The sequence below is a fragment of the Culex quinquefasciatus genome, chromosome 2 (assembly GCF_015732765.1).
Source record: "Culex quinquefasciatus strain JHB chromosome 2, VPISU_Cqui_1.0_pri_paternal, whole genome shotgun sequence".
Classification (NCBI taxonomy): Eukaryota; Metazoa; Arthropoda; class Insecta; order Diptera; family Culicidae; genus Culex; species Culex quinquefasciatus.
This window is the reverse complement of record NC_051862.1, coordinates 70,751,838-70,896,016: the sequence shown is the minus strand read 5'-3', so window position 1 is coordinate 70,896,016 and position 144,179 is coordinate 70,751,838. Positions and strand designations below refer to the sequence as shown.

Genomic DNA, 144,179 nt, shown 5'->3' with positions numbered 1-144,179 from the left:
CAAAATAAATGCTGAAAAGTAACAATTTTAAACCATTTATTGACAAAATACATGAAAATTTGACATAAAATTTCATTCAGTGTGTGTTTTTTGGAATTGCAAAAAATGTTGTATGGAACTCGTTGCAATACTTGATTTTTTCAGCACTCTTCGTATTTATCCAACTCGGTGAACCTCGTTGGATAAATGTACGACTCGTGCTGAAAAAATCCTCTTTTTGCAACTTGTTGCATAAACTACTATTTTGATTGATTTATTTTAAATCAAGATTTGAATGTTTTTCTAAAACAAACATGGCCGCTAAATGGCCGATCGGGAATGATGCCTTTCTGGAATCAAAATTTTGTGAATATTTGGCAACACTTCAGCAAAGCCGTTTCGCAAACACCTCTCAGATCCATTACAGGCCTTTAAATCTTTCTCCCGTGTGTATGCCCTTTTCCTCATTACCAACCGAAACGAGCCTGATTAGTAACGCAAACAGTACACCCCTACGCAGCAGGTCACCACGCCGTAATCCCAATTGTCTTCACAAATTGAAAGTTCATTCATCTTCGGTGGCTCATCTTCCGGGGATAATCCTTTCGGGCGGATCTTCTGAAGGTCCCGCTCGCACGCATCCCGGAGCGGCAAGTGAGTGTTTTTTTGGATTTCGTTTTACTCGATTTCAAAGGAAATTTGCATACCGTAATTAAAACCAAACTAAAAAAAGAAAAACCTTGACCACAGCTTTGAGTTCGTTTTTTGGCCTCAAGCCAAAAATAGGATCAGATGGAGCTTATCCGTTGCAAAGTGTGCGGTTCGTTCGTCGAGACTAGTTTGGGCTGCATTCATGGAGGAGGTTTTTTAGTTCGGATTCCTAATCGCTTCCAAGCTTGAAATCGGATCATAAACTATCATCCGTGCAGCAGATTATGGGGCTTGCAATGTTTGACCAGTTTGCTACATCTGGAGACAGCCGCGCCGAATCGGTGTTGATGTGGTTGAATTTAATTAGTCGGAGATTTGTCATATTACAGGTTGGCAGGAGTTATCTTTTTTGGAATTTTGGACAGTTGGACATATGGACAGGACAAGCTAACTCGCAGGTGTTAGAGAAGGTGTCAAAGTGAGGAGCAAATCGGATTTTAAAGAGACACTGACTGGTCTGGGAACATCTGCTTAATGAAAAGACAATATTGCCGGATCTCGATGGTGGTGCAGATATAAGCTGATTGCCTGATTGGGAAATTGAGTGTTTTACTTAGAAACAAGGTGTCTCTGTTACTTCTACTCTAAGGCATTGAATCAAGCCTGCCTAACCATTTTAAATTCATTTTAAGCGTATTGACTGCCAAAATAAAATTTCCTTATTTTTAATTAAATCCTTTCTCATATTACTCAAGTAGAAACCTAAAAAAGAAAAATGTTGCATATGTTTTTGATAAATATTCCAAGAATTTTTTTAACATATATTTTACAGTATAACATTGTGAGTATTATTGCAGTACAATAAAAGCCGCATCCAGATTTGATTGAAATACAATTTTGACTTTGATTTTGAGCTGGGATTTTACTTGTATTTTTTATTTGGCTCAAACTTTTTGGAGGCCTTCCCTATGAACAAAGAAGCTATTTTATGTCATTGGTTCACCCAAACAATTTTGGCAGCTGTCCATACACAAATGGTCCATATTCAAACAGCTGTAACCTTTCTGATCAATTTGGTGTCTTCGGCAAAGTTTAGGTATTGTTGAGGACTACTGAGAAAAAAATGGTACACGGAAACTCAATTTCCCAAAATACATATTTTTTGATTTTAGCGAAATATTTGAAGTTTTTCGATTTTTAAAAATAGTGACCATGAGTGACCATTTCTATTTTTTTAACGTGAAGACTTCCATCATTGTCATGATTTTTCGTTCAAAGATATAAATTTTTCGTCGCTTTCAATATTTTGACAAAATTCCTTCTGCAAGTTATTTAGAATAGTGCCCTACACATGCTGATTCCTTTTGGTAACGATTATCCCATTCCTTGTAAAGTTATGGAAATCGTAATTTATCAATGATTGCCAACTAGGACGTCCAATGACTGTACCACAAAATTTTATAAATTTTGAAGCACAATTGATTTAGATAAAAAATTCCTTCAGTGGCTGGCACATGCTGATTCCTTTTGGTGCTGAAATTCGTTAAATTGAATTTAATACAGAATATTTTATAGTGATGATCAATTTTCTTCGAAAATGATCAACGGGTTCACCTTAACGTTCCGAAAAATTTGCTATAAAATTGTCTAAGAGACATTGGAGATTGGACCTCGGGTTGCTGAGATACAGCCGCTTTAAGGAAAAGAAACATAAAAATTGAAGTTTTCTAAGCCTCACCCAAACAACCCACCATTTTCTAATAACGATATCTCAACAACTAATGGTCCGATTTTCAATGTTAAAACATGAAACATTCGTGAAATTTTCCGATTTTCGAAAACAACATTTTTATTTGTTTTGAACAAGAATAACATTTCAAAAGGGCGTAATATTGAATGTGATTTGATGTGATCAGAAAATTCCTTCAAAAGTTCAGCGCTAAAAAAATGTTTTATTGATGTTGCATTTGAAATTAAAATTTGGCACTTTTTACAGCAAACGTGTCAAAAGATTTTTTTGCTCACAAGATAGCACAAGCATATTTTTTTAGAAAGCCAATAAAAAAGTTCTACTTTTCAGCACTAAAACGTTGAATTTCTCTGCACTTGTTTCGAAAAGTAACACTTTTCAATTTTTTTTATGTAAACGATTTATTGACAATAGGGTAATTCTCCACAAACTCACACAGCAGTTATCCCGACCTCTCTTCGATTTGCGTGAAACTTTGTCCTTAGGGGTAACTTTTGACCCTGAACACGAATCCAAGGTCCGTTTTTTTATATCTCGTGACGGAGAGGCTGTACGACCCCTTCCATTTTTTAACATGTGAAAAAAGAGGTGTTTTTCAATAATTTGCAGCCTGAAATGGTGATGAGATAGAAATTTGGTGTCAAAGGGACTTTTAGGTAAAATTAGACGCCCGATTTGATAGCGTACTAAGAATTCTGAAAAAACGTATTTTTCATCGAAAAAAAAAACACTAAAAATGTTTAAAAAATTCTCCCATTTTCCGTTACTCGACTGTAAAATTTTTTGGCACATGTCATTTTATGGGGAATTTAATGTAATTTTCGAATCTACATTGACCCAAAGGGTCGTTTTTTAATTTCGAACAAAAGTTTTCATTTTAAAATTTCTAATCTAATCTAATCTAATCGAACACAAGCGCAGCCAGTCCGAAGAAAGCATCCTGGAAGAACTTGCTGTTAGATTACGCCTCAAGTCCTTTCTTGTCTATATTAATAATTGCAGTACATCCGAGTAACCCCAAAAATGTACAGCAAAAATTAAAGCGGCCAGGCCTACTGCGTTGCATTAACCGCAGAGACAGATTCGGTGAACGGATCACATTTCACAGAATCAACCGGGGAGGAAGGATGCGTGGACATACCGTACCAAACGCTCCGAATCAGTTAGGTGTGGTGTGTAAGTGTAAATTGGCAAATAATTGTATTTTTAGGAGGGAAGTGGAATTGGTTAATTCAAGTTGGGGAAAATGGGAATTGGGAAATGGATAATGGGGAAGGGATAGAAGGGTTATTTAATTTATAATATCATAATATAGGGGAATATAATGATTTAACAACTTATGATGAAAAGCTCTCACCAAGAAACAGCAAATCTTTAACATAAAGCTCAAATCTTCAAAAGACGCCACGAGGTGGTATCCCGATCGTCAGATTCCAGGTTCTTCTCAGGAGACAGGCCGATCGTTTGATGTAAACACTTTCACTTTTGCACTGAGTATGCCCGCTCCCAACCAATATTTCCCCATGGTTCGGTGGTTCTAACAAAGAAGTTGCACTTATGGCCTGTTTTGAAAACTGTAGAAAATCTTATCACAGAAAATGTGAAACGACAACTTTTAAATTTTCTAGAAGCATTTCGAGCCGTCAAAAATCGTGCTTAAAAGTTTTCATTTTAAAATTTCGTGTTTTTTCTAACTTTGCAGGGTTATTTTTTAGAGTGTAACAATGTTCTACAAAGTTGTAGAGCAGACAATTGCAAAAATTTTGATATACAAACATAAGGGGTTTGCATATAATTTTTGAAAATGTTGGTCGTCGTTGATCATGGCCGTTCATGGTCACCCGCGACAGACACGGACGACGAAACAAAGAGAAACGCAAAAAGTAACTTTTTCAAAACTTTTTTTTTCGTAAAATCGCAATAACTCGTGATGTTTATAAGCAAACCCCTTATGTTTATATATAGAATTTTTTGTAATTGTCTGCTCTACAACTTTGTAGAACATTGTTACACTCTAAAAAATAACCCTGCAAAGTTAGAAAAAACACGAAGTTTTAAAATGAAAAATTTTGTTCTAAATGAAAAAATGACCCATCTGAGTCAATGTAGATTTGAAAAGTAAATTAAATTTCCCTTAAAATGACAAGTTACAAATTTTTTTACAGTCGAGTAACGGAAAATGGCAGAGTTAAAAAACAGTGTTTTTTTCTATGAAAAATACGTTTTTTTCCGGAATTCTACAGTATATAAAAAAAGTATTTACACCCCTTGGGCACAATGCACATTTTGTGATGAAACCTGTTAACAATTAAAAGTTTGACAGAAACCTAGAACTACGTTTTGTTCAGAAAAAAACGTGGGTTTTATAGAAACCCTAGATGTTTGGGTATTAAAAGATCGGAAATTGTATGCCCTTTCCGATGGCATATAGGTTGACTTGTGAATCGTGGACCGGTTCGGATGCCGGCAGATTTTCTGACGAAGTAATTCCGGGTTGGTACGAAATTCCAACGAAAAATCTATTCTATCGATACAAAGACCCCCAAAACGGTGTTATACCCACTAGAAAATGTTTATTTAGCAATTCTATGGTAATACAGTATGTAAAAAAAGTATTTACACCCCTTGGGCACTATGCACATTTTGTGATGAAACATATAAAAAATTTAAAGTTTGACAGGAACCTAGTACTACGTTTTGTTCAGAAACTCATGCCAAACATTTTGCTACAAAAAACTCATGAAAAGATGATTTCTATAAAAAGTTATATAACAAATACTATTACGAAAATAAAAAAGGTGCAAAAAAAGTATGTACACCTTTCGAAAAATTAACATAAATAATGTTATTTGTTGACAAATCACCATAAATCCAGTCTCCCAACTCCAAATAGGCATCCTTGACTGATTAAAAAAATAATTTGGATTGAATATAAAGTTTACTAACTACTTAGTTTAAAAGTTTATATAACTCTGGAAATTCTATATAAAACTTATCTAAACCTAATTTTGCAAACTTTTAATTCAACTAAATGTCAATATATTACCATATAATTGCTAAATAAACATTATGGAGTGGGTATAACACCGTTTTGGGGGTATTTGTATCGATAGAATAGATTTTTCGTTGGAATTTCGTACCAAACCGGAATTACGTCGTAGGAAAATCCGCCTGCATCCGAACCGGTCCACGATTCACAAGTCAACCTATGTGGAATCGGAAAGGGCATAAAATTTCCGATCTTTTGATACCCAAACATCTAGGTTTTTTTTTAAACTTACGTTTTTGAATACCTGGGCAAAAAGTAAGTTTGATCCACGAGAACAAAAATTACGAAATTCCATACATTTTTGGCAGGTTGCTCAAACGAAACCATAACAACGTTTTTGCTTAGGTATTTTAAAACGTAGGTTTTAAAGAAAACCTAGATGTATGGGTATCAAAAGATCGGAAATTTTATGCCCTTTCCGATTCCACATAGGTTGACTTGTGAATCGTGGACCGTTTCGGATGCCGGCGGATTTTCCTACGACGTAATTCCGGTTTGGTACGAAATTCCAACGAAAAATCTATTCTATCGATACAAATACCCCCAAAACGGTGTTATACCCACTCCATAATGTTTATTTAGCAATTATATGGTAATATATTGACATTTAGTTGAATTAAAAGTTTGCAAAATTAGGTTTAGATAAGTTTTATATAGAATTTCCAGAGTTATATAAACTTTTATACTAAGTAGTTAGTAAACTTTATATTCAATCCAAATTCTTTTTTTAATCAGTCAAGGATGCCTATTTGGAGTTGGGAGACTAGATTTATGGTGATTTGTCAACAAATAACATTATTTATGTTAATTTTTCGAAAGGTGTACATACTTTTTTTGCACCTTTTTTATTTTCATAATAGTATTTGTTATATAACTTTTTATAGAAATCATCTTTTCATGAGTTTTTTGTAGTAAAATGTTTGGCATGAGTTTCTGAACAAAACGTAGTACTAGGTTCCTGTTAAACTTTAAATTGTTTACATGTTTCATCACAAAATGTGCATAGTGCCCAAGGGGTGTAAATACTTTTTTTACATACTGTATATTTCATTAAGTTAATTTAAAAGTTTGCAAAATTAAGTTTTCATAAGTTTTATATAGAATTTCCAGAGTTTTATAAACTTTTATACTAAGTAGTTAGTAAACTTTATATTTATATATTGTGTCCAAGGGGTGTAAACACTTTTTTTACATACTGTAAGTACGCCATCAAATCGGGCGTCTAATTTTACACAAAAGTCTCTTTGACACCAAATTTCTATCTCATCACCGTTTCAGGCTGCAAATTATTAAAAAACACATCTTTTTTCGCATGTTCAAAAATTCAAGGGGTCGTACCGCCCCTCCGTCACGAGGTATCAAAAACGAACCTCGGATTCGTGATCAGGGACAAAAGATACCCCTAAGGACAAAGTTTCACGCAAATCGAAGAGGATCGGGGCAACTTTTCCCGATTTCGTGTGAGTTGGTAGAGAATTACCCATTTAACAAAAATAACATTTCGTTGCATGTGTGCTATCTTATGACAGGTTTGGTAAAAAAAGGAGCCGGTTATTCTCTTTCTCAAAAAATGTTGGGACATAAACCAAATTAGAAATTAAAACGATGCTTTACTATTTGTTTCATGTTCTGCATTTATCATGCTACAAAAAGATATTAAAGACAAAATATTAATGAAAAGAAAAAATATGTTTAGATATTTTGAACATTTTGAAATAGAAAAGCTGTAATTTTTTTGTGTGATTTGCCGTGCTTTTTGTTTTTTTGAAAATAAGACTTGAAATTAAAAAATAAGTTTTCTGAATTCACTTAAGGTATACTCCAGCACTCCAATTAAAACCAAGCATACCGACGTCTATGAAGACACTGAAGATGATGGGACGCACCCAGATTTGCATTTTATAGTCCTTCGTCGTAAACATACCGGGGTGGAACGCGCGTTCCTGTTGATATCTTGGTGCGCTGCTTCAAAGTGTTATAATTGCTTCCGCTTTTGCGTGAGATTCCTCGGCTCTATGGTTCGATTAATTGCCTACAGGAGTGGCATTAACAGCCATTTCAGAACGCGGTGATGAGGCGTTTGAGATATCGGACGAGGAGCTGTAAAGGAAGTGCCGTATTGCTACATAATTGCATTGCAAAGGAAGCTACCCGTTGCATAAGAACTGCGTCCTGGGTTTTTTTTTTTTTTTTTTAATTTTCACATGTTTTTTTTTTTTTTTTTTTTTTTTTTCACATGATTGTCTTTATTTTACGGAGATATTTTACAACAAAAAATAGCGATCTTAGCAAATGTTAAGCAGATTCCCAAAATGTTTCTTGAAAACTTCTCGAAAGTTCCATCTGATTTTTCTAATGTGGTGCTGAAAGTCCTTTACTGTTGCGTTATTGGTATTTTTAAGATTGAAACAAATTACTTCTGCTACTAGCCATAAACATGCTTTTCTTTTCATTGATGTTACTATACTCATTTGCATGATTTTTTCTGGATCTTCTACTACTAACTTCAATCTCTTGCTAATAATCTCTTCCACCCATTCCCAAACTGGCCTGGTATTTTTACAATTTTTTATCCTGTGTTCTGTACTGTCAACATTATTACAAATCTCACAAAGGTTATCTACAACTCCTCTAACTTTTAAACGAAACATTTTTGATCTATTTGGGACTAAATTATTATACACCATGTATAACGCCTCTTTTGCATAGGAACTTAAAAAATTTTTTCTAATGTTTTCCCAAATTATTTCCCATGAAAATTCTGGATTCTCACGTTCAACTTTAGGAATAGTATTCCTTTTTTGTAAAAGAAAGTTATAAAATGATTTACAGCTATCCAAATAACTAAAATGAGACAACTCTGACGCGAGATCCAGCCATGCTCGTGCGTTTCTAGTAAGAGATTTATTACGGGTTTGTGCTAACATAAAGCTATCTTTATCATCATTAAATGCAAAAATTATATTTTTAACAAAAAGGGATTGCGCTTTTACTTCTGGATCTGCTAATCCAAGCCCACCTTTTCTAATGGAAGATAGAGCTGATTTCTATCTACTTTGAAAAAGTTGTTCCATATAAACCAACCACAACTTTTTCTAATGTCTGCCAAATGTTTGTTCGAGGGTGGAAATATCTGGGCAATGTACCAGATTTTGGACAAAGCGTAGGAGTTTAACACTATGCATTTTTGAACTAGATTTAATTTTCGCTTTGAATGTTGTGCTAATACATTTTTAAATTTTGGTATGATTGAATTATAATTACTATCTACTGTTCTAGAAAAGTCCTGATAAAAAGCAATTCCCAGAATTTTTAAGCTCATTTTTTCTTCTAACATGTGAGGGCCGGAACGACAGTTATTTAATCTCATAAAATGAGATTTCCTGGCATTCAATTTTATTTTAGAAAAAATACTAAAATAGTTGATGAGCTCCAGCACAGTATCAAACTCGTGATCGTTTAAAACAAAAATGTTCAGATCGTCTGCGTAAGCAATCACTTTTATGAAAGTGTTTGCTATGAAACAACCTTGAACATTGTCATATATCAAACGAATCAGTGGTTCAATGTACAGCGCGAATAGAGCCATGCTCAAAGGGCAACCTTGTCGAACAGAATTTAATATTAAAATCGTATTTGTTAAAAATCCATTAAAAGAATTTTCGATGAAGCGTGTTTGTAAAGATTTTGTATGCATGTAATGAATTCATTTGGAAAACCGTACTTTTTGAGAACAGCCCAAAGAAAGTCATGGCTAACATTATCAAATGCTTTTTCTAAATCAATGCTTAATATAAGACCTTTTAACCTTTTTGTTTGCTCAGCACGGAGACAGATATTGCGAATTAAACGAAGATTATATATACATGATTTCTCTGGATTACAGGCTGCCTGGCCAGGTCCAATTAAATTTGGTAAAACTGCGTGTAGTCTGTTTGCTAGAATTTTACTGAAAATTTTATAATCACAGTTAAGCATACTAATTGGTCTTTTATTTGAAATGTCAGTTTGGTCTCCATTTTTGGAACTAAGGCTATAATTCCTTCTGAAAAACTTGGTTCCGGGCATACTCCATCCCTCAAATAACTATTAAATAGCTTAAGTAAATGATCACTCAAAACATCGAAAAAATGTTCGTAGAACTCGTATGTGAGTCCATCAGGACCGGGACTCTTTTTTTTGGCTGATTGTTTAATAATAGTATTTAATTCATCTTTACTAATTGGTCTTATTAACATGTTGGAGTCTTGCAAGTTTAATGATTTATTGATATTATTTAATACTGGAAAATTGTTATTCGAATTATTGGAAGATTCATTTGCAAAAATTTTTGTAAAATAATTTTCAATACAAGGTTTTAGTTCTTTGTAATCTGAAGTAATACCTTTAGTTGTACGAAGATTTAGTAAGTTATCAGAGTAATTTTTTTTAATACTGGATGATATTTGAAAAAGCGAGAGAGTTTCTTCAGAAGCTAGAGATGTTGGAGGTATTTTCAACGAAAAGTTTTTTAAACGATCATGCTCAATTTGTAAAAGTTTGGATTTAATAAAAATCATTTCATCATAAACGTGTCGCCCATTACTTTGCTCTATAATAATCTCTTTTAAACACGTATAGTAAAAATTTTTCTCACGATGGATTTGCTGATTCAAATGAAAACTTTCAAATTTATAAGTTTGCTTAATTTTGACTTTCACTGTTTGATTCCACCATTTGTTCAAGTCTCGCGAAAACATTTCACGGGTTTCTAAGTCATTTAAAACAGTTATCAATTTATTATGAATGTCTGAATTATCAATCAAACTCGGATTGATTTTCCAAAATCCTCTTCCAAATAATTTCAATGGAATTCCATCAGGAACCTGATATTTAATAAGAACGGCATGGTGATCAGAGAAAGGAACTGCTGCGGTTGACACAGACAGAACCTTGCTTAAAAAGTCTTTTGGAGCATAAAAGCGATCGAGTCTTGACATAGATATTCCACGAATGAATGTAAATTGAACTGATTTATTTTTTTCCTTTTCCACGTCGAACAAACAAACGGATTTAACCAAAGATTCAAGTCCTTTGCAAAAATTTGGAACTGTACTGTTTGAATCAGAAGAAAGTAAAATGCAGTTAAAATCTCCAGCAATAATGTTATTTTTTTACAGATGATAAATGTGGTATTATCGTTGAAGAAAAAAGAATATCCCTTTCTTTTTTTGCGATTAGTACCTGAAGCAGCGTAAATATTAATAATGTTAAAGTTATCGATAGACACAGATAGTATACGTCCGCACGATCCCATCAACACGTTACTAAACTCAATACCTTTGCGCACAAGAATAGCTGTACCAATACTATCGTTATTAAAATTAACTATAGCTGTGTGAGAATGTAAGAATCCAAAACTTTCAAAGGCTACTTCTTGTAGCAAAAGTATGTCAATGTCTGTGTTAAAAATAAAATCTCTAAGTAATAGTTTCTTTGCAATACAACTAATAGAATTGATGTTGATTGTACAAATACTACGAGTAAAGACCATCTTCCGGCAAACCAATACGCACAAAAACTTTAACTGACTGTCAGCACCACGTGTTCTACGGGAACGCAAGTGAGGTTATGTTACGCTCACTTGCTGGCCTTAGCATCTGCTCTTGTTTCGATCGTTTTGATCACTTTTTCGATTTTTTGCTTTGTTTGATCGCTTACCTCCTTGTTTTTGAATCCGTCAGCGTCTACCCCAGACCCCCAAACCCTCATCACCCCCTCTGCAGTTCCCCCTCTTCAGACCCCCTCTTCCGAAACCCCCTTCACCATCCGATGGCGGATCTGCTGGCCTCTTTGGTGCCACCTTGTCGAGGCTGGTGTCCATGGGCTCCTCCGTTTCTTTAGCTATGCTCTGCAGAACCTTCAGAATCTCCGCCGGGGTCTTGCTGGAACCCGCCACAGAACTGCCACTTGTTGCTGGTGTTACTGCTGGTAGTGCTGCGCCGTCAGCTGGAACCTTTTCTCGCTGCGAGATCGCTGCTTCGGTAACCGGAACGGTGACTTGCGGAGGTGCTGGTGTCGGTACAGACTGATTGCGTTTGCTGTTTAGAAGTTGCATCTGTGGTTTAAATGCTGGAACCTCCAGTACCGGTGGCGCAACGGGAGTCCCACGGGCGGCCACAGAACTGTAAGAACGTGGACCGCCGCTTCCCGGCGAGACTGTTACCAGTTTTGGACAGCTCGACTTCACGTGCCCTTCTTGTTTGCAATGGAAGCACCGATTTTTCAAGCCATCGTAATAAAGCCGAGCCCTGAAGTGGCCGATGAACAGGCTGGCTGGAATCTCCTTCGCTAGTTCCATGTGTACACCTCGTACGCCGTTGTACACGTTGAACTGGAAGTCCATTGGATAGCGTTCCCTCACGTGCTGCCGGATGGTTCCGTACTGTCCTAAAGCTTGGGCAATGGTCTTTTCCTCAATCTCCGGAGGGAGATTAAAAATCCTGACATATCGGAAGATCCGGCTTGCCGTGGCCAGCTGGACGAATGTCGTGGAACCGTCGTTGTACTGGAACTGGTAATGCTCCTCAAGGTTGTTCAGGAACCCCGAAAAAGCAGCTTCGTCGATGAACTTGAGGTAAAAATTCCCGTCATTTTCGTCTTTGTAGACCGAGTGTAAATCCGTAGCACTAAGCTTCAGCTTGTCCATGATAAACCGTAGCACGTCCATGTGCACTGGTGCTTTCGCACCGGTCTCGAACATCAACTTCAAAGTGTTCTTTCGAACTCCGTTTTCCATAATTACTCTATTTTTCAATAGATTCCGCACAAAAAAGAAAAAAAAAACTCACGTGGCTATAGAGCCAACAGACGGCAAAAAGACTCTCACTTGGGAGCAATTGTTCGGATCGACTGCTCGCGACGACGTCTTGTCCGAGAATGGGGGGTGTAACCGACACTTTCACTCTGCCACGAGGAAAGTGATATTGGAGAGCGATGTAAATAAATAGAAAATTGAAGAAAGTGCCTCTCAATGAGCAGGAAATTAGATGGAAAAGGAGCCCACTTAACGCTAAAAAATGAACAACCGTTCAATGGGAAGAATTGAATGTAAAATATAGTTTGTTGTGAAGACTTCACACCAACTCATCCAATCCAGATGTTCCAAATCCAAACAGAATCATCTCCGATGCTGACATTAATCTCCTGTGACAAATCCTAACCTCACTCGCCACACGTAATCTGTATGCCAAAACCCTGTCCCGCATATTTATCTGCGCCAGTATCCTTATCGTTCCACCCAAAAACCAGCCCATTTATAACCGTCCATGTAGAAAGGATCTCCTTGGCACAGGGCACAGGGCGTCCCGAAATTAGATCGATTTCCAGCGCGGTTTATCGTGTGGTCGCTGTCACCCATATAAAGTGGTCGAAAGGTTCAAGGGCCATCAGGCATGCATTGTTTCTCGCTTTCATTTCGGATCGATTTGGCGATTCTACCCCCCGAAAAAGTGCCATGATTGCCATTATGCAATATGCAGCACCACGTGTCACACGTGCCATCATCAGCGTCGTTCAGCTGAGCTTCGATATGCATCGAGAGGAGCAACTGTCACCCGCAATGTCGAGTTTAGGGAGGGGTACTTTCTCCGACGCCTCACTCGAAACAGGAGCACACAATTGTTGAGTGGCAAATGTTCACGCAATGTCATGATTTGAATTTATGGCCATTCTAATCAGAGTAATGATGCTGGTGGTGACGGTCAATGCTTTGTTTTTCCTTTATTGCTTTATGGAAATCTAGCGTTTTAAACACGTTTAGTACTGTGTACCACTACACTTGCTGAATCTTAATCCAAGGCATATGATTTCTGCAAATTTTGCTCCAAATGATTGCAAATCAAACAAAACAATGTAAATGGGCCATGTTTAAACAAAGAATTTAATGTAAACTTTCAATTGACGTGAGCAGGATAGACCCGTTGTTTATATTCACCTTAAGTGTTTTAAAAATCTTAATTTACAAATAGAAATTCTTTTTCGTCCTAAGATTAAATGCGAAGAAAAAGACACTTTACCATTCATGCATAAAATTGTGACAATTGAAACAATGAAGAGTGTTAAGGGTTTCTTTCTCAGGAATCTGAACGCTCTATTTGAGAACAAGATTTATCATTTACTGTTTTTTAATGCAGGTTGAAGCTCATTTGTTGCAAAATGAAGAAAACAAATGTATTACAAACGGAATGGTATGGAATAATTCTGAGTTTGTGGTTTTAAATATTTTTTATGTTTCTGAAGTCAGTCAACCATAATTATGGAAACATTGGAAAAGGATTGTTTTAACTGTTCGAATCGAGAAAATTGATTTTTTTTTTCATAATGAAAATAGTTTGAAGAAAAAATTGGTTCTAATTTGAAACATTTTATAATTTTTTATTTTTTTTTTCAATATGAGTCAAGTCAATTCGTTCTTTTTTATGTTAAAAACAAGCCTTATGGCCTATCTACAATCACTTAGCTTAGAACATCTAAGTAAAGTAGTTACTTAGGAAAGTCTGCAACTTACGTTCGTCATCCACAATCAACTTAGAAAACTTGCTGGGCTGATATACGTTGCTATGCAGTTGTTTGTTTACCTTTGATATGGAAACGTCAACTTACCGTAGATTTTGAAATTTTCCAAACCAAACGTCAGTTTCTAATTTGATTACTTTTCCATTGTAGAAACTCAGATTCATTTCCATTGATTCAAATTCCTAAGCTAAGTGAAATTTTCTAAGCTAAGTGATTGTAGATAGGACATTACCCGAAAAACTTCATCTTTTCCTTTTTCCGTTTGTTGACGTCTTTAGCTTTTTTCCTTATTCAGCCTCCTATGATCAAAATTTGATTTTACGCAACTTTTCCCATACAATCTGCAGATTTTTCGGAATCGGTTCCAGAGTGGTCAAAAATGCCACTTTTTGACGTAAGAACCATTGGACCTTGGACTTATACGAAACCAACGCAACAAAGAGCACCTCGATCCAACGCTCCGTATTGAACTGATTCGCGTTCGAACAAAACCGTCGAAATTTTTTATATATCTAGAGTTTTTTTTTTTTGAAAAGGTCCTATAAACCAAATTTTAAATTTTTGCTTATTGGGTGTTTTTAGAACCGCCTTGAGTCAGGGGTATTCAAAAACACCCAAAAAGCAAAAATTGAAAATTTGGTTTATTGGACCTTTAAAAAAAAAAACTCTGGATATATAGATTTATAAGAATTACAGTTATAAATCCAAAACATGAAAAATAATAAAAACTCAAGAGAAAATAAAAACATGAATCAATATTGTGTTTCGGTAGAAATTTCTTTGATAAAAAGAAGTTTTTGTAAAAATTATTATTAATTTTCCATGCTTTTTGGGAAGATTTTGCTATTTTAAAAAGTCCTCTGCGCCATTAGTGCCTTTTGATGATAGGATCGTTTGAAAAAGCAAGCGAGATTTGATTTTTTTTAATTTATTTTTATTTTGAAAGGTAAATATTTATGTTTTGAACCGTTTTACGGTTTTAGACGTATACTTTCGATTTAACCCTCTACAACAGCTTTTGATCTTTAAAAAGCATTGAAAAAAAGAACTGAACAAATTAGGAAAAGTTTAGGGTTGGAAGTGTGACTTATTTTATGCGACTTTGCCAATGTTTTTGAAAATGTCGTTTTTTTCTGGGGTCAACTTTGGCTTTGTTTTTCACTACTTAAATAAGTGTGCAGTAATATTTGTATTGTCCCAAACTGTATCTCTACGCATTTTTAAACAATTTAAATGCTAATGGTAATATTCTATAGTAGAAAATGTGAAAACAAGCAAAAAATGGAAATGAAAGGAGGTGGTACACACAAATAAATGTTACATGATTTATGATGTAACACTTTTGCACGACATTAAACATTTAAATTTAAATGCAATTTGATGTAAATTTGCAACAAATTATACGTAAAAACATGATTTTGAGTGTGATTCAACCATTCAAGTCAAATCTCACGTTTACATCAACTGAGTTTACATGTCATTATTTTTTTCCGTGTCGAGTAAATTCTTATATTTTTTTCTGTGCAGAATTAGCCTAATACAGTCGACTCTCTGGCTGTCGATCTTCTCGTTATCAATAATGCTCCATGTACCGATGAATTCTTCAGTCCTTTCAAACTGCATACTTCGATTGTCTTTATTCCTCGATATTTTCTCTTGCTTGAAGGATCTCTTCCTCGACGGTCCCTTGGATTCTATTTGCTTTAAATATCTATTCCGGTTGTCAATTATTTTACTTTCTCATTGCTTGCATAGACTTTTTTTTAGAAACGAAGCTTTGAAGGGTGTTTGACATTTATTTGTTTTTGTTTGCTGGACGTTGCCATGATTCTCTCCCATAGCTGGTCAACAAGAAAAAACAAATTTCAATCGAGTCTTCATTTTGCATCGTTCTGTAAACTGATGCTTCTCTTCCTCGACGGTCCCTTGGATATTGACAACCAGAGAGTCGACTGTACTATCAAGATATACTGAACAAGAAAGATATACTGAACCAGAAAGATATACTAAACAAGAATAATGCAAATATAGGGGAACTATACCCTTTCTCAGCCTATTTCTATTATCGGCCTATCAGCACTTTGATCATGAATTACAGCTTATATAAAGTGTTTTTGACTGTTCCAAAGTGAGCAGTTCTCTAGGATTTCGGTCATTCGATTTTTTTTGTATTTTTTAATCCGACTGAAACTTTTTTGGTGCCTTCGGTATGCCCAAAGAAGCCATTTTGCATCATTAGTTTGTCCATACAATTTTCCATACAAATTCGGCAGCTGTCCATACAAAAATGATGTATGAAAATTCAAAAATCTGTATCTTTTGAAGGAATTTTTTGATCGATTTGGTGTCTTCGGCAAAGTTGTAGGTATGGATACGGACTACACTGGAAAAAATAATACACGGTAAAAAAATTTGGTGATTTTTTATTTAACTTTTATCACTAAAACTTGATTTACAAAAACACTATTTTTAATTTTTTTATTTTTGATATGTTTTAGAAGGCATAAAATGCCAACTTTTCAGAAATTTCAGGTTGTGCAAAAATCACTGACCGAGTTATGAATTTTTAATCAATACTGATTTTTCAAAAATCGAAATTTTGGTCGTAAAATTTTTCAACTTCATTTTCGATGTAAAATCAAATTTGCAATCAAAAGTACTTTACTAAAATTTTGATAAAGTGCACCGTTTTCAAGTTATAGCCATATTTAAGTGACTTTTTGAAAATAGTCGCAGTTATTCATTTTTAAATTAGTGCACATGTTTGCCCAGTTTTGAAAAAATATTTTTGAAAAGCTGAGAAAATTCTCTATATTTTGCTTATTTGGACTTTGTTGATACGACCTTTAGTTGCTGAGATATTGCAATGCAAAGGTTTAAAAATTGATATTTTTGGAATTTTCAAATCAAGACTAACATTTCACAAAGGCCAAACATTCAATATTACGCCCTTTTAAAATGTTTGTCTTGATTTGAAAATTCCAAAAATTTTTTTCGAAAAGATCGGAAAATTTCACAATTGTTTCATATATTAACATTGAAAATCGGACCATTAGTTGCTGAGATATTGACGATAGAAAATGGTGGGTTGTTTGGGTGAAACTTAGAAAACATCAATTTTCCTGTTTTTAAACCTTTGCATTGCAATATCTCAGCAACTAAAGGTCGTATCAACATAGTCCGAATAAGCAAAATATAGAGAATTTTCTCAGCTTTTCAAAAATATTTTTTCAAAACTGGGCAAACATGTGCACTAATTTAAAAATGAAAACTGCGACTATTTTCAAAAAGTCACTTAAATATGGCTATAACTTGAAAACGGTGCACTTTATCAAAATTTTAGTAAAGTACTTTTGATTGCAAATTTGATTTTACATCGAAAATGAAGTTGAAAAATTTTACGACCAAAATTTCGATTTTTGAAAAATCAGTATTGATTAAAAATTCATAACTCGGTCAGTGATTTTTTGCACAACCTGGAAATTTCTGAAAAGTTGGCATTTTATGTCTTCTAAAACATATCAAAAAATAAAAAAAATTAAAAATAGTGTTTTTTTGTAAATCAAGTTTTAGTGATAAAAAGTTAAATATAAAAATCACCAAATTTTTTTTTACCGTGTATTATTTTTTCCAGTGTAGTCCGTATCCATACCTACAACTTTGCCGAAGACACCAAATCGATCAAAAAATTCCTTCAAAAGATACAGATTTTTGAATTTTCATACATCATTTTTGTATGGACAGCTGCCGAATTTGTATGGAAAATTATATGGACAAACTAATGATGCAAAATGGCTTCTTTGGGCATACCGAAGGCACCAAAAAAGTTTCAGCCGGATTAAAAAATACAAAAATTAAAATTGAAGAAAAAAGACCGATTTCGTAGAGAATTGCTCAAGTAATAAATAGCTCAAATAAAAGTGAGCAAGCAACTCTCCATTGTTGAAACATCTGAAAATGTTGATTTAATAGCAGAAAACGGCAAAAGTGATGAGAATTGGTCGAACGGCTTAGTGTGATTAAAATGAGTATATTTCCCCTAAATACTAAAAATAAAACAAGAAAAACATAAAACAAGAAAAAAAAGTTGTGAAACAAAAATTGCTCAAAACTACTTTTTTTGATAAAAGTAGAAGGTTAAAAATGCCTGGGATTTCAATTACCATTTTTGTGAATCGCCACGAATCGACTCAAATATTTAAAAAACAGCTCAAACAAATCAAAAAAAAATATTTGAAATTATTAGGCCATTCGTCAAATTGTGAAGTAAAATGTTTGTCTCGGGCTGAGTGCTTAGTAAGGTCGTTAGGTCATTCCTGACTTAGGAATCGTTTCCCTGGAGTTGGTACGGACAAAAAGATCCAGTCCTTACCTGCTTCGGTGGAGCCGTTGGTCGGTGGTTAGATTCGTAGTTTTAAGGTCATCAGTTTGAATCCCGTTTTTGTTTAAATTTTGAAAACAATTTGCAACAACCTTATATTACATACACAGAAAAAATATGTGAATTTACTCGACACGGAAAAAATGAATGACATGTAAACTCAGTTGATGTAAACTTGAGATTCGACGTAAACGGTTGAATCACACGTAAAATCATGTTTTTACGTATAATTTGTTGCAAATTTACATCAAATTGCATTTAAATTTAAATGTTTAATGACGTGCAAAAGTGTTACATCATAAATGATGTAACATTCGGAAATATTTTTTTGTGTGTAGAACAAACTTTCTGAAACAATACTAATTCAACAATTAAAAGAAGAAAACAAATCCTTTCTCTTCCGGGAATCCCCCGGAAACCGAACGCGTGCTGCCCCAATTCTGTCTGTCGCACGACATCACAACACCAGAACCAACAAAAAAAGAAGTCATCAAACCATTCAAGGGGAAAGGGATATCTTCCACATGACGTTGCTGGCTGGCGCCTCCCGGTCGCGACTTCGAAGATTCCGATTTCCCGCGCCCGTCCACGAGACATGTGATTCCAGCCCACAAAAGAGAAAAAGTTACCACTTTTGACACTTTTTTTCCCCGGGATTCCATCCCTCACCGATTGAGGCCAAACGGTTGTGTACGGTGAACGACAGAACATTTTTCCAGTTGATTGACTTTTCTGCTTTTCTCTACTCGTTTTTCCCTGGGTGGGTCGTCGGACAGCAAACGGTTCGGTTCTTGTCACTTGTACGCGATGTCTGATGAAGGCCCTGGTGTGATGACTGTTACATTTGTTAGCGCTTCAACTAGTTTAGTTTGGTTCAGTTTGGAATGTGTCACAAAATTCAAATCAAACATGTCAGAGTCAGAGACTCGAGCGGCAAAAGTGATGGCTGGTTTCGTCCTTCAATTTAAAAGCTTGTTACACACATCGAATCGTGTATCGTTTAAATGAAATCATTTTTGGAGGGGTGGACATGCAGGGAAATCGTTGGGTGACGATCGCCACCATCCACCCTTTACGGGACTGCTGCTGAAGAGTAGAGAGAGGGAGGGTACTTACTGTCATATTATCGTTATTGACCCTTGACGGGGTGATTCCGGGAAGCGATGTGACGTGTGAGGGTTGAAGTTAAATTCGGTTAAATGGGCAAATTTGAATTTACAACAGGATTTAGTTCGGTGGAATTGTGCTCGGGACGAAAATCGCTTAGTAATTTGAACAATAATCCTTTTTGCAAACCGTAAAGGGTTTCTGCAAACCATTAAATGTGGTTTTATCTAAAGTTTAACTGGAATACAAACTTTAACCCTCGGCCCACCATGGCAATTGCCATTTTTCAAATCAGCAGTTTAAATCCAAATATGCCATACAATCGAGCAAAAGTTCGTTGAATTTCTGCACAGTAACTACCTTAATAAACGTTGAATAAAGTTAGGTGTAAATCTTATCAAATTTTAATGTTTTTTAATAAATGTCAATGGATGCTTAAATAAAATATTATTTTACTGCCCAGAACGAAATAAAAATAATTTCTATCCATTTCTAAGCATATTAATCATAATCTATTACAAAACCAGTGCAAGTGAGCTACTTTTCGAGCAGGCACTTCTCTAGTTTCAACTATGTTGATTGATCAGTGCATCTCGTTTCCTCTCGCGTGTTTGATCCTGGATCTTGGAAGATGCTGCTCCTGATGGTCCAGCATTACTTACATCAAAGCAAGAAGGAGAGCATAAACAAGGCGACTTTGTTTCGCAAATATAATAGAATGCAAATTGCACTTCGCATGACTCGGCGTCGTACACATTTTTCACCCCATCAGCATCATTCACCCTGGCAACAGTTTTCCAGAATTGCAAAAAAGATGACCTTTCTCAATGCTGAGACAATGCAAAAGCCCTCTTGCGATGGTTTCAAATCTGGCGAATCTCGTTGCGACGACGACTTGTATTTATTTTCGGAAATCTTTGGCCGAGTCCCTCCCCGAAGCCAACGTTTGACCGTTTTGATCTGGAGAATCTACGGATGAATCTTCTTTTTCACCCTAGCTAATGTCAAGACAAGTCCACTAGAGAGGTGCATATTCGATTACAGTTTTACTTTTATCTGATTTATGAATACTGCTCGAGGGGCTAGTGGAAGTTAGTTTAGATAAATTTAAAGCAAAAATAAAAAAAAATAACAAGGGCAAGGTAACATTTTAAGCCGGTAAACCGTAATATTTTATGAATGGAAATTTGGCATTCTTTTAATGTTTCAGTGTAATTGGAATTCTGCAGATATTTGGACAGAATGCTGTGAACGTGTTTAACATAGGTGAATATTGATCAGATGTGTTATCTTACGGAAAACTAACAGAAAGCCGTATCTTTTTTGATGACGATTTGCAACTATTACACCCACACTCTGAGTCGAGAGAATCGTTCCCTCAACATTTATTGAGAGCTCAGTGCTAAAATCGAAAGAATAATGTTACCAACTCACACCATCAAAAAAAAAGTTTAACAAACAAATTCGTTTAATGAAACAATAAATCTTCATCTTATGACCACTCCTTGGCTACCATGCAGTGGTGGCCGAGGCAGTTTGGTTTAATTTGTCAAAGGTCTCTGGTTCGATTCCCGTAGTCGTCATCATTTGATATTTTGTTTTGGCCGATGAACTTTTATTTTGCAAATGATTTTTGAGGGAATAATTCTCTCGCCCTTCTCGAGCTGTGTTCTCTGTGTCCGTAAATGGCACCATTATTCTCTTGGCTCGAAGCCATTGTTCTCTCGGACGAGCGCTGCCCAGTTTTCAGTGTAGATTCAGGGTAACAATAATGAAAATCGACATCATCGACCGTCTAACTCAATTCCTTAGGCAAAAAAGAAGATCTCTGCCGATTTTAAGCCAAATCGGTTAAGGTTCAGGAGTTGCTTTTTATCGTTGAAGTTTATATGGCACGGCGTGTTTCCTGGGCAACCTTAAGGAGAAAAAATAGTCATCGCTACTTTCAAATGTGTCTTATAGGAAATTTTCTCAGCTTTCCAATACTTCTAAGAGCAAAATGTTTCATCGGGAAATTTCTGAAATATCTCTATTTTAAGTTATTTGTTTTAAAATCCTTAATCATTTATTGGAAACTTTTTAATATCAGTCCAGGAAACTTGTCGAATGATGTGTTTCATGCAGTGATCCCCGTGCACCACGTTCAACCGCGTTCTCTGTTTTCTGTACTCGATCAAACACCAGCACCGCGTGTGCACGCGTACAAGCAAACCTAAACTCTGCCGTGTACAGTCTGTACGCGCACACGAACCTCGAGTTTAAAACCGAACCTTGCACCCCGGGTACAAACCCCGTGCAAGCCGACGACGCAAAAAAGAGACAAAAATTGTTCCCTCACGCTCCCTCTGCTGTAAAGCGGTGTTTCATTCTCCGCTGCAGTCACACTACAGTGTTTGCCATAGAGAGAGTGAGAAGCAGTCATTTTGTCGTCTCTTTACACGCTCTTCGCTCGCACGGCGTTGTACCCGAGGTGTGCACCCCGTGTTTACACCGGGTGTAAACTTGAGTGCGCCGTGCGGGGAGAACTCGAACATGGCAGCCTGGTGTGTTTGAGGTTCATTTGCACTGAAAACTTGTACGGCGTGTACGGCGTGCGCGCGTTTCGGGAAGACTGGTTTCATGTGTCATTTACTCATCAAAATGTGCAAAATAAGACAAGAAACAATTTTGAAGAAGCTGCAAACCGCAAAAAAATTTGAAAATGAAGTTTTAACCGAATTTTTGAATATGTTGGATTTGTTCAGAAATTAAAATCATAAAACCGCATTAAAATATTATTTTCACAAGAACAAATAGATTATTATATAATTGTTGTATACAAATAACACCGGTCTGCTCTGATACAGCTTGGAATTAGCTGCTACAACCGATTTTTTACAGGTTTGAAATTGATAGGATATTACAAGATTTTTATGAATAAATATCATATTTCCTTAATCAAACATTAACCAGTTGCATAGATACAAAACATGTTTAATATGGGTAATTCTCCGCCAACTCACACAGCAGTTGCCCCGACCCCTCTTCGATTTGCGTGAAACTTTGTCCTAAGGGGTAACTTTTGTCCCTGATCACGAATCCGAGGTCCGTTTTTTGATATCTCGTGACGGAGGGGCGGTACGACCCTTCCATTTTGAACATGCGAAAAAGAGGTGTTTTTCAATAATTTGCAGCCTGTAACGGTGATGAGATAGAAATTTGGTGTCAAAGGGACTTTTATGTAAAATTAGACGCCCGATTTGATGGCGTACTCAGAATTCCGAAAAAACGTATTTTTCATCGAAAAAAACACTAAAAACGTTTTAAAAATTCTCCCATTTTCTGTTACTCGACTGTAAAAAATTTTGGAACATGTCATTTTATGGGAAATTTAATGTACTTTTCGAATCTACATTGACCCAGAAGGGTCATTTTTCATTTAGAACAAAATTTTCATTTTAAAATTTCGTGTTTTTCTAACTTTGCAGGGTTATTTTTTAGAGTGTAACAATGTTCTACAAAGTTGTAGAGCAGACAATTACAAAAATTTGATATATAGACATAAGGGTTTGCTTATAAACATCACGAGTTATCGCGATTTTACGAAAAAAAGTTTTGAAAAAGTTACTTTTTGCGTTTCTCTTTGTTTCGTCGTCCGTGTCTGTCGCGGGTGACCATGAACGGCCATGATCGATGACGACCAACTTTTTCAAAACTTTTTTTCGTAGAATCGCGATAACTCGTGATGTTTATAAGCAAACCCCTTATGTCTATATATCAAATTTTTTATAATTGTCTGCTCTACAACTTTGTAGAACATTGTTACACTCTAAAAAATAACCCTGCAAAGTTAGAAAAAACACGAAATTTTAAAATGAAAATTTTTGTTCTAAATGAAAAAATGACCCTTCTGGGTCAATGTAGATTCGAAAAGTACATTAAATTTCCCATAAAATGACATGTTCCAAAATTTTTTACAGTCGAGTAACAGAAAATGGGAGAATTTTTAAAACGTTTTTAGTGTTTTTTCGATGAAAAATACGTTTTTTCGGAATTCTGAGTACGCCATCAAATCGGGCGTCTAATTTTACATAAAAGTCCCTTTGACACCAAATTTCTATCTCATCACCGTTTCAGGCTGCAAATTATTGAAAAACACCTCTTTTTTCGCATGTTCAAAAATGGAAGGGGTCGAACCGCCCCTCCGTCACGAGATATCAAAAAACGGACCTCGGATTCGTGATCAGGGACAAAAGTTACCCCTTAGGACAAAGTTTCACGCAAATCGAAGAGGGGTCGGGGCAACTTTTCTCGATTTCGTGTGAGTTGGTAGAGAATTACCCATATTAGAAATTAAACTGCAAACTGCCGTTGCAAGCTTTAGGAGAAATACTTTTCATTAGTATGAAATGATTGTTTTAGTTTTCTTGTATTAAATGATCATGGATTTACCAATATTTTAGAAGTTTATAAGACTCTCATCTTCAATCTCATCTTTAAAAATAAATTCTTGATTTTTGTTTAAATAGTTTCGAAAGAAAGCGTCTGTTTGATTGTTTTTGTTAAAATAATAATTAAAAAAAAGTTTGTGACGGTGTTTTCAGCATTCTAAATTGGATGACTCCAGTTTTATTGCTACTTTGAAGTGCATTTTCAACAGAAAACATTTTATAAAATTTTATCTTTATTTTGTACTCATGAAAATATGACTTTTGAAGCTAGCAACAGTAATATGTAGTACATTTTCGATTTAAAATCATATTTGTATTAATGTTCCTGGTTAATGTTTGCGAGTAGTGCGGTGCCTGTGTGGACGCGCAGTCCTGTTTTTTCGTGTTATTTTCCGTCTCTTTTGTGTCGCTGTTCGAGTGCATGGGGTGATTGGTCATTATAATTAAATAATGGCATCAGTAGTGCGGTGCCTGTGTGGACGCGCAGTCCTGTTTTTTTTTTTCGTGTTATTTTCCATCTCTTTTGTGTCGCTATTTGTGTACATGGGGTGATTGGATATCTTCTGATTCGTGTTGTTTTCATCTCTTTTGTGTCGCTGTTTGTGTGCATGGGGTGATTGGTCTTCTTCTTCTTCTTTTTTTCTTTATTTTTAGTTCGCGCGTTCGTTGGCCAATGAGTTTTTTTGTTCTCTTTACATAGTTTTCGATAGAAACGATCCGAATTCTTTTTTTTCGAGACAAACAAGTCGTATTGCTGGATTAAATCCTTTCTATATCATCGATGATCGGAAGGCACGCCGACGAATATGTTTTAAAGCTTATGATATAAAATCATTTTAATGAATAAAGCCCTTCTTACATCACCGTTGATCGGAAGGCACGCCGACGAAGAATTTCTGGAGGATCGCGGTCGAATTAATACTATATTTTAAATTCTAGATAGCTATCTTTCGGATTCGATTGTGAGTAGCGGGACTTCGCGGTTACTATGCAACGTGTTTTTTGGAGTCTTTTTATATTTTAAATTTATAAGTCCTTCTTTTATCATCGTTGATAGGAAGGCACGCCGCCGGTTAAGTTCGTTTAAGTTATTGTTTTAATTTCATTACAATCGGTTACGTGGTGTCCTGTTTTCTTTTCGTTTATATTCGTTGATCGTAATGATTTATTCCAACTGGCAGCTTTAGTATTAACTCATCTACTATTTTTGACATTTGCTCGCGTTATCTTAATTGTACCAACAGTAAAAATATACTGATAAGTCCAGCCCATAGCACTACCGCTCGGTTGGCACGCGCTCGATTAAAACAAACTTTTTAAATAATCAATTATTTATCTTTCCGCAGCCGGCTGCCTAAGATTTAAAATTTCAACCGATAAACAAAATGCTCATGGTCACATCACTGCCACTCGTGAATCCTGACCTCATACCCATCTACTAACCCCCTCAAAACTCATGTGATACTTTGTCGGAGAAGCAGTCGATTGGGCGGTCTCTATCACTCAAGTATCGGACTAACATTCCCATCCACTTCCCCGTGACCCTACCACTGGTCGTGGCCGGCGCCGGTATTGATCAGCATGATAGGGGCCTTTGAGAAGTTGCGAAGCGAGGAAAGATAGCGCCGACTCATCTTCCACGGCTCGTGGATGTAACTTCTGGAGGTCCTGGTCAATAACGGAGTAGCAACTGCGGGTGGGCACCTATGCATATGCTATGCTTATGCTTATGTTCCTGGTTAATGTTTGCTTAAGAAAATATCAAATTAATTCATTAAAATTCAATAACACCATTAACAATCACAAACCTGCCAAAGTTTCGGTTGAACAAGCTAAATCAGAGCAAACACGTGATATTTGTAGACAAAAAAATATGTAATAATCTAATAATTCTTGTTAAAAATATATTTTTACACTGTTTTATGATTTTAATTTCTGAATAAATCCTACATATTCAAAAATTCGGTTAAAACATAATTTTCAAAATTTTTAGCGGTTTGCAACCTTCTACCAAGTTGTTTCTTGTCTTATTTTGCACATTTTGTTGATTAAATGACATATGAAACACATAATTTGATAAGTTTTCTAAACAGGTAGTATACAATTTTCAATAAATAATAAAGGAATTTAAAACCAAAAAACTTAAAATAGAGATATCTCAGAAATTTCCCGATGAAACATTTCGCTCTTAGAAGCATTGGAAAGCTGAGAAAATTTCCTATAAGACACATTTGAAAGTAGCGATGACTATTTTTTCCTGAAAAATTTGTTCTAGAAAACACGCCGTGATGGGGAAAATCGCATAAATGTATGCAGAAAAACATCGTTTCAGAATTTTTCTGCCAGGATTCGCCCAATATTGTCCAAGTGTGAGATTCTTGTAGGAAATTCAATTCCCTACAACTTTGCCAAAGCATGCAAAACGATCCGAGTTGATCCTGATTTTTTATGATTTCTTTCAAAAAAAAGTATTTTCTTATATATACTTCTTATGTACCCGATACTTTCAAGTACACAGCAAAAATAATATTGAATTTTGGAATGTTATAAATTTGGTAGGTTGAATATTACTTAAAAATGTGTAAAATGTGAATCTGATGAATATTACACATTTTTTTGACGCAAAAGCAGTTACCATTTCCTGATGAGTATTACTATCATTTTTTCTGTGTATATAAGCCGATTTCTTTTCATCGCATTGCTAATAACTCATCAGGATCAACTCGAATCTTTTTGCATCCTTCGACAAAATTGCAGGAAATCAAATCTCCTACAAATCATACACTGCGCCACCTGCTGCCCTTAGCCCAAACCGATTTGGCTTAAAATTGGCACAGTTACTTATTATTGCCTATAGAATCGAGTCAGGGGGTATCTTTTCAGATTTTCTAAAATTTCAAATTTTTCTTGTCACTCTAGTGTAGATTTAACTAATTACCATAATTCGTTTGATAAAAAAAACCTCTGGAGAATTTGCAGGGAACCAGGTAAGAAATAAATATACTTTTCCAAGGAAACGAAAACATAAGATCGACAAGGATTCAAATTGACGACCTTTGGATTGTAAGTCCGACCACCGAACAGGGACTCCATCGAAACAGGCTTTATGTCTTGTTTTTTTTTGCATGATACCTTGTACTTTGCCTGTAACTGCCAATTTAGCTCTGAACACTGATTTAATAATCAGTGCTCTTAAATCAGTAGTTCTTAACGTTTTTCGCTCCACTCCTAAATTTTCTTATTTGAAAGGAGATCATTCTTCCTCCATTATTTCAACCTAGTTTAATTGGTAAAAATGCACAAACATCGAAATTTTTGATTAAATGTGGATCATTCTCCGCCAACTCACACAGCAACTGTCCCGACCCCTCTTCAATTTGCGTGAAACATTAACCTAAGGAGTAACTATTTTCTCTGTTCACGAATCCGTGGTCCATTTTTTTGATATCTCGTGACAGAGGGGCGGTACGGCCACATTCATTTTTGAACATGTTAAAAATAGACATATTTTTCAATAATTTGCAGCCTGAAATGGTGATGAGATGGAAATTTTGTGTCAAAGGGACTTTTATGTAAAATTTATTTTATGGCGTACTCAGAATTCCGAAAAAAACGTATTTTTCTTCGAAAAAACACTAATAAAGTTTTTGAAAACCCTCCCATTTTTCGTTACCTGACTATATAATTTTTTGGAACATATCATTTTAAGGGAAATTTAATGTACTTTTCGAATCTACATTGACCCAAAAGGGTCATTTTTCATTTTGAACAAAAATTTTCATTTTAAAATTTCGTGTCTTTTCTAACTTTGCAGGGTTATTTTTCAGAGTGTAACAATGTTCTACATTGTAGAGCAGACAATTACAAAAAAATTGATATAAAAACAAAAAAAAACAATTTTTTTTAAAGTATAATCAATGGAAAAGACTGTTCAGCAACTCTCTACGAAATCGGCCGATTTCGACCATTTTTATTTTTTGTATTTTTTGATTTGACTCAAACTTTGTGGAGGCCTTCCCTATGACCAAATAAGCTATTTTGCGTCATTGGTTCACCCATACAAGTCTCCATACAATTTTGGCTGCTGTCCACACAAAAATGGTATGTAAATATTCAAACAGCTGTAACTTTTGAGTGAATTTTCTGATCAATTTGGTGTCTTCGGCAAAGTTGTAGGTATTGTTGAGGACTTTTGAGAAAAAAATAGGTACACGGAAAAAAAATTTGAGGATTTTTTTATCAACTTTTTTTTCACTAAAACTCAATTTCCCAAAATACTTATTTTTTGATTTTCGAGATTTTTTGATATGTTTTAGGGGACAAAAATCCGCAACTTTTGAGCCATAGAGAAACATGGTCAAAAAATCTGCCGCCGAGTTATGAATTTTTGAAAAAATAGTGATTTTTGGAAAAAATCGAAGTTTCATGCAAAAACAAGTTTGACATTATTTTTTAATGCAAAATTGAATTTGCAATCGAAAAGTATTTTACAGATTTTTTGATAAAGGGCTCCGTTTTCAAGATATAGCAAACAAAAGTTTGATTTTAGCGAAATGTTTGCAGTTTTTCAATTTTTAAAAAAAAGTGACCATGAGTGACCATTTCTAAAAATATTTTTTTTTGAAAAGTTCAGAAAATTTGCTATAAAATTGTCTAAGAGACATTGAAGATTGGACCTCGGGTTGCTGAGATACAGCGGCTTAAAGAAAAAGAAACACGAAAATTGAAGTTTTTTAAGTCTCAACCAACAGCCCACCATTTTCTAATGACGATATCTCAGCAACTAATGGTCCGATTTTCAATGTTAATACATGAAACATTTTTTTTTTACATGAAACAGATTTTTTTATTTTTTTTACATACATGAAACAATTTTTTTTCCGTGTACCTATTTTTTTTCTCAAAAGTCCTCAACAATACCTATAACTTTGCCGAAGACACCAAATTGATCAGAAAATTCACTCAAAAGTTACAGCTGTTTGAATATTTACATACCATTTTTGTATGGACAGCTGCCAAAATTGTATGGAGACTTGTATGGGTGAACCAATGACACAAAATAGCATATTTGGTCATAGGGAAGGCCCCCACAAAGTTTGAGCCAAATCAAAAAATACAAATAAAATCCATTTCCGGTTTTGGTAGAAAATTGCTCTGTTAAAAAAGATTTTTTTTTTGTTAAACTTATTGTTTTACATCGACTTTAACCATCGTTGCACCCCTCGGCCCGCAACTCCCCTTTTTGCACTCCACATCCACTCCACCCATCGGACATGCACTTTTCCTCGTGTTCTGACCGGCTGTCATAAAGCATGCATTTAGCATTACATGATTCGCAACAAAGGCGAAGAAAATTAATTCTTCTCTACGCGCCTTTCGGGTTACGACTCCCGTTCCTTGTTCCGAGGGTCCATTGCTTGCAAGGGGGGGTTCCTTCGGGATCGAACCAGTTTCCGCCGCCGTGACCAACAAACGCTGATGCACTTTCGCGCAAAATAAAAAGAACCATTAACTATCGGGGTGATTAGTGCCCAGATTTCGAGAAACTGCAAGCAAGTTTTTCGCACAGAACCGTCCTCGAACACGACGCGGTCATAAATGGAAGATTAATTTTCCTTCCCGGTTCGCCGGAACCGGTTCCGGAGTCGAGTTTTTTTTTGTTGTTCCCCCGTTGAAAGAGATACCATAAATCTTGCCCTCGCCGATAAGTTGCATGAGCTGGACAAGGTGGTCGGTCATTTCCAGATTCTTTGGAATACATATTGTGACAGCTCGGGATGAATAAGATGTTTCCAATCGGATTCAACCCCGTTGGCGGCGGCGACGGAAATGCATCAGCCTCTCAGCGGAATCTGGATGAAGAGTGGAGGTTCGTCCATTGGAAATCAATTAAGCGTGAAATAAAAATGCTGTTTTGTGTGGCATGGAGCATTATCACACCTCTTGACCGACCTGGTGTGACCGCGGATGTGAAGTGGCCATCGGAAGACACGTTTGGCGATGGGTGGACAGTCCAGGACATGTCTTGTTTATGAGTGGAATTGCGCCGTTTTGTGGTTACGGGGACACAAAAGACTCGCTAGAGAAATGATTGACTGAAATCTTGAACTGTAACGGTCTAGTAAAATAATCAGTTTCGTAGGAAGAGTACCATTCAATTACTTAGAGTAGATAAAAAAACTACAAATGATAGCAAATTGCAAACATCTGTCCACTGTATTTTTTTGCTCAAAACTCCTTCTTCAACATCCGCATCTTTCGAGCAGCTGTTCCAAAGCATAATCTCACTCTCTTACGGCTCATTGCAGTTGTTTGCAAAATCATTGCGCAAAAAAGGCTTTCTTTGAAAAATTGATAATTAAGACAACAACAAACAACTGCAGTCGACGGTGACTGGAACTGGGAAAAAGCCATTCAACAACAGAAAACTTGGATCCTTCCATTCCTTTTGAATCACTTTTTCGCTTCCTTGTACCAAAAGAAGCCATCTTCCTTTAATAACCCTCCGATTAATATCCCATAAATCTCGACCCTGTATGTGGGATTGCAAGTTTTTTTTTTCGTTTTTGGGTCGAGCTTTGTCAAAATTACAACCTCACCTCAGCCTGAGACGTTTTTTCGAACCATGTTGACTCAACAAAAAAGTCGAACAGGTAAATATTGATCCGCAACTCTTTCTACTTTTGGTTGCCTTTGGTTGGAATCATATCAAACAGTCACAATCCTTTGCTTGCCTTGCCGAGGGGTCCGTTTTTTTTCAATTTGCCAAAATAGCCCCACTTTTCTTCGGTTCATTTGGGCTAAACAATGGGAAAAGGTTTACGGTTTGCCGGCAGAGAAAGAAACTTTTCAATCGTAATCGACCGTTTTTTGATGGAAACAGTTTGAGGAAGTTATCCTTTTTGCAGAGATTAATGGGAAAATAGTTCAAACAGACAGCTGAGTCATACTTTTCGTTTGGCAAAACACATTGGAAACTTTTCAACATATTTCTTGTACCATATTTGACGAAAATTTATCAATTCTTCTTTTCAATAAGCAAAAACCAATCAAAATTCAAACAATATTTTGGCTTGATTTTGGCCTTAAAAAAGAAAACATTCAAACATCATTCAAATGTTCAAAAGGTCAGAGATTCAATGCCAGAATGGGCGTATAATCTTTCAAAGGGAATTTTCATTTTATTGAGGGTCTCCTAAATAGGTTTCTATTTGAATCGCGATTCCCACAAAGAAACATAGATCTACCCTATAATTAAATTCCATTAGCCGTGCGATAAAAGTTCACGAAAAAACCACAAAAATACGCCAATTCTTGACATCTTCAATAAATTTACTTTTCGACACCAGACATCAACAAAAAACTGCTCAAGAGGGAAAACCCAGCCAATCCTACACAACCACAACAATTCGTCGAAATAAAAAAAAATCCTTCGAACAATGAAACGAAATTAACAATAAACGATTGCATTCGCGGCCATAATTTATGTACAAAATACGCACATACATCATATTTCTACGTTCCCCAAAAAATAAATCCGCTGCATGGGCTAAGAATAGGGAAAGAACAAGAAATGTGCACGAAAATGAGGCAGAATTCGGTTTATTGTATGCTTCTGGAAGGAGGAAAACTACCGCGCTTCTTTATTGGCTCCTTCGCGATTTTCCCTCTAATGTTATGCGAGCAACGTTAGTTTAAGGGAAAAAGCTAAAATTTGAGGGTAAAATTAATTTCGAATTGCATTTAAGTTGTAGTCGGTGCATATTTTCTTAAATATGTTTAAATGCCTAAGCTTTATTTTGTCATTCGAAAAACAATAAAAAATTAAAAAGACATGTCAAAAAATCATTAAAAAAAAACATTTGCTCCTTTGAACAATCATCACCTTGTTTATACCCTCAATTTCAAATAATGACAATCACAATTTCTGTATAAATATCCATAGCAAGTTTGAAGTTTCAGTCCTGTCTTTATATTTTCTATGAACTAAAAGTGCAAGTGTTTCCGAATACATCTAAGTTCCCATCGAATTTGCATTTGCATTATTTTTTGTAATTTTTGTTGCCTAGTGTAATTTTCAATTTTTGATTCTTTTAGCCATTAGAATGTTAGACTGACTTTAAACGAAAAACTAAACAATTTTTTGTAACAAAGTCATAAAATGCATCGTCTCTACTTTCGACAAATTGATTATACTATTTAAACAAAATAAGTGAATTTTCTGATCAATTTGGTGTCTTTGGCAAAGTTGTAGGTATTGTTGAGTACTATTGAGAAAAAATAGGTTTCGTGAAAAATTGTAGATTTCGAAATTTTATACCAAAAAAGTCCTAAATTTTTTATGTAATATTGAATTTTCAATCGAAAGTACTTTACAGTTTTTTTGATAAAGGGCTCCGTTTTCAAAATATAGCCACCGATAAATCAGCAACTAATGGTCCAATTTTCAATGTTAAAACATGAAACATTCGTGAAATTTGTCGATCTTTTCGAAATAAACATTTTGAATTTTTTTAAATCAAGACTGACATTTTAGATGAATAATATTTGGCCTTTTAGTTTTTTTTTTGCATGAAATTTCGATTTTTTTTTCCAAAAATCACTAATTTTTCAAAAATTCATAACTCGGCGGCAGATTTTTTGACCATTTTTCTCTATAGCTCAAAAGTTGCGAGTTTTTGTCCCTTAAAACATATCAAAAAATCTCGAAAATCAAAATATACGTAATTTGGGAAACTGAGTTTTTGTGAAAAAAAACGTTGATTTAAAAATCTACATTTTTTCCTTGTACCTATTTTTTTCTTAATAGTCCTTAACAATACCTACAACTTCACCGAAGACACCAAATTAATCAGAAAAATCACTCAAAAGTTACAGCCAATTCAAAAAATACAAATAAAATCCATTTCCGGTTTTCGTAGAGAATTGCTCATGTTGTAAAGACAAAAAAAAGTTTATGCCAATTTAGCAGTTGCCCAAAACAGTGATTTTTCAGGTACTTTTTCTCGACCCTCTCCGAAATTTATTGAAATTTAGCTAACTTGTAATTCTTGTAACATACACCTTTATAAGCCATTACTGTGTGTATCCCGATCAGGTGGAAATAACTGAAAAAGTTACAGGTCTGTTATTGTCAGGAGGTGCTCGAAAATTAACTCATTCTGACATTAAATGATAAATTTTCTCTGTTATCAAAAAAGAAAATTTGATAGCAGAGAAAAAGAAATGTTTCCAATATCTCAACATAGTATTGGTGAGATATGTTTTTTGCGCTAGTTTATAACTGATTTTGATATTGATTTCTTTTGAAAAAACGTTACTTGATCCACCTTTAGGTGGTTGGTGCCTTCCTCATTTTCATAAAGTCAATACATTCAGTAAAAATAGCAACATTCCCCCTTAACATGTTTAACAAATCAACTTTATTACTCATTTCTTTTGATATGGTTCGCAGACCATCAATATTTCTGGCTCATCGGCAAGGTCTGATAAAAAAAACCTATCCAACGATAGTTCGCATGGAAGATTCAGACATCATTTTTACTGAAATATCTGAGATCCGGCCTCCAAAAAGTGTATAAATAACACTTAAGTGCTAATAACTTTTGAAAGGATTGTCAGATCCTTGATGTTTTAGGCTCATTTGAAAGGTCTTTCGATTATCTAACTAACGATGGATCGCATGATAGACCCGGACATCATTTTTACTGAAATATCTGAGATCTGGCCTCCAAAAAGTGTATAAATAACACTTAAGTGCCAATAACTTTTAATAGGGTTGTCAGATCCTTGATGTTTTAGGCTCATTTGAAAGGTATTTCGATTATCTAACTAACGATGAGTCGCATGATAGACCCGGACATCATTTTTACTGAAATATCTGAGATCCGGCCTCCAAAAAGTGTATAAATAACACTTAAGTGTCAATAACTTTTGATAGGATTGTCAGATCCTTGATGTTTTAGGCTCATTTGAAAGGTCTTTCGATTATCTAACTAACGATGGGTCGCATGATGGACCCGGACATCATTGTCATTGAAATATCTGAGATCCGGCCTCCAAAAAGTGTATAAATAACACTTAAGTGCTAATAACTTTTGATAGGATTGTCGGATCCTTGATGTTTTAGGCTTATTGGAAAGGTCTTTTTAATACCTTTCTGAAAATGTATAACATGACAGGGTTTCTTACAAAAAACACCCTTTTTACAATCTTCCGGACATACGCCAAAATCGTTTTTTTAGCATAACTTTTGAAGTACTTTACTAAACTTCATAATTTTCAATAGGGACTTATGGGACCCCAAGACGAATCGAATGAGACCAAAACGGTCCAAATCGGTTAAGCCAGTGCTGAGATAATCGAGTGCATATATTTTGGTGCACAGACCCACATCCCTACACACACACACACACACACACACACACACACACAGACATTTGCTCAGAATTTGATTCTGAGTCGATAGGTATACGTGAAGGTGGGTCTACGAGGTCAAATTAAGAAGTTCATTTTTCGAGTGATTTTATAGCCTTTCCTCAGTAAGGTGAGGAAGGCAAAATGTTAATTTTAACCGAGACCAGGCAAAATATACAAGAGAGCAAATAACCAATATGTTTAAAAATTCTAGCGATAAAAAAATATGAAATATGGGTAATTCTCTACCAACTCTCGCAAAATCGGAAAAGATGCCCTGCCCCCTCTTCGATTTGCATGAAACTTTGTCCTGAGGGGTAACTTTTGTCCCTGATCACAAATCCGAGGTCAGTTTTTTGATATCTCGTGACGGAGGGGCGGTACGACCCTCTTCAATTTTTGAATATGCGAAAAAAGAGGTGTTTTTCAATAATTTGCAGCCTGAAACGGTGATGAGATAGAAATTTGGTGTCAAAGGGACTTTTATGTAAAATAAGACGCCCGATTTGATGGCGTACTCAGATTTTTGAAAGAAAAAAAACTATTTTTCATCGAAAAAGAACACTAAAAAAGTTTTAAAAACTCAGCCATTTTCAGTTACTCTATTGTAATTTTTTTGGAACATGTCTTTTTAAGGGAAATTTAATGTACTATTTTTAAAAGGGTATTTTTTTCATTTTAAACAAAAATTTTCATTTTAAAATTTCGTGTTTTTTTTTGTAACTTTGCAAGGTTATTTTTTAGAGTGTAATAATGTTCTAAAAAGTTGTAGAGCAGACAATTACAAAAAAAAATGATATATGAACATAAGGGGTTTACTTAGAAACATTACAAGTTATCGCGATTTTACGAAAAAAAAAGTTTTGAAAAATTTAGTAGTTGTTGATCATGGCCGTTCGTCGTCACTAGCGCGGACAAAACTTTTTTTTCGTAAAATCGGGTAACTCGTGATGTTTATAAGCAAGCACCTTGTATCCATATATCATTTTTTTGTAATTGTCTGCTCTAATGTAGAACATTGTTACACTCTGAAAAATAACCCTGCAAAGTTAGAAAAACACGAAATTTCAAAATGAAAATTTTGTTCGAAATGAAAACATGACCCTATTGAGTCAATGTAGATTCGAAAAGTACATTAAATTTTTCTTAAAATGACATGTTCCAAAAAATTTTACAGTCAAGTAACGGAAAATGGCAGAGTTTTAAAACTTTTTTAGTGTTTTTTTTTTCGATGAAAAAAACCTTTTTTCGGAATCCTGAGTAAGCCATCAAATTAGGCATCTTATTTTACATAAAGTCCCTTTGACACCAAATTTCTATCTCATCACCGTTTCAGGCTGCAAATTATTGAAAAACACCTCTTTTTTCGCATGTTCAAAAATAAAAGGGGTCGTACCGCCCCTCCGTCACGAGGTATCAGAAAACGGACCTCGGATTCGTGATCAGGGACAAAAGTTACCCCTTAAGACAAAGTTTCACGCAAATCGAAGAGGGGTCGGGGCAACTGCTGTGTGAGTTGGTGAAGAATTACCCATATTTCGTTACGTTGGTTTCTTATAAACATTCACAGAAAAAATTTCTGTGTTGATAAACCAATAATCAAAGAATATTCCAATTTCAATAATCAAAAAAATAAACTTTCAAATTTTTCACTTTTTAAAAATGTGTTGGTGTAAAGACCACATTTCACGGCCAAATTAATGTTGTTGACAAAATTGGTTAAAAAAATATATAATATCAAAGTTATGGTCAATTTTTTTTCGACTACGTGTTGGGGATGTTATTATATTGTCTTCTCATTACCGATGATCATGACTATCTCATATCAAAATTAGATATTTTCACAGGACTTGCAACAACCTCCGTTTTGGTGTTCCCACCTGCCCGGGTGGAGTCACCTGCACTCGAGAGGGGCATTTTAGACGGACGTATTTATTTTTTTCGTAATAATCACATTAAATTCAGCTCAAATTTAACAGGTATTTTTCTTATTTCGGAATAATTTTTGGATTAATATGCAATTCTTTCAGAAAATTAAATTAATCGCTGAGCAGACATGATTTTTGTAGTATTATTTATCTCATGCTAGTTTATTTATAATAACAGTTATTAAAATGATTAATAAACCTTAATTTAGCATTAATTTTCAAAATAAATTCGTTAACTCACTGTATTTTAGAAAATGACATCCAGTCTTGCTATACAGTTCATCCCCAGCTGAATCGATAGATCTTGGCCCAAGTATTTCCTGAACAAATTAATCATTCAAAATAGAAGCATAATTGTCATTGCATTGTCATTTTCATGATGCACCCTCGCTCATTTGGATGCACTTTTTTGCTCCTGAACCGAAGCAATTCCCCAGAAAACCTCGAGCGCACCCAAAATTCCAAATCCCGGAAGACATCCGGGACGACAACAACAACGGTGACCCGCTAATGATGCCTAAGGATGATTAATAGATATTTGTAATCAAAATAGACGACAACAGTCACACGTGGTTTTTTTTTTGGGTGTTCGGGTGGTTTGGGTTCAACGAAACTTGAAATCCCCAGCCGAATAAGCAAAAGCGTAGGAAGAAGGACCTGGTGACGATTTTCTGACGGCGATGTTTGCGCTACCGTTCGACACCGTCAAGCAAAACAGACAGCAAGAATTTTAATGGGACACGAAAGGCACTTCCTCCCTTATAGCCCAACCGTACAGGGCGGTTATAGGGCTAATTATGTTGTGCATTCTCACCTGTTTCTGTTTTTCGATGGATTTTCGTTGAGCCCTCCTAGCCTTGCCGGCTGGAAGGTGGATTCACGGTTCTTCTTCAAGATTTCTCAGTTAATTAAACGCGGCTGAGCTCACCATAGTCTGTAGTCTATATAGGGCATAGTTCAAAGGAGAGAGAGATTGTTCAGCGATTAGAAACGGCTTGTTTTATTTTCTGATGTTACTATGTGGCAATTAATTGAAGCAATTTTAATTAATAGGCGATGAGGTCATGATTCCACAGGGTTTTATGTGAAGGAGCCAGAGTAAAACGTGGTTGTATCTAAGGAGAATTTCTTTAAAAGCGAAACAAATGGAAGACGAAAACATAGTAAACTTTACCTGTAAACTGAACAGACCTTCCTTGCAAAATGATTAGTTTTTTCACTTATTCAAGAAAAAGAATTATTTTCTTCAATGTGTTGGTATGATGGACTTATTGACTTATTTTACTAAATTTTGAATTAAACAAAAACAACAAATTATTTAAGAATGGTCAGATCGGAATAATTTTAAAGATGGATAAGTAATTTCCCAACGGAAAAGTGAAACAATGTTTCGATTCAATTGTTGGATAGTTGTTATTATTCAATTTATTTCGAAGAATTTTTTGAACGTTGTTTGTTTTGTTTAATTTGACCAAAATCAACGCTGTTAATTGATTTCATTTGTTATTTAACTTATTACTTTTCTTTCTAACCAATCTTGTATATCGAAGGTTGTTCCAGACTCGTTAACACCAATTTAATTCCATTCTGTTTGCTCGAAAATAAGCTGGAACCGATTTGAAAAAAGCCTTCAAATTGCAGCTCAATTTGGCCCAGTACAGCCCAATTGGCAACTCCAGTCCAAAGCAACCTCCGTTTAAAGAATTTGTCGTTATTCTCTCCAGAGCTAATTAAATCAGTTTCGGCAAAACACACACTCTAAACATTGCCAAAAAAAGAAACCAGTTTCGGGCTTTCGTTCTATGGCCACACTAGGCATTTCGGCCAACGACACAAACATTCTCAAAAGGTTTGAATTTTTTATGCCCGCAGAGTCCACCGAAAGCCTCCGCGTAGAAGAAAGAAGAACCCCAAACACAACCGCGAACTCGCGCGACCGCGCCTAATTTCGTCGGTTGTCTCCTCTTTCGTTGTATCTCTTTTCTTGAGCGTTTCAAGGCCACGTTGCGCCAAATTCTTGCCAGATTCCGACGCGTTCTTCTCGGCGTCCACCGATTTTACCTGTCTGTATACCTGTACGGCTAGCACTAACATTACCGAAATATTTTTTTCGAAAATGGTATAGTAGATGGTCAAATATTTGACCAATATTTTCAAAGTATATTTTTCGTATTTTTATCTTCTTTGATGAAAGAAATTGCGAAATAATTAAAAAGAAAATTGAATCGATCAAACATGACATTAAGTTCATATATTTAAACAGCTATCCTAATTGAATAATACAACTTCTTAAATTTTGACCGTGGCATACAAATAATTACAGTGCGAATGTGTTACTGGAGAGGGTCACCACACTTGAACACATCGCCCAGTGAGTTCGTCCCTCGCTCTTCAGTAGCACACATATTCAAACAAAAAAAACGAAGCATAAAGCATAAATCGGAAGAATCGCGTGAACTTGTTCCGTTGCCGTCGAAATTTGAATTATTAAAATTCATTTATCAAAATCTTACCCTTTGTGAAAAAAGTCCTACATTGCTGCTTTGAATGTTATGCTATGCTCGACGAGTACAATACCGTCAAGAAATATGTATGCAAGCACAGTGCACAGAGGAGGATCCTTGCGGAAACCGCGCGGACATATTGTTTCCACCATGAGGATTATGTTTTTTACGGGTGTACTTTATGATGCGCAAAAATCTTGTTCGCTATTTTGAGCGCTTGAAGATTTTTCTGGCTTGATTCATCGATAGGTTTTTTTTTTACATTTTCATTGAGTGAACGCACCGAAGTTTTAAAAATATATGACACAAAACTATAAATAATAGGGAAAATTCTTGATAGTTTGCGATTCAGTCCTGATTCCATTCAATTCACAGATTTTCACTATTTAAACAACCCATTTTGAAAAAAATTTGGGATAAACTTAGACCGTTGCAAATAGTTGGCCTGAATAATCAGAGGGTATATTTTTTTTCGAAAAACTTGAAAACTTTATTGAAAATTAATGTTAAATCAACTGAAAACAAGTTAAAATGTTTTTTCCCGCGTTTATAATCATATTTAGCATGTTGGAACTCCTTTGAAAACATTTTAAATTTTCATGAAATACATACCAATAAAAGTTTTTTTTGCGAAAAATAAAATCCGTCAATGCTTCGATATTTTCAAAACTAATGATTGAAAAGCAACTGTACACCTGTAAAATGCATTTTAAAACACTTTTTTCATCCATATGTTGAAACCTAGGCCCCCCCTCCCCCCCTCGACTTTGGTCAGAGCCGAGGGCCGTAAACTTCAAAAAATATTGGCAACGGCCTTACTTGTTCACTTCCCTTTTAAGCTATTTAATTTTCTGTTTCTCTTTGATTTGTTTTTCTAATGTTTGATGTTAAAAGTTGAAAGGCATATTCAAGGTATCATGTTTGATTAAAGTGGAAAAAGTCAACAATCTTTGTTTCATAAATTTATTTTTACTGGGTTCTTTTTAAAAATATAAGTTTTAGAACTTCCATGATCAAAGGGGTGGTTTTCTCTTAATTGATTACGCCAAAGCGTTAGGTTTGACTGTCCAAAACGTTCTGATTTTATTGTAATCGTAAATTCCCCCAAACCTAACACACGAGGTACTGAGGTTTTGCTTATTGAGCATTAATCGGGTGACTTGCTCTAATCGCGGCGAGGTAAACGAAGTTTAGCTTTGTTCGCAGTTTGGACAACTGTTGTCGGCTGTGCTGATGATGTTGGTGGCGTCGACCAATTACGCGGAAAGCAATTTCCGTAACTGCACCCTCACCAAGAAAGGATCGTCCCGATCCGTATCGACTGCACAGAAATTTTCCATCAAGCTTCTTTGGTGATGTTTGAAACATTCTAGTTGTTGCTGTTTTGTAATTCAGAGTTACCAATATTTGTAATCAAAGATTACGTAATACTTAATTATATCTTCGTTTGTTACATTTATGTAGCTCTGAATTACAAATTGAAGTAATTAGCTATTACAAACAAACTATTATTTCATTGTAATATTTCCTCATAACAATTTCAAACACACTCGATTAACTTCTTAAAAAAATAAATTTTGAAACTTGTTTTTTTTTTTTTGTCAAATTGATGAATCTGGTTGAGCTGAATTATTTAAATGATTTTCGAATTGCTGATTTTGTATTCACACACACACACTTACATAATTTATCAAATTTGGAAAAGTATTTTTGAATTTTAAATTTAGATTTTTTTTCACATTAAATTTTGTCGCTTATTGAAAATCCGGGTAACGCTGTTCCTTCGTCCTCCTCGGCGCAGGAGTTGATGTGACAGTTCGTCACTTTTTAGTTTGACTTTGACCAACCAACGGGGTACAAACTAAAAAAGTGTCAAACGAAAATGTAACCAACGAACGGGGATTGAGTGTATATTATTAAATATATTGAAAAGTTTCCAATTCATTTTTCATCGAATTTCTTTAAACTATTGAAGTGTATAAAAAAAATTAATGTTGAATTTCTTTACTCATTTTGAGACATTTTTAAATATTTGCAGCAATTTTTAGCTTCGGTATGATTGACTTGCTTTTTTTCAATAAAATGTTTTTACTAAAAAAATGTCCTGAATAAACATATTTTTTTCATACTCATTAATTGAAAAATTAATAAAACTTCTCAAAAAATAAAACCTCAGATTTGAGTAAACACACTGTGTAATACACATATACGCAATTTATATTCACTGTCTTTTTGTACATTTTTAGACAACAATCCTAGTTTGTAAGCGAATGGTCCTGGGTTCGATGCCCATCTGCTCCCAACAAGAAAGTTTAATGCTTAGAAATATTTGAAGTACTGAATAATGAACGAAAAATCAAAGTCGCTTTGGATTGGTAAGCAAAAATGCTAACCACTAGGCCATCACGGCTTGGTGAGCTATGAATGGAATTAGGAATACTGTTACTATAAACTTAATACACGCAGGGTCTTTGTCCATTTGACAAAGGAACAGAAGTTCTAAATAACGTTTGGATCCGATTGATGTCCATAATAAAACGTTTAATTAGCAATATTTTATTAAATAAAAACAAAAAAAAATTACTCAATGTCCCTAAATTATTTTTGTAATATTATATGAAACTATTATCCAAAGTTAAAAAAGCAAAGCAATACACTTTAACGACCGCCGGGTCTTTTGTGGTCTCTGTTGCAAGTTTCTGCTCATTTCAAGGCGTCCGAAGGTTATGTGTGGTGAGTCACCCAAAACCTCTTTTACGCAAAGGGAACAACGTTTTACTTCCCCATCCGATAGAAGGCCAGGAGGATAAGGCGGGAATCGAACCCGCGCCCCATAGCATCTTACCACCGCGCCACGAGGCCCTACAAAGGTTTTTTTTTTTTAATTTAATCAGGCCGTTGCAAATATTTATCAAAGTATATGTCCCCCCCCCCCTTACCCTTCAAAATACGTACTTTTTGATTTTCGAGATTTTTTGATATGTTTTAGGGGACAAAAATCCGCAACTTTTGAGCCATAGAGAAACATGGTTAAAAAATCTGCCGCCGAGTTATGAATTTTTGAAAAAATAGCGATTTTTGGAAAAATCGAAGTTTGACATTATTTTTTAATGCAAAATTGAATTTGCAATCAAAATGTACTTTACAGATTTTTTGATAAAGGGCCAAACATTGAATATTACATCCATTTAAAGTGCTAGTTTTGATTAAAAAAATTCAAAATATTTTTTTCGAAAAGATCGAAAAATTTTACGAATGTTTCATGTTTTAACATTGAAAATCGGACCATTAGTTGCTGAGATATCGTCATTAGAAAATGGTGAGCTGTTTTGGTGAGATTTAGAAAACTTCAATTTTCGTGTTTCTTTTTCTTAAAGCGGTTCTATCTCAGCAACCCGAGGTCCAATCTTCAATGTCTCTTGGACAATTTAATAGCAAATTTGCTCATGCTCACTTTTATTAAAAATCGAAAAACTGCAAACATTTCGCTAAAATCAAACTTTCGTTTGCTATATCTTGAAAACGGAGCCCTTTATCAAAAAATCTGTAAAGTACTTTTCGATTGCAAATTCAATTTTGCATTAAAATTAATGTCAAACTTTTTTTTAAACCAAACTTCGATTTTTTACAAAAATCTCTTTTTTTCTAAAATTCATAACTCGGCGGCAGATTTTTTGTCCCCTAAAACATATCAAAAAATCTCGAAAATCAAAATAATACTTATTTTGGAAAATTGAGTTTTAGTGAAAAAAAAGTTGATTAAAAAATCTGCAAAAAAAATTCCGTGTACCTATTTTTTCTCAATAGTCCTCAACAATACCTACAACTTTGCCGAAGACACCAATATGATCAAAAAATTCACTCAAAAGTTACAGCTGTTTGAATATTTACATACCATTTTTGAATGGACAGCAGCCAAAATTGTATGGAGACTTGTATGGGTGAACCAATGCCACAAAATAGCTTATTTGGTCATAGGGAAGGCCCCCAAAAAGTTTGAGCCAAATAAAAAAATACAAATAAAATCCATTTCCGGTTTTGGTAGAGAATTGCTCAGAGGGCTCATATTTGGCATTAGTTCATCTCATATAAAGACACACAAACGCTGAAAATTTCATCCAAATCGTAGCACCTCGATACGACCTGTTTCACATTGACGAAAATCTTACAAAATGATTCGAAAAATTGTCAATTTAGATGGCAATAGCCCCAATTCCTTAGCCGGTGAACTCGTAGAATTCCGAAATATGAAAATTTGGCTTAAATTGCAACAGTCTAACCTTTTGAAATCAATTCCTCCCCCACCCCATCGACAGCGATCTTTGCCAATTTCAATAACTACATGCTTCCCCTTCCCACATTTCCTTGACTCTTTTCCTCTCGTGCGCGCTAGCGCACCTCTTCCTAAAAAAACACGTGGTCGCGCAACTCAGCACTCGTAACATCTTCCCATTCCTTACCCCGTATCGTCCCAGCATGTCTGATAGGAACCGACGACTGACTGCACATCGCAACTACCTCTGCCCCATCTTCGTCGCACTTCTTGCGCCGTGTTCTGCGCAAACGGGCAGAACAACCCGGAATACCTGCGCGCAAAAAGCAACACAAACCCAAAGCCTTGCGCGCGCACACAGGAACCTCTACGCTTCAAGTATGCGTGCGTGCGCACCAAACTCGGAAGCAAGCAAACGGGAAATGCAATACGACGACGAACCCCTCCGAGAGGTCCTTGCCACCACACACCACTACACCGTCAGCTGCGGACGCACAGCTACAGCGTTGAGTGTGAGTGTGCGAGGTGAGGCGCGCGCGAACCGGCTCGGAACAGAACCTGAAATCGGTCAGCTCACCTTTCATACGAGTACGAACCGTCAGAGCGTGCGGACGTGTGTCGAGAGAGAGAGAGCAGAACCAGCTCCGAAGCGAGAGATATTATTTCGAAGAGGTTAGAAAATTGACCGTTTGAAGTGCAGTGTGTGGGGAGTTCGTCGAAACCTTTTGGATTATCAAAATTTTGGGTTTGCGAAAAAAATAAAGTGCGTGCGAAGAACTGTGAGAACCAGCAATTTCTGAGACAGTGAAGAAGTGCTACTGAAGAGGTTCAACACGCCACAGGATTAAGTGCAACTACTAAACCAAGTGCAAAGGACAGAACTCTATGGAACCCAGTGTGTAACCCGGCGGTCGGAGCAGTTTGCAGATTACCACATGTGCGGGATACACGCACCGGACAACTTCTAGCCAAAGCCAAAGGTAGGTGTAAACTCCAAGTTGCGTGTCGAATCAAATATTTGCGAAACGAAACCCTTTCTTGGTAATTACGGGGATCCCAAAGTACCTCGCGCGTAATTAACGATAATTTGTGCGCGAGCACACATAACACGGAACTGCTCAACCAGCAGTTCCTGACGTTCTCGGATCTTCTTGGTAGAAAGTCCGACGTCTGGATGGCTCGTAGAGGTGCGCGCAACCATCTGTTAAAGGCTCGCACGCAGTGCGGTTCGTTTCGCATAAATTTATGGAATATTTACTCTCTGTATTAAATGGGCCCCCATAACTTCAAGTCTCCTCTGGATAACTCGTACCGACACGTTAATGGAAATGTAATGCTGAACCCTTCCCCGGCAGACGCAGACTTCCGGTGTTACCACGCTGCGCTGCGGGTTGACGCGAAAAAGTTCCAAGTCATTTGGCGGTCATTAGTGAACGTCCTCCCTCTCAATAGCTGCCGATCCGATCGAATCGAATCTTCCCTCGATCCGCTAAGCGGATTAGAGTCGGATTAATTGGGTTTGTTTTGATTGCGCTGGCGATTCCGGGCCAGAGTTGTCTCCAAGGATTAATTGAATAAATTGAACAGCGGGTGGTCCCCGACCGAGACCGGCTCAAATCTTCATATTTATCTAATGGGTTCGTGCAGGATACACAGGACCAACGTGTGGCGGTGAAAGCAACAGCGGTTTGCCGGTGATGAGTTCGCTTTTTTGTTGGTCGGGGAACCCCTACCGGGACGGATTTGACAGCGTCCCGGGACCAAACAACAACAAACGCATAGACAAAGTATCATTAGCTGCGCTAATCTGATGGTCCCGTAGATTTTTTGCTTGTACGCCACCAAACTAACGGACCACTATGCAAAACAAAGATTTCAAAAACAAATTTTGTGCGTAAAAAATGTCATAAAAAAAGTAACGAACCCTCATTGATACCGGCGCAGTGGTACTCGAGGACTCTCGAGTGGTTCCAACCGCCTCGTACTCACAGGTGTGACTTTGCATCTGTCAATCCTGCGAACACTACTTTTTTACGACCTGCCGATCGGACCGACTACCTAACGAGATAACACGCAAGTTTTACAACACTCACTCGGTAAACCACCACCGCTGTGGAGAGTGTCCCTCCCCTTCGGTTATCCCTTTTTCCCGAAGTAACAACACATGTAATCTCCGGGGCGAAAGAGTCCTCGCGATGACCAACTCTCGCCACGGTCGATGAAAGTCGGGCGATAAAAATGGAATTAGATTCGCGTTGCCCACCGCAGTCGGGTGGAAGTCAGCTGACCATATGGTCTCCTGGAACCTCGGGTGTCCATTTCCATCGAGGGGTGAAACCGAGGATAATAAATATTCCGAGACTTTGCGCGCAGCGAAAGACTTCAACTTTCTCCGGCGATATCAAGAACTTAGGGAGGGAAGAAAAGTCGAAGGTCAAACCAGAAGTCGCGTTGGGAGATGCTGGAGACCCTCGAGGGAACAACATCTCAGCATGATTTGGATGGTCAGCGCGACTTGTTATCACGCGACTCTGTTGATTTATGGTAATTCCTCAAGACAGAGAGTTGAAGAGGTTAGGATGACGCGTGAAGAATCGTCTAATCTAAGCTAGAAAAAAAGGGAGCGGAGCGTGGGTCGAGGAGTTCAACGACGCGCGATAAGCGGTTATGCAAACCCTTGCGACGACGACGAGTTCCCCCTTCAATTGTTTCACCGGTGTCATGTTCCGTTCAAATTTTATTACTTTACGGTATGGCCATTGTTTTTGACCCCAATTGTGCCAAAAAATGAGAGCGAGGGGAACGACACTTTTAATGATCGATAAATTTCCAGATTAGGCAAATTCCGGCTGGTGGAACGTGCAGCGGAATAGAGCAGGATTAAAAACTGGTCGCGCTCGGTGTTTGCCCAAGGACTTTTTTAACCAGAGCAGGACGGAGAAAAAAAATCAATTCACTCGACGACAACAATTGAGAGAAACTGTTTCAATTTAATTGAAATATTGCCGCACGTTGACGCACTGGTGCGCGTTTATTATGATTAATAATCGTTTTATTGTCCCGCGCGAAGCACTAATGGACCGATTAGGAACGCAGGACGGTGTTCCGTGCAGGGAACCACCACCCGAATTAGCATACAAGGGACTCATGAGTGCGCGTCAATGTTCGATGCAATTGATTTTGATGCGTTTGACATTTGACAGCTGCGAAGCAGCCGCAGGTCACCTGTGGAAACCGTTGCGTTTTTCACGGGTTTGACGTTTTCTAAGGGTACTGAAAAGTGAGGTTAATTCCACTCCAGGCCACATCCTTCGCTTTCGGCGATGAAAGTTTTAATCACAAATGTAAACAACGCGCTCGCTCCCTTTCCAACTGACAGTTCACGTCCGTGTTTACCTTTCGCGCAGATTTGCCCACGCGCGCTCCTGTCATCGCTACCAATCGAATGCGCTATCAAGCGTGAAAATTCATCAAAAATGTGCTACTTTTACGCAATTTCAGTACCCCGAGGGCGCACTTTCACGGGTTCCCTAATCTGGCCCGGAGGCGAAAACTGTTGCAACTCCGTCCCTTCGACCTTCGGCAAAATAAAGAACGTAAAAAACAACATAAATTGCGAGCACAATAAATACATTACGCACAATTATATCCCGGCTTTGGGTCCCCTTTGTTCTTCACCAATCATGGCTTGCTTTGTGCACGTCAAACAAGCAAGCTGCGCTAGCGATTGATTCAATCACTTTCTTTTGTGACGCGCCATTGTTTCATCTCGCCACCACTTGTTGGTGTTGGTCGGTTTTCGGCAGTTGTTTGACAGTTATTTATCGCCCAAGCAGGCCACTTTTCCGAAGTGATTTATCGCAAGGGGGCAGACAACCCTTTTACCCTTCGTCCGGGTACCGGGAAATTATGTCATTTAGCGCGATCGCGGGACCATGCGGGACAGGTTTCGCAACCGGCTCTCGACGGGACACTACCCTCGAGAGGGTGACAAATGAGTCGGTAAACACTGGAGGCCGATTCTCCGCTTCGACGCTTCTTCAGTGTCCGGTTTCTGTCGGAAAAATTGATCGCTACGGTAAACACCGGGCGTGCCGCTAGCCGGACAAAACAACAAACAGTAACCGGTCCGGTCGGCATTTCGGCAAAGAAAATCGGCCTCAGGTGTCCCATAACCTTAAGGAGAGGCCCCGATTTGCATATCGGGTCTTGCGAAGGGATTACGGCGTGTTTTACACGTGGTGTCCCGGGATAAGCTACCGCCATTTGCGATCCGATCGGATCGGCAACAATTTGTAGTGGCCCAAAAATCCGACACAAATCTGGTTCTCAAGAATCAGTCCAATCAAAATTCGCTCTACGACACCCCTCGTAAGATTTCGCACACTAACAGCGTTGTGGTTTTCCACTCGTCCGTTCTCAGGATGAGACTCTATCAAAAACTAAAATTTTCGGTTTCCGCATTGTGCGTTTCTTCCCGAGGCGCTTGTTAACCTCTCGGGGTCTCCTCCGGGAAGACAATGGGCCCGTAATTAGGCTACTCTTTGAGGTTAGGCATGTGTAACAAACGACACAATCCTTGGAAGATTGCGGGGCCAATTTTCCCAAGACTTCGGAAGCTTAATTTATGCGACCGTTCGGAAAATTGAATCATTAGCTCCGTACGCCCTCCTCCAACGGAACCTGGAAATTCAAAAGTCGGTTTGTAACCTATAATTTGCACCCATTTCTCTTGCTTTCTCCGGCATAATTCTGCCTGGTTTGTTCCGCACAAAGCCCGGCAGAAGTAAATAAATAATCAATATGCAACTTTACGCTTGAGTTGCCAGAATTATTAAATTTTGGGCACACACTGAATGTGCCTACATCTTTCGAAAAGGTTAGAAATTCGATATTTCGCCCATTGATCGAGCTGAATGCGTGGTGTGATATTGAAACCGACCATCACCCCGGTGCTAAATCGAACCTAGAAACGTCAGTCAAACGTCACGCTGCAACCCTTTTTGCTCTCCCAGAAAGTAAATCTAAAATTACAACCCTTTCTCCTTTTGACATTTCTTGGGGGGTTCAATTTTGCATGCTGGTGCGCAAAGTTGGCTATTATTTATTATTTCCAATTCTATTTGCGACACAAATGTCTTTCGTGTCACCCCGAAGAGTGCGAAAACGTGACGAAAAAAAAACATAAACACTCCTCCTCATTACACGGTGCATTTTTGCAAACTGAGAGCGAGGGGCGAAGCGCCCCTCGCGTGCTCCGTACTGACTGACAGGAAAGTGACATTTCGACTGTTGGTGTATGGGCGCCCCTAAACGGAACGTCAGGGTTGAGGGCTGCATTTATGAATTAAAGAGTTAATTCTTTAATCATTATCATTCTGGAGTGCGGCGGCCCAGTGACAGCCTGGTCATAAATTGGTCGGAGGTGCGGCGGTCAGGATTAGGAGCCGGGATTTGGGTTGGTGCGCGAGCATGAATATTTTCCGAGGGCGATTTGTGGTAATGGCCAATAATTTACTCCAAGCGGCAGCAATTAAGTGCACTTTAGACAATTGTAGGCATTAAGGACGGTGAAGGTTGGAGGAAGGGCTAGCCGTGTCACAACGGTTGTCAGTCGCAAATTATACGGACTTACGTAAATTTACAAGCCGAAATTAGAATTTAAAGCAGTTTTGATAAAATGGGAGTGTCATTACCCTTGGTCGACGCTCCCCGTGGTCGCCAACTGTCAAAAAAAAGCGCGCAGTTTGACAGAACCAAGGGGGAAGACACTCTACAAAAGCGTTGGCGCCCATTAGAAAGCGTTTAGACGATGAGCTCGCAGCGCATAAACCAGATTAGCCAAAGTACATAAATTCCCAATGTAAACAAACCCGTACCGTGCTGGCGAACGGGTTGTCCGCTACATCATTAGGATAAGCCCAGAAATTGAGGATTGTAGATGTTGTGTTTCTAAATATTGAAAGTAATTTATTAGCTATAAATTGTCCCTTCTAGCAGCGAAAGTAGAGCATCTCTCCCTGCTAAGACGCCCTAATGATGCTGCCTGAAGATTTATCTCCAAGATGCCATCGTCCCAGGGATAAAGGTTACTCTTGTATCCTGATTTTTTCTTCACGCAATCGACATACCACGTTCGGGACGCAGAAGTGCAGTGCTTAAATTAAATTAAAATTATAATATTTGAATAAACATATCTCGATTCGGGACCTACCCCTTTCTCGGCATGGTCCATGCCCTACTTTTGAACCCCTTTTCTAGGACAAACAGTGTAACGTCTTATCGGAGATGAACCCCGGCTTCGGCCGTCCCAGATTGTCACAATATCCGATACGACTTTCGGGAGGGAAAATTTATGATCTTCCACCGGAGAAAGTAAGGGCCGCGGCCTAAGAGTCAACAGGATGCTGCCTCATTTGAATATTTCATACCGATCGAAAAACGATAAATTTTCACAAGTACTTTCCCGCTGGAAGGATTTATTTTCTTCTGGAGATTGAGATTTTGCCGATTTATTCTTGTGCGACCAAAATCGCTTCGGAAATTATTAAGAGCATTATCGGGCCTTCATCGGATTGAAATTTGTAAAGCAAACTCTGTTGCGAGACCGAAAACCCAACAAACAGGCTGACGCAAAACAAAAGGGGGCTACCTTAAGGCTATTAACAAAACCTAAACTGTTTTCTTTACGCTCGCCATGCCCATTCAGTGGGACTTACGAAGACCACTGCAAGGGGCAGGTGCGAGAGCAGGACGGACGGTCACCGCAAGCCTAAAACCGTCCTAAACAGCGACAATCCCGAAACGGGACCAGCAGCAGCAGCAGGCATAAAAGCCATTAATATAACGAACTATTTTTTAAAGGGTCATCCCTTCTTCAGGACGATAAACCCTTTACCGGTTACCTTCTCCCTTTCTCCGTCTTCTTTCAATGGACCGAAGGTGTCCCGTGACGACCTGCACACAGGAAGATCGCCTATCGGACCTTCATTCAATATTTGTTCGCCGTGTCGAGTCGCAACACTAAACAAACATCCGTGAACAAAGACGGGGACCCGGGCGCGATGCACTTCGAGATGAATGGCCGCGCGAGATGGTCTTGGGATTACAAGGCGCGCTGTGGTCCCTTAACGGGTCGCCGCGACTTGGGAGTAATCAACCGGAACGCGCGGCTCTTACGACGACCCGCCACTTGTGGAAGGATATTAATTTCCGAGGACCGCGCTCGCGAAGACGAGGTGTGAACACTTGAAGGTCAAAGAAAGTGGTGGACCCCTCCGGGTAAACAATACGGTAAGGAAGAGGTCGCGGCACCGCGTGATACCCATTAAGTGGATTAGCGGTGGTTGCATTTCACAGCCACTAAATGATTATGGGCCGTGTTGGATTTGGTACTTGAGGAATGGTGCGGAAGACGCGGTTTGCGCTGAGGGGACCCCGGCCAAGATTTTGACAGGTCGCGCTACTGGACAGTGATTGTTTGCGGTCATTAGTTGACCCTTTGCGCGGGTCAACCTGTAATTGATGTCCTGCCACGTGGGCACTTTGCACCGCGTGATTTTCATCAGCACAGTGGTGAATACACTCAGGTGTGATGAATTCGGAAAGTCAGTGTTGTTTACATCTTCTGAGTTTTAGAACAAACCAGAGCTAAGTCTTGGTAGCTTCAAAATGTCAAAAACAACTCAAATTTGCTTTCTACTTAAATCTAGAAATAAATTAGTTGGACCAGCCCGAAAGCTCGGTCAGTGCAGTCAAACTGCCAAAACCCAAGAAACTCAAGAAGTGCTGCCGACAGGGCAATAAAATTTATTGCACTAATTTCGATTGCCAATCAATGCCGGTCTGGGTCCTGCCCCTGCCATTAGAAGCTGCAGTTATTGCATAACATTACCGCCTAATTGACCTGCAAATAAACATCGCCGCCGGATGCGGACCCATGCAAAATTTAATCGAAATCTGCACAGAGCAATTACGTCACAGCGCTGCAACCCAAGAAGGGGTTCACCAATCCTCTTATCGTGCCCCGTCATCATTGCGTAGCACAAATTAATTCCTCGAACCGAGACCAGCAACGACGAACGTCCAAAACGTGGGAAATCCTTCCGCACCAACACATCGAACGCCTAGACAACTTGGCATGTTCAACCGTGTTCCGTGGTGGTGGTCTTCTTCGTCGTCCTTCTTCAAGCAACCGTCTGTTTTCCGTCCGTTTTTTCCCCCTTTCAGGATCTTCTTCCCGATACGGGACAGTCTGAGCAAGCTGATGTCGGGTTCTTGGCGAAAACATTTCTCCCTTTTTCCCTCCTAGGAAGATGATGTCCCCTTCGGTTACACTTTCCTAGGTTCGGAAATCTAGATCACTCGCTCTCTCCGAGAGTTGCCGGGCCTGACGTGAGTGACGTGACGGGAGCATGTCAAGAAAAATGATTTTCTTCCGACGACGGTTGAGCCCAACTCGAATTGCCCCGAGGAGAATGTTATTTTTAATTAATTGAACATGATACGGATAAAATTATGTATCTAAATATTATCCATTCTTTGGGAAAGGGGTTGTTACGGATTGCTTTCCCAAACGTATCAAAATAAATGTATCGGATTTCCGAATCGATCCCGCACCGCGGGATCGATTCCAATGTGTCACAAATCCCAGTTTTGTTAATCCGCATAATTTGAGGTAGATTCGAGAGCTATTCCATCAAGCTAGGATTTGTAATTCAAATTAGCCGTGCTTGACGAGCTCTTGACGTTTTCCGAGGTGTCCGGAATCCCACGAAGATTCGCTCCGTAAGAGAACCCAAAACTGGGAACCGATTGTCACGCGGCGAACTGTTTGGCAACACACCTCGCAGGAAGTCATAAATTTCGGCACTTTTGCTCCGCAAAAATCTTCCAAAACCCGCACAGTAGGTGTCATTCCCCTTGGTTCGGCCAGATCCCGGCAGGGAGTCTTGTCTCCGGGAACTTTCTCCAAACCTTTTCGCAAGTGATTTCTTACGACCAACCCGGCAGCTCAGTAATTATCGATGGCCATAAAAACATTACTTCCTCCGTCGTGGACGCAAGAGTGACGACCCCCTCGCTCGCTGTCACTTTTGTTCTTCCTGGTAGCCGACTCTATTGTCTCGAATTTATTACGATAAATACGGTGCGCGCACCCTGGCAATAAAAAGAAAAGATGCACTTTTTGCGTCTTCCTGTGTTTCTATTCTTTTTTTTCAGAACAAAAAAAGAAATAATACAAAAAACCTCTGATTTAAGTGCATTTAGTCCTATTACGGAATTAGCTACGGACAAGTTTTTTTTCAAACTTTTTTTTTCGAATCTTGCCTTCCGTGGGACACCCTGTCCCTTTCCCGGCAGGGGTATAATTTATAAACTTCGCCTCTTCCGATGCAATTTGAGACAAAACAAAAAAAAGACAACGGTGACATTAACTCTTCCGACACTTCCGGAGAATGAAGTGACACGATATTCTAATGTCAAGAGCGTTCGCGCGCGTTATTTTTCGTCAAACTTCTTGAACCCTGGGAATCTTCAGGGGGTAGCGTTTTTTTCTTTTTTGCTTTAATCCGGGTTGTTTTTTATCTTGTCAAATGTCATCCCAGCGGGACTGCTCGCGAGATGCGCCTGATTTGCATTCGAAACTAATTATAATAAAATAAATTTTCGTCAAACCCTTCGAACCCTTTTCCGAAGATTAGGCGCATCTTCAGATTAGCTGGTTCAAGCAAAAAAAATGTCACTCTGACCTCTTTTTTCGGTCCTTGACGTCACGGCTCTTCGCGGTTCCCGCGAAGGGGTGGCGACGCCTATCGGTAAAGTAGATCTCCTCGAGTGCAATTTCTCACCGACAGACAAATGGCTTCGAGATTGATGATGCGACGCGACCACGTGGTTCGTCTGGATCGCAACTCGATAACGGTTCGGTCCGAAGGGTCTAATCGCACCGTAATATGTTTCCAATTGCAAATATCTTGGCCGTCGGGGACAATGGACGCCGGGGTAATGCAAATTCATGCGATTGTTAATTTTCTGTGTACGACACGGCTAAGCAGAAACTGGATTCGGAAGGAACAGGATTCGCCCGGGTAGTCGGTGCCTGACGCGCATAAATCATGATTTTCGCGGCGATCCCCAGCGGATACACCGGGAGATCCGCAAGATCCGGCGCGGTGGCCGCATGGATATGTAAATTAGGGGCGCCGATTGTGTGCGCTCTTTGTAATTTGATATATTTTGCTTGCCGGACAGGCTGGCCGCCGTTCTGGAAGAACGATTCCTCGCGAAATTAAGTCAGTCCAAGATTTGCTCCTTTTGTGCTGGTGAAACCTGTTTCCACCAGTCTACAATGTATTCCCGACGTTCGTCTTGCGCTGCAGAAACGAGATTTGCGCTAGAACTAGTTTCCCGCGCATTGCACATCTTGATTTGGATCTGACAGCCGACATCTTCGTAATCAAGGCCGGGAAATCACTTTCTCCTGCCCGGCACCCTCGGTCATCTCGCAATTTACCAGCCAATTGTTGTGTTTTGCCTCGTATTTTCCGGCCCAATTTGTAGCCACTTTTTTAAGGTTGCTCGCCCAAAATCGGCCTCAAATGAAGTCTATTCATTGAACAGGCGTGAAGCTTCTACGGCCTGGTGGGAACGATCACTTCCGTGTGTTACAGATTTCGAAGGATTCCCCCTCGGCAATGCAATTTTTAATTTCCGAAGAAAAAGTCTGCTCTACTTCACCACCTTTCCCCGGCACAGATCTCCGACCTTCTCAGCTGGTTTTTGCCAGTGCAAAAAATACCTCACCAATACTGCCTCGTTCGGGAAGGTCTTGCTCTTCCTCCTCTTCGACTCATTCCGACTGGAGCGCAGCTGCTTTTTACGCAACGTCTACGACGACGTCTTACCATTTCTTCCGCCGCGCACACCCGGTGGTTTGCATGGTAGACGTTCCTGTTCTGAACTTCGCGAGATACCTGACAGTTGACAGCTTTCGTGCGCGCACAGCGCGAATCTTCGCGTTAACGGATTCTGGTCTTCGTTGTGACAGGAACTCGTCGAGACGAAGTCTTCGCCGAGACGGCGTCCTCATAGATAAGGCGTATTAGTAGGTATGAGGTCTCCGGTCTCCGTTAAAATGCAATCTTCAGGTCGAATTCCTGCGCTGTCAGGACCTGCACGACCCCCGGGTCTGTGGAACTAATCAAATAAATTAGGGGTTTGAATGGAATGTTTCCTATTTTCTCTTCTGCTACGTCCAGCTCAATGAATGGACACGGTCCTGAGGCCAGCTGACTCGGGTGAAATTTTGTGCAAAACACTTCGTCCTTCTTGAGTCCCCTGCTTCTTGCGCAAACAATCAAGTGATAAATTTCATCCTATTTATCTTTTCTCCCCGTCTACGGATGCTGTCCTTGGGACACGAAGCTTTCCAAAGGAAGAAATCGATTCGGCGCGTAACTCGATAGTTCAGCTGCACCAAGTCCTAACCGTCTTCGAGTGTTCATAAATTTCTCAGCGACGAAGCCAACACACTTTCCGTGTTCTCCCGCGTTTAATTTGCATTTTACAAGGCGCTTCCTGCGCGTAGCGCAGTGCAAATTGTGAGTTACAACCTCGCGAGGAGAGTTTCAGCTTTCGCCGCGCACCAATTTATTGAACTCCGGGCGTCGTAACTCAAGTCTACGATGACGTCTGCAAGGTTTCGTCTTCCCGTAGGTACAAAGAGCTGCCGCAAAAATATTGATATATCGCATCCCTTTGGGTGCGCTTTATCATGCAAAACTCTGCGAATCGTCGACTTCTTTTTCTTGTATTTCTCAAAGGGGGTAGGTAATGTGATCCTTTTAGCTATGAAAAACTTATCTTTTGCGAGCGCCATTGTCTGTCTCAAGTGGTTCGCTGATGGGATATGGATGAAGGGGCTTGAGCTGCGCTGCGATACGATTTCATCGGAAGAACCCACTTTAATTGGATTTAAAGTTCGCCTTTTTTGCGCGCTCCCTGGGAAGAAGATTCCCCGAGAGCATCCTTTTCTCCATTCATGCGTAATCAATTTTTGCTCTTGTGCTACTCCGTACTCCGTACAATTGCAACACTGATTTCGCTGCAGAGATGCTGCACCTTTTCTGGGCCCAAAAAAGGTAAAAAGGTGCACCTTTTAGCCTTGGGAAAGGTGTTCAACTAGAGCTAAGACGGCGAGGCGCCTTTGTGTTCCAGGGTATGGAGGAGGGGTGCGTCCCGAAAATTGGATCAGAATCTTAGACAAACAAACGGAACTCTGCCTTCTTCGGGGAACATCTGCTCCTGCTTCCAATCCGAGTTTCAACCGAGTTTCTGAAATGTGTCAAACGAAAACAAACCGCGTCAAAGATCAACTCCCCGGAAGGCACTTCTTCTCATCGTTGGCGCGCCCTCGAAGGGCGCTTTTGTTTTTAAAAGATCTCTCGCCTAAACGTCAAGAGATTGTGCAGAAACAAAAGGCGTTTACTGCTGAAAGGCCCACTCGTCGTAATCGCGCGCGCGGCGCGCTGAAAAGTCAAGAGTCTCGTACTCACACTGTGGGGAGGATCCATCCCTTTTGTTCTTACGAGAAGCTCGCCTTTTATAATGAATATGTGTGTGCGCGCGCTCTCTTGTACGAAAGGGTGCACTCGCTTGCGCGCCTATTGTTCCCCACACTCTCGTTCTGTTGTTTTTCTTTTGTTCGCCGCCCGTGTTTCTTTCTGTTGTTTTTTCAAGGTTAATCGATCGAAACCGGACTGAAGATGTGGCGCAAAGAAAACAGTTTATCAGCTGAATCGTCCCTTCCCTGCTGCACTCACCTCTACAGACGAAAGTCCGAAAAATAAGTTTAAAAGTCCTGTTGCATACAGCGAATCTTCTTCGTCCTCTCGCTCTCCTTCGGTCGATTTCGGGTTTACCGAAAAACGACTCACGTAACGTGCTGCCTCTCTCCATCTTCCGCTTCCTTCCCAAATTTCCTCCGGCTATTTTCCTTTGTTATTATCGCCAAGTCGCTCCGATGTCCTTCGTGCGTGTAGCTGTGTGCCTGATTTCAACCTTATTTAAATTACCGGGTCGCCTTCTCGCTTTTGGCAGCTCCGGCTGTGAACGAATTTAATCCGCAGCGAGGAGCGCCCGGCTAGACGCCGTTTGTTCCTTAGAATTTTGCCTCTCGTTGCGCCAAATCGCCCGAAGGCAATTGCCTCTGCCTCATTTGCGTGCCCGTACGTTTTTCGGGGGTTCCTCTGCGGTATTGTTGTCCTTCCGCGAATATTTTCAATTATGATTCCCGTTTTCGCCGGAGGCACCGTTCCAACCGCAGCGTCAGCGGTCTTCCAGACGATTTCAGGTTACTGCAGTGCGAGACGCCGAGTTTTGGCGTCTCCGGCTGAGGAGGTCAAGTCCGCGCTGCTTCGCTGAACGTTTTGACCTATTTTTAGCGTCTTGTTTGATACGTTTGTTTCCACCTGTCAAATTGACGTTCAAGAACCTACAACTTCGGTGTTTACAACTCCCAACTTGACACTCCGCGACCTCTAGACCAAAACAAACCAGCAAAAAAACATGCAGTTCCGTCAACAAAACGCCACTAATTGGCGCTACTTGTAAACAACCAACCCGGGTGCCAAACCCCGTCCAATTTCCGCCCGCTTGCTTCGAGTGACGTGCCCCTCGTGTGCAACTGTCGCGTAACAAAGGTTGCAATTTGCAACGGTCAGTTCCGCTCGATTTTTGCGAGGGTGTTCCACCCAAAATTACACGCTTGCACCGGAATCAGAGTCGCGTGGATTGAAACTGTTTCCTCCTGGTTTCGGTGAGCAAGTTGAGTCGGTAGACCCCTCGTCACCTCTGACCCTTCACGTGCATTTCTTGAAGGCGATCGTAAGCGCGCGATAGCGTCAAAAATTACAATAATATGTTTTATTATTTAAATTTGTACCTCAGGGTAGACCGGCGAGAGGGTCTCGGGATTCTGGTAAACCACACGGTTTTGTTTCGAGGGAGGCGCCATCTGTGACCTCCTCAGCAGATCGATCCTTCCGATAAGGCGCGCCGCAGGAGGTCGCCCGCGCGGCTTTCTTCCCGGCAAGGACAAAAAGACATTAAAAGGGCGGAAAAAGAGCGAAAACGGTGAGCGCTTCGAGCAGCTCGCCGTAATTACAGGACGCGGTATCGATGTCAACCCGCTGAACCGTATGACATGTGTGTGCGCGCTCCTGGCTGATTACTCCTACGGGGCAGATGTAACGCGTCACCTTGGACTAGTTTGCCGCAAATCGATTTGCGATGAACAGAGAAAGGGTTAGAATTTCCCACCGCGGGGACCGGAATCTACAAATTGAATTATTCTATAATAACAGGCCTTGCGGGGGCATCAAATTAAAAACTAATTACGGAACAAGCTCGCGTGATTTTTCCTTGTTCCATTTTGTAGCGTTAGCACCTGCTAACGCTAGAAAATATGGCTTGTTACCGCTTCTATCGGGTCGCCGCAATCAGGGTTTGTGGAAGACTCCGGAAGCAGGATCTCGTTGCCAGTAATTACCCAATTTGTCCGTTTCCGCGATTGAGTCGGCACGATAATGGCTTCATTCTCTCACGCCACAGTTTTGGGAGGTAACGGTCGCTTCGTAACGACTTGGGCGCCTTCAGGCGCTGACAGTTTTGATCTGTGGAACAAACAAATATTAATTCGTCCAAAAACTTCATTGAAATTCACTTGAAACAGCTGGTTCTGCCATAACCAAATCCATCCACCTTCAAGGACACTAGTCCCGGACGAAGGCATAAGTCTCCCCAAACGCTGCAGACGCAACACAACAGCTGACCGAGCTGATTTGAATTTCAAATTTCTTTAAAAGACCCGCAACAATACCGGGAACGGGAAACAATTAAACGGACGGAATTTTATATGAGCAACCGTTATAAATTGTGAGACGAAGGCGGCGTCACAATGTCGACCAGGAGTTGTTGAAAGGACGATTGGCATCGCTGCAGAGCAGCGGCAGGTCCTGGCCGATTACGTAACAGACAGTTGGTTGGTACTCATCGCCGGAAACATAACTTCCTACTCTCGCTGCCTGACCCCGAAGGACCTCGTAATCGATAATAAACACTTGTTTATTCGAAACCCGAACGGCTTTTACGGCCGTCAATAAATAATCAATTAGGAGTTGTTTTGCTAAGTTTTTCGACCTCTCTCTCTATGTGCTTCGTGTCCTTCTCCGGATCTGTTCCGAGGCGCCTACGCGCGCCTCATGGCTGATAAACAAAACAGAGAGCCCAAAACAACCTCTTCAGGCACGCTTTTCACACTTGTTCCGACGAGGATAACCCCAAAAAGAGGAGAAATCGATAAACGAGGACACCTGCTACCCGACGGAGTCGGGCAGCAGCCGGATAGCGACTTGTCTTGCGTTTTTCCTTCTTTTTTTTGGGCTCTCGGCAACAGTTGGGTTCTGTTTATTTACGCTAAGCTCCTTCACGGGTCAACGTTGAGACGGCGTTGACGGCCAAATTGGCCGAGTCATGGCGAGTCAACTTGTAACGGCTCGCAACAAGTGTGAAAATCGATTAATTAGAGCTGAAAATGTCGTCGCGTTGCGACGACTCAATCCTAGTCCGGAATCTCCTGCAGAGTGTGCGTTGCCACCTGGCGTGAACCCGAAGTCGTCGTAGACGACGACGCGTCTCACTTTGGTTTTGTGTAAATATTGACGCACGAAACGCTTGGCACTTAACCTTTCGGGGGCACTTAACCTCACTATTTCGATTTTCTTCAATGACGGAGTGTAGAGCCCCTCGGGCCGCATGCTGGCAGTCATTTGAATACAGTGCCGAACGGCGCACTGTTGCAACTGCCTCACAATACCTAGTGCAACATTCTTGGTTCTACCCGAGGGACCGAATCCACATCGTCCTGCGAGACCTTCAACAGCTGACAAACGAGCGCGCGCTTGCAACAACACCACACTCCAAGCAATGTTTATTTACCACTTGAGCCCCTCGAGCTGTTCAGCGCAAAACTACGCCAACACCGCCTCATTCCGGGGTGGAATTCCAGGTGAGGGCGCGCTTCGTCAAAAAAGTCAACGACAAGCGCGCTGCTGACACTCGACGCCCACTTGGGCCCAAAGTTGGTCCTAAACAAGGCACACACACAACACACGAGAGGAGCTCCGAAAAATGGGCACGTGCGGAGTCCTAATCGTGGTGTACCGCAAAAATTATGACCTCTCCCCGTTGAAGAGGATTCGTGAACAGTAAAAAAATAAGTTCATGAGCGGGGCGGATAGAGCACGACATAGAGCGAAATTTAAGACGAGATACGGAACAACGTTTGACAACTTTGGTTGAGGCGCCTTTCAAAATCTGTCATGTCTTTTCAAGAATTGGTTTACGATGCCTTTTGAGAGAATTTTCCTATTTAGAAACATTTACCTTTCATAAAGGCCCTTTTGAGTTTCTGTTCACATAAAGCGCCTTTCAAGAACTCGTCTTCAATTCCACTCTATGCCACCCCGCCACAAATTCGCGTTGAATAATAAAAGCGCCCTCGTGCTCCCCCCTCTTGGACGCACACGTCGTCGTCCTTCACGAAAGAAAATGAGAGAGCCCACAAAAACGGTCTGCCGGCACGTCGTTGTTCTAAATATTTCAATCCAACACATCATCGTAATCATCCTTTCGGCTCGACCACAAAACCTAACCTCACTTCGTGAGCAGTGCCCGCGTGGTTAGCCTCAAATTTGCTCTTCATTTTTTGTTGGTCTCCGTCACTTCGTACGCGCGGGCTTATGAATGTAGATCACGTTTCGTTGATACGTTTTTTGCGCCTCTCTTCGTATACGTTCTTCCTTCCGAAATGACCGTGGGACTTGCTCCTGAATCCTGCAAGGGCCAAGCAAAAGCGCAGTCCATCGCGTTTGTCGCGAAGAACTTGTTCTGGGGGCTACCACTTTTGTGTTATCTTGATCCGAGAAAACGGAAACCGGATGAAACCTTCTCTCGCTGAGGACATTTCGGTTTAAATTAGTTTTAATTTCCGTCGCTGCCCTTTTGTTTCGTGTGAGCAAACACACTAACGCGTCTTGCTGTTCTTCCGCCCTCATTACAGTGCCCCATCAAGATGTTGAAGTGGACCGTTACGAAACGCCCGGAGGGCGCTACAGCAGCCCTGGTTGCGCAGCGACAGCACGGTCACCTTAGGACGCACGCACGCAGATCCCTGGGCGCGCTGAACGAGCGGGTCGTCCCGAATGACAGCACCAACACCACCGCAGCAGTTCACAAAGTTAAGGCGCGCCGGTCGTTGGGCGCCACCATGCACCGTCACGCCCACGTAGATAAGGAGAATCAGTGCGTCACGTCGACGCCACACCACGTTGCGGGAGGCAAGACGGCGTCACCGTACTCGATGGCGCTGCGAGATGTAAGCAATATCACACCCAACAGCACACCTCGGCGGTTGTCGTCAACTCCACAGAGCCGAAAGCGGGCGTTTCCGTCGTCTCCGACGACGGTGACGTCTACAGCGAAGAAGGACGTGCCGTACGCGACGACGTTGCCGACTTTTGACATTGAGTACTCCCCGTGTGGGATCAAAAACGTGCCGTTTTTGGCACTGCGAGGGCTGGGACTTGGGGATTCCTACTTTGACAACCCCGGTCGGTACTTCCACGATGAACAGCCGGCTTCGAAGAGGCCAAAGCCGTTCGCAGAACCCGCCCCGGTTGACAAGCCCGTTGAACCGGGCATGACGCCGCTGTCTTCGCGACTCTCCGAACTGCGGTTCAGCAAGCTTAGCTTCAAGCGCCACGAACCTAAAACTGTAAATAATAACCAAATCTTCAAGGACGATGACGAGCGCTCGCTCAACTCGTCCGAAATGGGTGATATTACGCTAGATAAGATGATCGATGCAATCCTGGAGAGTGCAAAGAAGGACCCGCGGCCGAAGCGCAGCTCTAGCGTCAAGTCCAAGCAGGTCAAAATTCCGTCCCCGACGTACACCCCGGCGGATGATCCCGCTTCGGATCTGTACAAAGACACGTTGATTCACCAGCTACCACCAAAGCTAATCGAACAAGCCGAAACCACCATCATCCTGGAGGAGAGCACGGTGGTGAACGAGCGCGAGGTCAAGACCCCGGAACCCATCAAAACCACCAAGTCCCTGCGGCAATCGCTAAGCCGGTTCGTGCTGGCAAGCCCGCTGGACGCATGTCACCTTCGTCGGCAAAAAGCCGTCCGTCGAAAAAACAAAGCCGACGGCCCTGAAGAGAAGAAACCCTGCCGCATCGGGCTAACCCTTCCCAACGGTATCCCCAGCCCGGAAACCCCCAAAACCATCACCCACAGCCAGTCCAAGCTGGAGCAGCTGGCACAGCTGCAAACTCCTACCGAACTCGCCATCATCGTCGACTCCGACATCACCGCCACCAAACCTCCACAAGACGAGATGACCCCAAGCATCCGCTCGATCGACCTGCAGGGAACCTCCACCCCGACCTGCATGGAGGCGGTTTCGTTCGACAAAACCCGCAAGTGCCTGGCCTTCTCGCCAACGCTCAGCGAAGACTCGCTGGAGAAGCGCCGCTCGGTCGCTTCTTCCACCACTTCGCGCTGCTCGCGGGGCGTCTCCATCGTCAAGGGTTCGCTGGATCTTGCGCTGAACCTGGAACCGGACACCAGTCGACTGCACGTTCACGGTGAGTGGTGGATGGTATGACGTCGTCATTTAGGGTTTTAGCAGCGCGTGCGGTCTTCAAGCGGACAATTCTCACCTCAAACCCATTTTTTCTTACAGTCATTCGCTGCAAGGATCTCCAGCGTGCTAGCGGCAACACGATCAACGCGTACGTCAAGGTCGCCGTAGTGAACCCAGCCGCCAACCCGGCTGACGGCTTCCAGCGCACGGCCGTGCACCGGAACTCGAACCGACCCCAGTTCGATCACCGCTTCCAGTTCGAGCTGGACCCGGTTAGTGACGACGACTCGGAGGAGGTTCGCCGCATTCAGCTGGCCGTTTGGCACCGGGACCGCGAGTGCAAGTAAGTAGCCACCATTGACGCACCCCTCGTAACGTAAACATTCCGGAACAGGCAAGCAACAACGTGCTCGGTCGCGTCCCCGTCGGCGGGTTCTCACGCCGAAGCTGGCCAGCGCTAGTGCGCATGACCGGTGCTGGTCGGGACGCTGAGTGTCTCGCGAGGCAGATTTTCTCCCCAATCGTGTCGCAGTTCTACTCGAGGAAGGTCCCGTTTTTGGTCCGCGCGTCCTCGTTCGAGGGTCCTGAAGTTAGGGGGAAGAAAATTTTCCTGCTGCAGTCTTGGCTGGTTTTTGTGTGCCAGGTCGCGTCCAATTAAGCTGCTTTATTAGCTAGTTAGTCGATGTTTTTAGATAGTTTTTCTTGGGTGTCGTGAGCTGGAGACCTCCAGATGACGGGTTTTGTCAGCGTCCCGTGGAAAGTGGGTATTTTTTCAGAAGTGCGTGCGCGCGTGTGTGTGTGTGCTCAATCGATTCAGCCATTTTGAAACCAGAAGAATCTTCTGGTGGAGTCAACGGTTGAAAATTGTGCTGAACGGTGAAAAAACGAGTCAGCAAGTCGACGAGCTTGGATTACTCTGCTGGCGAAATTGATTAGCTTGGTGGGGAAAGCAAGCATGAAGGAGTGAAAAATCAATCACTGAAGGATTAATTTGCTGTGTGTGTGAGAGAGTAAGTGGCCCTGCTACTGCTGCTGCTGGTTCCTGTGGCCTGGTGGTACACTTTATATAACCGAAACCGTGTGGATAAGGCAGGTCGAGCCGCCCTTGTGAAGGAAGAAGAGTGGCGGTGAGTGCGTCGTCGTGCTGAGTGGTTCTGCACGAAGAAGTGTGCACGAAGTGCTATCAGTCTGGAATATCTGGCGCGTCAAGTTCCTCAGTTTCCCGCATTAATCACTGTGCATGCACACGAGACTCCACTGGTCTCCGTGGTCAGCGGCTTTGGTAGTGACGACGCTGGGGTCGTGAATAATTGATCTAGTGTGAGGATTAGCCGTGCTTCAGATGAACGCCAGTGGATTACCGTCGGCTTGCCGCACCTAGGAAGACCCCCACGGACAGAAGTAAACCATTTCCTCCTTCATTTCCGGTACTACCGTTAAGCACCCGTTCCGCTCCGCGCTGCGATCCTTGTTCGCGGAGCGACTTAGTTTGCAACGAAAATGGCCAAATTCTGAACTCTTTTCCGTGCACTGTACTGCGGTGTAATTACGTGCAAGACTCTTACCGTCTGCTTGCGTTCGCCTTTCCTGTACTTGAGATAAATTGCGCCGCTTTTCACCGTTGGTTGCACTTTCGAAGACTCCCCTTGCTTCACAGGAAAACTCCATTACGTAACACACGCTATCAGTTTGGGGAACAGCAATTGGGGCACCTTTCCCATTCCACCTCCTTCCAATAGTTTGTTTTATTGCTTCGATAACGCTGTGTTTTTACTTCAGCCCTGCTGGGCAGAGGTTGAAAGGTCATTGAAACCTGTGCTGCAGCACGCGAGGACCAACCAACCAACATCTACGAACCTACTTTCCATTACTTATTGGGAACACTCGCGTGATTACTTTTCCTCCCTTTAGACGGTACGCCGAAAAAGTTTCTCGACAGCTTGCTGCAGCTTTTTTTGTACTGATTTTCTGTAGAATTACGTGTTTCGAATCACTTGCCGCTGATGGAAACGCAAGTCTTCTTCATTTTGGCGTTAGCGATAGCGCGCTAACGCTTCCCACTCACTTGACGATTTCTTCAAAGCAGTCGTTTCAGAAATGTTATTAGCAAAACAAAATACGTTGTCATTCGCTGTCGTCGACCAGTCGGCCGACATAATCCAATTGAGGGCAAAAACAATTCCCACTTGCGGTTTGCTGGATGCTTGCCAGATTCCTGGTTCCCGTAGTTCGTTTGGCTGTGCTCTGTATCAATGCATCGCAGAGCTCCATAAACAGCGAGGCTTTGCATTTCAATTTCCGTTTTATGGACTGTGTATTGATTTGGGCGCGCATCTGCATCGGTTCGGAATTTGGCCATCCTTCTCGATTACCCTAGTTTTTTGTTCCGTTTAGTTGTGCATGAGCGTTAACTCACCCTTTAGCGTTGCTTTCCTAGCGAGCGTTTGCCGACTGCTTTGCACAAACACTCTGCCCACACCCACACAATACACATTGTAGTACAACTAGGCACTAGAAACAAAAAAAAAACACTAGAGCAATGTCATTCGTGCTGCAAACGGTTGCCGGAATCTTGCGGGGTTCGACTGGCGGAACGCCGGGTCGCCCCGGCAAGAAAAAGGTAAACTTTGACAACAAATGCTGCAAAAAGGGCGCCGACTGCTGTCACCGGCTGTACCTGGAGGAGATCCAGCGCAAGGAGGGCTTCCGGATCTGCCAGCAGCTGTTGCAGAGTGTCGAGATTGCCGAGTCGATCGGGCGACCGCAGGAATCGCTGGGTGACGCTAGCGACGCTGGATGACAGTTGGCGTCACGTGGTGACGGCAGTGCTGTCAGTAGTGGCGGCGGCGACGACGACGACGACAGCAAGTGAGTGCCTCGTCTCGGTGTCACTCTCTGTGTGTACTCTCTCTCACACACACTCGCGTGTGTGTGTGTATTTGTGTTTTGATGTTTATCTTTATATGAAATCAAGAGCGTGCTCGATTTGATTATCGATAATAACGATGATTACGGCGATGTGACTCGCAAAGGTCGCACACACGCAAAGCGGGGTTATTCAATTTGAAGTCAAGAAACTTAATCAACTGTTTTGGGAACTCTGTCCAGCTCCGCTGCGAATATGTCGTTAAGGGTCCACTACATCCCGGCAGTGTGCCCAACCAGCAGTGGACCATTAAAGATTCACGAACCCCCCCCCCCCCCCGGAGGATGGTCGTCGCCGGCTGCTGAATAAACAAACAGAAGCAAAAAGAGATTTCTGACTCCCACGTGGTCCGACGGAAAGTCAGGTGGACGATTCCCCCTCTAGCAAATCCGTCAACACGCACTCTTGCGCTTCTTTCCAGAACATCGGACAGAGGAGCTTATTAAATATGGAATATTAAAGTGCTTTTCCTCTTCCACGTTGACTCTTACCGTTGTGTTGCTTGCTTGTTTTCCGTACATGTTGCCGGTTCCTCGTTCCGTTGCGAGCATGATTAATTGAGTTTTTCCTGGCACATTTCTTACGTTCTTGCTTCTTTCCTCTCTTTTCAGGCGCAGCGAGTTCTTAGGATGCATGTCATTTCCACTTAGGAATGTTATCAAACAGGTTAGTATTCTCACTCTTTTTGGTTCTTCGCTTCGCGTAGATTGCCAGACTAACAAGTTAAGCACTCTTATCTGACGAATTTTTTCTTTTCTCTCGTTCCTTTTCCGCAGGAAATTAATGGCTCCTACAAGCTGCAGCCACAGTCGTGTCTGACGAATCCTACCCCACCGATACCCGACATGTGTGAAAACTCGCAGTCCAGCGTTGACGAGATAGTCAGCGTAGAGGACGCCAGTGTGACGACAACGACGGTGGCCATTGGCACCGCCGCCGCTCCGGAACCGATCAGTCTGAGCAAGAAGGCCCTGCACCAGCGGGATGCCGACGAGAATCTGTTTCTGCGCTTCCTGGAGTTGGACCCGCCGCTGGAGAGTGCAACCACCACCAACAACACTAGCGGCGGCGGTGGTTCTGCACCTCCGGCCATGCCGGCCACTCCACGTCGTAACTCAATTAGCTCCAATAAACCAAACGCGGGCCGAACGCCGTTCACGATAACCAAGCGACTGACGCGCGTCGCCGACAAGGGCTTCGGCTTCTCGATCGTGTGGACTCATCCGCCACGCGTCGAAAAGGTCGAAGCGGGTCTTTCCGCCGAAAAAGCCGGCATCCTCCCCGGCGATTACGTGGTCTTCGTCGACAAACACAACGTGGTCACGATGCCCGAGCTGGACGTGCTGAATCTGATCAAAACTCAGGGCAACACGTTGCTGCTGGAAATCTTCCGCCGGCCGCAGCGACCCACCAACGGGATGCGACCGGGCAGTGCTGCCAGCGCAACCGTCTCCACCGGAAACCTCATCAACTTTGCCCCGTTCAGCGCCCAAATGAACAACGTTCAACAGCCCTCCTCGTTACCACAGCCGCTCCTCCTCCACGACGAGGAACCCTCGCTCAAACCCTCCATCGCGCCGGCCCGCTCCTCGACGGCCTGCTCGAACATCTCGATCGAGACCGCCAAGCGGAAACTTAACCTGCCCCAAGTGACGTTCAGCAAAGAGGTAGGCAAGGGAGTTCTGGTCTGAGACCCTTCGTCGACCGCCAGACAAACAGACATGAAGCTTGCCAAGGTTTGGTTGGAGATTTTACCCACATTTGTACACTATTGTTTACAAAAGTTATGTACCCTTTTGAAATGTTAGGCTCCAATTCACGTGAACTGTCAAATGTTTATCCTCAAAAATGGATCAGTGTTCAACCTGATTTCAAAATGACAGTTTTTCAACCACATTCCAATGCGAATCATATCTGTTTGTCTGAGCCCATCAAAAATACCAAATAAAAATCGCAAGCTTCTAAGCGCATCCTCTAGTGAAATTTCTGTCAAACAGATCCACTCTCGAAAATAATGCATAAGATTCTGTACATATAATAAACCTCGTGACAAACACACCCCAGTTCCAGAGAACACATCGATTCTCTTCTTTTCAAACCTATAAACGCTAACAAAAAAATGTCCTGTAAATAAAAAAACTCATTTAAAACCACTCCACACTCTTCATGGAAAAACCCTCGGAAAGTTACGCTTCATTTTACTTTTAATTTCACCTCTTTTTCCTCCCACCCAACACCTATTCTCGACCGTTTGAAGTGACCCAAAACGGGGGTTCCAGTCCCTAGCTACTTGAAGTCAACCCATTTTTTCGGAGCATTGCAATAAATTAGGCGATAGAAATTATTTTCGCTTTTCTTCTTAGTTGATTGTTAGGCACCAAACAAAACTCGAATCGACTAGTAAATTTCTAAAATTAATACGTGTAAATATACTTTGGAGCTAAGCGTAAGGCAAAAACAACCTCAAAAAACCAATCAAAATTAAATGCTAAGTTTGTGTGATTCTTTAGGGTTTCGAAAACGAAATTGTTTCAGCGGTTGACTGCAACGTGCGAAGAACTGGTTCCCCGAAACGTCACAAACGATGAGATTGTAAATAGCTAGGAAAAATTGTAGAATTTAAGATTATCATTTTAAGTTAGTAGTTTGTAAGACGAGCGAATTAGTTTCCGGCTAGTTAATTTGGCGGTACCATGGCTTTGCAGATTTTTCAAACAAAATTTGCAAAATCCTGATATCGCAACACTTTTTTTTATGTTTTAATTATCTGTTTCAGTTTTATTCGCGATCGTTTTCTCTTTTTTAGTTATTATTTAAAAAATCACCCGTTAATATATTATACTGTTTCTTTTTTTTTACGAACATCTAGTTTTCGCGTCGTCGCATTATATCATTGTGCTTTGTCCGTGTTATCGATTTTAATGTATTAATTTATTGTAATGATTACGCGTTTTTTATTGCCTCGAAAATCGTATATTTATTTTGCGCTCGAATCCGAACCGATATTATATATTATTTGTAAGTGTAAATAAAATTGACAGCATTGTTGTTTATTGAATAAATACTTTTGTTGTTTTATTTTTTTAAATCATGTCCCCTGCATATATCAACTCCACAGAAAAAAATTGCTACCATTTATTTGCTAGTTGTCTTTTTTATTTCGAACGCAATAAAATCTCATCCCTCATATTCGGAACAGTTTACAGATCGGTCAATGTTAACAAAATCATAGTAAATCGATAATTGAACTTAATGATTCGCTTTTACCTTCATTTGAAAGCTTTTCTTGCGATCTTTCGAATGCTGTAGCGAACAACTGCAAATTTTAACTTTTATATCAAGTTTCTGAAGAAAAACTTTGACCCTTGAAATCCACAAATTCGGAACACTTTTTTCTTATGGATGTAAACAAACTTTGGATCTCTCCAGGAGTACAGATTTGTAACACTGCAACCAGTGAAACTCGAGCTTAGTGGTGTTTTATCCATGGTCTGATAACTTTTTTTTTGTGAAAATATCAGTCAAATTTAGATGTTCCACAATTGTGGGAGGCACAATAACATCCCACAATCATGAAACAGGCAATTTGGAGGCAGTGTTTTGCTGCTCAGGATAAAATAGTCTTGAAATGAAGTGTTTCGTTCAAACAGTTCTACTTTTACTAGTGAAATAGCAAGAAAATGTTCAAATAAAGGTCCTAAAAATAGAAGGGTCGAGAGAAAAGCTGCATTTGGCATGCTATTGACAAATTATCACAAAAGTGTTCTGAATTTGTGGGTGTTCCGAATATGTGGGATGACTGTATATCAACTCCACAGAAAAAAATGCTGCCATTTATTTGCTAGTTGTCTTTTTTATTTCGAACGCAATAAAATCTCATTTCACTATTCCTTTGTTCACCTTTAATTTAACTCCAACATTTTAAAATAGAATCGAAAAACGACACAATTTTAATAGGAAGAAACATGGTATTGCCTTGGCTTGCGAATAAACCTATCGTACGCATTACCAAGGATTTAGTTAATTCGTTCAATTCAACAGTTCATCCAATTGACAAATTACTAAATTATATATGTTACACCGTGGTGGCCAATACGTCAAGGGCGCGTATTAGATATCTATAAGATTTGGGTTCGATTTTCGATATCGGCATATTTTTTGCCGGATTATTATTTTTTAAATAACCCTTGATAATAACACTCTAGACAATGTCAGAATATTCACCTCTCCGTCCGTTCACAGTACCTTTTTTCTACCACATCATTTGCGCGAAAGGATGTAAAATAGACTGAAAAATCACTTTTGAATCAGTATGTCCATCATTTACAATTAGTATTTAAAAAATTAATGTAGGCCAAATCCGGGTTTCCCTCTTATTTGTTTGTCTATCAATAGAGGAGAAAAGCAACTCGCAACAAAATTTTGAGGCTAGGAATTTTGACAGGTATTCGTCTCCTTTTCTCTCCCACAGAAAACTGGGGACAATGTAGCTGTCAAACTAGGCTAAATTTTTTTTTTTTTAATTTATATTTATTCAAATTTCTTTTCCATGTACATTCATTCAGTTGAATTATTATTGAGTGTCCAATCACAAACGATGACTTTTCACCTCAATTTTAAATACTAGCAACTTTCATTTATTCATGAAATATTGTAGCTTTCGCTATTCAGTGATTTCAAATGTAGGAGGTCCTACATGTACAAAAGGGAAAAGGGATACCTTAAAACTAACTTATAAACTATATAAAGAGCGGATCAATGCAGCTGAAGACTGCAATGATTTTTGTCGAAATGCATCAATTATCTTATTGGACATATTGCGGATTTCAGCGATTTTTAGACAATTGTGCAACTTTTGGAAAGCTCTATACAAAAGTGCACACCTCAAACTACAGCAGAAAAAAACTTTCTAAGACACACACCCTAGTTTGAAACTGTTCTAAAGTGGTCGAAAGCAACAAAGCTCAGTCGAGACACGCACCCTCTAGACGAGCGGGGGGGGAGAAGGGGTAGGATTTCAAGTGTGCAAATATTTGGTGTGCAGATATGATTTGCAAGAGTGGAGAATTTGGTGCAAAGTGTGCAATAACATCCAAAGTGTCAACTTCGGCTAATTGATGAAGTTCACTGGTGCTGAACCAGGGAGGAAGTTTCAGAATCATTTTCAGAATTTTGTTCTGAATCCTCTGAAGTTTTTTCTTCCTGGTTAAGCAACAGCTTGTCCAGATCGGCACAGCATAAAGCATGGCAGGTCTGAAAATTTGTTTATAAATTAACAGTTTATTCTTGAGACAAAGTCTAGAATTCCTGTTTATAAGTGGATACAAACATTTAATATATTTGTTACATTTAACCTGGATACTTTCAATGTGATCCTTGTAAGTAAGGTTTTGTCAAAACCAAGTCCAAGATATTTCACTTGATTCTCCCACTTTAAATTTACCTCATTCATCTTTATAATGTGATGACTTTTGGTTTAAGAAAATCAGCCCTTGGTTTGTGAGGGAAAATAATAAGTTGAGTTTTTGCAGCATTTGGAGTAATTTTCCATTCTTTCAAATAAGAATTGAAAATATCCAAGCTTTTTTGTAATCTTCTTGTGATGACACGAAGGCTTCTGCCTTTGGCGGAGATGCTTGTGTCATCAGCAAAAAGTGATTTCTGACATCCTGGGGGCAAATCAGGCAAGTCAGAAGTAAAAATATTGTATAAAATTGGACCCAAAATGCTTCCTTGAGGGACGCCAGCACGTACAGGTAGTTGATCAGATTTGCTATTCTGATAACATACCTGCAGAGTACGATCCGTCAAATAATTTTGAATAATTTTCACGATATAAATCGGAAAATTAAACCTTTTCAATTTCGCAATCAAACCTTTATGCCAAACACTGTCAAATGCTTTTTCTATGTCTAGAAGAGCAGCGCCAGTAGAATAGCCCTCAGATTTGTTGCTTCGAATTAAATTTGAAACTCTCAACAACTGATGAGTAGTTGAATGCCCAAGGCGAAATCCAAACTGCTCATCAGCGAAAATTGAATTTTCATTAATGTGCGTCATCATTCTATTAAGAATTATTATTTCGAATAATTTACTAATAGATGAAAGCAAACTAATGGGCCGATAGCTTGAGGCTTCAGCAGGATTTTTATCCGGTTTCAAAATCGGAATTACTTTGGCATTTTTCCAACTACTGGGAAAATATGCCAAATCAAAACATTTGTTGAAAATTTTGACCAAGCAACTTAAAGTTGCTTCTGGTAATTTTTAATTAAAATGTAAAAATGCCATCCTCACCAGGGGCTTTCATATTTTTAAATTTTTGATAATAGATTTTATTTCATTCAGATCCGTATTAAAAACTTCATCTGATGAAAATTCTTGTTCAACAATATTCTGAAATTCTATTGAAATTTGATTTTCAATAGGACTCAAAACATTCAAGTTGAAATTATGAGCACTCTCAAACTGCTGAGCAAGTTTTTGAGCTTTTTCCCATTAGTTAATAGAATATTATCACCATCTTTTAAAGAAGGGATGGGTTTTGAGGTTTCTTAAGAACCTTTGAAAGTTTCCAAAAGGTTTGGAATAAGGTTTAATTTGTTCGACATCTCTTGCGAACTTTTCATTTCGCAGGAGAGTGAATCTGTGGTCAATAACCTTTTGCAAATCTTTTGAATTCGCTTCAGTGCAGGATCACGAGAACGTTGATACTGTCTTCGGCGAACATTTTCAGACGAATCAAAAGCTGAAGATCGTCATCAATAATGGGAGAATCAAATTTGACTTGGACTTTAGGAATAGCAATATTCCTAGCATCCAAAATTGCATTAGTTAAAGATTCCAAGGCTGAATCAATATCAGCTTTGGTTTCTAAAACAAAATCATGATTTAAATTATTCTCAATATGATGCTGATACCTGTCCCAATTAGCTTTGTGGTAATTAAACACAGAACTATTGGGTCTGGTAACTGCTTCATGAGAAAGTGAAAAGTTACTGGAAGATGATCAGAATCAAAATCAGCATGAGTCACTAAAGGACCACAATACTGACTTTGATTTGTCAACACCAAATCAATTGTTGATGGATTTCTAACAGAAGAAAAGCAAGTTGGCCCATTCGGGTATAAAACCGAATAAAGACCAGAAGTGCAATCTCTGAACAGAATTTTACCATTGGAATTTACTTTTGAATTATTCCAAGATTGGTGTTTGGCATTAAAATCACCGATGATCAAAAATCGAGATCTATGCCGAGTAAGTTTATTCAAATCCCCTTTGAAATAATTTTTATTTTCCCCAGTGCATTGGAATGGCAAATATGCAGCTGCAATCATAATTTTCCCAAAAGAAGTTTCAAGTTCAATGCCCAAACTTTCAATAACTTTTAACTTAAAGTCACGTAACGTGCTATAAGTCATACTACGGTGGATAACTATTGCAACTCCACCGCCATTTCGATTCATTCGGTTATTAGTTATAACTTTATAATCTGGATCACTTTTCAAATAAGTGCCAGTTTTTAAAAATGTTTCGGTTATAACAGCAACATGCACGTTATGAACTCGTAAAAGTTGAAAAATTCATTTTCTTTCGCTTTTAAAGAGCGAGCATTAAAATTCATAATATTGATGGAATTACTTAGATCCATGATTAAACTTCAGGGTAAGAACAACATCATTCGCAAATTTTAATCCAATCTGGATTGCTTCCATCATGGATGTAGCATTACTCATTGTTTGAATCAAACCAAACAGTGAGTTTTGCAAAAAGTCATTTTTCAAACGTAACATCGCCGAGATCAGAAGATCCCAAAGCGTTGCCAGCAGAAAAATTTTCAAATGAGATTTGAGGTACCTGCCCAATTTCAGAAAGATTGGTAGAGGATTTAAAATTCGTGGATGAACCCGAAACAACGTTAGCATAAGAAATGCCATTGTTGTTACCTAACTTTTCCACGGTAGGGGTATTTCTAGAATTGTACGAGTGAGACCGCACGAACGTTTGATTTAAAGATGCAGGTACAACCTGACTTTGAGAAAATTTCGGTTTGGATTTCGGCTGATGCTTAGCACGAGAATCCAAAACCTTTTTTCTGATGGGGCAATCCCAGAAATTTGATTTGTGATTTCCACCACAATTTGCACATTTAAATTGGGTGACTTCTTTCACGGGACAATTGTCCTTGTCGTGAGAAGAATCCCCGCAAACCATGCATTTTGGAACCATGGCGCAATGATCAGTACCGTGACCGAATGCCTGGCAACGCCGGCACTGGGTCAGATTCTGGCCATTACCGCCATGTTTCTTAAAATGCTCCCACTTTACCCGTACATGGAACAAAAACTGAACTTTGTCCAAAAGTTTCAAATTGTTGATTTCATTTCTGTTGAAATGAATCAGATAAAATTGTGAAGTCAAACCAAAACGAGAAATATTCCCGTTTGATTTTTTCTTCATTGGTATTACTTGGGATGGGGCAAAGCCAAGCAACACCTTAAGTTCGTTTTTGATCTCATCCACCGACAAGTCGTTGGAGAGACCTTTCAAGACCGCCTTGAATGGCCGAGCATTCTTGGTCTCATACGTGTAGAAATTGTGTTTGTGGTTTTTCAAATAACCAACAAAAGTTTGGTGATCTTGTAAAGATTCCGTCAACAAGCGACATTCTCCTCTTCGACCAAGCTGGAACGAAACCTTCAAATTGCAAGTTTCCTTGCAATTCTTCAGTTGCGTTCGAAAGCTGGCCAAATCGGAGACGGAAGTCACAACAATTGGCGGAGCCTTTACTCGTTTCTCGACGGCAGAAGGCTCAGTACGAGGAGAAGGTTCCTTGTCATCAGTTTCGGATAAAACACCGAAACTGTTTGTCAATGGAATTGGAGGATTGACCTCACATTCAGAATCAGAATCAGACCTCAGAAGAGGCTGTTTTCTTTTTCTGTTTCCGTTAGCCGGTTTAGCGTTCAAACGCTTCACCGACGTAACGACCAAATCTTCTGAAGATTTGCGTTTACCTTTGTTTTGACGCATTTTGCAAGCAAAGTTCTCTTAAAAAGATGGCTTCGTTTGTAAAATACAACAGAATTTCAGGCGGGGTTAGTCTTGAAAACACTGTTTAGAATTTTGGAAAATAACTCAGGTAGTCTTTAAAAAGACTGTGAATTTTGTTTTGAAATAACTCTGAGCTTAGGTAGTAAAAAATACCGCAGCTCTAGTGTCCGTTCACCACGAAGGTTCGCAAGACACTGAACTAGGCTAAAATGTTAAAGTCACTCACAAAATGAACTTTGAGTGATTTGAGTTCATTTCGGACGTCAAGATTTTCTCCTCTATAATACCACTGCGACCAATAGGCAAGAAAACCGTGACGTAGCAAATGAACTCATAGAACTCAGTATTCATTTTGTAAATGCCATTTGAGTGGTTTGACAGGTGAGTGGTTTGACAGGAGAAAAGCTCGGAACTTAACCTCAAAGGTAAACAACCGAATGAACTTTTTTGACAGGTGTCAGTTCCGGGACTTAGCATTTAAAATTATAATTTTGTTCCGGTTGTTCCGTTTTGCATGGACACAAATACGACCAAAAACACGGCAAGGTCATGGCCACGGGAATGGCCAGGAACAGGCACCTACACGGCCAGGGACACGAAAACGGCTCTGAGAACCTTTTTCAGAAGCTGAAACACTCTAGAGTCGATACAGTCAAGACGCGATAATCTGATGTATCGATTGTTAGAAAATATGATTATCCGAAGTTCGACTTTCGAAATTTCGGACAATAGAATCACGAAAAATTACTTGCAATAATCTGTATCCTATCCGTATAGGAAAGTTGAATCTTCGCGGAACTCCGGATAATCCAGCTCATAAATTATCATAGCTATCTAGCTAAAGTAATGAAATATTTAATATGTTTTATATATTTATGAGGAAAATAAAAAAAACTGCATAATTTAGGTCATAGATGGAGTCTTTCACTCTTGGGGCAATGACTGTCAATGATGGTTTTGAATTTAGGGTCCAGAAATAGTAAGTTGAAATCAAAAAAAAAATCACAATACAGCAATTCCATTTGAAAAGAGCCTAAACCAAGAAAAAAGTTCTCCGATCGGACTCAAATTTTTTTTTGGGATTCGTTGGCCAGAATAATTCGACCCGTATTTTTTTTTGTTTGGTCAAAGTGTTTTTAAAAAGGATTTTACCATTTCCCAGATTCTTCTCTATTTAACTAAACTCTGTTTATATTTAATATGTATAATATTTTTGTTGGAATTGCTAAAAATGTAGGCGCTTTTTTAATTCAAACTCAGCGCGCGAGTTGCAAACTATTCTTGCGAATTTGTTGTTGTATGGAAGCATGGTTCCTGATATCCTAATCTATCATTCTAGGGGTGAGCACAAAAGGTTTGATAACTATTTACAGGTTTTTGACATGGACGCTCTAATGACGACCTTTGAATTGCGAGTCGAACTGCCGACCAGTGACTTTATCAAAGCCGACATTTTTGTCATTGTTTTTGTTCTAGACCTAAGAGACGACTCCTACACCGTGATTGCTTCAATGAACGATTTGTGTGAGCAGTTTTATCAATACCTTCATACACAAATTTTATGACCCAATCTCACCCCCCAGATCCAATGTCACCCCTGATGACGGAATGATTTCGAATGAATTTTGAACCACTTATGACTATTCCATAGCATCTATTTCCTTCAACCATAATTACTGCTCCCAAATCCGTTAGATCTCAATAGACATCAATAAAAAAAATACTCCTTTATACTGTTAGGTATTATGTTTGCCCTTCGAAAGGATGAGCAAACAAGCGAGCAAGGAATCTCGGTGGCAATCAATTCGACCCAATCAACGCGTGTAAACACGGATATAATGAATTTGTTTACATTTCCCGTTCGGTTCGGTTTCGATTTCCTTGTTCCGACGACTTCGACTTTGAACTACTGACTACAGACTGCTCTATAATGCAAATAGCTCGGGCTTCCTAAGGAAAATGTCGATATAGGTATATTCTTTGAGGGAGTTGAAGGCGAGTATGAGGGAGGCCAACGAGACAGGTGATAAATCGAGTGTAAAGCTTTTTTGAGAGCATTGGTTCGATACGTTGAACGTACAATTTGTAAAGTGAATTTGTATGGGACAGTTATCGAATGCGGACAACATAATTTAAAAAAAAGTATTTAGATGTTGGCGAGCAGATATTGAATTTGTAAATTTATCGAACAACTTAACAAACAATTATTAAAATCTTCACAAAACAATTTAAGATGTGTGTGAGTATTATTTAAGAATCTGTTTAAATTTAATATTGATGATTTTTCCAAAGAAATGATTTGTGTTAACAAAGATTTTTTTGACATTTTTTCTTACTATACAACTTCCTAAAACATTTCCAATTTGAAATCGATTAATTTGAATGGATAAAATACCCTCATACAACATTAGTTGCGCGTATGAAGCATAATTTTCCAATAGGAATTATGCGGAAACATAACGCCTTGTTGGATGCAATATTGTATGCAGCCGAATGCATCCGTGAAACGAACTCAGAAATTTAGTACAGTTGTCTTCTATCAGTCTAGATCACAAAGCGGTAGAATATCTATTTAGAATAACTTAAATTGTTTATTTACGAGTGTAAGAAATATTTTGTCAGATGCTGTGCTTTTCAATTTTATTTTATTTTTTTTTTTTGGTAATTGTCTAATGTCAAGATTTTCTACAGTACAAATGAAAAAATGAGCCAGTTTTCAAAGAAAATATTTTATTATTAAAGGCCACCAATATTTCTGGTACGGTTATTCTATAAAGTAGTTTTTAAATTTGTTTCGATCATATTCTTTTTCACTATAATTTGTTTGCAGTTGGAAATATTTTTATGGGTGTATTTTCACAAAACCTTATTGAGAGCTGTTTTAATGAGTTAATATGTTTGTATCATGAGTTTGGGCCATTTTAATGAAATGAAAAAACTAAAAAAGAGAGAGATACAGAGCATACTAAACAAAAAAGAACGCGAATGTGGTTTCAAAACTTATTATTTTTATCGTTGAATAAATGTAGAAACATTTTGCTCTAATGATTTATGATTTATGATTTATGATTTATGATTTATGATTTATGATTTATGATTTATGATTTATGATTTATGATTTATGATTTATGATTTATGATTTATGATTTATGATTTATGATTTATGATTTATGATTTATGATTTATGATTTATGATTTATGATTTATGATTTATGATTTATGATTTATGATTTATGATTTATGATTTATGATTTATGATTTATGATTTATGATTTATGATTTATGATTTATGATTTATGATTTATGATTTATGATTTATGATTTATGATTTATGATTTATGATTTATGATTTATGATTTATGATTTATGATTTATGATTTATGACTCTGACCTATTGGTCATTCGCTGCGCTGGATAGAAAGATCTTTGGTACTCCTGTGGTCGAACTGGAACTTGCAATAGAGACCGTTTGTTGATTGTTCCAAGAATTGCCTAAACCATTAGAACACATACAAAATTTCACAAAGGACGTTCTCTAATTTTTTTCTGCTTTTCTAACAATTTTTCAACTCTCGTTCCAGTCAATTCTGCAACAGCTGCCTGACGACCATCGGCGAAAGTTCCTGTACCAGCTGATCAGCCGTGAGCAGCACTTTGTGACGGCCATCAACTTTGGCATCGATCGGTTCGTGAATCCGCTGCGCGAACGCAAGGATCTCATCTCGCCGAACGACCACAAAACGCTCTTTCAGAACATCGACGAGGTTTGTACTGATTAGTGTATTTTCGAGAAAGATATTTTTATAAAATTCGGTATTACAGCTTTCGCGGATATCGGAGGACATCCTAGAGCAAATCATCCAAGATGAAACCGAGCCTCAAATCCACTTCGCTTCCCGCGTCTACGTGTCCAAGTGTACGGCCCTGTGTGCGGCCTACAAAAAGTACTGCAATGGCCTGAAGAAAGCGGACTGCGTGCTGGTTGGTTTGATTTTTTTTTCAAAATTATGGTAAAAGTAATTGCTGACTTTAAATCAACAGGTGAACAAATCTAGAAATTCGAGCTGTGATTTTATGAGTTTTATTACGGAGCCACCGGTGCCACGGAAGCGTCCGGACCTAACCACCTTCATACATCGACCGTTGCAGCATTTTAGGGAAATCTTAAAATTAGTCCAAATGATCGCGTCCAATTGCCGTGTAGATAGTGAAGAGCATAACAATTTTAACAGCATCATCAACGAGTTGCAGGTATTTCAACGGAAATAAAAATGCTTAAAAATTTAAATGTAATTAACATTTCTGTAAATTACTAGGCGGCGTATCGAGAGATCACCGTTGGTGGTGGACTGATGGAACCCATCGGAGAGGGTCGTCCACTGTTGACGTTACAAGACTTGGAAGCTAGGATGGTGTTCACCAAGTGCAAACCATTCCAGCTCGCATCCCATGGAAGGCAGTGGATTTTTGGTAATTTCTGCGAATCTTTTCAAAATAAAACTCTATTCTAATGGCTTTCTAAACCGTCACCAGGGGGCGACTTGTCCAGGGTCGAGGGTCGGTCGGTGAAACCGTACTGGACGCTGCTGTTTAGTGATATTCTGCTGTTCGCCAAAGTGAGCCGGGACCGGGTGTTGTTCATCACGGAGGAACCGATCGCGCTTACGAACATTACGGATTCGTGCTTTAACATACGGAAAAAGAGTGAGTGGATTTGGTCAAAAGAGGTTTATGAATCGGATCACTAACTTGGATGTATTTTTTTCTTGTTTTTCATTTAATGCCCTCCCAGACACCGAGTTTCGGATAACGATCGACCCGAACGGGCGCCAAATCGAAAGCCCGACCGTCCATTGCGCCCCGGACCTGACCCGGACTCCCAAGCGCAACTCTAAGAAGCGTTACATTGTGCTGCGAGCACCGTCGGCTGAGCTGAAAGCCGTCTGGCAGAACCTGCTGACCCGGCAGATGTGAGTCATGAAGAATTTGAAGAAAATTGTTAGAATCTCTAAGTTGGTTCTTTGCAGATTCCTCGTCAATGCCACCTTGGGGTCGACGCCGTTGAGCAGTCCACTGGACTCCCCAGACATCCTGCAGACGCTGGTCCCCATCGGAGATATCGGTACGACGGCGGCCTCGATGACATCAGTGAAGATCCCTTCGCTGGACAGCATTCATCTAAAGAATCAACAGGTGTGTTCTAGTTTAGGGTTAGCGTCCTCTTACAGTAGTGTTTCCTCGTTGCAAAACAACTTGCCGGTGAATTCGGTGTCCAGCACCAACACCACGTTAGGGTATAGCACTAAGAAGTACACTAGCTTGTCATCGGCGGCTCGCAGCATCACGCTGGAGAACAGGAGCTACCGGTCGTTGTCGACCGTTCCGGGATCGATTTCGGAACTGCCCGAACTAGCGTTGAACAATGGTACAAACTATGACTTCCACAAATCACAACCCACAACCCAGATCGACGACGTGAACAGTAACTATCTCCCAAAAGTACCAAACAATCCAACCGAGAGCTCCAGCGAGGACACTTCCTCGGAACAACCCGCGAAGCAGGTTCAATCGACCCGGGAACGCATCCTGAACAGTTTCTCGCGCGGATCTCGTGACAACATGCGTTCCGTGGTAGAGTTCAGCCTGAGTTCGGTGGGCCGCTCGTTCATCGACAGTGCCGAGGATTCCGAAGACAATCACTCGCTCAGTGGAGACTACGTCAACACGCCAGACACTCCTCCGCCTAACGTGTCGCCATCCTCTTCCCACCGGAACTCGGAAACCTTCTCGAACGACTTCAAGACGTCCTCCGCGCCAAGCGCAGCCGTTTCTCCAATTGAAGATGACTGCAGTAAGTACCTGCTGGCAAGCGGATACGGCGGATCCTGGGATCTGCTCGAGCTCGATCTGGACTTTCACCAGGTCAACTGTGACCCGTCGTTCGGGAACGACGTAACGGAGACCGAGTTTATGGGAGATGACGAAGATCCGTTTGGGATGCTTCCGTCGCAGCCGACGCCACCCAACTTGCTGGATCTATAGTTATTCTTGCAAATCTGCTTCAATAGCAACGAGATCTGGGCCGGTTGTGCGCTGCTGCTGGAAGAGCAGCAGCAGCAGCAGGTGACCGAGAACGTGTAACCAAGTGGCAATCAGCAGTGCAGTGGTTTTTGCTGTCAAGTAACTTTGTGCAATCGAAATTGAACTTTTGGAATACTTTGAAGACTTTGAAACACCTCATGCATCATCCACCATCACATAACATCGTCAAATTGCTGATTCTACACTCAAACATACTCGATTTGGTTGAAACGTTGGGCAAATAACCTTCAAGGATAAGGTTTTTATCATACATTTTTTTTTTTCAATTTAACATACCTCAATCAACACATATGAGCAATTCTCTACCAAAACCGGAAATGGATTTTATTTGTATTTTTTGATTTGGCTCAAACTTTGTGGGGGCCTTCCCTATGACCAAATAAGCTATTTTGTGTCATTGGTTCACTCATACAAGTCTCCATACAATTTTGGCAGCTGTCCATACAAAAATGGTATGTAAATATTCAAACAGCTGTAACTTTTGAGTGAATTTTCTGATCAATTTGGTGTCTTCGGCAAAGTTGTAGGTATTGTTGAGGACTTTTGAGAAAAAAATAGGTACACGTAAAAAAATTTGCAGATTTTTTTATCAACTTTTTTTTCACTAAAACTCAATTTCCCAAAATACTTATTTTTTGATTTTCGAGATTTTTTGATATGTTTTAGGGAACAAAAATCCGCAACTTTTGAGCCATAGAGAAACATGGTCAAAAAATCTGCCACCGAGTTATGAATTTTTGAAAAAATAGTGATTTTTGGAAAAAATCAATGTTTCATGCAAAAACAAGTTTGACATTATTTTTTAATGCAAAATTGAATTTGCAATCGAAAAGTACTTTACAGATTTTTTGATAAAGGGCTCCGTTTTCAAGATATAGCCACCGGAAGTTTGATTTTAGCGAAATATTTGCAGTTTTTCAATTTTTTAAAATAGTGACCATGAGTGACCATTTCTAAAAATATTTTTTTTTTTTTGAAAAGTTCAGAAAATTTGCTATAAAATTGTCTAAGAGACATTGAAAATTGGACCTCTGGTTGCTGAGATACAGCGGCTTAAAGAAAAAGAAACACGAAAATTGAAGTTAAAAGGGCCAAATATTGAATATTACGCCCATTTGAAATGCTAGTCTAGATTTAAAAATTTTCATAATATGTTTTTCGAAAAGATCGGAAAATTTCACGAATGTTTCATGTATTAACATTGAAAATCGGACCATTAATTGCTGAGATATCGTCATTAGAAAATGGTGGGCTATTTGGGTGAGACTTAAAAAACTTCAATTTTCGTGTTTCTTTTTCTTTAAGCCGCTGTATCTCAGCAACCAGAGGTCCAATTTTCAATGTCTCTTAGACAATTTTATAGCAAATTTTCTGAACTTTTCAAAAAAAAAATATTTTTAGAAATGGTCACTCATGGTCACTATTTTAAAAAATTGAAAAACTGCAAATATTTCGCTAAAATCAAACTTCCGGTGGCTATATCTTGAAAACGGAGCCCTTTATCAAAAAATCTGTTAAGTACTTTTCGATTGCAAATTCAATTTTGCATTAAAAAATAATGTCAAACTTGTTTTTGCATGAAACATTGATTTTTTCCAAAAATCACTATTTTTTTTAAAATTCATAACTCGGTGGCAGATTTTTTGACCATGTTTCTCTATGGCTCAAAAGTTGCGGATTTTTGTCCCCTAAAACATATCAAAAAATCTCGAAAATCAAAAAATAAGTATTTTGGGAAATTGAGTTTTAGTGAAAAAAAAGTTGATAAAAAAATCTGCAAATTTTTTTTTACGTGTACCTATTTTTTTCTCAAAAGTCCTCAACAATACCTACAACTTTGCCGAAGACACCAAATTGATCAGAAAATTCACTCAAAAGTTACAGCTGTTTGAATATTTACATACCATTTTTGTATGGACAGCTGCCAAAATTGTATGGAGACTTGTATGAGTGAACCAATGACACAAAATAGCTTTTTTGGTCATAGGGAAGGCCCCCACAAAGTTTGAGTCAAATAAAAAATACAAAAAATAAAAATGGTTGAAATCGGCCGATTTCGTAGAGAGTTGCTCATATTTTTTTACTGGGGCGGATCATTTTTCAAGGAACATTTTTCGTTCCAAGTATTAGAAATCATTGACTCAGTGCTGATTGAAGCGCGCGACCAATCATGATTCACATACAGCCACTGATTGGTCTGATTGCTATCGGCATGGCACTCGTTTTGCTTGTGTTTTAAAGTTTGCATTCAACTTGAACTTTTCGTAGTGAAAGTTACCGCAAATGTGTCTTTGATGCTATGTAAACAAAGAAACGCAATGCAGTTACAATACAGCCGATCGATATTTAATCTACTTGGAGTGACAGGGCCTGTCGACTACAGACTGTCCAGGGGAAACTGTCCTAGACAAACTGTACTGTCGACCTGTCTGAGCCATTCGAATACCATCCAACAAAGTGGATTAAGAACAGAAGAAAAAGTCTTCAAAAGCAAAAAAGAGAGAAAAAAGACAAAATTAGAACTCTTAAGTGTTCAACTCAGCATTCGTTCGGTTTGAGTTCGTGTGCGTTCACTGGCGACTCTTCGTCATGAAGATTATAACAGGCGCGCTCAGTCAGCATTCAACGATCGAGTCGATGGTGAGAGTCGAACTAGTCGTTCAAATTTCGGACAATCACTGTCATAGAGTTATCTACGTACGCATGTATTGCGTGAACGTACACGAAAAAGATTGAGGTTAAATTTTGCACCGGCCAGCAAAACAAATGGTATGCTATAGTGTGCGTGAGAGCAGGCTTAGATAATTGTATTGACCGTTTCCCTTTTTTGCCTGATTTGACTGAAAAAAGAGCCTGTTATAAAGGAACGTGTCTTGAAATATCAACCAAGGTTTCAATCAAATCTGAGAATTAGTCCAATCTAGTTGCTCATTGAAGTAGAATTGCTCATCAAATCATGATCATTCATAAAGTATAACTTATATGTTAAATATATCAAATAACAAAAAACACGTATTTTTTGTGTTTATCAGTAGACAGTTTGTTTTACATCATTTTATTAAGGATTTCAAAATTATAATGTTACTTAATACTAAGCGAATTCCATAAAAAAAGTCTTAGTTGCAACCTCATCGAAATGACGTAAATCAACGAATTTAAGGCATTGAAAGCAAAACAATATTGTAGAAATTTCACTTCGTCCATTTTATGATTTAAATATTCAAACAGTTATAGTTTAATCATAATATTACAGATTCAAGAACGCATGTTTGCAAATCAAACCAAACCCGAGAACTCTAGTTACAAAGTAACAACGCTGAAGTGAAACTGCACTTGCCAAAATATTTTGATTAATCTAAATAACTCAACCGAAAGTCCAAAAGCAAAATTTATACCATACTGTGTAGCGTGGTAAGGATTTAGAGAAAAATACGATATGTGGTCAAATTTGCTTAAAAAATCTAACCGTCTATTACACGAAATGGAATTTAAACCTACACTGATTACAGCAAAATGTCCAGGAGATTGTTACTCAATTAAGGTGAAACACTTAGAACAGCAAACTTTTACTACAATTATACATGTCGTTCCAGCTTTCATCGGGTCAAAATACGTATGATTTTACACAAAAACACACACAAAGTTAGTATAGATAGAGCAAAACACAATACTAGCGTACCAAGTGAATATCATTAAGTGTTTGCTACTCGAAGCGCCAATCATTCAAAAGTGAAAACAAATTAATAGAAAAAAAATCGACAACCTGAGTGTGACCTCTTCCGGTTAAGGTAGCTTATGAAAAATCACATTTTTAGCAAGAAACCCCAAACTAGGCCATACATTTTAAGTGCAGAAGCGTGGAAATAAATCTATTTTACCTAAAAATTAAACGCTTGTTGGTTTCATTCGTTATGGGCGAAAAGAGTTTAAAAGCCAAACTAACCTAAGGTCGATCAGCTTCCCTACGGACCACGACTTGTGAGCAGCGATTTCATTGGGCAACATCGTTTTTTTTTGGACCACTTTGCGTAAATTTTGAGGTTAGGATTTGCTAGGAGAGAGTCCTTTTGCTCAGTAAGACCGACAAGCGTTCAATTTTGGGCATCACACCCACAGTTCACAACCCTTTTTCAACTCTGTCTCATCTTGTCTCACCACTCTGTCTCACTCTCTCTCTATGTCTCTCTTCCACATGCATTCCAAAAAAAAACATGTCGATGTCGCGATGTCCCCCGCCCAATGTGATCGCCCACAGTCGAGGTCGAGTAAGGTCCCGAAGCAGGTCGAGGAGTTGATCGATGAAAAGTGTAGAAGCCTGAACAAGACCGGAGTGCCGAAGGGCAGTGCCCTACATCTGGCCCAGTGGATGAAGGGTCAGCTGGACAAGCAGGTCGTCGAGTCCGATCCGATTGACTCGGATCCGGAGCTGGCGATCGAGGAGTGGTCCCTCGAGCAGGTCACCAACCGGTCCAAGGAGCTGAAGCTGGTCGACCCGGATGGAAATCTGTGCCGAACGACGACGGCGACGGCGGCGGTCAAGGTCAATGGGATCGGGGCGTCGTCGGTGGCGGGTGGAAGTGGGTCGACATCGAAGCTCACTGATGGGGGTCATACCGAGGACAGTTCCACGTTCGATGGGGAGGATGATAATAGGAGCGTGTCCAAGAGTACGACTTCGGATAGTCAGGTGAGTACAACAAACGGGAGCAGAATTGTTTCACAATTTTCTTAAATTCAACTGAAAATGTGTTCTTGGTTTTATACTTTATCATCCATTGTTTCCATGAAACTATCCATCCACAACGTTTAAAAATATTTTGAATAGCTGAAAATACGCAGCACTTTGGAATTTTCCTCATTTTATTCATAATATTATTCAGACTGACTTAAATTTCCGAGTCATCGATTATCCGAAGTTTGATTTGGTAGCATCTGCTGTTAAATCAAGACTTGATCGGATGATGTTGACTTTGATTGTAGATAATTTCTAGGTGGAATTACTCAAATACTGATTTCTCAAGGAATGTTTTATTTTGACCCCATAAAAAAATATATACTTAAAGGAAAACACTTTTCCAACAGATCACGGTCCGATCGAGCCCGCTAAGCAACAAAGTCGACACCATATCCGTGTGCCGGCAGTGCCACAAAAACTGCAAAAGTCGCCTCAACTCTCCGAGTAACAACTCCCTCACGGTTCAGCACAGCCAAGCTTCGTCCACGCGGTGCTGTGTATCGGCCTCGACGACCGGCAGCAGTCTCAACAAGAGTCCTTCTAGCATTTCTTCCACGAGCACGCTGACGATCAACAGCAAATCCCCGACGAAACCGGACGAGTGCAGTCCTAGCGAAGGACCGCAACCTCAGCCGGAAGTGTCGACGTCACCGACCCCGCCACCACACCACCGTCCTCATCGAGCGAATCCGCCGCCGGCTCTAGGCATTAGCAGCTACAAGTCCAAGTGCCAAACTCCCTGCCACTGCAAGTGTACCCCGAAAGACTTTGAGAAGACCACGCTAAGTCCGGACGAGCTGCTGCACGAGCGCGTCAAAATCCTGAAGAACGTCAACGAAGTCAACGCAAACACGACCGAATCATCCAAGGTCAACGGGTATCCGAGCGCTACCGAGCTGCGAACTAGTCGATGTGACGCAGATCCCACCACCGATAACAACAACGTTGAAGACTGGTCGCTGATGCTGATCGGGCTGGCGCAGATCCATCCGGCGGCACACCTCGTCCATATGGACCCCTTTGAGGCGGTTCCCACGATAGCGGTTGTGCCACCGACGCCGGATGCCCTGAACAGCAATAGCAGTAACTGCAAGCAGAACATGACTCTGAATTGGAACGACTCCAACCGGCTCAATCTGGGGTCGATCAACGAAAGTCACGACGCAGACGGCGATGAGTACTCGCCGGACAATTCGCCGGAAGATGAGATCGCTGAGCCACCGTATCGGGCGCTGAGCACCGGGATGAAGCGGTACGGAACGATGTCCAGTTTGGAGCGGGTGCCGTCCGATGAGACGGACAAGACGTACAACTCGTCGGAAGAGGACTCGGAGGGAGGTGAGTGATAACTTCTTTATAATTAATTTAATTAGATGTTCGAAAATTCGCTGCGCGGTTACCACCACAGTTTGCGCACTTAACGCGTGACCTTATGTACCTTTCAGACATCAAAATCATCACCAAGGAGGTATACGACGGCAACGCCCAGCCCTTCATGAACTGGACGGCTCGGGCGGGGAATTTTATCGAAGAGTCGCGGGCGTTCATCGATCGCTATTTGGGCCGGGGCAACACAGCCGATGACGAAGACGAAGTTGATTGCGGGGAGGGCGTTGGCGGCGTCAAGGACGCCGAAGTGGCCGGCGATGTTGAGGGTGAAACTTCGGTCACTTCGGGCGAGGAGGTTTGGGGCACGCCCACGAGTGGGGGTGAAAACGATGACATGCAAATCTTCGGCAGCATCGAACAAACGCACTCGGTAAGTTGAATCTGTTTGTTTAAGCTGTGTTAGTTCATTATTTCTTCCCTGCCACAAGTCACCGACCAAGTCCTCGTCCTCGTACACCGGAGATGATGATACCGAGCTGATGATGGACGAACTCTTGATGGCACCTCCGATGACCGCCAGTGCCGTGAGGGGACTCTTGCCAAGGTACCTGTAGATTGTTCCTCTAATATCTAGACTACAAAGCGCTAGAGACCAGTTCTATATTTCTCGATAGAGATCACAACCAGTGAAACGATTAGAACCCTTTTGAGCTTGGTAGTCTAGATCTACGTAGCGTGAACTGGTTTTACATTAAAAGGTTGCTCCTAGAACTAGACTAGACACAAATAGTCTACCTTTAGGTGCGCTAGGAATAGAATTTTGAACTTCAACAACCACAAAAAAAACTAGTTTACATAGTGTATAGTCTTAGAAAATACTAGACTAGTCCATCTTAATTTCAATTGTTTCTTTTTACTCTGCGTGTGTGTTCGTTTTATCTTGAATTAATCCCCCTCCATTAGACGAAAGCTAGAACCGTTGTTTGAGGAGGATAGTGAAAGTTGCGAATCGGATGATGACAGTAAGCCCCTGAGTGGACGTGACAAACAGGTAGGATGTGAAAAATACAGTCTGTAATGCCAGTTCCTTCACCCTTTTATATATTTTTTACGTTATGAGTATCGTAGTATCCAATATCAATGATACGATGTATGCGCCCTATTGTTTGAACTTCATATGGATATCGGGCTACATCACATTTTTAACCCCGTTCGTAGAGCTTTGATTCGTTACTGTTTACTACGTATTGATGGCACGTTTCAGAGGTTCTTGCCATGTTACTGACATGTTTCCGTTGAACTTTTGCATCCCGAGTTGCGAGCTTGAGAATCGTAAAACGCTTTGCTTTTTATGAAAATTTTGCGGAATTTTTGGTTTTTGCTAATATTTTATACACCAAATTTTTCAAAATGTCTGGTATAGTCATCTTACAATTTCGAAACAGTTTTCTTTTTGAAACTTTTCAAAAACCTTAATTAAATTACGAAAATGTTGAAGTAAAACATTGACACTTGTAACCATCCAACTTAGAAATTCCAGTGTTTATTTCGAAAAATTGTGGATGGTCTGAACAAGACCTAATAATAGTAAAATAAATCATAAACTTGCATTGAGCTTGATATTAACAAACTTCCATAACAGTATTCCAAGTTAGCGGATTGATAAATATTGAAATGGTAATTCGTACTGCACTCCCTTATTTATAGGGTTGATGACCCTATTTTGGACCTTGTACCTATTTTGGACTTATTTCCTCAAATTGTGTTAGTATTGGTTTTAAAAGTAAGATTTTACTGAATCCAACGAGCTTAAAGTTTTAGCAGGATCGTTTGCTAGCTTACCGCTTCAAAAAATGTTTACAATTTTAATAATTTGGCCATATTTCCAATGCCATTTGTATTTCCCAGCATATCAATTGGGTCGAAAATTACGGCCTCGTTACTTATCAAATTTGGCTCGCGACATCTTGTAGTACTACGAATGCGAAGAGACGAGTTGTTCCTTTTAATTCCGCTATATATTTTAATATCTTGACAGATACGTATTCCGTCTACTACTTGCAGACTTCATCAGTGCTCTGTTCTCGACGTCGAGCGGAATTAAAAGGAAAAACTCGTCTCTTTGTATTCATAGTAAGGCATAAAGAGCAATTCCATGTCAAATAGGGAATCGGTTGTATCCGACCCTCTCCGATTTTAATGAAACTTTGTAGTCATGTTATCCTACGCTTATATAAGCTATTTTTGTGTATATGGAGCCACTAACACTCGATAATGACATTTGAGAAGGGCGTAAGTGTTTTCAATATTTTTGTATTTCGTAATTTAAATATTACTGTATCTCGAAGCCGTTGCTTTGTATCAAAAAGTCGATAAAAACAAACTTGTAGGAAATTTGACGAGCTTCCCAAAAAAATACACTGAAACAAAAAAACACTCCACTTTTATGATATTTTTTATTTTGAAAGTTTAAAAGTCAAAATTGAAGGTGAAAATAGCCTAAGATGTTACAAAAAGACTCACGAAAAATGCAGGATGGAGCAACTCACCTAAAAGAATACAAAAATCATTTACTGAAACTGTTTTCTATTTTTCAAAAGTGCTCTAAACATCAAAATTTGCCAAAACCGATAGTGGGAATCAATTTTCCAGACAATTTTTCATGAAAAACTACATATTGACCATTGTCCTAAGTCCAATCCTTATCCAATCCGGTTTTAAAAATAAATAGGTTTTTTGATGGTTTTTGGCAATTTCTATATGACAGACTTGATTTTCCAGTCTCGAAAATACCGTAAAGCTCGTCCAATTTCCCATAAGTTTGTCTTTGACCACATTTCAATTGGATGTATGGGCTTACAGATATAAGCTAATTACATTGCTCATAATTGAAAACATAATATTTTTTCAGTGTAGTATAGTGACCTGGATAGTAAATTAGCTTATATCTGCAAGCCCATACATTCAATTGAAATGTGGTCAAAGACAAACTTATGGGAAATTAAACGAGCTTTCCGGTCAAAATATTTTCAAGACTGAAAAATCAAGTCTGTCATATAGAAATTGCAAAAAACCATCAAAAACCCTATTTTTTCAACATTTTTATTTTTAAAGCCGCTGTAACTTCACAAGGAATGGACTTAGGACAATAGTCAATATAGAGTTTTTCATGTAAAATTGTCTGGAGAATTGATTCCCACTATCGGCTTTTGCAAATTCTGATGTTTAGAGCACTTTTGAAAAAACAGTTTCAGTAAATGATTTTTGTATTTTTTTAGGTGAGTTGCTCCATCCTGCATTTTTCGTGAGTCGTTTTGTAACATCTTAGGCTATTTTCATAAAAATTTTGAACGAAAAAAAATCGTGGGCTCACCTTCAAATTTGTCTTTTTAACTTAAAAATTAAAAAATCTCATAAAAGTGGAGTGTTTTTGCCTTTCTTACTAAAGAAAGGTATAGGTTTTACTTTATGGCTGGACGTCATTTTCATGTTCGTAAATATGACGATTCAGCATGAATTTTAATCGGAAAAATCACTAAAAAATCACACTGCTTCGATTTTCGACGCTTCGTTATATTCTTTAGTAAGAAAGGCTCTATCTCACCCCTGGTGGGATTAAATCGGGTTTTTTGTTTAAGTGTATTTTTTTTTTGGGAAGCCCGTCAAATTTCCTACAAGTTTGCCTTTGACCACTTTTTGATACGAAGCAACGGCTTCGAGACACAGCAATATTTAAATTAAGAAATACAAAAATATTGAAAACACTTACGCCCTTCTCAAATGTCATTATCGAGTGTAACTGGCTTCATATACACAAAAATGGCTTATATAAGCGTAGGATACATGTCTACAAAGATTCATTGAAATCGGAGAGGGTCGAGTAAAAAGTACCTTAAAAAATCCTGTTTTAGGCTGGAATTGCTCTAAAACGCTCAACCAAACAACAATCTTGTAGTATTTTTTTGTATTGCAGTTAATTGCTGAGATACAGCTTACAGGTTAAATTGAGTAAAACATTAGGTTTGTTTAGAGTCATAGTAGAAGCGAATTGAAGCGGAAGATATCTCAGAAAATGTTAGTTTAATTTTCAATCTCAATAAATCAATACCCTCTTGCGAAAATTTCTGCTCTTTTCAATAAAGCTTGTGCATTTTAAAGAGGTTACATTAGATGTAGAGAATCCCGATATTTTTTTTAATTTTTTTTATTTGAATTTATTAAATCCACTCAAAAGATTGTCTTCTAATCACTCCTGCAAAAAAATATATATAAAAATAAATAAGAAACAGATGCAAATGTTGATGTGCAAATGTTTCACAAAAGTTACCTCCCTGCCCAATATCACTCCTGTATTCACGAATCCTTTTTTATTACCATTTTGCAAAATTTTATGGAGATTGTATGGAAAAGCTAATGATGAAAAATTGCTTCTTTTTACATAGGAAAAGCAAAGACAAGTTTAAAAATATGCAACCACAAAATCGTCAAATCACCCTCTTTCTAAGAGTGGCCACGGACCAAATTTCATGACATGAATCTTAATCATTTGAACAAAACATTACTGAAAAAAATATATTGGAAAGTTTTCATATCGTCGTTATGCACCTGTACAAAGGTGTGTTTCGAATCTCTGGTGAATTATTGATGCTCAATTTTGATATTGTTACATTGGAATAAGTTTGTATTGAAACTAATTATTTTTCCAGCGTCGTTTCAATAATCGTTCTAATAATTCAATATTAATGTCTTGCAATTTCAATTAAATGCTAATTCAATTTCTTTACATTTCTTTAATCTGTCCTACTCTGAATGCATATAAAACCTTCTTTCAAAACATTCCCAAAAATATGCCCTCGCAGCATCAAATCATTGACATATTTCGTTTATCTATATTTTCACCCCTCTCATTTTACTACCAAAAAAACTAAAACATAGTCACAAATGCACTCAAACACTAAAAAATGACGTGAGTAGTTATCATTCATTCGACTTTCGATTGCTCCTTTTGAGAGAGTTCCATGTTGTTCCATCAAATTCATCTTAATTTTTTTCAATATTTCTACTCTAACTTCAAACAGCTTTTTGGTCTGCAATTTTCCCTTCGAAAAAAGCAAGTTTCTTCTTGGATCTTCTCCCTAGAGTGTTTCTGATATCTTTACTTTTATTAAATTTGAACGATTTCTTAATTGGCGATTGAAATTGCACTCTGTAAATAATGCTGCAAATTGAAAACTATCATGATTTTCTGTACATTACTAACAAGTATTTTATTTTTTCTACAGTTTTGCCAAAATACTTAAGTTAGCGCGCCTGTTATTCTTTACGAAACAAACAGCATAAAACAGTCATGACCAATTCTTTCCAGTACAACCTCTAGATGTGTGATATGTGTGTGTGTTACAGCGCGTTGTTCGTTGTTTTACGATTCTGAAACCCAAAAAAAAACAAGTTTGAACCCAAAAAAAATCGGTACCGATCTAACCTATAGATTGCTGTGTTACTACCGTTGCAACCCCCCCACTTCTTCTTCTTCATGTAACCGTTTGTTGATTCCGTAGATATTTTATAATTAGCGGGTAATTTACTTTCGAAAAATTGGCAGGGGCAAGCGGCGGCAGCGGAAAGAAATCTTCATCCTCATCGACTGGACTATGTGGACTTAAGAGGTTCCACCGGCTCCGACTCAGTAAGTACCACGCCGTTGTCGACTCCCCTGGCCGAGCGAGCGCCGGAGACGGTGAAGACGACCACGCCCGACGAAAGCTATGGGAGTGTTGCTGACAGATGCTCTGCATCTGTGCCGCACCTGAACATCGGGATGCCCTCTGCAAGCGGTACCGATCGTTTCGGGGTGGGTTCCGGTGCGCCGGGGCCGATCCTCACGTTGCCTCCTCCGCCGTCTACCGCCCCACCACCACCCCTATTCTACGGGCTGAGTCCGAAGCTGGAGATGCGGCTAGCCCTCAATCACGACATTCTCGGGGACGAGGATCTGATCAGCTACAACCCTGGCCCGGATCATCTGACTTCGATTCTCGGGCCCGACCTCTCCACATACCACCGGATCAGTGGGAAGGACGTGATTATGAACCGGATCATCTCGCGGGTCAACAGCTACAACAGCATTCCGGTGGCACTGGCCAAGCATACGGCGGCGCAGGAGGCAGCGGCAGCGGCGGCTTCCAGCAACAATCCCAGCACTTCCAATCTCATCACCAGCAGCGATCACCCGCTGAAAAACGGAACGAGCTCATCATATCAGCAAAACAATTCAAAGATGGATACTCCTACTCCCAATCGCCGAAAAGCGCAAAGCCCAGCTACCTGGAACAGTTCTGGGTCTGTGGAGCGAGGTAGGTTGTTCCCAGCAGATCCTTACTTTTAGATCTTGTCTTGACTCCGTGTCACTGTGAATTGCAGAAGAAAAGACTCTGTCGGACCTGGAACGTTTGGCGAGGCGGGAGAAAGTCTACTGCATGACGCAGCTGAATCAAAACGGTTCCCCCCACCTGAAGCATACAGCTAGTTTCAACAAAAGCAAGTCGTCCAAACTGTAAGTACGATTTAAATTGGCCCAGGTAAAACAACATAATGTTGCTCAGATACCAAAATTGTATGTACCACGTGGTACGAAAGTGTCATAAAATTCGAAATAAAAATTACCCTCTAAAGAAATCATTAATTTGATCGAAAATTTTCTAATTGTCAATAACTATTTCACTATTTTAGATCTCACTTTGATCATTTGTCTGGTTTCTGTTAAATTTTACATTTTTCAAATGTTGAACAAAGTTTGTAAGCGTTGTTATATCAAACACCTAATTATTAAATTTCATTTTTGAAAATGTTAACTAAAATGCCTTCAAAACACATATAACAAATATTAACATAGAAATTTGTAAGGATTACTTGTATGCAATCCCATATGACCCATAAATGGGAACATTTGTTTCAACAAATAGGACTTTCTGATTCCCCACTTTCGCCCCAGATTCACCTTCCTTTCGCGGCGCAACTCGGAGAACCAGCTGCACCGGTTCTTCAGCACGTCCAAAGACAGCGGTGACTGCGTCGGTGGTGACGTTCCTACTTCGCATTCGGACTCGAGCCGGATGAACTCGCCCCGGAAGGACAATGTGAGCATATTATGAAAAATAGTGGAGTGGTATTATAACTAGTTGATGTTTCGTTTTCCCTTTCTAGGACAAATCACTCGATCGACGGTTCTGGAAGCAGCTTACCAAACGACGACGTAACAGCCTAAATGAGCTTTCGGCTAGCGAATCCTAGACTTAGTGGACATTATCGATTTTTGACTACTCAAAACTCAAAACCTACCTACCTACAGTTTAGCTATACCGCGTACTATCGGCAGATTAGTTTGTTCCTAGATAGATAGAAAAACCAAAAATATCGTTCGTTATGATAAATCGTCTTCTTCGTCTCCCTACAATGTCCAGAGTGTTGTTTCTTCTTGGTAGTATAATTAGCTGAAAGTCAAGCATTTGGAAAATCGCCAGTTTGAGCAAATTGTAACTACTGATAATCAAGCAAAGGAGTACCGATCTATCGAAATAAAAAGTTCTACTTCTGGAATAGGATTCTAAGACACAATAATTAGGGCATAGTTTAAAACAGTGTTTTGGGTGCAGCAACAGTGCTAAGTCATTCGACGGCGAAAACAACAACAATTAAGCGAATCAATTCGTGATAGTAGTTAATAAAAATCTTTTTAAAAAGCATAATTGGCAGCAACAATTTGAAGAAGCTAATCATAACATTTTTATGATACGGTAGTCCGTAGGTAGTGAACCTTCTCCAGTGTAAATATTTTAGCATCTTTTTTAAAACAAAAAAAAACAGTTTGTTACTAACGCGAGAATCAAATTTTGCGAATAATTGTGAAAGGGACAAATGTGTTGCCACACACCGTGATAATTAAGAGGAAATGTAGTTGTTTTTTGGAGCATCCACTGAAAATATTTTCGATACTTTGTAAAACGTTTGACTGTGTTTAGTGCAAGGCAATAGTAACTAATAAGAATGTGTTTTTTCACTGTTGACTAGTGTAACTTCGATCCTTTAGTTTTTCTTTCCACGAAAACAGTACGATGTAGCATTTCAGAACAGGTCAATTCGTTGCCAGCAGAAATATAAGAGAAAAAAAACGGGTCCCGTCCTAACTTTTTGTAACGCCGACAACGCAATGCCAAAATCTCTCAGTTTCATTCAAACACGTCCAGCATAACAGAAACAAACAAACAAAATCTTCAAATTCCGTCGAACTCAACCGAATCCATCTCACATTTGTGTAAATAGAAGCCAGATTTTAACACCATGAAACTCACTCATAGATTTTCAAACAATTTCAACTTGGATCAAACATTATAAAACACATAACTGAAACGCCAAATAAACAGCTTTATATAAAAGAAAGAATGAAATAACGAGAAACCAGATCGTAAAGAAGGCGAAACAGCATTTTAGCTATTTATAATCTCACTAACGTACATTAAACAAACAATAAAAATCAACAAAATAAAACTCATACGAGCAAAGTCTTACAATTTTAGCAAAAACAAATTACCCCATCGTCCGAAATATCAAATTGGGAATGAAAAGAAAAAAGGAATTTGAGATAGAAGAACAAAAACTTGAGCATAAGATTTCAAAGTGTTTGACTAAAAGTGTGTGCACGGCAGAGCAGAGTTGTTTCTTCTTTCTAAACAGAGAGTATTTTGCCTTACGATAAAGAGAAATTACCATTGTATAGCACACTTTTGGCGGAAAATAATGCAAACTTAACAGGAATACGCGAGCAGTAGATGGCATCGAAGCGGAAGGAGGAACTTTCACAGAGTGGTAGCGGAAGTATAACGAACATTGTATCAAAAGTTGGAAAACAAAAAATAAAATTCACTTTCATTAGACAAAAAAGTAAGTGTGTTTCAAATTAAATATCACATTTTATAAAAAGTTTTTATTTAATATCGACAAATTTATTAGTATTAGGATTAAAGGCTCTAATTGCGAAATTGAAATTTCGTTATATGAAATAAGTTTTTAACTTTAAGAGCGAGTCCACGAGCAAAGCATACCCATCTCGCATCGACCTCACCAATCTGCCTGAAGTTTTCAGGGGTTGTTTGTACATATAAAACTAGCATCTTGCCAAAATATGAGCACTCTAGGTCAACGGGAAGTGGGACAAATCGGGACACAAAGTTTGAAGGTTCAAAAACGTCAAAAATCGTAAAAAGGCTGTAACTTGGGCAAAATTCAATTTAATTTCAAAATTCAAAATGCATCTGAAAGGGCTTAAAAAATGCAACAAAATGCAGGGTAGAGCATCCCAATTGGTTGAATCTAAAAAAAAAAACAAATTACCCCATCGGAGTTATTGGCATTTTAGTGAAAAAATAGCACAATTTTCAAACTCAAATAAAAAAGTGTTCCATCCAGATATCAACTCGGTTCGACCTGCAGCTTGTAGGGGACATCTGGGACTACCATCTGAGACTGAGAACGCTTTGGGTAAGGCAGTTTTACATATAAAATAGACACTTTTACTTTTAGTGATTTTTTTGGTTGTAAATTTTTGCTCGGGGGACCCCTCAGTTCCCATTTTCTGATGATAATTTTATCATATTCGTGTTCCTGAGACAATTTCACAATAGCACAATAGCATAAAAATGTTTGTTTTCATCCATTTTAACCCTTTAAAAAATGAAAGTTAAAAAAATTGAGATGCTGCTCTTTTCTGGTGTCATCTAGTATCCTTGGAAACGAACTTGATTTTCAATAAATGATAATCGAATATTTTTTTTAACTTTCATTTTTTAAAGGGTTGAAAACTTAAACTTTGTGTCCCGATTTGCCCCACTTCTCGTTGACCTAGAGTGCTCATATTTTGGCAAGATGCTAGTTTTATATGTACAAACAACCCCTGAAAATTTCAGGCAGATTGCTGAGGTCCAAACGACGTCCCATACAAAGGGGTATGCCCTGTTCGTGGACTCGCTCTTAATTACTTATCTTTCATCTAATTATGTGAAAAATTAAATTATTAGTAGAGCAATTCCATCTCAAATCAGGCTTTTTTCTGGTGCTTTTGTACCCGACCCCCTCCGATTTCAAATTAAACATTGTAGACATGTTATCCTAGGCATATATACCCGGGCAGACGGTAATAACAAAAATCATGCCATTTCAATAACAAATACTGTTAAAATAACAGAAAATGTTATGGAATCTTCTTGAAAAATCCATTTTTGCATAACGGTTTAATAACAGTTTACGTTATCATAACAAAATTTGTTATTGGTCTGTATTGGTTGAAATCCAAAACAACTTTGGAATAACATTTTTTGTTATGGGAGAATACCTCATACTGTAATTGGGATGATCGGATTAGTTGTTAAAATAACAAAATATAATAACAAAGATTGTTGAATAACTAAAAATGTTATTAGTCTGTTATTACAATAACATTCCAATAACAAAAAAAAACATAACAACAAATAACAAATCTTGTTATAAATAACATACGTCTAGTATTTTCTAATAACACAAAATGTTATTCCCAAGTTAGTTCCGTCTGCTATTGTGAAGGAATTTTGTGTTCACTTTGGTGCCTTAGGGAAAGTTCAAGGCTTTTCAAAAGAAAATTGGTACAGGTAAAAAAATGACAGATTTAAATGTTACTTTTTCCCAAAATACGAATTTATTTTTTTCAAATATTTCGATATTATAAATTTTACAACATGTTCTAGGGGACAAAACACCGACTTTTCAGCCACAGTCAATGTTTGAAAAGTCCTTAAAAATAGATATTTAAACTTCCTCAAAAAATTGTGCAAATTGAATTGGCATTGATTGAAAATTGAAAATTTTGAAAATTTGACGAATGGTTGAATCGTCTTTCAAAAAAAAAAGTCTAAATGAATGACACTTTGAAAAAAATAGTGTTCTTAATTTTTACTCTATGTATGTGTGCAACTAATATTTCGAATTGATAAATTCAAAAACAAAAATAAAATTATTTTCAGAAGTGAACATGACCTATTTTTTCAATGGTCCTCATAAATACTTAATACTTTGCCGAAAACACATAATTAGGTAATCATAAAATTCCTTTAAAATAAACAAACTTTTGAATATTTACGTACCATTTTTGAAGGGACAGCTGCCAAATTGTATGGACAACTGTGGTCATTAGGCAGTCCCCGCAATGTTTGAAGAATTTGATGGAAGAATATATATTACCTTTCTACCTAACTTACATAACAAAAACACGTTAATTGATCCAAATGAAAAAAAATACCTTTATGGGTTAACGTCATGATTCGAAATCCGGACACTTAGTAGCATATCATTTTCGTTATAGCTGACAAAAAATCATGTAATAAGTTGGAATTGAAGAAATATCATCAGGATGTAGTATTAACAGTCAGTTTCAAGAAAATGCATGCAAAATATGTATTTTCTAACAATTTTTCATCAGAATTTGAAAATTAAAATGACTTGTTGTGCTTTGAATCCCGGACACTGATAAAAGCTGATTCGAAATCCGGACACCTTTGCTTCGAAATCCGGGCTCTCGATTTTGCTTATGAATCGCATAAATTTAGACTGAAATGTTAGTGAATGGCATTCTTTGGGTCTCAAATAAGCTGTTAACATCAAATCAATCGATGTTTTATATAAAAATTTGCTGGAATTTAAGGAAATCAAAACCATAAATTTCTGCTTTGCCTTCCCGGTGCTTCGGACGCCTATGAAATATTTCAAGTGAAATGTTTCGCATTTTTGATAATCTTATAATTTAATTTAATTGTTTTGACATAAACTACAGTTTTTAAACAAACTTTAAATGAAAGTTTATGTTAGAATTTATCAAATAACACAGTTTTGGCATTCATAATGCGAACTTATATCCAAATAATTGATAAAACAAGATGAGGTGTCCGGGTTTCGAAGCGTCCGGGAATTCGAATCATGACGTTATTAAGAGTCGAAAAGAACATTATTTCTTGATTATTTCGAAGAAAAATATTTATGTCTGATTTTCTTTTTTGCCAATTTTGCATAAAAGTTCCTTCTTCAAAAAATCTCTATCTCTTCACAGCTTCGAGCTAGATATTATTTGAAAATGTTAAACGTGAAAATGCAGAAAAATGGAAGAGCTCGTCACAAGATATGGAATAAACTTCAAATTCGTGTTCAGGGACCAAAGCTATTGTAAGAGCAAAGTTCAATGAAAATCGAAGATGGGTTAGGACAATTTTTTCGACTTTGTGTGGGTTGGTGGAAAATCACAGAAGTGCAAAATTATAAAAATGTTTACAAAATAATTTTGAAATTCAATTCTAGACTTTTTTTTAATAGGTCCTATAAACACATGAAAGACAACTCTAGAATTGTTATCCATCATAATGAAAGTATGCAAAGTTCTATCAAAATATTGGTTTATTAATAACAACATTTTTCTACATCTACATATTTGGTAAGACCATTTAAACTAACAACTTACAACAATTACAACATCCTACAATCTAAAAATCACAATCCAAGTACCATAAATAAAACAACGAGCGTTTCATTCCCGTCAGCATGTTTTTTCCGACGGAAAGAACACATCCAGCTCGACTAATATCATAAACGTAACAATCAGCAGATAGCCTCCCATAAGCACTAACCCGACCAACTTCCTGAGCGTATATTTCGACGCGAACAGCACCGCATACAGAATGCCAACCGCCAGAAAGAGACCAAACACCGAATACTGCATTCCGTACGAGTTGATTTCGACGTAAGCTCCGGTAGAGGCCCCTCCCTCCATCATGTTCCGAATGAACCACGGCAGACCCAAGGAGAACAGGATCGCGAGTGTGTTTGCTCCCAGCGAGTTGGACACGCCCATCGATCCGTTGCCTGTAACAAATTGAAGAAGTTTTAGTGTTTTGCTACAAGGTTTTTGGATTGGTTACCTTTCCGGATGACAGTAACGGCGGATACCGCCTCCGGCATGCAGCCTCCAAACGCCAGAAAAGTCAGACCCATGACCGTTTCCGGCACCGCGAACGTCTCCCCAATAATGGACATCATCCAGAACACCACGTACGATGTTCCACCGATCCACAGAATGCACATGAAAAACGTCAGCGGGTACCACTTCCGGTGAACCCTGGCATCCGGAATGGTGAAGTGAATCAGTAACCGAAACGGCCACGTGTAGCACCACCAAACAACGGCGAACCACGATCCAGTCGATACTGTAAGCAGTTTCATCTTGTTTGCCGCGGGTTCCTCCGACGGAACGAACACCGGTATGCTACACCTACGGGAAACGTTCTTTTTCGCCGCCGGAAGTTCCAGCGTGGTGTTGATCGCTTCACCCAGCACGGCCACCGAATACTTGCGCGAAGATTGCTCCGTGAACTCATCGTCCGCCTTGGGTTCCTCCAGCCTGGTGCACAGATTCCAGCGCGTTTCGATCAGATCCGTTGCGATCCGCTTCATACGTTCGTTTTGGAACATCACCAGGAAGTACAACACGTAGAGCACAACGAACACTACCGATTCGTACCAGTAGACGCGTTCGTCCCACAGGCAGCTGACCAGTGAGCTGATCGCGATCATCACGATTATGGAGTCCCGCGTGAGTGGCCACCAGTCGAGTTTGACGTGCTGTTAAAGAAACGAAAAGCTGATCATTTGATCATACCTTGCCTAACAAGCTGATGAGGGACCTACACTTTTGGTCAGTATTGCCACCAGGGCGGCCACCCCAAGCGTGTTGAACAGCATCGATCCCAGGATTGTTCCCAAGCCCATGTCGGAATCGACCACAAGCGTACTGATGGTGTTGGTGAAGAACTCCGGCATGGAGGTTGCCGTTGCCATAAAGGTGGCCGCAGCCACGTCCTATATGAAAATAAACAGTACGATTTTGTATGAGGAAAGTCAATTTTCCAACTTTTGATCTTACCTCTGAAAGATGCAAATCTTCACAGATGCACTCCACGGAAGGAAGAAAGTACTCGCTGCAAATGTAAGCAAGTATTATGAAGAAATAAACTGCCGCAAAGAAGTGCAACAGAATCGCTCCTCGAAGTCGCTGAGTTTCTGAAAAAATAGTATTAAAATAATCAATTTTTAAAATTTTGCCTCAAAAAAAAGTCCATACTTGAAAACAGATCCGGCGGCAGATCGTCCATCGACGTGGTGAGAACACATATTTGTGGTGATTGAGATTCGTTGAAGCCCGGGGCAAACCCGATACCGGCACGGTCTTCCAGCGCAGCGAGCTCTTCCAAGCTGGTTGATGCGTTCGATAGGCGTTGCACGTGTACTTCCTGGGATTGGTGCGTTATCGGAACTAAACAAGAAGCATTTTTATCGGTTAGTGCCACACGCACTGCATCGTCAGCGAAGGCGGAAAATCAAACTTTTATACGGACAATTTTCAAGTGGAATGCAGCTGTCGAGATTTGTTTGTTCAACTAGTATACTCAACTACTGAACGGTTGCAGTTACTTTGAGTGTTTAAGTTTTCCCATGCGCCTAAAACGTCAACTTAAGGATATAGTGAAGCGTTTAGATATCAAGCGGCGAGCTATTGAAATCGAGTAAATATTTATTAAGTAGTAACTGTAGCCGGTTAGTAACAAATGTTACCACCTTAGAGGGTCAAAACAAGTCATCCAACAGTGCTTCTTGTTCGAGGGAATCTTATTGACATGCTACAATGTTAGAGTTTTTCAAACATTTGGATACTTTTCGAGCAATTGTGTATGTGTGGTCCAATCCAATACCCGCTAACCGGTAGCGAAATTATGGGAAAGTATAATTTGTATCAGACTTTGGATATGCTGAATAACGAAAGCTACTGATACAACTTATCTCAGTCCCGGGTATTAGGTGGTGATTGCCCTCGCGCTGCTTCCAACGACCCATTTCAGAATGGCAGAGATCCTAGCGGCCCAATTCCGAGGTCGTTGGGCATTGTCCGGCCCCGCCTTAACATAGAAGCAAGCACCAGACGGATCCTTGATCTATCTTAAGACTCCCAATCCCTTCAGGCAAATCAGGGATCAGAGCGTATTTAATATGAGAAGAATACAACATGTTTTATAACCTTCAGATGGCCGACTGGTTAGAGTCTCAGACCATCAATCCAAAGGTGTGAGTTCGAATCCCACCTGATTCTGTTTCGTTTTTGTTCATATTCAATGTTCAAATTCCTGATTCCAAATTTCAAAGGTACCGACCGGGATTTGATCCCTGAACCTTCTGCTTGTTAGGCAGAAGCCGTAACCATTAAGCCACGAAGCCGATTGGATACTTTTCGAGCAATTCCACCAAAAATATTAAATTGGATGAGATTAACCCATTGATACCCGAGCCTTAAGTTGGTGAAAATAGTAGTTTATGCAACAAGTTGCAAAGAGGATTTTTTCAGCACGAGTCGTACATTTATCCAACTAGGTTCACCGAGTTGGATAAATACGACGAGTGCTGAAAAAATCAAGTTTTGCAACGAGTTGCTTACAACATTTTTTGCAATTCCGCAAAACACCCATTGAGTGAAATTTTAAGTCCAATTTTCATGTATTTTGTCAATAAATCGTTCAAATCAAAAAAAAATGTTGAAAAGTGATACTTTTCGAAACAAGTGCTGAAAAGTTCAACTTTTTAGCACCCATTTCAGTGCTGAAAAGTAGAACTTTTCAGCATTTATTTTGAAAAGTGTTACTATTCGATTCTGTTATTTTTGGTACAGAAAAGTAGGCTGTTTCGTCGTTCAAGAATGACAGGAAAAGGAAGTATTTTCACGACGGAATTGCAAAAAAATGTTTTTCATACAAAAATGACTTTTTTAAATCGCTAATAACTTTTTCAGGATCAAGTTTTACAGTTTTGGTATGTTCTACAACAGGGGTGCCCAACCTTTTGGCCCTGCGGGCCAGATCTGATTTTTCTGAAGCAGTGGCGGGCCGGAACTAGTATTTGATAAAAGTTGATAAAGTAAACACATTTTATTTCAATTTTTTTATTGATTGGGATCTATTAAAGTAAATAAATAAAAGAAGTAGTGTAGCAAATAAGATTCATATATCTTGATTTTAAGAATGAAAAACAAAAATAACTTTCAAAAATGTGTTTATTTGACTTATTCTAATTTTTGTTTGTTTAAAATTGTATAAGTCAAATAAACACACATTGTTATTGTGTTTGACGACGGCTATTAAAATACCTTTATACAATTTTGTTATGAAAAAAAAACATTCAAATTTCAATGCTCGTTGCATTTTTTTTAGTTTAATTTCCTCAACACTACAATAAAAAAATCTATGAGACATGATAAAATTTATTCAAACAAAATTTGGATTGGAATATCCTTTAGAAAAAAAACTTTTTACGCTGTTGTGCACCTATATTCAAATATTTTAAAATGATTGTAAACACACACAAAATTTAAAAAGTGTAAGAAATAAATTAAAAAACAGTTAAAATTGAAATAAATTTAAAATAAGTGTCTTTTTGTACATTTTTAGAAAACAGTCCAAGCATTTTTATTAATTTCACAATTAAAAAAAATGGATAATTTTGTATTCTTGCACCATTTTTCAGTTTAAAAACAACCAATATAGAAATTATCAAAAATAAACTCAAACATGAAGAATGTTGTTATAATATATTAAAATTTGACTTCAAGCTTATTTATTTAATTCAGACAATCAATTTATTTATTTAATACAAGCCTTACCTGACAAACTTCGTTCTGCCTTTTTTCGTTTGTTGACTTTTTTTTTATTTTTTGCTTATTCAGCCTCCTGTGATCAAAATATGATTTCACGTAACTTTCTCCATACATTTTGCCGATGCTCCGGAATCGGTTCCAGAGTGGCCAAAGTGTCAATTAGTTAGCGTAAGAACCTTCCTTAGGCTTATACGTACCCAACGCAACAAAAAGCACCTCGATCCGACGCTCCGTATTAAACTGATTTGCGTTCGAACAAAACCGTCGAAATTTTTTATATATATAGATTTCATGAACATCCTTAAGGGCCGGTCATAGAACTATTTCGAAAAGCCGTCGCGGGCCGGATGAAATGGCTTCACGGGCCGGATCCGGCCCGCGGGCCGGACGTTAGGCAGGTCTGTTCTACAATGTTGTAGAGCATTAAATTTTCAATAAGAATCTCACTTTTGGATTTTTTTTTTGTTAACTTGGGTTTTCCATACATTTTTTCGATTTTTCCCATACAAACTTCACCTCCAAGTATCAATGGGTAAATGATGACCGATTTTGCTCATATTTGGCCCAGAGTTCTAAAATAGGTCAAGGAACAATATTCAGCTTGTTAAGCGAGGTTTTGAAAAAAAGTCCCATATTCTGGGCACCCCAGTCTACACACATCCACACAGACATTTGTTCAGAATTTGATTCTGAGTCGATAGGTATACGTGAAGGTATATCTAGGAGTCGTATTTAAGAAGTTCGTTTTTCGAGTGATTTTTTAGCCTTGCCTCAGTGAGGTGAGGAAGGTAAAACACTTTGACCAATCTCACCCCCAGACCCAATGACGGTTTGTGAAATTTTTTGATCTTTTCGAAAAACATATTTTAAAAATTTTGAGATCAAGACTCACATTTCAAATGGCCAAAATGTTGAATTTTTGGGCTTATGACCAACACTCCATATTATTCCTTAAAACAAAAAAAATGATTTTGGGAAATTGATTTTTTGTGAAAAAAGGGAATTTAGAAATCGGTATTTTTTCCATGAACTATTTTTTCTGAATAGTCCTCATCAACACCTACAACAATCAGAAAATTCCTTCAAAACTTGAAATTTTTCGAATATTTGTACCATTTGTGTGAACCAATGACACAAAATGGCTTCTTTGGTTATAAGGAAGGCCTCCACAAAGTTTGAGCCAAATACAAAAATAAAAAAATTAAAAATGGTTCAAATCGGCCGATTTTGTAGATAATTGCTATAGGGTTTGTGAATTTTATCGATTTCGCGGACACACAATTTCGATTTCATATTTTTCGCGAAGTCCTGTGAAATTCAAGGATTTTTTGAAATTAATGCATAAAAATAAAAAATAATGTATCCACAAAGTTTTAAATGTAAATTTGATTAGTTTTCAATTATGAGTATGAGACTTAAAAAAATAAAAAAATTAAAATAAAAAAAGGTTGTATGAGACTTCGGATTTCTTAATCACGAAAAACATTTATTTGTTTTCTCACTTTTAACATCGAATCGCCATTTGGTCACCAACTTGGATTTAAAATTTTTAAATACTTTAGAGTAGTTAAGGGGTCATACTGAAGCTCAACGATAAAAAAATCACAAATCCTTCGGATAATCGAGTCTGGACTGTATATACTTTTTGAACTCTTGAGTTGCACTCTAATATTTTAAAGGAACACAGAAACTACAATAGAATTGTTTGAACATTAAATTAGGAATGAATTATTCATAGCCTGATATAAACGAAAAAAATCGAATTAAAAACATATTCATGCCTCGAAACAGTCGATTATAAACATTGTAATTCGTTTATTTTAGCACTTCAATTTTAATTGAGCACTTTTAATCTCTTTCCAAATATAAAGTTTTGGAAACATTGATTAGAAATACTTCGGGATTTTGTTTTGAAGGTAGATATTTTGTATTTTTTTTTCATGGTAGAACTTAACTTTAAATAAGTATGAAGCAGTAATGGATACTTTTTGCTTCAAATTTAAGAATTAATTGCTTAAAATTAGATTTTTTTATATTCAGAGACAAAAACAATATATTTAACAAAAAACCTAATAAAATGTTAGGTGAAAAAAGAAGTACAATCACGTGAAAAAATTTTTTTTTCTGTATTTATCATCACTTTTAGCACGATTGGGCTCGGTTAAAATTGTTTTGAATTTAAATGAAATTTCCATGTACAGTTCGTGAAAACTCTGATTTTTTGAAAACTAATGATAGTGCAAGGTAAATTCCGTGCAATAACGCTTTATCTACCATTTTATTTCAAAGGTTGAATTGCAAAGGTATATTGATGATTCAAACTTGGTTTATTCAAGATTAAGAGCGAGTCCACGAACAGGGCATACCCCTTTGTATGGGACGTCGTTTGGACCTCACCAATCTGCCTGAAATTTTCAGAGGTTGTTTGTGCATATAAAACTAGCATCTGGCCAAAATATGAGCTCTCTAGGTCAACGGAAAGTGGGGCAAATCGGGACACAAAGTTTAAAGGTTCAAAAACGTCAAAAATCTTAAAAAGGCTATAACTTTGGCAAAATTCAATTAAATTTCAAAATTCAAAATGCATCTGGAAGGGTAAAGTAAAAGTGTCTATTTAATATGTTAAACTGCCTTACCCAAAGCGTTCTCAGTCTCAGATGGTAGTCCCAGATGTCCTCTACAAGCTGCAGGTCGAACCGAGTTGATATCTGGATGGAACACGTTTTTATTTGAGTTTGAAAATTATGCTACTTTTTCACTAAAATGCCAATAACTCCCTTTAGATTTAACCAATCGGGATGCTTCTCCCTGCATTTTGTTGCATTTTTTGAGCCCTTTCAGATGCATTTTGAATTTTGAAATCTAATTGAATTTTGCCTAAGTTAAGATTTTTGACGTTTTTGAACCTTTAAACTTTGCTAGTTTTATATGTATAAACAACCCCTGAAAATTTCAGGCAGATTGGTGAGGTCGATGCGAGATGGGTATGCTTTGCTCGTGGACTCGCTCTTAAATGACTTGAGCTTCATTATATTATTTGAGTCTTCAAAATCATCAATTTTCTTGAATATTTTGTTTTTTTTTTCTTTGTCCCGCGAAATTCCAAGAAAATTTGATTGTCGAAGAGTGCGAAGAGATCAACTTTGAAGAATATTATACGTCCCACATGCATTTTCATGACTTTTGAGTTTTAGGTTGGTTCAAAATCATGTGCTCTTTCAGAAAAGTTAAAACATCCAGTACTCTGTTCTATAAAACCAGTGTAAATCTATTTTTTAAGAAAAAAACAGAGCATGAGTGGAACGTACTTGCTTTACCTTTTTTGCAGTTTATGCGTATGGGACATTAGGGTGTTGTATGGAAAAAAATAAAGTTTTCCAAATTTAGCGAGCACAACCATTTTTCAGTTCCTTTTGGGGTCCTAAACAACTCCCCAATGTTTGGGAACGATTGGTTTAGTCCTCACTTTGCGCAAAGTGATTCAATTTTCCATATAAATTTGTATGGGAAAAACAATATTTTTGGATTTTGATATTTATAAAATCCACGTTTCACGCTGTACTAAAACCGGATTCATATTCGGATGCTCTGGAAGGTGCTCTACAACTTTCCCGAAGAGGTTATGGTGCTAACTTGCTCCTATAAAAAGATACAGCGTGTTCAAAACTCGTCTAAAACGTGTTTTTTGCTCGAAAATCACGTTTTAGACGAGTTTTGAGGACGCTGTATCTTCTTTTAGGGACAAGCTAGCACCTTACTCTCTTCGGGAAAGTTGTAGAGCACATTCCAGAGCATCCGAATATGAATCCGGTTTTAGTACAGCGTGAAACGTGGATTTTATAAATATCAAAACTCAAAAAAATGTGTTTTCCCATACAAATTTATATGGAAAATTGAATCGCTTTGCGCAAAGTGAGGATTAAACCAATTGTTCCCAAACTTTGGGGAGTTGTTTAGGACCCCAAAAGGAACTGAAAAATTGCTGTGCTGGAAAATCGATTTTGATATTACAACCTAATGGGACATTCATGTGAATATTAACAGTAAACGATTAAAAAAAAACTTCAATAATTTGAGCACTCTTGTCACAAATTCCTTTGATTTGTTCAGATGTTAATAGCTAGGGCAAACATTTGTACAACCGTAGGGGAGAGTGTGGAGACTTGATCCCTTTTTTGTATCGCATATAACTCTGTCAATTTCTCATAAAACTATGAACTTTTTGCATGGATTGAAAGCTTAAACATTAACTATGTTTGCCTGATAAGAGTATTTCATCAGATGAACTCTCCGAATCATGCCAAGCGTTTTAAAAAAAAATATTTTAAACCGGCATTTTCAAAACGTTAAGGGTAATATTTAATTTCATAAAAAACCTATACGTTTGTGTTCAAAATATAACAAGTTTAGTATTAAAAATGTTTAAAACTCTAAATATTATTTTTTAGACCAAAATTGAACATGTTTATAAAAGCTGGTAATTTTTGTTTTCAAAACTTTTGAAAAATTGTTCAAACTGCAGTAAGTTATGTACAACTATACTAAAGGAAACTATGTACGAAAACCCAGCCCAATTAATTAATGTTGAGGCTGATTCCAGTGACTGTAAAGATGCAGGGATCATGTCTCCATAAACGCACATTTTTCAAATAATTGATTGTAAAAATAGTATGACAATAAATTTAACGTTAAATGCGTAAGGGCTTCCTAGTTGATAAGTTTATCAAACAATTCATGTAGAAACAAAAAATTTGAATTAATTTTTTGGTGTGTTCTATACATATCAAAATAAAGAAAAAAGATCTCTTGGAGGTTTTTTGCAGCACTTTTTAGAAAAATGTGTGTAACTCAATCTAAACATTTTTTAATTTTTTTTTCTCTGTTTTCTACAATGAGGTTTAGTCAATTTCGCACAACTTTCTAGAACCAAGCTAATTGTTTTACCCACATTCTGACGAGATACAGGATTGGGATCAAGTGTCCCAGGGGATCAAGTCTCCCCACTCTACCCTATATTCTTCCGTTCAAGTAACAAGTTCTCATTCCACTGAAAATCTTTTTCAGTGGATCTTCATTTTCTCTGCAAATTTAAACGAACAAGCGTATTTACCAAAAACTGAATTAACTCTTTTCCAACACAACACGGTAAGTAGTACAGCAGTACTAATGTCAAGTGGCTTCATTGTCACCGCTAATTCGCGTTTAAACAGTATCTAAGCTTCACTTTCACTTCACAAACAGTTGCCGCCACTGCAGGATAATCCAAGCTGCACATCTGAACCAAACAACTGCGACGAATCCAACCGCGATTTACTTCCGATTACCACCGACACAGTCTTCCACGTCCAGCGAACTTCTACTCATGTCCGATACCGGCGACGTTCGATTCACAAGTGTTCCGCGCCCCAGGTCGACCGGCTGTCTATATCCCGGGCTGACTGATATAGATGTTCTGTCCACGCGAGTGTCGTCCAAACAATCGGCTGGCGATTCGTCGCCGACGATGCATCTTTATCTACCCGTTGTCTGCGATAGAAGGCGCGCAATCAGCCATCATTGAGATTCTCGGAAGATAGTGCAGATACTAGGTCCCCCTATACTAATCACGTCGGCAGACTACCTCCAATAATTCGACTCGCATTCTGTCTGGGTCGGACCGCGTGCTCCAATTGGAGACAAAACGCCGAGATTCGGCTAATCACTGCCAAACAACAACACTCACACGCTGTTCATGAAATTCGGAAACCGGCTGTAAAGCAATCAAAAGCAAACAAAAACATGTGTTTTGATAAGTGAGCAGTTTGCAGTGCGAAGAACCGGAGAATACCTGGTTTCAAGATACAACGATTCGTCATTCGTCAATGAATGACGAGTGAGGTTCAGAATGAAAGTTGAAGGGGGATTTTCCTGGGTCGCTACCGGATGTAAGTTGTACCAGTAGTTGTTCAAGACTTTTGTTATCAATTGGATAACAGGGATCGACGATACGCATAGCCATTGACCAGTGAAAACCCGTTGGCTTGTCTAACTTCTCACTGGGGTGGCACTAGCAGCAATGGATTGAGATTCAAATAACTCAAATATCCGAGCTGCGATGCCATTTAGAGGATGGCACTGAACATTACAAATAGTTTTGTTTTTGTCAGGATTGTTACTGAAAATACTAAAGAAGCGACGTGTTACTTTTCGCAGATACATATGTCGTATTTTCGTATCTCTAAAATCCACGCTTTATACGAAAAGTTGAAATTGTGTATGGAAGGAAAAACACGGAAGAAGCGGGGAAGAACTCCAAGTTTGAAGGCCACGTGGTTTACACACCAGCCCAGGAGCTTTAGGAACCTGTAGGAGCGTTTGAACAAAAAAAAATACAGTCCAGGTCCGAATATCTTAAGATTACACTGACCTACACAAATTGACAAAAAAGACTGCGCAGTAGCATGGTTCACGAAAATATGGAAAAGACAAAAGTGTTTAATTTCGAGCGAATCAACCGGATTTTCATAGTTCTTCTACTCCAAAAGCTAGCATGAAAATTTTACGCTTATTCGGCTAAGGTTTAGTAACTCCAGGTTTCTAAAAAAAAAACCAAGTTAACTTTATAGCTGTCGGCCACCATTGCTAGTACCAACCACTAGTGTCTTCCATTTTATCTACAAGGACTTCACCGCCCTGGGCTCCTAAGTGTATGAAAGTATGGCACGGAGCGACAGCGCCGAATACCCATATTTACACAAAGAATTTTAGAGCGCCCGCCGCGGAATTCGAACCAGCGACCTCTGGATTGTGAGTCCAGTGCGCGGTCCGATTGATCCACACGGGCTGGACAAAAAAATAACCTGTATCTTTTCGGGATCAATTCCTAGCGCTTAGCGATGTTCTACAAAGATTAAAACCTATAAGCAGCGATAGAAGAATAATCATCTTCAAAAGAAGATCTTTAAACGTTCACCAAGAGAAAAAATCCGAAAGGAACATGGCTCTCTACTCTCGCGCACGAAAGATCGGTAAAAGGAATCTAAAAAAAATCATCATCTTGATTATTCGTCGGAACATCTTTTTCACTACTACACTTGCAAGTGTAACGGCACACGTCGAAAAATGACGATCTCGATCCGATCTTTTCGAAAAAAATATTTTCAGAATTTTTAAACCAAGACTAACATTTTAAAAGAGCGTAATATTGAATGTTTGGCCCTTTTGAAATGTTAGTCTTGGTTTAAAAAAAATATTGTTTTCGAATAGATCGGAAAAATTCCCGAATGTTTCATATTTTAACATTGAACATCGGACCATTAGTTGCTGAGATATCGACATTAGAAAATGGTGGGTTTTTAGAAAACATAAATTTTCCTGTTTTTAAACCATTGCATGGCAATATCTCAGCAACTATGGGTCGTATCAACAAAGTTCAAAAAAGCAAAATATAGAAAATTTTCTCAGCTTTTCAAAAATATGTTTTTCATGAGCACTAATTTAAATAAATTAAAAACTGCGACTATTTTCAAAAAAGTCACCTAAAAATGGATTTATCTTGAAAACGGTGCACTTTATCAAAATTTCACAACAGTACTTTTTGATTGCAAATTTGATTTTACATCGAAAAATGAAGTTGAAAATTTTTTGCAACCAATATTTAGATTTTTTGAAATAATCTGTATTGATTCAAAAAATCGTAACACGGTCAAAGATTTTTTGCCCATTCTGGAAATTTCTGAAAAGTTGGCATTTGATGTCCTCTAAAACATATCAAAAAATAAAAAAATAGTGTTTTTTTGCAAATCGATTTTTAGTGACAAAAAGTTAAATAAAAAATCACCAAATTTTTTTTACCGTGTATCATTTACCATACCTACAACTTTGCCGAAGACACCAAATTGATCAAAAAATTCCTTCAAAAGATACAGATTTTTGAATTTTCATACATCATTTTTGTATGGCCAGCTGCCAAATTTGTATAGAACATTATATGGAACAACTAATGATGCAAAATGGCTTCTTTGGGCATACCGAAGGCACCAAAAAAGTTTCAGTCGGATTAAAAAATACAAAAAAATTGAATGACCGAAATCTGAGAGAACTGCTCTATTGTTACCACTAAACACTAAGACACGCACTAGGTCTTTGTCCATTTGACAAGGGTTTGGAAGTTCTGAATAACGTTTGAATTCGATTGATTCAAACGTTTTTTAGGGCTGGTCGATTCAAGCTGAGGTACCTCGCGCATGTAGAGAATGTAAAATCTAAAATCATGGAAACAACTCAATTTATAAGAAGCGGCCGCGTGGTCCCGTTTGGTTGGTTGCACACACACACACGTACAGAAGCTCAACAATCAAAGATAATAAGACAAAAAGAAATAATTTAGTGATTCGGTTATCCGAAGTGAAAAACATGAAATAAACCGCACCGCACGTATGCCCGAGGTGGCAGTAAGGTATTAGGACAATGGACAACTAATACGAGTATTTTTTATTTTAAGACTGGTGCAGAATATTAATGAAACGAAATAGGCATGAGCAACTGAGATACTGCGAATGTCGGTTGGTTGACTGTGTTGGTACAAGTTTTTTAGAATAGTCATGGAGATTTAAATTCTCGATTTAGTGGTAAGTAATGGCAAGTTTTTATTGAATAACGAAATGGCATCTAATAACAATTATTTTCTATTTTACACAGGCATGCACAAACCAGCTGTTTGCATTTTTCATATGTTTTGTTCCAACATAATATCATTTTCTTCTTTGTAAAAATATCACACAAACGGGTTCCCGAGTATACACTACGTAACTGTAACAGGATCTCTCGAACCTTCTATTCGAGAGTCGAGTATCGTTTATTCTTACTGGCTACTACTACTAACACTAATCACTAAATAGGACAGAGCAATAAAGATAGCAAACTAATCAACTACAAAGTCATATTCGACACGGTCGGTTTCGGACATTTTTTGCCTTCAATCAACATTTGTTTCCAGATGAGAAGAAGATGTCCAGCTCATTCAACAGCATAAACGTCACCAGGACGCCGTAGCAGGCAAACAGCACCAGTCCGAGACGCTTCCGCAGCTTGAACTTGGCCACGTACACCGCGATGTATAGGGAAGCGATGGCGAACAGAAGGGCCACTATCGAGTACTGCATCCCGTACGAGGCAATTATGACGTACGAGTTGTTAGAACTGGCCCCGTCCGCCATCGTCCGGATGAACCACGGCAGACCCAGGGAAAACAGGATCGAGAGCGAGTTGGCCCCGAGGGCGTTCGACACCCCCATCGCTCCGTTACCTGAAATGGATGGACGGTTAGTAAGAGGTGTTCTTGACGGAGCTTTACGGGCTGTTGCTTACCCGTCCGGATGACCAGTACGGCCGCGATGGCCTCCGGCATGCAACCGCCCATCGCGAGGAAGGTCAGCCCCATGATCGTGTCTGGAATGCCGAACGTGAACCCGATGATGGCGACCATCCAGAACACCAGGAACGAGGTCAACCCGATGAAGATAATGCACATGATGAAGGTCAGCGGGTACCAGCGGCGCATGATGAGCGGATTCGGAATCGTAAAGGTCAACACGAAGCGGATCGGCCAGCTGTAGAACCACCAGAAAAGACGCAGCCAGGTTTCGTTCGAAATTCTCCACAGCGTCATGTCCGGATGGTCGTCGGGATCGGGGAGGACGTGGCGCGATGGAACTGTCAATCATTCAATGAAAAAGGAATTTAGTGACTGTTCTCGATTCAACTACCACCTTCAACTCACTTTGCAACTCGCCCACCTTCAATGGCTTCTCCGCCATTTGGTCGGACAAGATCGATGCCGTGGACAGCCGAATGCTGGGACGCTGCTGAATTCGCTGTGCCACCGTCGGGATCTGCAGCTTCTGGGGGCTCTGTCCCTGCTCCGCAGCCTTGGCTGTGGCCTCTTGCTCAGCAGCCTGTTCATCGGCTTCGATACTCCGAATAACCCGGCCGCACAGGTTCCACTTGACCTCGATGTACTTCTTGGCAAACTTCATAATTCGTTTGTTCTGGAACATGACCACGAAGTAGTTGACCAGCAGAACCATGATCACGATCGACTCGTACCAGTGGATGCGCCCATCCCAGGCAAATCCAATCAGGATCGCCACGTGGATGGCGAACACAATCGAGTCACGCGTTATGGGCCACCAGTCGAGTTGAACCGGCTGTTGAACAGAAAGACTACTATCAATATTGCTCATCACCCAACCTCACACCCAAAGCCAACCTTCCGCGTTGCTAGTCCGGCCACGGCGGCCACACCCAGCGTGTTGAACAGCAGCGAACCCATGATGGTTCCGATGCCCATTTCCGACTCCGCCACGAAGGTGCTGATCGTGTTGGTGAAGAACTCCGGCGTTGTTCCGGCAATCGCCATAAACGTGGCCGCCGCCACATCCTGCAATAGAAAGGGAATTCTCAAAGTGTTTGTCAAACTAATTGCACCTCTCCAGGGTGGTTTATCAATATGGTAATGAGCGCCGTAATTAAGTCATTTCACTCAGTCTAAGTAACACTAGCAGCCGGGTAGTGATAAGTGAGTGATAAACGGCTGTCTCCGAGAAACGGGAAAACCTTGGCTAAACGCCGGCTTTTAATTCATCAAGACATTACAATCGTATGTTTTGACGAAGATAAAGCTGAACCAACAGAATCAGTTCAAGGTGGATTAGTTTATAACCTGCCGTATAAGAAGTTGTCGAGATCATCAGGTAAGTATTTCTTCGTATTTATCATGTTATTGGAATTCCTTAACAGCATTATATCAACTTCAGCTTAGCCAGAGGCGCAAGTAGACATTACAACCGGATTGTTATCATCAGGAAATTATTGGCGTCAAGTGCAGTGACGATGCGTGAGATTGTTATCACTACCAACAACAACAACACACACTGATTCCAGAAAAAAAATCACAAAGTAGATTTAAACAATTTTCCTTAACCCTCTACAACCCAACCCCACCTTTAGACGGGCTTCGATTTAAAAAATTGCCAAAAATCCATTTTTTAACCAATTTTTGATCTTTAAAAAGCATTGGAACTCTACTCTTAAAATTTTAGAAAATTTATTGGTTGGAAGTTTTACTTGTTTTATGTGACTTTGCCAATGTTTTCAAAAATGTATTTTTTTTTAGGTGTCAACTTTGGCTGTGTTTTTTACTAACATTTGCTATATTATAAGTAAAAACTAACTTAATCCACCTATGTGGTTGGTGCCTTCCTCACTTTTTACCAACAATGGGTAATATGAGTGGTTTGGACACATACCTTAGCTATTTTTTTAGATCCAGAAAAATGAGTACATAGATATAACTTAAGTGGTAATAACTCGATACAGGGTTGCCAGTTCTTCAATGTTTTGTACTCGTTGGAAAGGTCTTTCAATTACCTAACCAACGATGGGTCGGATGGTGGATCCGGACATCGTTTACATACATTTAAGTGAGATCCGGCATCAAAAAAGTACAAATATATCACTTAAGTGGTCATAACTCGAGACAGGGTTGCCAGATCTTCAATGTTGTGGACTCGTTGGAAAGGTCTTTTAATTACCTAACCAACGTCAGATGATGGATCCGGACATCGTTTACATACATTTAAGTGAGATCCGGCATCAAAAAAGTACAAATATATCACTTAAGTGGTCATAACTCGAGACAGGGTTGCCAGATCCTCAATGTTGTGAACTCGTTGCAAAGGTCTTTCAATTACCTAACCAACGTCAGATGATGGATCCGGACATCGTTTACATACATTTAAGTGAGATCCGGCATCAAAAAAGTACAAATATATCACTTAAGTGGTCATAACTCGAGACAGGGTTGCCAGATCCTCAATGTTGTGAACTCGTTGCAAAGGTCTTTCAATTACCTAACCAACGATGTGTCGGATGATGGATCCGGACATCGTTTACATGCATATAAATGAGATCCAGATAAATGTGAAAACACATTTTTATACATAACTTTTGAACTAGTTATCGAAACTTCAAACAATTCAATAGCGATGTATCGGACCCTAAACCAAGTCGAATGCAACTGGTTTGGTCAAAATCGGTTCAGCCAGTGCTGAGAAAACTCAGTGAGAATTTTGGTCATATACATACATACACACACACATACACACACATACACACACACATACACACACAGACATTTGTTCAGTTTTCGATTCTGAGTCGATATGTATACATGAAGGTGGGTCTTTGAGCTTTTAATAAAAAGTTCATTTTTAGAGCAGGATTAAAGCCTTACCTCAGTGAGGAAGGCAAAAGATGTATGCAGTAATTTTTCTAGTGTCCCAGACTATGCATCTACGCATTTACTTATAATTTAAATAATAATGGTGCCATTTTGTAGCAGAAAATGTGAAAAACAAGCAAAAAATTGAAAAAGTGGCTATAAAAACATGAAAAAATTAGATAGGCAAAATGTAATGATAGGAGGTGGTAGAATATGCCAAATACTACCAAAAACAAACATAAACTAAACAAGATAAATGCAAATGAAAATATTAAAAATGAAACAAGAAAAACATAAAACAAGAGAAGTAAAGTTTTTCGTAGAACAAAAGTTGCTCAAAATGACCTCCTGAACACGGGAAAAATAAAAATTTTCGAAAAAAAATTTGGGCAGTAGAGGGTTAAAACCAAAATAATATTTACCCTTTAAGCAATGTAATGTAATTTTTTTCTATATATTCAACTGTGTCTTTGTTTTCACAACAAAATCTCAAATTACAGACCAAATAAATATTTTTTTTCGTTCTCGGTAAAACCGGGACAAAATATAAAAATCCCGTGATCCAGGTTTCAACATTTGGATGAAAAAGTGTTTTAAAATGCATTTTACACGCGTCCGGTTGCTTTCCAATAATTCGTTTTCAAAATATCGATGTATAGAACTTTTCGTGGGACTGTACATTGGTATTTCATGATTTTTTTTAATGTTTTCAACGGAGTTCAAACAAGCTAAATATGATTATAAACGCAGGACAATGCATTTTAACTGGTTTTCGGTTGATTAAACTTTAATTTCCATAAAAAATTGAAGTTTTGCGAAAAAAAAAATTTGCCCCTGAATATTCTGGCCAACATTAAAGGGGGGTTGACATAAACTTTGAAAAATATTTGCAACGGCCTTATTACAATTACAAAAATAAATAAATAGCCTAGTACCTCAAACATAAATAAATCAAAACTACAAAAGACAGATCCCTTGTGAAACATTTTCGGATTTGTACGGTTATGATATTTATTATAGAGGTGGGCAAAACCGCTCTATTTTAGGAGCCGCTCATTTTCGTTCGCTCATTAAAAAGAGCCGCTCCTTTAAACGGCTCTTTCGCTCTTTTTCAAAATTTGGATGAAAAGGTTTTTTTCAAGAATCGTGTGATTTTACACTGGACTTTTATAAATTATTTGATAAAAAAAATAAAACTGAAAACGAGAAGATGCCCTTGAAAACCATAGGTCTTGGTGGTCTCTTTGTCAAGATTTCTTCTCGAACCGAAACATCCGAGTAATTGAATGGCATCCAAACTTAAATCTAGAATGCTGGAAAAATGCTATTAATTTTAAAATTGCATTTATTTCTGCAAGAATTGAACTAATACTGATATTTTAATTAGAGAAAATTTTCTGTGAACTCTTTTCTACATTCTGATTTAATCCATAAAGTCTATAAACGCTAAAGCTTAATCGGACAAAAGGATTTTTTTCCCAAATATCTAAACTTTTCAGCAGATTATTAGTAATATTTTACAAATTCAAATTTGTATTCCAGTAATACTTTAATGTACAATCAGTTGTACAAAAGTTTTTTTTTTTTCATTTTGATTAGATAATCATTTAATTTTGGGAATAATTTTTATAAGGGAAGAGATTTTGAAATATTTGAAATTGCATTTTCAATTCTTGAAAACAAATTCAAAACAATTTTTTTTTGGAAATTCAATAACTTATATTTACAACAAAAATCATGCCATCTTGAAACGGTTCCTTCAAAACACCGGAGTTTAAAAAAAGATCCGCGGTTCTTTTTTGTGAGCCACGGTTCGTTCGCTCTTCTCAGTGAACCGGCTCTTTGAGCGGCTCGCTCTTTTTCTGCCCACCTCTAAATTATTATCCTTGTTTTCCCTTAACTTGAAAATGGATGATTTGCAAATTTGCAATCTTAGTGAGAAGCTAGGCTACTAAAAAAGAAATCTAAACACACAAAAATACACTGTCATTGTGTACGTCACGTTCTGTAGAATAATTGAAATAAAAATCAGTCAAACATCGATAAAATCCACAGAACGTGACCCGCAGTCCGATAATATTTGATTTGATTTCAGTTATCGCGTTTGAAGAAAAGAAAAAGATACGCTAATCCCGTGTCATGTTTTCCGCGCCGTTATCAGCTAAATCGGATGTGCGCCAGTCATTCGGTTGCGGATAGACCAACGCTATTCTGGGTTTGATTTCTTACAGGTTCAGAAATACTCACTGGCTGGTAATAAAACACACACTTATCATGCGGTAATTGAATGCGACAACTCGTGGCCATAAATCAAACTCCAAATACTAAACCGGTTACCAGAAAGACTCACCTGAGTCAGCTTCAAATCCTCGCAGATGCATTCCACCGCTGGCAGGAAGTATTCTCCGACGACGTAGGCCAGGATTGTGAAGAAGTAAATTGCACCAATAAAGTGAAGTACTATTGCACCTTGTAACCGTTGCTCCTCTGCAAGAAGTAGTACAAAGAGTAAACTCAGTAAAAGTATGTCAACAAAACTGTCGTTCCCAGAAAAAAGGAACCAAACACTCACGAGTGAAGACATCATCCGGAAGGTCGTCCATGGCGGAGCCCCCCTCGCAAAACAGTTCCACCTTGCGGCCATCCTCGAGTACTTTGTAGTTGATGCGCTGGTACGGATACCAGTGCCACGTGTTCTTCTCCAGCTCGATTCGCTCGTCCAGCGTCAGATGGGCCGGCGAAAAGCCACTGGCGGCCACGTGCTGGATGTTGACGGAGGTGTCATTGCTTTGGTACGGAAACTTTGGCTCTAATGGATACGGTTGAGAGGGGTTTGATGAGATGGGTTTTGGACGGTAGTTTTCTGGAAGGAATGGAAAAAATAGACATCCTTGTATATTTTAATTCTTCAAAAAATAAAAAAGTATGAAAGCTAGAAGATGACATTTTTGAAATTGATGTCAGTAACCACGCCAATTTCATCAAGGTATGATAGGTTTGGGCTCCTTGAACACGCTCCAACCAACAGAGTTGAATTTCAGTGAATTTCTTGCCAATAATTAAAAATGTATAAATGCTATGAAATTATCTTAAGAAACCATGCGCACGCCCTTTATTTTCGCTACTCCCAAAGATACACGAGGGTACGCATGGTTACTTAAGATAATTCCATAGCATTTAAACCCGGAATTTACAAATTAATATAGTGACAGAAAATTCACTAAAATTGTATTCTGTCGACTGGAACGTGTTTACGATGCCCAAATCTATCATACCTTGACGAAATTGAAGCGTTTACGGGCATGACTTCAAAAATGTCGATTTCCGTGCCATCCCTTCGATAGAAATTTGTTCTAGATTTGTCTGAGGGGACATTCACAAACACCGTAATCAATAAATTTCCCATGCGTGTGCCTCCCCCCCCCCACTCTTATGTCATGCCTGGTCACGCTTCTGATTTTTCTAAGAATCACCTATCCCGAGCATGGGTTACAAAAATACCTTTCTCTGGTATCAATACCAATTTTTTGTATTCCTGCCAATGTTCAAAAAATCATACAAAATCGATAAATGAACATAATGATTTGCTTTATCTTCATGTGGAAGCTTTTCTTAAATTTCAACGCTTTTAAAAAAAATCTTAGTGGGTTATCAAAAAAATATGAAAATCAGCTTTAACATTTTTGGGTTTCAAGTGAATTAAAAATTAATTATCTCGTCAAAATTTATAAAAAAAATCCATAGTTTCAGAGGAATTTGATGAAAACTTTCAATACCAAAATATTACCAAAATGCGCCATCCTGACTTAGAACATTTTTCACAATTTCGAGTCATTTCTTTAGGGGGTATATCAAAAATGTTTAAAATCAAGTTTGAAATTTCCGATTGATGTATAGACCAGCTGTACCTTTTTACGTTTTATATCAAGTTTTTAAAGAAAAACATTGATCCTTGAAATCCACAAATTCGGAACACATTTTTCTTACGATGTAAATAAACTTTTTTTTCTCTCCAGGAGTACATAATTAAAAAAAAGACTTCAGAAACTAAAACTCATGCTAAGTAATGTTTAATGAATCTGATAACTTTTTTGTGAAAATATCAGCTAACCCGAGCGTAAATAACAAGGGAAATGCGTAATAATACCTTTCTCTGGTATCAATACCAAATTTTGGTATTCCTGGATACTTTAAAATTTGTCTTAAGGATTATGCAAGAGCAAAATGTGGTATCATACCAATTGAAAGTATTGTTTTGATATTGCAAAATTGCAGAATTTGTCAATGGTCGAACACCACATTTTGGTATTCTTTTGGTATTACAGTGTTTTATCAAATTCCTCTGAAACTATGGGAAAATTTTGACCAATTTTGACAAAATAATTAATTTAGCGCTAAAATGATGTCTCAAAGCGAATGCCTTCATTGAAAACCGGAAATTTCAAACTTGATTTTAAACATTTTTGATATACCCCCTAAAGAAATGACTCGAAATTGTGAAAAATGTTCTAAGTCAGGATGGCGCATTTTGGTAATATTTTGGTATTGAAAGTTTTCATCAAATTCCTCTGAAACTATGGATTTTTTTTATAAATTTTGACGAGATAATTAATTTTTAATTCACTTGAAACCCAAAAATGTTAAAGCTGATTTTCATATTTTTTTGATAACCCACTAAGATTTTTTTTAAAAGCGTTGAAATTTCTCTAAGTCGGGATAACCAAATACTTTGAAAAACGAGTTAATCAACAGATTATTGAATTTCGGTGAATTGCAATCCTTATTTTTCAATCATGTTATTTTCCAGAATCTTCAAGAACTTCAAGCACAGGCCGTTCATCAATGACAAATGAATTCGATGTGGTGAAGAACAACATGAAATCATCAGGTGAGTAGATTTGGCTGTTGCATATGGATCATTTCCGTGTTTTACTAACTGCAATTGCTGCACTAAAAATGGTATGAAAATACCAAATTTTGGTATTACTTGTGCAAATACCAGCGACCAAAATGTGCTCTTGGTTGCCCAGATGGTAAAATACCATGAAATCATACCAAAATCATGTATGTGCAGACCACCTAAATCTGATTTTCCAAGGGCGCGGGAATACCTAAAAATAAAACCATGGTAATACCAAGTGTTGGTATTCAAGCAATGTTCAAAAATCCAGAAGACCTCAACTTGGTATTGAAATGGTTTTATTTTGTGGTATTATTTTACCTTTGGAATAACATGGTTTGGTATTGTTGTGCCCTTCCACATACAAGACTTTGGTATGATTTCATGGTATTTTATCATCTATTACTGGGCAACCAAGGGCACATTTTGGCCTCTGTTATTTGCCCAAATAATATCAAAATTTGGTATTCCCGTGTTATTTACCCCTGCTCGGGAAGTTCAGGTGTTCCACAATTGTGGAAGGCACAATAACATCCTACAACTATGGAACAGGCAATTTGGAGGCAGTGTTTCGCTGCTCTGGATAAAAAAAGTCTTGAAATGCAATTTTTGTTTAAAAAGTTCTACTTTTACCAGTGAATTAACAAAAGAATGTCCAAATAAAGGTCCTAAAAAAGTAGGGTCAATAGAAAAGTTGCATTTTGTATGCTATTGACAAGTTATCAAAAATGTGTTCCGAATATGTGGGATAACTGTTTCATTAAGATATTGTTTTGATATTACAAAATTGCAGGATTTGTCACTGATCGAATACCACATGGTGGTATTATTTTGGTATTGCAGTGTTCTATCAAATTTTTAAGAAACTATGAGCAATTTTTAATCAATTTTGACAAAGACATTAATTTTGCGCTAAAATTACTTGAAAACCATAATTGTTAAAGTTGATTTTTTTAAATTATTGATATACCCACTAAGAAAATTTGTAAAATCGTTGAAATATTTCTAAGTCGGGTTAACCAAATACTTTGGTTAACGAGTCAATTGATAGTGTTATTTAATTTTTGGCGACTTTAATCCAGTTTAATTTTAATAACATTTATTTTTTCAATCTTTTATATTTTTCAGAAGCTTCAAGAACTTCAAGCATAAGCCGTTCATCAATGAAAAATGTATTCGATGTGGCAAAGAATATCACTAGGAAAAGCATGGCATCATCAGGCGAGCAGATTTTGCTGTTGCATGTGGAGCATTATGTTATAATTTCTGTTTTTCTCACTAATTGCAACTGCTGCACTAAAAAATGGCATTAAATACAAAATTTTGCTATTACTTGTGCACATAACAGCGACTAAAATATGTTCTTGTTTGCCTATAGTGATAGATGGTAAAATACCCGGAAATCATCCCAAAATCATGAATGTGGAAACCCACAGGAATATCAAAATCTGATGATCCAAGGGCGTGGGCGTATTCAAAAATCCAGAATACCTCAACTTGGTATTGAAATGGTTTTATTGTGGGCAAAACCGCTCTTTTTAGGAGCCGCTCATTTTCGTTCGCTCATTAAAAAGAGCCGCTCTTTTAAACGGCTCTTTCACTCTTTTTCAAAATTTGGATGAAAAGGTTTTTTTTTAAGAATCGTGTGATTTTATAAGTTATTTTACACTGGACTTTTATTAATTATTTGATAAAAAAATAAAACTGAACACCCAAAGTTAAAGAACGAGGGGATAGTCCTCCTGAAAATAAACGTGAGGAAAGTACTATTTTGCGAGAGGATAGACCTCTCGCGTGTTCATTTGTTCATTGAAACAGCTCATCCTATTGAGTGGCTTATATGGACAAATGACCGCCACTTAGTCACCGAACCAAGGTGGTCCATACGGCAGAGGCACGGTTCAATATGCTGAAGGTCTTGGGTTCGAGTCTCGGTACCGGTTCTTTTGTTTTTGACAGATGAACTTTTTTTTGAAAATGAACCCATGAGTAAGGAACTCTCGGTAATTTCGGGATTTTTCCACTCCGTTCGCACACAGTACCATTTTACAACCAAACCGTGCTCTTTATCCTCCCGTATGCCGATGCCCAGTTCTGGGTGAAAAAGAGAAGATGCTCTTGAAAACCATAGGTCTTGGTGGTCTCTATGTCAAGAAAAAAAAAATGTCAAGATTTCTACTCGAACCTAAACATCTTAACATCCTAAACATCATCTAGGATGCTGGACAAATTGATATTAATTTTAAAATTGCATTTTTTTTGCGCAAGAATTGAACTAATGCTAATATTTATTTGGAGAAAATATTATGTGAACTCTTTTCTAAATTTAGTTTTATGCGTTAAAGTCTATAAACGCATAAGTTTATTCGGACAAAAGGTTTTTTTTCCAAAATCTCTAAACTATTTAGTAGATTTTTGGTAATATTTTACAAATTATGCACTTTGAAATGCTCAAATTTGTATTCCGGTGTATTCCATAAGGGATTATTTTTTAGAAGGATTGAAATATTTCAAACTGCATTTTTAATTCTCAAAAATAAATTCAATACGACATATTTTTTTTTAAATTCAATAAATTATATTTATAACAAAAATCATGCCATCTTGAAACGGTTCTTTCAAAAAACCGGAGTTTAAAAAAGAACCGCGGTTCTTTTTTTTGTAAGCCACGGTTCGTTCGCTCTATTTAGTGAACCGGCTCTTTGAGCGGCTCGCTCTTTTTTTGCCCACCTCTATTTGGTGGTATTATGAGGAGCGGCCGTGGCTGACTGGTTACGGTGTTCGCTTTGCAAGCGAATGGTCCTGGGTTCGATTCCCATCTGCTCCCAACGAGAAAGTATAGGAAATATAAATTTTGAAACTCTGAACGTGAACGAAAAATCAAAGTCGCTCGAGTCGGGGTTCGATCCCCCGTCCTTTGGATTGGTAAGCAAAAATGCTAATCACTAGGCCATCGCGACTTGGTGAGCTATAATTAGAATTAGGAATACTGTTACTACCAACTATATACGCGCTGGGTCCTTGTCTATTTGACAAGGGTTCGGAAGTTCTAAATAACGTTTGAACCCAATTGGTGCAAACGTTCTTCAGGGCGGGGCTTGTCGATAAAGCTGAAGTACCTCGCGCTCGGCTAGCCAGCGTAGAAATGGGTCACCGAAGCTCGGCAGAGCTAACACCTTCCAAATGCCTATGCGAGTTATTTGCATGTATAGAATGTAGATCTAAAAAAAATACATGGAAACAACTCAATTTGTAAGAAGCGACCGCGTGGTCCCGTTTGGTTGGTTGCACACACACACACGCACACACACACCTCTATTTGGTGGTATTATTTTACCCTTGGAATAACATGTTTGGGTATTGTGGTGGTCTTCCACACCCAAGATTATGGTATGGTATAATGTTATTTTACCATCTATTACTGGACAACCACGGTCATTTTTTGGTGTTCCTGTGTTATTTACCCCTGCTCGGGTAGTTATCCCTCAATTTAGTTCCTCGATAATTATTGGTTTGATATCGATGTTAAAAAATATTGATTTTATGTCTTAACTATCTACCGTAAACTGGGGTGAATCGGGACACATGGGGAAAATTGGGGCAGCAGTTTTAACCATGTAGGAGCACAATATTTTAATTTTTCTGGTTGGTTTCGGTTACAACAGACTCAGACCAACAAAATGTGTACATCCATTTCCAAATTCAAAAGCTTTAAGTGCTCTAAAAACTGCTGTCCCTATTCAGACTGAAGTCCCGATTCGCCCCAGAATACGGTACGTTTGAAGAAGAAAGGTTTACACAATTTTACATCAAGTTCCATTGAAGTTAATGTTTTTCTTATTCAGTTTGTGGGACAAATTATTGATGAATTTCATATTAAAGAAACAATATTTTGATACTGTTAAACAAATCCAATCCACACTTTCTCCTATAATTACTAGAAGTTTCCTTCACTTGCCGTAGTTATCCGCCTTAACCTCGCCCTTGATCTCTAATCTTTAATTCCTTTTGTAAAGTGCCGGCACGCTGCACTTCACCATGGTGGGAGAATCTAGCCACTCACCAGGTAATTCCTCCAACTGCCTCAGGTCAGGCACCATACAGTGAACTCCGGCGAGTGTGATGAGTAATACTGCCGCTGGAACAACATAGTCCAATCTTGAGACGCCTGCACCTCTCAAAGTCCTCATAGCTAGTTAGATCACCAACGGGCTCAGCAGTTGTTAGGTGTACTTTCGTGTAAGCTCACAACAAATCGTGTAGATTATTCCTTTTAACTAATAACAGCTTTCGTACACAATAGTGTACAGGCACAATGCACAAAGCCGATGATTCACATAGCTGCTGGATGATCTTGTAACATGTCAAAACTTTACAATAGCAACGTGGTCGACACTGAGGGAGGTTGTTACCACTGCAGATTGTGAGACTCAACAATTCTTCTTCTAATAGTTCACTAATTACTCGGCAAATGAATCTCGTAACAGTGTCAGACTCCACCAAATGCTTCAAATTTTTTTCCAAATTCACGTGCAGCACAACTCCCGAGCGAAAAACCCAACGTCAAATTGAAACAATTTTGAATAATTTTCACACAAATAATGTAAAAAAAAATATCCAGATCAACAAAACTCAACACAGTCCGTCCAGTTCGAAATTCGCCGCGGTACTGACTCCAAGGCCATCGACGGGTTCGTAATTTCTGTGGCAAAATCCGAACCCCAAATCCAGTGGAAGCTCCCCTCCCCGCCTCTTGCGGACACGAAGACCGCACACTTCCAGTAGCCCCGAAAGAGACCGGTAGCACCTTATCTCTCTCTTGCTGGCCGTTATCAATCATCGACAGATCCTCCCAGCTGACAGCGGAGCGTGCGATGAAGATTGGTGATCGAGTGATAGCCAACTTCCCCCGGTAGAGGAGGTTTGGGGGATGACATTTGAAGATATTGGGCAGAAAATTGGAACCCGAACATCTCTTTTTATCGTCGATGTTTTATCATCAAGATAAACTACGATTAAGTATGACGATTGGTGCATAAGAAAAGTTTAAAGACCGCATGTTGAATTTTTTTATAAATATTTGGAAAAAAAACATTGATGAACATAACAAGATCTACCAATATAGTAAAAAATATGAGATCTTGAGTGAAATCCCTTTTTTCGAGATCTTCTTGGATTTTGATGAAAAAGGCATTTGAAGATAAAATGATCAACAAAATATTGTTTGACAACCCTGTCGAAAGATACGAGTAGGGGAGAGTGGGGAGACTTGATCCCCGGGGACACTTGATCCCAAGCCTGTATCTCGTCAGCATGTGGGTAAAACAATTAGCTTTGTTCTAGAAAGTTGTGTGAAATTAACTGAAACCCATTGTAGAAAACACAGAAAAAAATTAAAAATTGTTTAGATTGAGTTACACACATTTTTCCGAAACGAGCTGCAAAACAAGAGATCTTTTTTTCTTTGTTTTGATATGTATAGAAAACACTCAAAAATTATTCACAAAAATATTTTTCATACATGAATTGTTTGATAAACTTATCAACTCCAAAGCCCTTACGCATTTGATGTTAAATTTATCGTCATACTATTTTTACAATCAATTGTTAAAAAAAGTGCATTTAGGGAGACTTGTTCCCTGCATTTTTACAGTCACTGGAATCAGCTTCAAGATTATTTAATTGGGCTGGGTTTTCATACATAGTTTCCTTTAGTTGTACATAACTTACTGCAGTTTGAACCTTTTTTCAAAAGTTTTGTAAACAAAAATTTCCAGCTTTTGTAAACATGCTTAATTTTGGTCTAAAAAATAATATTTTAAGTTTTTAAATATTTTACATACTAAACTAGTTATATTTTGAACACAAACGTACAGGTTTTATGTGAAATTGCTGTAACATATAGAAAATTAAAAGTTTGGATGAATAAGAAACATTTTGCTGAAGATTTATTCAAAATGATGAAAAGGGGATCAAGTTGCCCCTAACATTTTTAAAATGCCCGTTTAAAATATTTTTTTAAAACGCTTGGCATGATTCGAAGAGTTAATCTGATGAAATACCCTTATTAGCCAAACATAGATGAATGTTTAAGCTTTCAATTCATGCAAAAAGTTTATAGTTTTGTGAGAAATTGGGAGAGTTATGTGCGATACAGAAAAGGGGATCAAGTCTCCCCATCCCCACTCTCCCCTACTTAAGTACAATTTCTGTGTCTATTTAATGTAAATTTAATGTAAATATGTCAAGGTACTTATTTACATTATTGGAGATGTTTTCGAACTATTTGACTGATAAATCAATGCATTTATCAAACATACTTTCATTTAACATTTTTATTTGAATACAATTTCAAGAGCTTGTTTTCAGAAAGTTTGCTTCATAATTGTATCTTCCTTTGAATTCCACGGTTATTTCACTAGATATATTTTCGCACTTTCGGAACGCTATGTAATCCACTCCTTTGTGGTATTGACGCATGTTATAAATGGAAGTCATGGTAATGTTGTCACAGCCATTAAAAATCAGCATCTCAATACAATCAAAACTTTGGCACAGTGTTCGAACAATATTGTCATCTACGTTTGGCATTTCATCCAACTGAACCCGGGCAAGATTTGGACATGACCTTATAAATGAATCGAGCAGCTCATTCGGGATATCGCAACGACTTAGTTCTAAATTTACTATCTTCGTAGAGTACACTCCAAAAATCATTTTCTCGCAATCATTCCCCACCGAATCAAGTTTTAGCGATTTTAGACTTTGCAGTTGAGCGATTTCAGCGAAAAAATCCGACCAGCTCTCAACTTCACAAGAGCGCAACTCCAGTACACGTATGTTTGGAAAGTGTTTGATCCAACGCAGAGTCTGCTCCGAAGCTGTTAGTGATAGTCTTTGGAGATTTCGATGCGCCAAATTTGAAAATTTTAAGGTTCCATTAAAATGGGGCTTCTGTAGACAATAAATGCGTATCGCTTTTAGATTCGGCATAAGGCCAGTAAACGAAACCGTAGATGGTTGATTCTCGTGAAATCCGATGGTAATTCCATTCAAATTCGGCAAATTCTGTCCTACTTCACAAAGTGCCTGAAATAAAGAGAAAACTTTACACTTAATGTGTTTAAAACAAAATGAAAGCATACCTTATCCGAAGAGAGACACGAGTTCAGCTTTTCAACCGAAGGATGCTTTAGATTCATGTTGGTGAGCAGCTCATTTCCGCGACATCTAGTTGTAATTAACTTTAAACGTAATCCTTCGATATCAAACAGTTCGCTCAAGAAATCGCCTTCCACACCAATTACCGTCAATTCTTTCAACGTATCTTTTATTGCTACAATGAAGTTAATCACGTCACTTGTGGTGATCTCCTTTTCTGATCGGTTTGGAATTTCCAAGCGAAGATATTTCAAATTTGGACACAACTGCTTGAAGACATTTAACGTTTTCACTTGATGGTTCCATTGAATTTCCAAGTTTTCCAATGAAGTAAGTTTAAAGCTGATTTTCGGAATATGTTTACTACTGTACACGTATCTGGAACAAATTTTAAACACTTTGAGTCTTGGCGTTTCTTTCAGAATATCCAGCAGATCGCTCAGAAGAAGCTTGTAGTTCCACATATCCAGCGTGTTCAAATGCGCTCCAATCTGAGGCCACCACCGGTTGATGTCGATGAATCTTTCACCAAGAAGGGAAAGCTGGGTAAATCTGACCGGTGACTTGGTAAGCTGTTTGACTGAGCTAGTTTGCGGACCAAGAGTTCGATCGCGCAATTGGACTCTGAATTTGTGCACCAAAGAAAAACTCCCAATGATGATCTGGTTCCAACGACGACAGGTTAGTCGAGCTTGAGATAGTTCAGCGGAATTTAAGTACTTGAAAATTGTTGTCCAAATTTCTGGAGGAATTTTCGTTACAGAGTCTCCCTCGGCTGCACTTTCGTTTGAAATAAGTCTTTTGCGAAAAGCCATCGTGCTTGATCAAAGTCTACCGATTCAATGAGATAGTATCAATAACAATTAGCATATTTTATACAAACTTTACCCTTGAGTAGCGGTTGGCAACATATTGGTATCGAAACAGAAAACTAAGTTAAACTTGTTATATCTTAGCAATTCCCCACGAAAACAGCATGATTCGAAAAAGAAATTCTCCGATCGGGCTCAAAATTTGTCTGGGGGTTCCTTGGCCGAAATAATTAGACCCGTATTTTTTTGTTTGGCCATTAGGGTGACCTACGCCGTGTTAGGGTGGTCCGAAAAATGGCAATTTTTGTCGATGTTCGCAAAAACCATTTTGTTTTTTCAAAAAAAAAACACATCTCCGCATCATTTCATCCGATTTCAGCTGTGTTAGACGCAAAAGAAAGGTGATTAGTTTGGCTATTTGGGAAAAATAGTAAGAAGTTTCAAAAATCTAGCTAAACATTTGAAAAGGTCCTCGAAAAAATTTACGTAATATAACAAAAAATGGTGAAGTTATGTTTTCAATACTCTGAGATACAATTTTTTGAAAATAAAAACTGGGGTTTTCAACACGCCACACGCAAAAATGGGAAAACGACGAAAACAGCAAAAAATCGTAATTTATCACTAAAACAGCGATAACTTGATAATTTCAGCGAGGTCATCGTACATGTTAGGGTACCAAAAATTGCGTATTTAAATTGTTAAATTGAAAATGTTTTAGTGAAAAAAGGCGATTTTTTTCTGTTTTCGTCATTTTTCCATTTTTGCGCGTGGTGCGTCGAAAAATCCAGTTTTTATTTTCAAAACTGTAAACATGTAAAATTTTCCGAGAAATCAGGTAAAAATATTTTCAGACATAGGCTCTTTGGTCCCGAGACCTTCAAAACAGCATTTCAAGTTTTCATACGACCTTTTCCTAGACCTTTGAAAATTTTTTTGAAACTTTTTAGTTTTTTTCCTCAAATAGCCAAACTAATCACCTTTCTTTTGCGTTTCAAACAAGGCTAAAATCGGATGAAGTGGCGCGGAGATATGATTTTATGAAAAAAGTGTTTTTTTGCGAAAATTGACGAAAATTGCCATTTTTCGGAACACCCTAACACGTCGTAGGTCACCCTAATGACCAAACAAAAAAAATACGAGTCTAATTATTTCGGCCAAGGAACCTGGAAAATTGAGCCCGATCGGAGAACTTTTTATTTTAATCGTTCTGTTTTCGTAGGGAATTGCTGATATAGAATGTAGCAAACATAATCCAAAACATATTTGGTTTTCGATAACAATGCTTGCACAACTAGAGTCAACGTAGTATCGAAACATGGATAAACAGATCCCTTTATTGACAATGACTGTTTAATCAAAATTTAACATAACAAGAATTAGTTATTTTTTTAAAAAAGTTGTTTTAAAATTTAATTTATTTTTTATAGAACTTTCATGATTACTAAAGAAAATGTACACATCTATTATTCTGTGAATACCGATAAAATTTAGGCGTCAAACTGACTAGGCTAGTCTGTTTGTGATACCATATTGCCGTTACTGCGAACGGTTTGATCACAGCTTGTTGGCGTTGTTGAGTTTTGTTAATTTCAAAGAATATCTATATGACGTTAAAAAGCAACTTTGTATCTTTGAAGCTTTGTAAATTCTCCAAATCATCGCTTGTGTGTAACTTGTGACACTTTCTTTTTCTACAGCAGACGTGACACAGGGTAGTGAAGAAATGTTGTTTCGTTTGTAAGAATGGTTTACATAATTTTAAGAGAGTCACAGATTCAGTAAAAATTACAGGCATTTCAGGGCATGATCTGCTAAAGCCCAAATCCCAATTAATTGGTTGCGACTGGGACAGACGCTCCCAATTTAAATTTGATTTAACTCGCAAAATCGGTTCTTTCTGACTTTTTTCAAGAGTTCTATTTTTAAACTTTAAACTTTTATTACTGGAGTATACCACACATAGCAAAAAAAAGTTTTTTTGCAATTCCGTCGTGAAACTATTTACTTTTCCTGTCATTCTTGAACGACGAAATAGCCTACTTTTCTGTACCAAAAATACCTCGTTGGATAAATGTACGACTCGTGCTGAAAAAATCCTCTTTTTGCAACTTGTTGCATAAACTACTATTTCAGTATTGCCTAACATAAAGTTTCGATGAAAATTGTTATTTTGAAAACCTTTGGTGTGACTTTGTTCGTAACTGCATTTCTTGCCATTTTTGGATTTGGATTGCCTCATCGTTTCTATCCTTCGGACACCGTTTCGAGTTGGAATATTGCAGTAGAGACCGCAAAGACCATACTGCAGAGCGAACATTTTGATTTTAACTAAAATAAAAACCGTTTGAAATAATGCAAATAAATTCGGGGCAAAGGTATAATTATAATTTTTAATTTGTTCATTTCATTTATTTCGTTGTTTAAGCATTACTTGTGTGAAGTTACTATCCTAAGCTGAGATGTGGACTACCTTTCAAAGTTGGGAATAGAGTTTGCGTGTGCTGAAGAATCGAGTGAATCTTATAAAAATAATCAAAATTTACTAAGAAACTTTTTCTACCGAAAATGACTATAAATATAAAGAAAAATTTGAATTATTTTTAAATGATACTAAAAGTTAAAAGTGTAAACTGTCCAATGAATAGAATAATGCACCACGTTTTTAAAATCGGGATAATTTTCATTGAGAATAAAAATAAAATTTGTATGACCCGATCTTCACCCCTGGACCCAAAATCACCCTGATGACCCTGATGACCCTGATGACGATATTTAAATAATCCTATTGATCAATGTTTCCATTTATATACTAAGTATAAAAACTTGGCAAATTTTTGTTTAATTATTTCTTGAGACACTTTTAATTTATTGTTATTTTTTCCCAGAATCCGACTGTACCTGGATCTATCAGAAAAAAGTTCTCAAGATAGTAACTAAATAGTCACCATAAAATTTATTCAGAGCATTTTTGTATGAACAGCTGTCTTTTGGCAAATGTACAAATGTTTGAACCATCTTTTGACACAAATTTGCCAATCCAAAATTTATCCAAATTGAAAAAATAGAAGGTTTTTTGTTTCATATAGTAGGTATTTCCCATTTTCCTAGATTTTGTTTTATTTTCCGAGAATCAACGATGTAATAATCATCATCAAAATAAAATCTTCAGACGTTCATCAAGAGAAAAAATCCGAAAGGAGCATGGCTCTCCTCTTTCGCGCAAGAAAGATCGGTAAAAAGAATCTAAAAAAAACCATCACCTTGATTATTCGGCGGAACATCTTTTTCATTACTACACTTGCAAGTGTAACTTCACACGTCGAAAAATGAACTGTCACATTTTGTGGATGGGCAATGTGTGTAAACAAATTGAAATAAATTTTTTTGAGTGGTGGTGCTGACAACGAAATTCGCAAAAAATCATCAGCAGATGGATTTTTTTGGAGAATTTCTGGAGAGACTTTCTTTTGCGTGATTTGCCCCCTAACTCTTTCGCGGGTTAAGAAAGTTCGCAAGCGAAATTGTTTTTTTTTTGCGATTATTCCATCCCTGCCGAGAATTCACGAAATTTAAGAAAATGTTTACATTTTCTTAACTTTTTGGCTCAAACATTTAGAAAATGTATAGGAATATATAATTTAATGGATGAATTGTAATGATAGAAGCTCTCAAAATTGGTAATAACTCTTGATTGTTTGTTAGGAATCAAAATATGGGTCATTCCATCTGAAGCGGAACAGCATTTGAAAATTACCCTCTCCGATCCTGCTCAAATTTGGCAGAGCTGTTGATACTATCAAAACATGCAAGAATCCCGAATTTCATCCAAATCGGACCACCCCCTCCATTTTTGTACCTCCCCAAAAAATCGACTTTTTGGCGATTTTTGGCCAAACCTCCTAGTTTCAAACGGCGATAGCTCAGGAACCACAAATCTCAGAAGGTCGGTCTTAGACTCAATTTTGAAGGAAATCGGACGTAAAATCCATTTCCGTGATCAAAATGTTGATCAATTTATTTTTTCTACCTGTATTGCGCAATTGAAAACTTTAAACGGCCGTATCTCAAAACACCCCAACTTATTTTTTTTATTTGACCTCACCATCGTGTTCCCCGGCCAATTTTACATAAGAATTACCTATCGACAGAAATGAATATGTTTCGTTCCAGAGATATCGAATTTTAAAGTTTTGTGTTTTCGAGATTACCTGCATCAGCTTCATTCGCCGCATCTGCTAGAAGCACACAGGCGGGCTGATCAATAACTGCTACCTGGCCATTTATTGAAATAATATTTCATCATAAATAATCTTCATCAAATTGAGCAAAAATTAACTGTATAATACTGTAGGAAACTGAAGTTTAATCGCAAATATTTATCTGCTCAAAAAAATTAATGAAGTGGAGCAAAATAGTGCCATTCAGCAAAAACCCCAAAACCTGCTTTATTATTATTATTATTATAGTTTATTATTGACACTTTACCATAATTCTGATTTATGGTTTAGATTGATCATATTAAATCAATGTTTATATAGTGAGGAAATGGATTCTACGTCAGATTTCCTTCAAAATTGAGTCCAAGAACGACCTTCTGAGATTTGTGGTTCCTGAGCTATCGCCGTTTGAAACTAGGAGGTTTGGCCAAAAATCGCCAAAAAGTCAATTTTTTGTGGAGGTACAAAAATGGAGGGGGTGGTCCGATTTGGATGAAATTCGAGATTCTTGCATGTTTTGATAGTATCAACAGCTCAGCCAAATTTGAGCAGGATCGGAGAGGGTAATTTTCAAATTTGCACTTTTTCGTGCACAGTTGAGATGGAATGACCCATATATATTTTGTGGAATGAAATGAAACACATGTTACATTAACCAATTGGCTAAAGGGCAGCGAATGACCGAAAGGTTAAAGCTGCCGGAAATAAAGTAATTAACAACAACAACAATTGGCTGAAAAACGTATAAGTTTGTTTGAGAGCTTCTTTAAAATAGAGAACTAATATAAAATGACTTGAAGTTCGTAAGTCGGGTTTTGTCAAAGAAATTCACGAAAACAAATATACATAACGACTTGCAGTGAATCTGTGTGCGTTTTATTTTCAAGCAAAATCCTAAAACTGGTGTGGTGACCCACGATGACGTTTTATCTTCTCTATAGATTAAGTGACAACAATAAGGCACGTCACAACATTCAATCCCGAAGGAGGGGGTTTATCCGCGCCAAATATTATAATCTGCAGCTTGGATTGATCTACGCGATGAATTTAAGTAAGGAACTTTTCTTTCTTATCATGTTTATCGCGCATAATTGAGATTAAAACACTGCGCCAAAGGCACGCGTTCCGGATTGCAAAACCAGATAATTGGAGTGACTATTGTAAGGTTTTTATTTATACTTTTTTTTACTACGATCTACGTTCCAAGAAATACACTCAATCTCACACGCGCATCGTCACCTCTGCGTAATATCTATTGTTTTTTTTTTCTTTGTATAAATAGTACGGTGCGACACCCCACACTCACAAACACTACAAAAGAACAAACAGAAGCTAACTACGGTCTAGTGAATACAGGTCGGCAGATTGACCTGGAAGAAGACGTTCAGCTCGATCAGGCTGGACACGGTCAGGAACGCAACGTACATGGCGGTACAGGCCAGCCCAACCTTCCAGTCCAGTTTGAAGCGGTTCAACCAGAACGAAAGATACAGACCGCAGAGCGTCGATAGCAGCGATATGGCCGAGTACGTTAAGCCGGTCGAGTTTAGCGCGACCTGTTGGTGCAATAAAAAGTGGTTGACGGGAGAGATTAGGATTTGGCCACGGTTTGGAGAGTGAGTCACACCCCCAACCACTCGACTTACCCAGTTGTTGCCCGGGATGGCCGGGAAGGCCAGGCCTTTTATCAACCACGGCAGACCCAGGCAGAGCAAGATGTCAAACGTGTTCGAGCCGATCGAGTTGCTGATGCCCATCGCTCCGTGGCCCTGGTTGGTGACGATGATGCTGGACACGGCCTCCGTCACGCTGGTGCCCGCCGCCAGGAACGTCAGCCCCATCACCGAGTCGGGGATGTTGATGGTGTCACCTGTAAGGTTAAAGAGCGATTCTCTGATTATTTTTCCCACTTCGATGCTTTTTTTAATTTTTGATCACATTTCGATTAATTGAAAAAAAATCTAATTCACGTTTGTTTTGGCAATAATCTAAAGTAAAAGAGCAAGTAGCTAACAAATTTACAGCAACCTGCGCACTATGGGGTTTCAGGCGGCCATAAATCGAAAAACCGACATACTCTAATTATTTTTTTGGTATTTTTTTCGAAAATAAACATTCTAACTAAGAAAAATCCGGAGTTTGAAAGTTGTAGGTTCAAAATTCACTGAATTGCAGACCTTCAAAGGCGAAAATGGTAAGAAAAAACATGTTTTTTGACCAAAAAATGATTATTTTTCATAGTTGTACTGTGTAGCTATTATTGTATTTTTTCCTGCATCATTATATATATTCAGAAAGGTAATTGATTCAACTTTTCAATAACATTTTACAAAACACACTTTTACAGGCTAAGAAAAATAATAAAAATCAAAAAAGATGGATTTTTATTCAAAATTTAGTTTTTTCAACTTTGTTAATGGAGTACTTTTTTTGTGTGCATTTGTGCGATCTGAAAATTTTGCAGCTTAAAATTTGAACCATGTCCTAACTTGTCTCCAAATTTCAAAGTGCACTTATGAACACTTTTTGAGTTGTGCCATTTTGAACATTTTGATTCTTGCAAGAAAATTAATGATTTCGCGTATACGCTTGGTTAAAATCGCATTATTTACCTGCGGAGGCAGAAATGACGTACCAGCTATGTATGTTTTGAAATTGATTTGATATTCATGACTTTGTTGGTACTTAGGTACGTTTAATAAAATTAGAAATTTCTATTCAAAGTATTTTACAGTAACGATTCGTCGAATATTCATATCAGTTCGTTGTTGTGTTCTTTTGAAAGTATGGATAATAATACCGTAGTGTCCCTGTACTATAAAACGAAGCACTATTCTGAAAACGTGAGAACTGCTTTCGAGTATATTTGTGAGAATTACAACATTGCAGAACCATCACATGATCAACTCAGGGAAAACCACAGAGGAAAAACTACGCATGCTGTTCTGTAGCATCAAAACGAGGTATACAAAAGCCCATAGAAGAAGTTCATATTTTAAGTAATCTAACGACAATCGGTTACATAGTGATTTTGATTTAGAAGAATTTATCGTGGAAAACGTGAATTTTGCATGTGGATCAACCAAATACGTGGACGAGAATCCATACAATGTTCCATAAAATAAACCGTCTAAAATTCTAAAACACCGCAAAAATCAAATTTTAATTGGAGAGGAAGGGGGGTCTTCAAAGAGAGGTGGATTTTAACTCAAGAAAAAGGGGAGGGAGATTGAACGTAAATCAGAAACTTTAACATAGCATAAACCGCCATTCCGTGCATCAAATAGACAGAGCAAGAATATTAAAATTCACCACTTTAATGCATGTGGCCTCAAATATATGAAAAAATCGAAAATTAAACTTTTTTTTTTGGAAAAATATCAAAATTCATTTGTTTTCATTATACTAAGTACAAACAACACAAAAAAGCAAAAAAATATTTTTGGCCGCTCGCTTATATGGAAATACCCCATAGTGCTGCGTCTCCATGACAATGCTAAGAAACTTTCATGGAGACGCATGGTGCATCAGCAAAAAAAAATTAGCTTTTTAACAACCCTTAAATTGTTATCGCCAAATCTTGATCTTTTATTACCGGAAGCGCTCAATTTGGGCAGTTTCACTAAAAAAAGATTTGAAAAATAGGTTTAAAGTTAGAGTGGTAAAAAACTAAAATTAAACCATGGCTCAATGACAAGTTTGGTAATTTCACAATCTTCTCGACAAGATTTCAAGTCCAAACTCACCTACAACGGTGACCAGGAACGCTACAAAGTAGGACGTGATGCCGATCCAGAATATGCACGCGAAGAAGGTTAGCAGACGCAGCTTCGGATACCGGCGGCAATCTGGAATGGTGATCCACAGGAAGAACGTGATCGGCCAGCGGCAGAGGTAGGCCAGCGTGTTTTCGTCCCGCCAGTTCCATGGGGTCGAAGCCAACTCTGAAAGCATAACGGAAATTGTTCTAAAAAACGACGCCGGGATATTTCGCCTGAAATTGCATACCTTCTTCCTCAAAGCTGTCCTCGCTGGCTTCGCTGTCACACGCGTGTTGTCCGTTACCATTTTTGGACACCCCGTTAGCTGCGGCGCCATTTTGGGCTCCGTTGGACAACAGCGGCGATATTTCCGTCACTTCCGCGTACGGTCGTACGCAGGATTTCCGGCGGAATGCGCGGGACATGAATCGGCTGATGGGGTCATTGCAGTACATTGCTGAAAAAGTGTTTGTATGTATTCATACTATTTTTTAATTGCTTCAAAATTTCTTAATGGTAATGCTTCACTATCGACTTATTTTGCTTCCTAATTTAAAATTCAGGAAGCAAATACTCAAAAAATATAATAACCCGTTTTTAAAATCCAAAACCTGACCAAATTAACTAACAATATTTGACATATTTTAAAAAGCGACCTAATTGTATTATGCTATTCAGATAATCTACAAGCTCTCATTGTTCGATACCTTTGAAACCTAGACAGAAAAAGAGCTCGTTATCATAATCGGATTACCCTTCAAATAAAGACACCTTCAAACAAAAGATCATCACATTTTAATTACTTTACAGTCTGGGCTGTAATTAGGAAATACAAAAACCACCTCGGATGTGGCGAACCGAATGCGCTTTGTTTGTTGATTTTTGTACTTATAACAACTGGCGACAAGATAAAACAAATGTGAAATTAACCCACTCACCCAAGTTCATTGCCACCAAATGACCAAATGGAGCTTTTTTGTGGTTGGAGCTTATCAAAGTGCACATTTCCCGACCTACATTGTAAGCAGATGGACTGCACTTTTTTTGGAAATTGTCTACTTATTTGAGTCAAGTTTGCTGTGTGGAATACCCCTCCTGTAATAAATCTGTGCCGCGACTAAAAACAGTTAAGATAAAACTCTCCCGCGAAAGATAACGCGCATTCCAAGCAGAAGATGCATCGTTCGCTGCACTTTGGAGAGATTTGTTGTGAGAATTTCTAACTGCGCACTAGTTTGAAAACAGCACGATTTTTCTGCCTTACCTGCAATGTACAGAACGTAGGCGGACACCAGGATAGCGGCTTCGTACCACATCACCTTGCCGTCGATCAGGACCGTTATCAGCGCAATAACGGCCACGCCGTACATCATCGAGTCCCGCGTGACAGGCCACCAGCTCAGCTGAACCACCTGGAATGAGAGTTCACACTTATTTAGATATTTTTACAGTAAAAAAAATCATGGTAATGTTACACCTTAGAATCTGGGTGATGAATAGAGAGAATGCGTAACGTGATTTTCGAATGATCCCACTTTGTTTGCATCTACAAAGTAGGATGCTGTTCAAGCACAAGCATGACTTTTTTCTTACTCATAAATAAGCTGTTTTATAATCAGTAGTCCATTCATAATTTAAAAAATACGATCTCGCCTTCAACTTTCTTAACATTTCTCGACTTCAACTTTAGGTCCTCAAAAGCCACAAATTTTTCCTTCTTGCTAAAAAAACAATTTTTAATGATCGATAACAATACTCTCTCTTTTGGGCGAACAGCTTAGAATCAGTAAATTTTTTAATAATGAAACCCATGACTCATAGGTTGTTTTGAAAATTTAATCTAGAATTTCAGAAAAAATGTGTGATTTTCCATATGAAAATTTGTAAATTTAATTTAATTTAATTTAAGGATAAATTACATCATAAAAGAGGTAATATTAAACCTTCAAATTTTAAACCTTCCAAATTTACAAAAAAAAATACTGTGTAGTTAGCTTTTTTATATTCACATAATTTTCGCAATTCGCAATTCGCAATTTTCAGTGTAAGAACGGGCCTTGACCGATCTTATGCACCAGGTTCCCGACGAACACGCACTGCATCTCACCCTTGCTCTGAGTCAGTACGAGCAACACGCTAGAACACGCTTTAAGTGTTCGTGCCAGGCATGCACACCTTCTTTTCCGGTTACGCATTTTAACTCGGCCGGGGGTGGTACATTACGTAGGGTTTGATGTAAGTATAAGCGCCTAACCATCTATAGTGTGCCTATCAACTTTCATCAAAGCAAAAACTGTTATATTTTTAGTTTGAGTTCAAAAACTTATTGTTATTTATTGTGTTTTGTTTTCTCATGAAATCTTCCCTATTGTTGAGTCGTGTTTATCTGATGCTATTTCTTTTGTCGCGGTGTTTTGTTACAATATTTTGGTCCTAAGCATTTTAAAAAAGTTTTTCAAAAGTACAATAGTAAAATTTGTGTTAATCCTTTAATCATTCCATAAATTAAGTAAGGGCTCGAACCTCACTTGCTTGAGAAAAAGGTGAAGTTTCAAAACAATGGACAGTGAAGGAAATATACTACGTGAAGAATCAATAATAAAAGAAAGATAGTAATTTATGAAGTAGATAAAGAAATTAACAATAGTTAATTAATAGGTAACAAACAAGCTTAGATTGTATTGAGGGCAACTTACAGGGAAGATGAGAAATTATTCAAATAGATAAATAAAGAAAGGCACAAAATTGACATCGCTGCCAAATTAAGGGAAAGAAGACAGTTTGTTACAGCATCATCAATTGGTAAAATAGATTGAAAAAGCGTTGAGAAATAAGAGAATCAAATAAGTAAAATCGAAATCAAATGGAGGATAGTAAACAGAAGCCGTTTTAGAAAATCAGTGAAACAAAATAAACAGAAGATAGCTGTTAGCTGAAATGGAAAGAAGAGAAACCCCGTTCTGCGATGGTCAGGTACATCCACAGCAGTTGACTCAAAAAAATCAAAAAATCAAACCATCCACATTAACGACCCCCGGGTCTTTTGTGGTCTCTATTGCAAGTTTCTGCTCGAACCTAGGAGTCCGAAGGCTTGAATGGGGAGAGCACCCAAACCTCTTTTTACTCCAAGAAACCTTCCACCCCAGTGTTTGAACTGACGACCTTTGGATTGCGAGTCCAACCGCCGCCAGCGATTCCACCGGAGTAGGCTTGGTTTGGTGTGTTGTTTGTACTTATGGCATGGAGACAACTCCTACACCTGGAATGACTTAACGGCCTAACAACCAAGGCCGGGACCGACATTTTACTTCCTCATCCGATGGAAGGTTGCAGCAGATGGGAATCGAACCCAGAATCATCCGCTTACAAAGCGGACAGCGTAACCATTCGGTCACGCACTGCCACTAGCAGTTGACTCAACATACTGCGAATCAAAACAATACCGTCTACAATCACAAATTACTTCCCTTTCCCACATTGACGCGCCCCTTTCTTCTAGCCGTCTCTACTCTGACCCTCGCTGGTCAAAGGTTTACGAGTCGTTTCCACAGGCCACCAGCTAGGTTACACCTTGTCATCATGATGACTAAACCAAGCCAACGTGAAGGTAAGAAAATAGGACACTTGCAAGGAACCAGAGCCATGCTGTTTTGTCCAAACAGCACTACGGATGTAGTTGGGCTCCTTCCGGGATGTTCCTCGCCTGGGTGTCAACCGACGAGTATCATCAGTATCATGCACCCTTGGCCTTCTATATTTACATAATTTTGTATAAAAACTTTGTTTGATCCAACAGTTTCAAAATAAAGCAAAATTATAGTGTACAATTTTGTTGTTACAACTGTCACCTCCTCAAAAGCATAACAATTCCATTGCAAAGAAAAACATTGAGCAGACGCACGATGAAAAATAAAATTTAATGTTCTTGCTTTGTTTTATGATGTTCATGTTTTTTTTTTTTTTTTGGATGTGTAGATTTGTTAAAATAATAGAACACACATATTAATGCCGTTCTGCATATAGTAGAGAGTACTATTTTCCTTCCGTGTTTCCCGCAAGAATATATTTCTCATTTTCCGGATCTTATGTTTGTTGGGCAACATAAATTGCGTTTTTATGAAATAAAAACAAACTGTGACATTTATGGTGAGCTTTTCAAAAAATAATTGGTATTTTAACATTTGAAAACAATGTATTAAAGATTTTTCACATTTTTATTTGTCACGACCAAATTTGCTTCGCTTCGCTACACAGAAAAAAAGATGCTAATATTCGTCAGGGAATGATGACAGCTTTTGGGTCAAAAGAATGTGTAATATTACATCAAAAACTGGTGAATGTTCATCAGTTTGAGATGAATTTTCATCAGGTTCACATTTTTTAAGGTAAAACTACTCAAAAAAGAGGTAATATTTAAGAAACCAAATTTTCAACCTTCCAAAATTCTTTTTTTTTTTTTTCTTTGTAGGAATCGGTGATTTTAGCGGATTGCTGACTGGATTTCGCCATGTTAAGTGATGATTGTCTAAGCCCAAGTTGCCCAGGAATTTATAGTTGCTTGATGCTCCACTTTTTAACACTTTTTAAGAGGATATAGAAACATCTCCACGGTACCCCCAAGTAAGTTTCACTGGATTGTTTTTCGGGAAGGTAAAAGGTCTAAGATATGCTCTAAGCAAGCGTTGCAACCATTTGCTTGGACCATTGGCATAGTGTGTTTAAGGGTTATAGTTTTATTCTCAATGAAAGCAGTCGGAGAATGCTGTCGAGACAATGCCCGTTTAATTATATTGGGTTTTAATTATTATTCTTAAAGCAAACATTTGATTTAAGTAGTTTGAAGGTAACAACAAAATATATTGATAATTATCATTCCGTCATCAGGGGTGACATTGGGCTGGGGGGTGAGATTGGGTCATACAAATATGCTTAAATTTGTTTGACCCAATCTCAGCCCCCAGACCCAATGTCACCCCTGATGACATTTTAAAAAAACTTAGACTTGTTTTTAAAATTACTGTCATTACCATAAATTGATATAACATAAGTTATCAGTAACCAGTAGATATTTATCAAAACTAGTATCATTATTTCAACCTTAGGGTAATTCATAAAAAAATGAATGAATCAGATTAACAAATTCAACTCACCTGTCCACCAAACAGCCCACAAACCGCCGGCACCGCCAGTATGTTGAACACAGCCGACCCCACCACGGCGCCCACCCCGATATCGCCCTTGGTGACGAACGTCCCGACGCAGTTGATGAACAGCTCCGGGCTGGACGAGGCCGCGGCCATAAACGTAGCCCCGGCGACATCCTCCTTCACCTGGAGTTCTGAATTTTCAAATAGTTAGTCTTATTGTTTTGTTACGGACTTTCTACCAAACTTAACTCACTTTTACACATCAGCTCGATTGCGGGCACAAAGTAGTCATCACATACGATCGCCAACAGCCAAAAGCAGTAGCACGCGATAAGCACGTGCACGGCGATCCACCCGTGGCGACGATCTTCCCGCGTGAAGCCATCCGACGGGAACTCGAAGATGGCTGCCGGAGTGCAGTTACGGTGGGGTAGTTCGAGAGATTCGGTTGTTGAAGTAAGTGGGGTGAGGGTGGAGAACTCTGGCACAACCAGCGGATCTTCAAACACTTCAACCTGATCCTGCAGGATCTGCAGCAGGTGGCGTCTGTGACGCACTTGCGGGACTACACGGCCATTATCCGAAGGATTTAGTAGGGAGTTGATCGCAGAAATTGACAGCAAACTGCCCACAAACAGCACTCGTAGCACGAAAGCGATCTTCACTTTGCGACTCTTGATTCCGAGAAACGTCCCAGGTTTTACCATCTCCAAATTGGCCACACACTCTTCACGGAATTCACGGGTTAACTTCCAAGAACTTGCACTACACTACACTACACGACTTCTGCACCGTTTCACTGGGAGAAATCCAGAACGAAAGAAAGTTAATTTCCATTGTCGGTCAGGATTTTATAGGCCCCGTGGAGAAGGTGATAACAACAGTGCAATCTCTCACTATCTCCGAGGCGAAGGGAGGAGTCGGTGAGGATGCTGCACAAAGACCAAGATGCACTTTATCTCTCAACGGATCCGAAAGTCGTCACCCGTAGATGGACGGACCGTAAATCACGCACCCTCCAGAGTCTTGGTGATAACGGTGCCAACAGGAATCGCTACCGATGATTCGTCTAGTTGTACTCTATTCCTAATAGCTGCGGTATCGTTGAGCAAATGTTTGCACTCCAACTACTGAGCAGCAGCTCGATTCACCCAAATCTCATTGTCTTTCCAGCAGGTTCCATTCAAAAAACTTTCCCAGAAGACATTGAACTCATATGCATGTTGCAGCTGTTCCGTACGCGAATGTGTCAACGAAGCTGACGGACAGGATCGCAAATAGAAACCGCGATAATCCGTACTCCATGCTGGTAACCTGGACACGTAAAGAGATATCCCTCCGACAAACACACGGTCTGAACAAAGTTCCGGGATTGTTTGGCGAATCCGCAACGTGATGGTGATTGCAGAGCCTCGTACAATGTGGTAGACTTGATATCACAACTATGAGGCCAATCTAGGAGATGCACGGAGTCGTGTACACTGGACAGGCTGGTGCACACACGCGCTTGGACTAATGATGAGTGTGATGACCAGGTAGTCACGATGTGTGGCCAGTTACATCAAATAAAACTGTAACGGAGCACCTGTAAGGATTCACTTCGCGGACGCGGAATGGTATGTCTAAAATGAGTTGGATAAAAGGTATGGGGTGCAAGCAACAGGTAGACCGATTTTTGTTGTAGCTATATCGAGAAAAGAAATCCAACAATTCTAAGGCTTTTTTCATAAATTCTAAGGCTTCCACAGTATTAAATCATCTTCTATGATAAATATCGATTTTTCATATGGGAGAAGAAACGATGAAGATACAACAGAAACAAGACAAGTTTTATGATAGACTGAAATTTGAACAAAAAAGATAAAAGATTAAGAACAGTTACATTTTTTTATTTGAACACCCGTGTGGATCAATCGTACCGCGCACTGGACTCACAAATCAGAGGTCGCCGGTTTGATTTTTTTTTTTTTTGTTTTATTATAGAGTCTTTACACCATTGTGCATTCATCTCTTTCAGGTGGATAGTGAAAGAGGAAAGATTACAGAGTTTAAAATCACTTGTCTGGCTATATTTCAATAATTATTACCATGCCTTTTTTCTAACGATTTGAATTGAAAACAATACACATATCTGCTTAGTTGTATTATTTATTGTGGTGATGTGGAGACAACCTAGGGTACGTTATTCATTTGTGGACCCCTTTCCTATAGTGGATCCTCTGAAGGGTTTTTGATGAAAAATTCAACAAAATCACAATTTCAATCGTGTTTTTGTCTGCAAATCTTTTATTTGGCAAGATCAGTATCATTTGAAACAATGTTTACTGACATTTAATTATCCTTTCGGCCAAAATAAGTATTTCTGTCTGAAATCAGCCATGCCCACTAGCATTTTCACAACAAAACAGCACTTCTATTTTATGATTGAATTAACTATCCAATCATTTTGACTGATTATTTAACTTCAGTAAGTTGAAAGTTGTATGTTTAAGGAACTTTACTGCTCATTTTCGAGCAAAAATTAAGGGGTCCAATATAGGACGACGAAAATCCTAACTTTTCCAAAAGTGGAGCCCTGTTAATTTAACCATCATTAATAAAGAAAACTGTGTATTAAAGCAGGTAGACCGCAAAAGTTTCTCTTAAACATGCAATAAATGCTTGTTGTAATCAACCTTATTACATATTTGTTCAATTATGAGTATAAATATAGCTGTTTTCATGTTAAAAGTACCAATAGTTCTGAAGCCTTGAGAATTTATAATTAATCAAAACAATAGTTAATTGTACTTCAGATTTCATTGTTTTGTACAAAGGGTTAAGAAAAAGTGCTTAAAATATTACGCTTCGGCTCTTATAGAGGGTCCACTAATAGTTAAAATACCCTATTTTTTCCTGTATGCGTTTCTTTCAGAGGCTGTATCTCAACAATCAATGTCTTTGAAGCAAATTAATAGGAAATTATCTGATTTCTCCGGAAAAATATATTATCAGAGATTTATACTGGTAAAACGTCACGTTATAAAAAACAGTTACAATATGGGTAATTCTCTACCAACTCACACGAAATCGGAAAAAGTTGCCCCGACCCCTCTTCGATTTGAGTGAAACTTTGTTCTAAAGGGTAGCTTTTGGCCCTAATCACGAATCCGAGGTCCATTTTTTTGATATCTCATGACGGAGGGACGGTACGGCCCCTTCATTTTTTGAACATGCGAAAAAAATGGGTGTTTTCAATAATTCGCAGCCTTAAACGGTGATGTGA

The 144,179-nt window shown here is 38.7% G+C and overlaps 5 protein-coding genes across 10 annotated transcripts; 1 reads left to right on the top strand and 4 right to left on the bottom strand.

The window, feature by feature from the left end:
• The first annotated feature begins 43,621 nt into the window (after positions 1–43,621).
• LOC6035972 lies at positions 43,622–94,823 on the top strand. 6 transcript variants are annotated; one of them, XM_038251256.1, is made up of 21 exons: positions 43,624–44,004; positions 60,147–61,740; positions 61,839–62,082; positions 65,277–65,331; positions 65,442–66,332; positions 77,302–77,484; positions 77,543–77,701; positions 77,762–77,971; positions 78,037–78,190; positions 78,254–78,424; positions 78,513–78,690; positions 78,748–78,913; positions 84,078–84,509; positions 84,905–85,895; positions 86,003–86,316; positions 86,375–86,490; positions 86,850–86,937; positions 91,489–92,239; positions 92,307–92,439; positions 92,878–93,022; positions 93,090–94,823. In XM_038251256.1, exons 2-21 carry the CDS (start codon positions 60,159–60,161, stop codon positions 93,174–93,176), a joined length of 7,050 nt encoding a protein of 2,349 aa, XP_038107184.1. In that variant the 5' UTR covers positions 43,624–44,004; positions 60,147–60,158; the 3' UTR covers positions 93,177–94,823. The 6 variants fall into 6 exon arrangements, with proteins under 6 accessions (XP_038107187.1, XP_038107186.1, XP_038107188.1 ...); XM_038251259.1 differs by lacking the exons at positions 92,307–92,439; positions 92,878–93,022; positions 93,090–94,823 and adding exons at positions 90,822–90,852; positions 90,965–90,996 and having other exon boundaries at positions 43,622–44,004; positions 91,489–91,596; XM_038251258.1 differs by lacking the exons at positions 92,307–92,439; positions 92,878–93,022; positions 93,090–94,823 and adding an exon at positions 90,822–90,852 and having other exon boundaries at positions 43,622–44,004; positions 91,489–91,628.
• A 3,555-nt stretch (positions 94,824–98,378) lies between these two features.
• Positions 98,379–108,122, bottom strand: LOC6035971 (sodium/potassium/calcium exchanger 4). Its single transcript, XM_001846026.2, has 6 exons — positions 107,762–108,122; positions 100,075–100,266; positions 99,877–100,013; positions 99,642–99,812; positions 98,876–99,575; positions 98,379–98,819 (listed from the first exon to the last, which is right to left on the bottom strand). Exons 1-6 carry the CDS (start codon positions 107,832–107,834, stop codon positions 98,494–98,496), a joined length of 1,599 nt encoding a protein of 532 aa, XP_001846078.2. The 5' UTR covers positions 107,835–108,122; the 3' UTR covers positions 98,379–98,493.
• A 3,131-nt stretch (positions 108,123–111,253) lies between these two features.
• LOC6035970 (sodium/potassium/calcium exchanger 3) lies at positions 111,254–124,592 on the bottom strand. Its single transcript, XM_038256794.1, has 7 exons — positions 123,877–124,592; positions 117,486–117,776; positions 117,264–117,400; positions 112,901–113,071; positions 112,412–112,838; positions 112,000–112,344; positions 111,254–111,937 (listed from the first exon to the last, which is right to left on the bottom strand). The coding sequence occupies exons 1-7, from the start codon at positions 124,001–124,003 to the stop codon at positions 111,612–111,614; spliced, it is 1,824 nt and encodes a 607-aa protein (XP_038112722.1). The 5' UTR covers positions 124,004–124,592; the 3' UTR covers positions 111,254–111,611.
• A 1,572-nt stretch (positions 124,593–126,164) lies between these two features.
• LOC6035969 lies at positions 126,165–127,484 on the bottom strand. Its single transcript, XM_001846024.2, has 2 exons — positions 126,959–127,484; positions 126,165–126,902 (listed from the first exon to the last, which is right to left on the bottom strand). Exons 1-2 carry the CDS (start codon positions 127,436–127,438, stop codon positions 126,165–126,167), a joined length of 1,218 nt encoding a protein of 405 aa, XP_001846076.2. The 5' UTR covers positions 127,439–127,484.
• A 5,668-nt stretch (positions 127,485–133,152) lies between these two features.
• On the bottom strand, positions 133,153–141,761 carry LOC6035967 (sodium/potassium/calcium exchanger 3). The gene is made up of 7 exons (XM_001846023.2): positions 141,168–141,761; positions 140,918–141,105; positions 137,032–137,179; positions 136,015–136,224; positions 135,753–135,950; positions 133,653–133,876; positions 133,153–133,562 (listed from the first exon to the last, which is right to left on the bottom strand). The coding sequence occupies exons 1-7, from the start codon at positions 141,619–141,621 to the stop codon at positions 133,350–133,352; spliced, it is 1,635 nt and encodes a 544-aa protein (XP_001846075.1). The 5' UTR covers positions 141,622–141,761; the 3' UTR covers positions 133,153–133,349.
• Positions 141,762–144,179: the final 2,418 nt, after the last annotated feature.

Coding starts and splice junctions, on each gene's coding strand:
- LOC6035969 (XM_001846024.2), bottom strand. CDS start 127,438: ATGTGGAACTACAAGCTTCTTCTGAGCGATCTGCTGGATATTCTGAAA. Junction 126,903..126,958: donor CGTGTCTCTCTTCGGATAAG/GTATGCTTTCAT, acceptor TCTTTATTTCAG/GCACTTTGTGAAGTAGGACA.
- LOC6035971 (XM_001846026.2), bottom strand. CDS start 107,834: ATGAAGCCACTTGACATTAGTACTGCTGTACTACTTACCGTGTTGTGT. Junction 99,813..99,876: donor AAGATTTGCATCTTTCAGAG/GTAAGATCAAAA, acceptor ATTTTCATATAG/GACGTGGCTGCGGCCACCTT. Junction 98,820..98,875: donor CGTTACTGTCATCCGGAAAG/GTAACCAATCCA, acceptor AATTTGTTACAG/GCAACGGATCGATGGGCGTG.
- LOC6035967 (XM_001846023.2), bottom strand. CDS start 141,621: ATGGTAAAACCTGGGACGTTTCTCGGAATCAAGAGTCGCAAAGTGAAG. Junction 136,225..137,031: donor CTACGTTCTGTACATTGCAG/GTAAGGCAGAAA, acceptor ACACTTTTTCAG/CAATGTACTGCAATGACCCC. Junction 135,951..136,014: donor GGACAGCTTTGAGGAAGAAG/GTATGCAATTTC, acceptor TTATGCTTTCAG/AGTTGGCTTCGACCCCATGG.
- LOC6035972 (XM_038251256.1), top strand. CDS start 60,159: ATGTTGAAGTGGACCGTTACGAAACGCCCGGAGGGCGCTACAGCAGCC. Junction 85,896..86,002: donor GGAAGAGGACTCGGAGGGAG/GTGAGTGATAAC, acceptor TGTACCTTTCAG/ACATCAAAATCATCACCAAG. Junction 93,023..93,089: donor ACTCGCCCCGGAAGGACAAT/GTGAGCATATTA, acceptor TTCCCTTTCTAG/GACAAATCACTCGATCGACG.
- LOC6035970 (XM_038256794.1), bottom strand. CDS start 124,003: ATGAGGACTTTGAGAGGTGCAGGCGTCTCAAGATTGGACTATGTTGTT. Junction 112,839..112,900: donor CCGGACTAGCAACGCGGAAG/GTTGGCTTTGGG, acceptor TCTGTTCAACAG/CCGGTTCAACTCGACTGGTG. Junction 112,345..112,411: donor GAAGGTGGGCGAGTTGCAAA/GTGAGTTGAAGG, acceptor AATGATTGACAG/TTCCATCGCGCCACGTCCTC.